The 106,597-nt window shown below is 43.0% G+C and overlaps 1 protein-coding gene across 1 annotated transcript; it reads left to right on the top strand.

Annotated features, from left to right (window-relative positions):
• The first annotated feature begins 37,489 nt into the window (after window positions 1–37,489).
• LOC143803648 (calpain-14-like) lies at window positions 37,490–84,863 on the top strand. Its single transcript, XM_077281430.1, has 27 exons — window positions 37,490–37,624; window positions 37,686–38,474; window positions 39,461–39,537; window positions 39,654–39,669; window positions 44,411–44,487; window positions 49,667–50,006; window positions 51,781–51,850; window positions 52,312–52,430; window positions 55,906–56,042; window positions 58,103–58,277; window positions 59,596–59,661; window positions 59,761–59,846; window positions 60,337–60,411; window positions 63,399–63,559; window positions 63,644–63,807; window positions 64,161–64,172; window positions 64,862–65,067; window positions 65,161–65,200; window positions 68,860–68,916; window positions 69,418–69,475; window positions 69,867–69,931; window positions 70,570–70,638; window positions 73,431–73,509; window positions 76,512–76,628; window positions 77,938–77,993; window positions 81,218–81,499; window positions 84,435–84,863. The coding sequence occupies exons 1-26, from the start codon at window positions 37,490–37,492 to the stop codon at window positions 81,242–81,244; spliced, it is 3,273 nt and encodes a 1,090-aa protein (XP_077137545.1). The 3' UTR covers window positions 81,245–81,499; window positions 84,435–84,863.
• Window positions 84,864–106,597: the final 21,734 nt, after the last annotated feature.

The following is a 106,597-nucleotide window of genomic DNA, read 5'->3' as shown; positions in this document are numbered from 1 at the left end:
CGCTAAAAGGCCGATATGTAAAAAGAAAGCACCAAAACTATGGCAAAAATTATAATAAAAAGGGTCCATGAGCCGATTCATCAAGCAGTTTTCACCATAATTCTAGCATCAATCTGCTTGAAATGTTGCAGCTCGAAGTCGAGCAAAAATGTTGTGACTTTTGGTATTTTTACACCAGTCTTGGCCAGCTCTCACAAATGTTTTAAAAGTGGTCATAACTTGGGTTGTAAGGAGTGTGATCATGCACGCCTGACAAATTCATCATAATTTACGCCATAAATGTGGCACAATTTACAAGGAAAATGTGCAGAAAAAAATCAGTTGTGACTTCAGGTAACCTGAATATCCTGCTCCCTCCATGTCATCCTTACAGTGGTCCAGGGAGCTGAGATATGAGGTGCTGTTTGCAGGTTCCTTACACTGTAGTAATGTGGGAGGTAGACAATGGTCACCGATAATCTTCTTTTGATGTCTAAAATGGACTTTTATCAGAATCTTGGCGCCGCTGATCTCTGGAAATATTTTCATCAGCCTATCAGGGCATGATGGGGCAACAAGTGGAGAAGACAGAGGTTTAGGACCGCTGCTCTATGTGATCGTACTTTCCTATAGCCATTATGGACATATACCGTAGACAGACACAATGTGAAGTGTGAGCCCCATGAAAAATTGGTAATGCTTTGTTTATATCATTATTTTTATTTAAAAAAAAAAAGACAAAATTACTAATCTTGTAATTTTCACAATGGTCACTGGAGCTATTGTAGACTCGTACTTCCTGTCCTTTCAGGAAGGGTTTTCAGCAGTTTCTTTATCATCAGAGTCAGGATTACAATGACCGATAACATATACAGGTAATAACACAAGATCCATAGTCCACAATCGCACTCCTGCTCCCCGTCCGTTCACAATAACATTTTTATAGTCTCGATTGATGCTTCAATATAAAATATAGGTTTTACTCTGTGACGATCTTTGGTAAGGAAGGGGTGCCTTGAACTGTCCCTGGAACTGGGACCCTGACTATCACTTTCCCAGGGGTACTCTTGAAGGTAGAAAGGCCCCAGTCTTTGACCTTACTATGCTTCTGTTAAACCCCCATCTGTCCCCTCCCCCACCACATGAAGCATGGGACAGAAATATAAGACAAAGAAAAAACAGGGATAGCAGAAAATCTCTATACAAAAGCACCAACCAACAATAAGAAGGATGATAGGGCCAGGGAGTTATAAACTAAATGGGACCAGGGACCAGGAGATAAACACTCATGTACTCTACAGCAAACCACAGAATACTACCACTACCACTTCGCTTTATCACACAGCACAGGAAGACAAATCTTTCGCCAACAGGGACAAGAAGGTCTGACCAGTTTTTATAAGAAGAGGTAATGACCAGATCAGAAGCAGCTTGAATGGAGTTGTATATTTCTGACCAGCATACAACGGGTTGTTAACCTCTTCAGCACCAAAGGAAGCTAAATCCATTCAATATGGAACATAAATCACATCATCTCTAACGAAGACCTGCATTACCTGACATGACAGTCTAACTTCAGGTCTTCTAGGGGGACGTGACACCCTCCTGACAACAGGGTTAAAGTCTTTTCATGTTGCTAATGTACATGTGTTATTTCCTGAAACAACAGGAGGTTAAAGTCTTAAAAAGCCCCAATGACCGGTGTAAAAATGGCAAGATTTCAATTTTTTTTTTAATACATAATGTGATATGGAAATAAAATAATTGCAGAAAATAAAAACATTTAAAGCAAAAACCTGATTTAACCCCTTCCAACATGCGCCGTACATATACTGCTCAGGGTCCCGCAAAGAGAAGTATATGGGGTTTCAAGGTGCTCAGTACACATCTAGATAAGTTCCCTAAGGGGTCTAGTTTCCAAAATGGTGTCACTTGTGGAGGGTTTCCAGTGTTTAGGCACGTCAGGGGCTCTCCAAACGCGACATTATTCCAGCAAATTTAACATTGAAAAAGATAGATGGCGCTTTTTCCTTTCCGAGCCCTGACGTGTACCCAAACAGTGGTTTTCCTACAATTATGGGGTATCGGTATGCTCTGGAAAAATTCCACAACAAATTGTATGGTGCATTTTCTCCAGTTACCCTTATGAAAATAAAAAAAAATTGTGTCTAAAAGGAAAAAAAAGTTAAATGTTTATTTTTTCCTTCCACATTCCATTAATTCCTGTGAGGCACCTAAAAGGTTAATAAAGTTCTTGAATGTGGTTATGAGCACCTTGTGGGGTGCAGTTTTTAGAATGGTGTCACTTTTTGGTATTTTCTGTCATATAGGCCTCCCAAAGTCACTTCAAATGTGATGTGGTCCCTTAGAAAATCGCTGATCAACTTTTAACCCTTATAACTTCCTAACAAAAAAAATGTTTCCAAAATTGTTCTGATGTAAAGTAAACATATGGGAAATGTTATTTATTAATTACTTTGTGTGACATATCTCTCTGATTTAAGGGGATAATAATGAAAGTTTGAAAATTACAAAATTTTCGAACTTTTTGCCCTATTTCTGTTTTTTTTCACAAATATACGTAAGTAATATCATAGAAACATTACCACTATCATGAAGTACAATATGTCACGAGAAAACGGTCTCAGAATCAGTGGGATCCGTTGAAGCGTTCCAGAGTTATGACAGTGGTCAGAATTGAAGAAATTGGAAGGTGAAAACAGTCTTTGGGGTGAAGGGGTTAATCATTAGCTTCTTTTTTATTGCACATTTAATTTATGAGCATAAACAATAATTGTCCTTCTTGCCTCCAGAGCTCTTATATTACTAGACTAGTGTATACTGTACCTATGGCAGAAGTGCCGCTGATCTGTCTGAATGTTTTCTATCATCTTCTAGCTGAGGCTCTGGGCAGAAAACAAAGTGGTTTTCTCCCTTTACCCAAGTTTGCCATTTTTTAAAAACTTTTTTTTATATTAGCCTATATAATACCGCCATATAGGGCCAAGATAAAACTACTTATACTACAAGCCCTAATTAATACTGCCATACAATGCTAAACAATACTAGGCAGTTTTAGTAAATCACAGAGTAAAAGTCTGATCACTTGTTTGATTAAATGAAGTTATTTGAGTACAGTAATGAACACAATGTGTCCAACCTGACAATGCACAGATAATGACGAGTTATATCAGCTTTCTGGCTGCGCTCCAAGGTAATTAATGCAGATCTAGCTGCCAGCAGACAAATAATTAACACATGTCCGGGCTGTTTGGTTGGATTTCACTTTTCGTCCAGTGATAAGTCACCCGTGTCGTATGTGAGTTATGGAGAACATATGCTTCTTCATGGTCTGTCCTTATGATCTTAACGTGAGCACACGGGAGCGTAACTGCGTTGTGAGTCACAATAAGCCGGAGATTACAGGATCTATCTACCCGGCATTCCTGGGAACTTCATACATTACATGGTGCAAAAGCGACGACAGTGAAGATAATAACATAACGATTTTAGTCTATACTGATCTAAGAACTGCAGGTATTGGTAGCGCCTGTCATCCCTGCCATTTAGGAGCCATCACCTTGCATAATTGGACCCATCCAGAACCTTTTTTATGGTAGAGCTTCAATAGCTTTAACTTGAGCGTCGTGAAAATTTCATCAGAAAATGACCTATTGTTTAAATGTTACATGTATTTAAAAAAAAAATTGCCAAAGATTTTTTTTATACCCCTATATCTATTAATAAAGACATGAAAAATATGTGTAATCTTGTAATTTTCACACTGGCCACTAGGGCAACATTACATTTTTACTGCCACTCCTTGCAAGAAGAGTTTTAAGCTGGCTCATTATCAGCAGAGGCAGGATTACCAGTAACATCTCTTCTCTATACACTATTCATAACACAGGATCCACCAATGACAATAGGAGATATCACATCTGACCCTTCCTTACCCAATGACCTTTGCACACACTGATTAGATGCTTCAATATATTCACTGTTCAAAAAAATAAAGAGAACACTTAAACAACACAATGTAACTCCAAGTCAGTCACACTTCTGTGCAATCAACCTGTCCAGTTATGAAGCAACACTGATGGGAAATCAATTTCTCCTGCTGTTGTGAAAATGGGACAGACAACAGGTAGAAATGATCGGCAATTAGCAAGACAACCCCTATAAAGGAGCTATTCTGCAGGGGATGACCACAGACTATTTATCTGTTCTCATCCTTTTTGGCTGTTGTTTTGGTCACTTTTGCATTTTATCATTGCTCTCACCCCTAGAGGAACAGTACAGTAGCATGAGGTGGTGTCTACAACCCACAGAAGTTGCTCAGGTAGTACAGCTCATCCAGGATGGCACATCAATACGAGCTGTGGAAAGAAATGTAGCTGTGTCTGTCAGTAGTGTCCAGAGCATGGAGCAGATAACAGGAGACAGGCCAGTACAACAGGAGACGTGGAGGGGGCTGTAGGAGAGCAACAACCCAGCAGCAGAACCGCTACCTCCTTCTTTGTGCAAGGTGGAGCAGTGCCAGAGCCCAGCAGGCCACTAACATCTATGTGTCTGTTTAATCTGTCAGAAACAGACTCCATGAGGGTGGTATGAGGTCCTGACGTCCATAAGTGGGGGTTGTGCTTACAGCTCAGCACCGTGCAGGACGATTGGCATATGCCAGAGAACAGAATGATTGCACAAATTTGACATTAGCGACCTGTGCTCTTCACGGATGAGAGCAGGTTCACACTGAGCACATGTGACAGACGTGACAGAGTCTGGAGACTGTGTTGTCAAAGAGCTGAGTTTTTGCAAAATGCATCATGTCACTTCTTTCAGCGTTTTTGCAGTGTTTTTCACCCATCGAAAGCAACGAGTAGTGCAAAAAACACAGATATCAGGTTTTGCTGCGTTTTTGGTGGCAAAACCTGATGAAGCTGAATCAGATTTTTTTTTAAGTATTAAACTTTATCAGCATTCACAAGAGACAAATGTACGCTGACAATAAAAACGCAGCAAAATCTAAGCTAAACCTGCTTTTTATATGCAGCTTAAACTTTTAATTAAAAAAAAACCCACAGCAAAAATACAACGTGTGAACATAGCCTTAAAGAGGCAGCATTGTGAAAGGGGTGGTGAAGTTTTATCTTCTGAAAAATATGTCATTAGGGAAAATCGTTACGCAAACCCTTAATAGTTGTGAAAACTTTTGCAAGGCTTAGGTACATACATGCATATATTTTTGCCTAAAAAGTATTTTTGCAATAAGGTTTAACCTGTACAAAGCTGAGCGCCAATCTCTGCTGTTAACCCTTATACTCTAACTCCCTTCATAAAAGACAAGAGGTTTTGCAATATACTACAGTATGTCAGTATTGCAGTATACAGAACAAGCTGTTAGAAAACTGCAGCCCCGTAGGGGGATTACAAATACAACACAATAAAAAGTAAAAAATAAATTATCAAAATCTAAAAAAACAAACAAACATTCAAATCACCTTTCTGTTCCCCCTTCATGTCTCATTCAGACATCAGGAATTTTCCTGAAATGCAAAAAAAAAAATATTCTGAGTTTTATTAGTGTTTTTGATTATTTTCATCAGTTTCGCACAGATGGCATCCAAGAGCCGTCCGATATTTTCACTGGCCCATAGACTTGCAGTGGTCAGAATGATCCGAAACTTAAATCAAGTCTCTGTGATTTTGTGTGGCTCACTCGGTCCACAAGATTACATGGACACGTGAGCAATGACCCCATAGACCATAATAAGTACGAGCTCTGTCCATGAAAACTTTTTTTAGAATGAAAACTTTTTTTAGAATAAAAACTGATGTGTGAATGATCTGTAACAAAGACATCGAAAAAGAAGCATAATCTGCATGACTGCATCTGTAAAAGTCTGATCTATCAAAGTACAAAATTAACTAGTTGGTCCGTGCAAAATTTTCGCACATTGGTTGTCAGGGGCGCAGGCAATTTCAGGAAAATCAAGCTGGTCAAATGTAAATGTATTTAATGAGATGATGAACACAGAGAGGTATGTGTCTCACTGACATATACATATATATATGTTTTCACGAATATTTGAGCCCATGGATCCATCATGTCCATTTTGCGAGCTGGGGAGAAAATCTCGCCATACGGATGTCATACGGATGTCACACGGATGCTTAGATGTGAGAAAATCGCCTCCTCGCACTGCACACGGATGACATACGGATCACTGTTCAGGGAACATTTCTGCGATTCTCGTCCCTGTAAAACAGACAGATTTTTTATACGCTGTGTGTGACTCCAGCCTAAAGGAGATCCCCCAACATTAAACATACTGGTAATTTACTTACTGATCAGAAGGGATCTGATTGTCAGGACCTTGCAAAAGAACAGGGGCAGCAGCATTTTTCCCCTCCACAGCAGCACTGCCATCTATCTGCAGTGTAGGGAAGTGCAACACAGCCCTATGTATGTGAACGGAGCAGCAGTGCCACTTTGATAGTAAAAATTATGAAGGAGAATTGACCCCATAACTGAGCGTATTTACACCATTGCATAATAATTAGGAATATCCCTTTTAAAAAAAAAGTAATATCTGCAGATTATTTTACCTTTTTTTCCTTACAGTTGGATTTTAATTTTTGCAAGGTTGTTTCCACCAATCTCTCCCATCGGGAAACAATGTACAGTCTGAGTTATGTCAACGCTGCAGTTTTTTACTTGGAACCAGAGGTGACTCCAGGTCACCAATAAGCTGCAACCTTAGAAGGAAGACTATGACTGTCCAATGTTCAATGACTGTCCAATAAGATGGAAAATCTGATGGTTCAGAACCTGTCTGGTCAATTTTAGGCTGCATTCATTTATATCTTCAGTTTTAAAGCTGAAGTCTTAAACAGGTAAAGTTTTACTTTTATTCTACTTCCACATATGTAGCAAATATTTTATATGTACCTGCCTGAAATCGGCTGGGCAAGGAGTTCGGCAAGCTGGAAAGCCCCCAAGGCAAATGTTAGGATTTGTTTCAGCTTTGTGGTAGTGTGCTTTGGGGTAGTGTGGTGCCACCTGCAGGTCATTTTTCCTTACTGCAGTTTTATGAAAATTAATGTTTAAAATGTATTTTGTGATCACATCGTGGATGTGTGGTTTGTTTGGCTATTTTCTTGCTGAAGGGGGCAAGTTTACCTTTCAAAAAGTGTATTATTTGTGTGTGGGTGCAGTATGAACGGAGATACAAAGGAATCACCGAAAAAGAGAGTGTTTTCTATAATAATATAGAAGGATTAGCCCCTTTAATACACAAAGTAAAGATCTCTGACACTGTTAAAACAAAGCCCAAAAAACAATAGCAAAATATTTTTTTCCATCGCTTCACTTGAAATGTTGTGTTTCCTTTTTACAGTGTATGGTTAAATAAATGGTGTCATTCAAAACTGCAACATGCAGAAAAGCAAGCCCTCATAAGGGTCATAGACAGAAAATTAAAATAGTTGCAGCTCTTGGGAGAAGTTGCGGAAAAAGAAAAGCGGTCAAAGACGAAAACTGGCTGCAGCAAGAAGGGGTTAAATGATCGCTGCCGTACCTCCCATGATAATACCATCATCACCCCAGAATCGTGGTGCGAGTGCTCCATGGGCATCGGCAGAGACACATTGCCACACTTTCAGCCTCTTAAATTGCGCTCTCATGATTGACATCCAAGGGGTTAAACCGCTGGTAATGATGAATAATACTGAACAAACCACACTTCTTGCAAATTAATCCAGATTTGTTGTCTTTTCCTATGGACTTGTTCACACGTTGCAAATTTGTTGCAAGTTTTTTTTGACTGTAAAAAAAATGAAGAAAAGAATCAGCGCGATGCAGAAAAAGTAAAATAAATGACATTTTTTCCCCATTTCAATTCTGTCAGCAATTTTACCACTGAGTTCAAAGATACTTCGAAGCAGAAATAAAGAGAATTGTGTTTTTTTCATGCAGAAGGAAAAAGAAACAGAACACTATGTGAACAAATCAGCCCAATCAGTGAGACAGAGCTCCAGGTCCTCTCTCATCCATAAGGCTATGTGCACACTTTGAATATTTGTAGTGGATTTTCTGCACCAAAAACCAGGGTTTTGTCAGAAAAACCACTGATGCACAATGAGCATGTTTTTTTATGTTTTTTGGGTGCATTTTCACAAAGAATTGACATGTTGCAGATTCGACAAAACGCTTTGATGGCTAAAATGCGCAAGAAAAAAACAAGCAGCATGAGAATTTAGTAATCTCATATACCTTATTGGTTCTGTAAACTGCAACGATTTTTCCCTTTAAAAAGTAACGGTAAAAAAGTGGCAAAAATGCAACCTGTGAACAAGCCATAAAGGGGACCTGTCAGAAGTGTCCAGTTTTTACCCTTAGGCTGGGGTCACACTGGCGTTTTAAACGGCCGAGTGCAATGCGATAAAAAATCGCATTGCACTCGGACCAATGTTAACATATGGGGCAGCTCCCAGCAGCCGACTTTTTGTCGGCCGTTTTCTTCGGTCCGAGACAATCGCAGCATGCTGCGATTGTCTCGGACCGAGGAAAACTCTGGCCTCACTCGCACCCATATAAGCCTATGGGTGCGAGTGAGACAGCGCACACCACTCGGATATCATCCGAGTGACGTGCGTTAAAAGCGGACCCCAGCAATGGAGGAGATGGAGAAATTCATTTCTCCGCCTCCTCCGCAGATGTGCTCCGATCCTCCCTGTGCGAGAGAATCGGAGCACAGACGCATGACACTCGGCTCCTGCTCTGCTGCGAGCAGGAACCGAGGGTCATTAGCATATCGCATCCGATGCTCTCGCATCGGATGCAATACGCTAGTGTGACCCCGGCCTTATGTTTATTCCCGTTGCTCCCTGAGTTTTACACTGTTTTTTTTTTAATCCGCCACACTAATATCTGGCTTTTTCCACCCACGAGGATAGGATTGTGGCTGAGCCAGTTTTCGAGAGTAATTAGAGAGAAGATTTCCAGCAATCACCTCCAGACCCGTCCCTGGAATCAGTTTATACAGTATCATCGGTGTAAAACTCCATTGACTTTCACTGCTCTCTATGTAACTTTTTACATTCATCTCCTATACTTCAGTATCAGATCTCTACTATCTTTATACTTTTATGTTTTTCATTATTCTCAAGACAAAAAAACTCTTATTTAGTATTGCTGCATCTGTAAAAGTCCGATCTGTCAGAACGTGGGAGAACGCCAGGAGAGGGCTGACAGAGAGACGGAATTTTCCTCCACAGAAACTGATATATCCGACACGGAGGGTAGAGCCGGGCGGTCTAGAGGACGCCAACGGGGCAAAAATAGAGGCTATCAAAGAGGAGGGAGATATCATCCTTCCACCTCTAGGCCTGGTTTTTTAGACCGTCCCTACCAACTAAGGAGTTACAACACGTACAACAGGGACTAGCTCCACAGGTCATTAATCTGTCCAAGAGGCACCTGGACTCCATTGAAATGTCAGTCCTGTCTAAAGGACTCTCTTTTGTACCTACTTCTGATTTTGTACTATTTGATGTGGTAAAAGACTTGCACTTGTTTATCAGGAGATTGAGGTGGCATAAACTCTTTAAACAAAAAGATAAAAAAAACTGCTGCTGATCTAGGTATTCCTCTTGATATGGTACAGGATGTTCAGTTATTAGCAAATCTGGAGACCATACCTCAGACATCCAGGGGCCTTGGCCCATTCACACAATTGAGGAACCCGAGTAAGAGGATGGCACCAGTGGGGGGGGACGTTTCAGCTATTGACGTCTTCCTCAACCTGGCCATCAGGGATATTAAACAACTTACGGGGACTGGGGCAAGACACAATCTCAGTAAAGCACAGATTACAGCACTCCACAACCTGGAGACAGACAAAACGGTCATCTTTAAGCCCTCTGATAAAGGGGGCAACGTGGTTGTTATGGATGTGGAGAAGTATAAAGAGATGTGTCTTGCCCTGTTAAATGATCAGACCACTTACACTCGAGTACCGCAGGATCCAACAGTGCGGTGTATGAGAGATCTAGAGGCTATTTTACAAAAGGCTAGAGCTGATAACCTTATAAGTCAAGAGGAATTCAATTTCCTTCTCCCTCAGCACCCGACCATGGCTACGTTCTACGCTCTACCAAAGGTCCACAAAGGCATTGAACCTTTAAAGGGGAGACCTATTGTCTCTGGGATAGGCAGTATCTGCCAAAATTTAGGAATCTACATAGATCAGATTCTGAGACCGTTTGTGATATCACTCCCCTCTTACATCAGGGACACTATGGACCTTTTGCGTAGACTTGAGGGGATTTCCTTGAAACCAGGGTCATTTTTAGTAAGTATTGATGTGGAATCATTGTATTCCTCTATCCCACACAAATATGGGATCCAAGGGACACAATACTTCTTGAGGATGAGAGGTCAACAATTTGTCCCTCATAATGAATTTCTGCTGACCCTTTTGTATTTTGTTCTCAATAACAATTATTTCTTCTTTGACAGAAGAATCCTCCACCAGCTCAGGGGCACGGCGATGGGCAGCCCCTGTGCGCCCAGCTACGCCAACTTGTTCCTGGGCTGGTGGGAGGATAGCACCGTCTTTACTGAGGCCAACGAAGAGTTCACCGTCTATATTGACCTTTGGGTCCGTTATATAGACGATGTGTTTGTCTTGTGGAAGGGTACTAAAGAGATTTTTTTGAGGTTCATGTCATCACTGAATCTAAACAATCTAGGCCTGAGGTTCACCTTCGAAATGGAGGAAAACCACCATCCCTTTCTAGACATTCTGATCTCTAAAAACAGCCGAGGTGATGGTCTGGACACCACAATTTTCAGGAAACCTACTTCCAATAATTCTGTATTGAGATGGGACAGTAATCACCTGTATTCCCTCAAAAAAGGTATCCCAAAGGGCCAATACCTCCGCCTGAGAAGAAACTGCTCTGATGATGCAGATTTCAAAATCAAAGCAAGGGACCTTAGATCTAGGTTTTTGGAGAGGGGGTACCCTGATCGGGTGCTGAGGGAGGCGTATCAGCATGCTACAACCAGGACAGGAATGACCTCTTGATACCACGCAACAGGGAGAGAGATGACTCTAATATCATCAGAATGGTCTGCGCATTTGACAATGGAGCCCCATGGGTTAGAGCTATTCTAAAAAAACATTGGGGCATCCTTGCGATGGATGATGATCTCAAGGAGGTGGTGGGCACACGGCCCCAAGTCACCTATAGAAAATGCAAAACATTAGGAGACCGACTGGTACACAGCCATCTCGCCACACCTGTGAACTCTACCTGGCTGCCAAATAGGCCCAGGGGCTGCTATAGGTGTGGAAATTGTGTTGCATGTGTATCAATACAGACGGGTAAAGAATTTTACAACACCAACACACAGAAAACGTATATTATAAAGGAATTTATTAATTGTAAATCTAAAGGAGTGGTGTATCGAGCTGTATGTACCTGTGGCATCTCCTACATTGGCAAGACTACCCGGGAACTTAGGAGACGGGTAGGGGAGCATCTGGGGGACATCCGTAACCAGAGAGATACCCCCATTGCCAGACATGTAAATACGGACCATGGTGGAGATGTCGGGGTTTTGAGTTTCATGGGGATTGACAAGGTTACCCCGCCACCTAGGGGAGGTGATTTTGACAAAATCCTGCTACAAAGAGAGGCAAAGTGGATATTTCTGTTGGATACCTGTCATCCCCATGGACTCAACGAGCAGCTCAATTTTGGCTGTTTTCTATAGGCTGTGGTTGATTCTAATTCTCTGTGCCCCTCCTGGTGGTCTCTCCGGTGATCATGTAGCCCTCTCCTCCGATAATGTTCGTCCTTACCCCACTTCTAATCCTCTTTAGGAAATATTACATTATTGGCCTCATGATGTGCAAATACGTGGGGCGTTGTCTCTACCTGCTGGTCTCTAAACTAGTCATAATAAACAAAACGTTTGCAATATGCTGGTGCAGGATCACTATTCTGCTCCTTTTCCTCCCTCTTTAGAATTAAACTGGTACCGATGGCTTAAAGTTTTTCTGTGACATCGGGTGATTTTCCAGGAATGAGGGACATGGATGTTAATTAGGACATATTTTATGATGAGTATGAAATTACTCTTGCTGCTAAGTGACAATTGTCTACTGCTTGTATCTAATTCCGTCCTGGGTTTTTAACTGCCCTATGTTTATTATCATTTTGCTCCTCACATTTCCACCTCTAAGCCACTGATACGGTTGCTATCTTACGCATTTGATTCTTTGTACCTCCTGTTGTATAACAGGATACACTCTTGTGTATCATACCGTCTGGACACTTCCAGCCATACATACGTTGAATTTTTCTGCAATGCAACAGAATTTAATCCTGTATATTAGTTTGTCTGGACACTTCCAGCTACCTGTGTTGTAATAGCCCCTGCTATATAATAGTAAATACCCCCGTCTGGACACCTCCGGTCGGTTTGTGCTTCTATATTTATATATGTGACAATATTGTGTTTGGATACTTCCAGCCATCTGTGTCGTGATATCTTTCGCTATATAGTAGGTAACACCTCCATCTGGATACCTCCAGTTGGTTTATGCTTGTACATCTATACATAGGCGGTTGTTGTCAAATGGTATACATAAGACATGTTCAGATTATACTTTGTAATGCCGTTCAATACAGCTTGGGAGACATGTGCACTTACATGAAGCGGGGACTGTATGCAGCACTGCGCATGCGGCTATGCCCGTTTGGGTAGCCGCTTGCGTTCCACCTTGTGGAGCGCAGAATCACAGTGGAGCATTGTAAATCAGTCAACCACTGTGGCGTCAGTTTTTTCGTCCTGTGCTTTGATCAGGCCTGCGTTCCATCTCTGGAGCGCATTATTACAGCGGCGCATTGTAAATCACCCACCCATGTGACGCCAGCATCTTTGTTCTATGCCCGGATTAAGCTTGCGTTCCATCTCTGGAGCGCATAACCACAGCGGCGCACCGGAAGTGAGTCTTCCAAGATGGTGCTGGCACTTCCGGTCTGTGCGATATGCTGAGAATAGGCGGTTTTAGCATGTGTGTCATGTAAGTAAGCCGGCGTGCGTTCCAGGGCTATGGAGCTGTCCGGTAAGGTGTATTAACAAGGGATGGTGGGGGTGGTTATTGATTACTTAACCCCCCCAGGGGCGGGACGGTTCACTTTATAAGCAGGCAGCGGGTGCTATGGTCGGCTCACTCACTGATTGTGGCAGACGGCCACATTGGAAGACCTATTCTGTTGGATGGTATACAGCCACTGCTTATACCTTGAATATTATGGACATCTGAGCATACTATGTTCATGGATCTCTTGAAACTCCCCTGATGAATTTCCGTGACCGGAGAAGAAACGCGTTGGGAGGCGTTTATTACACTATATTTGGTGGGGGGTGTCCATAGCAGGGCTTATTCGGGCCTGTCCTTGTAAGGACAGGAGTAATTGCTGGGGCACGACAGGGGAGTAGGGAATAGGTCCCCGCCCCTTACTTCTACTGCTTTACTGGACCCTCCCTGGGACCCCTTCTCATCTATGTGGGTACCCCATGTCTACAATCGGTGAGATTGAACCAGTTTTTTATTGTGCACAGTTTTCGGCGTGAGCACCTTTATTTGTTTATTACTGTTTGTCCATTTTAACAATATTAGTAAAAGTTATGTTTTATAATGGGTTATACTCTTTCAGCTGATTAGTATTATTTACCCCAAGAGTTGTGCAACAGTCTGGTATATCCAAGCTGTAGCTGCTAATCAAGCAGAGATTAGGGTTTTCCAGATATTTATGGTTAAACCATCATTTGTGACTTTTCGAAAAGTAAATGTGCTCCCATCTTCCCTCCTGGAGTGAGTTTTTGTTGTGTAATTTTTGGGACATTTTGCATAATGTGACTTGCAGTTAAAAGTTGAAAAAAAAAAGGTGAAAGACAAAAATAATTTTTGACTTTGCACAAAACTCATGAACCACGTGTGTTATTTTGAAATATTTGAATACTACAAGATAGAAAAGAAAAGTGACAAAAAAAAAACCAAAGCACAAATGAATATGATGAATAAGGGCTTGGATCCTGTGGCAGCCGGGATGCCGGGGCTCGTCACAATGTGTCGGCGCAGGGAAAACTGAGGAGCCCGGAGTCTGAATGATTTTGATTTTCCAAAAATGTATTCTAATCTCCGCAGATGTGTTGACTGTTCCTACACATACTCATAAAGCGTGGAACATGAATGAAGTAGTCAAGCGGCATACTCACATAGCACTGGCCTTATTGTTATCCTTAGTTGTGCGCTTTTATATTACTGTATAGTTAGCAGGTCCTTAAAAAAACCTCAAGAACATAATCGTGATCAGCAGCCTCATACTTGCTGCATTGTTTGAGAGTTCAAAAAACTTTTAAGTCCTTTTCTTCCATATTGTCATCTACTAATTTCTATGGAAGTTGGTATAGTAGTAAGTACCTTTGTATTGCCCTTCCAGGACCTTCCTCCTCAGTGATGTTACCGCCCCTCTAAGGTTGTCTCTGCGGCTCATCACTGCACAGTTTGGGTTTATCCATCTCGCCCTCTGTATGGGAAAGCTCGTATAGGCTGAGAGTTAGGCCAGATTGAAGACCCGTGAGATATCAAGTTTTTTGCGCACTTTATTTTTTTTTGCTAATGGTACACATTGAGCATGCACATTTATTTTCTAGGGAGGGATAAAAATCGATCAGCAGACCAATTAGCTTATTTCTGGAATGACGCTTTAAATGGCCAATGTATTTTAACAAACTGCATAAAGCCATAGTACAAGTGAGTATAAGATCTTATCAGACAAATCGGCTTCTTTCTCCACTTATGAGCCACTTCTCCTTCCCGCCTGCCTCCTGATCTCAGATTCAGTCTGAAAAACAGCTAAACTCTATCTGCTTAAAAGACAATGGACTGACCAACCGCTTAGGGATCAAATTACTGCTGCCTATTGAAGTCTATGGCCTGGGGATAATGAGGAGTAGAGTGACATAAGAAGTGTGACGCGTAGACTGATACTCCTAGTGAGTGTTGTAGTTCACCCCAGTGGCTTCACTGCTCAGTACTTCTGTATAATGTCCTCCATTCTGCTACTGCTTCTTCTGAACATGCGCTACATAGAGACAGGAGTAAAGCAAGGAAAAAGGACTATCTGCGGCACACCGACCCGTAAGGTAAAATCAAAAAACTTTATTCGGCATGTCAAGCCATGATTAAAAGGAATGAAAGAACCTGATGCATTTGTGGCGCGGTACTATGACTAAGGGCAACAGTACTGCGCCAGAAACGCCTCAGTTTCTTTTATTCCCTTTAATCATGGCTTGACATGCCGAATACATTTTTTTTATTTTACCTTACGGGTCGGTGTGCCGGAGATAATCCTTTTTCCTTGTTTTACTTTTGGCTGTGCTTACTGTTGTGATTTTGCTTTTTGCTCCCTCTAGTGGTCATTAGTGATTTTCTCTGGAGCTTCTGTCTTTTCCTATATCCTCACCTGGGCCGTTAGTTCAGAGGCGTTGCTATATTAGCTCCCTGGACCTTCAGTTCTATGCCTGGCATCGTTGAAATCAGAGCTAATCTGTTGTGCTCTTGTCCTATGATCCTGGTTCCTGTATTTCAAGCTAAGTCTGCTTCTTTGCTTTTTGCTTTTGTTTTGTTTGGTATTTTTGTCCAGCTTGTTCCAATCTGTATCCTGACCTTTGCTGGAAGCTCTAGGGGGCTGGTGTTCTCCCCCCGGACCGTTAGACGGTTCGGGGGTTCTTGAATCTCCAGCGTGGATTTTTATAGGGTTTTTGTTGACCAGATAAGTTATCTTGCTATATTCTGCTATTAGTAAGCTGGCCTCTCTTTGCTGAACCTGGTTCATTTCTGTGTTTGTCATTTCCTCTTACCTCACCGTTATTATTTGTGGGGGGCTTGTATCTTGCTTTGGGGTCCCTTTCTCTGGAGGCAAGAGAGGTCTTTGTTTTCTTCTCCTAGGGGTAGTTAGATTCTCCGGCTGGCGCGAGTCATCTAGCGATCCGTAGGCATGATCCCCGGCTACTTCTAGTGTTGGCGTTAGGAGTAGCTATTTGGTCAACCCAGTTACCACAGCCCTATGAGCTGGATTTTTGAATCTCGCAGACTTACACGTTCCTCTGAGACCCTGTCCACTGGGGTCATAACAGTATGCCAGGCCAGTATTAAATGTTTAATGCATTGCAGAAGTGGGATTATAAGAAAGAAAATTTTGAGTTTTTTTTTTCCCTCTCTCATTTTTTTTTTTTTTTTCTTTTCCCCTTTACCTCAGAGTGGCTTAAGCTTGCTGCAGACATGAATGTCCAGACCTTGATTACAAGTGTGGACCAGCTTGCCGCTCGTGTGCAGGGTATACAAGATTATGTTACCAGAAATCCTAGGTCTGAACCCAAGATTCCGATTCCTGAACTGTTTTCAGGAGACCGATTTAAGTTTAGGAATTTCAGGAATAATTGTAAATTGTTTTTGTCCCTGAAACCTTGTTCGTCTGGAGACTCTGCTCAACAAGTAAAAATTGTTATTTCATTCTTACGGGGTGACCCTCAAGATTGGGCTTTTTCGTTGGCGCCAGGAGATCCGGCATTGGCTGATATTGATGCGTTTTTTCTGGCGCTCGGTTTACTTTATGAGGAACCCAATCTTGAGATTCAGGCAGAGAAAGCCTTGCTGGCTATGTCTCAGGGCCAGGACGAGGCTGAGGTGTATTGCCAAAAATTTCGGAAATGGTCCGTGCTGACACATTGGAACGAGTGTGCACTGGCCGCTAATTTTAGAAATGGCCTTTCTGAGGCCATTAAGAATGTTATGGTGGGTTTTCCCATTCCCACAGGTCTGAATGATACCATGTCCCTGGCTATTCAAATTGACCGGTGGTTGCGGGAGCGCAAAACCGCAAATTCCCTCATGTTGTTGTCTGAACAGACACCTGATGTGATGCAATGTGATAGAAAAACCGCAAATTCCCTCATGGTGTTGTCTGAACGGACACCTGATTTGATGCAATGTGATAGAATCCTGACTAGAAATGAGAGGAAAATTCATAGACGCCGGAATGGCTTGTGCTACTACTGTGGTGATTCTACACATGTTATCTCAGCATGCTCTAAACGTATATCTAAGGTTGTTAGTCCTGTCACCGTTGGTAATTTGCATCCTAAGTTTATTCTGTCTGTAACTTTGATTTGCTCACTGTCATCTTATCCTGTCATGGCGTTTGTAGATTCAGGTGCTGCCCTGAGTCTTATGGATCTCTCATTTGCTAAGCGCTGTGGTTTTATTCTTGAACCATTAGAAAATCCTATCCCTCTTAGGGGTATTGATGCTACGCCATTAGCAGAAAATAAACCGCAGTATTGGACACAGGTTACCATGTGCATGACTCCTGAACACCGCGAGGTGATACGTTTTCTCGTTCTACATAAAATGCATGATTTGGTTGTTTTGGGGCTGCCATGGTTACAGACCCATAATCCAGTCCTTGACTGGAAGGCTATGTCAGTGTCTAGTTGGGGCTGTCGTGGTATTCATGAGGATTCCCTGCCTGTGTCTATTGCTTCTTCTACGCCTTCGGAAGTTCCGGAGTATTTGTCTGACTATCAGGATGTCTTTAGCGAGTCCAGGTCCAGTGCATTGCCTCCTCATAGGGAATGTGACTGTGCAATAGATTTGATTCCAGGCAGTAAATTTCCTAAGGGAAGATTGTTTAATCTGTCGATACCTGAACATACCGCTATGCGTTCATATATCAAGGAGTCTCTGGAGAAAGGACACATCCGTCCGTCTTCTTCCCCTCTTGGTGCGGGATTCTTTTTTGTGGCTAAAAAGGACGGATCTTTGAGGCCTTGTATTGACTATCGGCTTTTATATAAGATCACTGTCAAATTTCAGTATCCTTTGCCGCTGTTGTCTGACTTGTTTGCCCGGATTAAAGGTGCCAAGTGGTTTACCAAGATAGACCTTCGTGGTGCGTACAACCTTGTGCGCATTAAGCAAGGGGATGAATGGAAAACCGCATTCAATACGCCCGAAGGTCATTTTGAGTACTTGGTGATGCCTTTTGGGCTCTCTAATGCCCCTTCAGTTTTTCAGTCCTTTATGCATGACATTTTCCGGAACTATCTGGATAAATTTTTGATCGTTTATCTGGATGATATTCTGTTTTTTTCTGATAATTGGGACTCGCATGTGGAGCAGGTCAGGATGGTCTTTAAAATTTTGCGTGAAAATTCTTTGTTTGTCAAGGGCTCAAAGTGTCTTTTTGGTGTACAGAAGGTTCCCTTTTTGGGGTTCATTTTTTCCCCTTCTGCTGTGGAGATGGACCCAGTCAAGGTCCGAGCTATTCTTGATTGGACTCAGCCCTCGTCAGTTAAGAGTCTTCAGAAGTTCTTGGGTTTCGCTAACTTCTACCGTCGTTTTATCGCTAACTTTTCTAGCATTGTGAAACCTTTGACGGATATGACCAAGAAGGGCTCCGATGTGGTTAATTGGGCTCCTGCTGCCGTGGAGGCTTTCCAGGAGTTGAAACGTCGGTTTACTTCGGCGCCTGTTTTGTGCCAGCCTGATGTCTCGCTTCCCTTTCAGGTTGAGGTGGATGCTTCAGAGATTGGAGCAGGGGCCGTTTTGTCGCAGAGAGGCCCTGGTTGCTCTGTTATGAGACCTTGCGCCTTTTTCTCTAGGAAGTTTTCGCCTGCGGAGCGAAATTATGATGTGGGCAATCGGGAGTTGTTGGCCATGAAATGGGCATTTGAGGAGTGGCGTCATTGGCTCGAGGGTGCTAAGCATCGTGTGGTGGTCTTGACTGATCACAAAAATCTGATGTATCTCGAGTCTGCTAAACGCCTGAATCCTAGACAGGCCCGCTGGTCATTGTTTTTCTCCCGTTTTGACTTTGTTGTCTCGTATTTACCAGGTTCAAAAAATGTGAAGGCCGATGCTCTTTCCAGGAGCTTTGTGCCTGATGCTCCTGGAGTCGCTGAACCTGTTGGTATTCTTAAGGATGGTATTATCTTGTCAGCTATTTCTCCAGATCTGCGACGTGTGTTGCAGAAATTTCAGGCTGATAGGCCTGATTCTTGTCCACCTGACAGACTGTTTGTGCCTGATAAGTGGACCAGCAGAGTCATTTCCGAGGTTCATTCCTCGGTGTTGGCAGGTCACCCAGGAATTTTTGGCACCAGAGATCTGGTGGCCAGATCCTTTTGGTGGCCTTCCTTGTCTAGGGATGTGCGGTCATTTGTACAGTCCTGTGGGACTTGTGCTCGAGCTAAGCCTTGCTGTTCTCGTGCCAGCGGGTTGCTCTTGCCCTTGCCTGTCCCTAAGAGACCTTGGACACATATCTCCATGGATTTCATTTCTGATCTTCCGGTGTCTCAAGGCATGTCTGTTATCTGGGTGATATGTGATCGCTTCTCCAAGATGGTCCATTTGGTTCCTTTGCCTAAGCTGCCTTCCTCTTCCGATCTGGTTCCTGTGTTTTTCCAGAACGTGGTTCGTTTGCACGGCATCCCTGAGAATATTGTGTCAGACAGAGGATCCCAGTTCGTTTCCAGATTCTGGCGATCCTTTTGTAGTAGGATGGGCACTGACTTGTCGTTTTCGTCTGCTTTCCATCCTCAGACTAATGGACAGACGGAGCGAACTAATCAGACTTTGGAGGCTTATTTGAGGTGTTTTGTCTCTGCTGATCAGGACGATTGGGTGACCTTCTTGCCGTTGGCTGAGTTTGCCCTTAATAATCGGGCTAGTTCCGCCACCTTGGTTTCGCCGTTTTTCTGCAACTCTGGTTTCCACCCTCGTTTTTCTTCGGGTCATGTGGAACCTTCTGACTGCCCTGGGGTGGATTCTGTGGTGGATAGGTTGCAGCGGATCTGGAATCTTGTGGTGGACAACTTGAAGTTGTCACAGGAGAGGGCTCAGCGCTTTGCAAACCGCCGCCGCGGTGTGGGTCCCCGACTACGTGTTGGGGATTTGGTGTGGCTTTCTTCCCGCTTTGTTCCTATGAAGGTTTCCTCTCCCAAATTTAAACCTCGTTTTATTGGTCCTTACAAGATATTGGAAATCCTTAATCCTGTATCCTTTCGCCTGGATCTTCCTGTGTCGTTTGCTATCCACAACGTGTTTCATAGGTCCTTGTTGCGGCGGTACGTTGTGCCTGTGGTTCCTTCTGCTGAGCCTCCTGCTCCGGTGTTGGTCGAGGGCGAGTTGGAGTACGTGGTGGAGAAGATCTTGGATTCTCGTCTCTCCAGGCGGAGGCTTCAGTACCTGGTCAAGTGGAAGGGCTATGGTCAGGAAGATAATTCCTGGGTGGTCGCCTCTGATGTTCATGCGGCCGATTTAGTTCGTGCCTTTCACGCCGCTCGTCCTGATCGCCCTGGTGGTCGTGGTGAGGGTTCGGTGACCCCTCACTAAGGGGGGGGTACTGTTGTGATTTTGCTTTTTGCTCCCTCTAGTGGTCATTAGTGATTTTCTCTGGAGCTTCTGTCTTTTCCTATATCCTCACCTGGGCCGTTAGTTCAGGGGCGTTGCTATATTAGCTCCCTGGACCTTCAGTTCTATGCCTGGCATCGTTGAAATCAGAGCTAATCTGTTGTGCTCTTGTCCTATGATCCTGGTTCCTGTATTTCAAGCTAAGTCTGCTTCTTTGCTTTTTGCTTTTGTTTTGTTTGGTATTTTTGTCCAGCTTGTTCCAATCTGTATCCTGACCTTTGCTGGAAGCTCTAGGGGGCTGGTGTTCTCCCCCCGGACCGTTAGACGGTTCGGGGGTTCTTGAATCTCCAGCGTGGATTTTTATAGGGTTTTTGTTGACCAGATAAGTTATCTTGCTATATTCTGCTATTAGTAAGCTGGCCTCTCTTTGCTGAACCTGGTTCATTTCTGTGTTTGTCATTTCCTCTTACCTCACCGTTATTATTTGTGGGGGGCTTGTATCTTGCTTTGGGGTCCCTTTCTCTGGAGGCAAGAGAGGTCTTTGTTTTCTTCTCCTAGGGGTAGTTAGATTCTCCGGCTGGCGCGAGTCATCTAGCGATCCGTAGGCATGATCCCCGGCTACTTCTAGTGTTGGCGTTAGGAGTAGCTATTTGGTCAACCCAGTTACCACAGCCCTATGAGCTGGATTTTTGAATCTCGCAGACTTACACGTTCCTCTGAGACCCTGTCCACTGGGGTCATAACAGCTTACCAGCGGGATCAGTACCCACCTGCTATTGATTGAACCCAGATTTATGTGGATTTATCTGCTATGTTGCCAGCTCCCTGACCCCCGTCCTATTCTACATAGAGACAGGGGAGCAGGAATCTCTCAAGTATATGAGTACTGTAAACTTTACAGCAGCTACTCTACGCCCACCAGCACAGAGAGCCTGCAAAAGGGAAAACAGGTGAAAAATGCAGAATGTAAGTCATATACTGGCCAGAAATAGTGTTATTCTGAATGTACACATTGTAGGGGTTCAGTATCTCTGGCAGCGGTTGAGGTATATACAGACAGCAAGTTTGTAAATCAGGAAGGAAGATTTTTTTAAGTCCATAAATCTTCCAAAGATAACAAACGATTTTTTTTGGGCAGAAAAGATATAATAAAACAGAAAATAAATAGTCCATATAGTAGCGTGGGTTCGGCTCGCACGTTCAGACACCAGTCCTGCTCTCACAGTATCTGGCAGAGGCGAGTACTATATACAAGGTCTTTTCCACCTCCACACATAGACCCTGAGCTGAACTGTCTTAAATAGGCTGTTAGAAGTCCTGGAACTGGAGGTATCAGAACTGCCAGTCCCACCCAGCTCTTCTGACCATTCCTAAAACCCAGAACCAAAATCCGGGCCAATTAAAAAATAACTCTCAGCACTTTCCATGCTGGAGCCTGCTTCTCCGGAGCCTACATCAACGATGCTAGCCACCTTGTTGACGCATACCTTCCATCCAAAACTTGCCTGTGTCGCGATTCTATTGTCGGGTGTCCTGGGGCTCATTCCCTGTCCCTAATGCTAGGGGCCCCCTAGCTCATCCTGTTCCCAGATTACTCCTGACAGTGAAGACGCCGGGGGCCATGTGTACATTATCTTAGCTACTGAATCCGCCCTCAGTCTGTACCCTTCCCTTCACCCAGGGAAGAGGGGAATAGTAGTGTACCATAATACAGCAACCAAACTAACAAGGTAATATGAACAGGGGTAAAGAAAAAAAACCCAATCATACTAATATACACACACATATAACAGAACTATACATCGGGGATTGGAGGATGGAGTAAAACCAAAGAGAAGAAAGGGAATTAGCACACACCCAAACCTAGCAATGGTCACAATTAAATCCACCAAAAGCCTTCTCAAATAACAACCAACAACAACCTCCAGCCATACAGCATAAGCTATGAGTGCTAGCCAGGACCCAGATTATATAGGAGATGGGAGTGGCTAGCAGTGAACAGCTGAGAGCCTTAATGCAGGAAAACTTCCAGGAGCTCTCAACTGAGCAGATTATCCGCTGCGCTGCTAAAAGTAACCTGAACTATTCAATATGAAGGTGAAGTGCTTCTAATCAGTGCAGAAGTAGGAGAAATCAGACACTGCAGTCTTCTGGCTCCTCTCTGTCACTGTAAAGCCGTGACAGTCGGGCTGCAACCTTACAACATACAGACCAGCTTATTTTAAAACTCACCTGAAACTCCATACACACTTTAAAGGATTTTTTTACTTAAATACATGTATGAATCTGTCAGTGAGCTCATTCTAACAGAGAAAGTTATACTTTGTCTTTTAACTGTGCTGATTTATGACTTCATAAAAGTTGATTTGCACTTTTATGTGGTGATAAATCAGTTGAGAGGAACTCAGAAAGAGACAGAAGAGTTTCAAACTTAGAAAGACCTCACTTACAGATTCTCCGATTCTCCAAGCAGCAGTAGTAAGTGCAGTAAAGACAATATAGAAGGGAAACGGTGCAAATTTTTTAATGAAACCCAATAGCACAAGTGATTTTTAGCATAAAATACATGCGTTTAAGTAAAAAAAGAGTCTACATCCTGTAAGTAAAATGTGGTTTTTATAGGGAGCAATGTCCTTCTGCTTGTATATGTAGCTAGTCCTTTAATGCAGTGCGTCCGATCCGTCATCACAGTGCATAAAGGTAATTGGGTCCAATGTTTAAAGGGGACGTTCCCATAATTCCCATTAGTGCAGAGTGTTACAATACGATAATGAATGTTGTGACTGCACATCCTGTGATGAAATGTCGCTGTCAGTGAGTATATTCCTTCCAGTAAAGTTGTGTTGTGTAACGCCGCCTGATAATCCACCTTATTACATCTAACCTGTGAGTCAGTCACTTTTGTTTGTTGCAGGAAGTAAAACTTTACGGTGAACTGAGGCTTCTTAAAACCATGAGCCGAAATGTCGACATCGGAGCAATGAAGAGTTTGAAGAATATCCGGTGCATGGCGGGATGTATTGTCAGATAGATCCAATAAGGTGCTGGTATATAGAGAAGAGGTCAATGCACTAAATCCACCCCACGGTCCTCCAGTCAGGGGGACAAAGCTCCTCCTCCATAAGACTGAGCAGTCTCCTTGCAATTCCAATGGGGAAGATTTCTCAATAGCACTGTGCGGTTTACGGATTATTGTGCTGCCAAAAAATTGTGCAGATGGCCCCAAAATGGCACGGACGCGTGTTGGCACATTTCCATGGCTGGAGTGCAGGACGGGACCCAAATAAAATAGGACGTAAAAATAATAATCAATGAAGATCTAGGAAAACTTCATAATCACAATGGGAAATAATGTAACGGAACCAGGATCCAAGAAAGACTTTATTATACAAAACTAATGTAAAGATTGAGTTTTCCTAAAGGTTCATATAAAATAGTTATTTTTAGTGGAAGTTTTGCAAATCAAGGGTTCAAAAAAGAGGTCCTTCAGCAGTTGCAGTGTGTATACATTTCTACTGTATGTAGTAAGGTAGACATCTTCACCCGCCTCTGCTCCCTATCTAACCTCTCTAACTCACCTATTCCTCTCTCTGACCACAACCTTCTCACATTCTCTTCCCTCTCCACTCCATTTCTACAATCCCCACCCCACAAACTTTCACACCCTCGCAGAAATCTTAAACATCTTGACCTACATTCATTCTCTGAATCCCTCCTCCCTCTCACAGGTATAAGTTCCTTACACAATGCGGATGACGCTGCCGCTCTATATAACACCACAATAGCTGTAGCTTTGGAATCTGCTGCCCCACTTACACATACCAAAGCTCGCAAAATCAACAGACAGCCCTGGCACACCAGCCTGACCAAAGAACTGAGGTGAGCTTCCAGGGCTGCTGAGCGCAGATGGAAAAGATCCCACTCCAACGAACACTTCATCGCATTCAAAGAGTCCCTCACTATTTTCAAGACCACACTCGCCACAGCTAAACTAACCTACTTCTCATCTCTCATATCCTCCCTGTCTCACAACCCTAAACAGTTATTCAACACCTTCAATTCTCTCCTCTGTCCCCCAGCACCTCCTCCCTCCCCACTTATCTCAGCTGAAGACTTTGCCTCATTTTTCAAGCAGAAGATTGATAACATCAGAGACAGTTTTGGTCAACAGCCCCCAGAGCCCTTCTTCCCGACTTCCCAGCCCTCCACCTCCAAAACCAACTTCTCCACCATTACAGAACATCAACTCTCCACTCTACTCTCAAGATCGCATCTCACCACCTGTGCACTTGACCCGCTCCCATCCCACCTCATCCCAAACCTCACCACAGTCTTCATCCCAACCCTAATCCATCTCTTCAACCTATCACTAACAACTGGTGTTTTCCCCTCAAGCTTTAAACATGCCTCCATCACACCTATCCTCAAAAAGCCTTCTCTTGACCCATCCTCTGTATCTAGCTATCGCCCTATATCACTTCTCCCCTATGCTTCCAAACTACTGGAACAACATGTCTACCTTGAACTGTCCTCCCATCTCTCTTCTTGCTCCCTCTTTGACCGCTTACAATCTGGCTTCCGGTCACACCATTCCACTGAAACTGCCCTAACTAAGGTCACCAATGACCTCTTAACCGCCAAGAGTAAGTGACGCTACTCTGTCCTCCTCCTCCTCGACCTGTCGGCTGCCTTTGGCACAGTGGACCATCCCCTATTATTACAGACCCTCTCATCCCTTGGCATCACAGACTTGGCCCTATCCTGGATCTCATTGGAACGCCCCCAGACGCAGGGCAATGGGGTACTCGGTACTGGGTCCCTCTGTCTCGGTTCTGGGGATGTCACGGTGGCCCGACCCGGTCCGTGACCCTGCTAAGGGGCGTCCAATTAAAGGTGTAGGTGGTGGTTTAGGTCACGGTAAATAACGAGGACACAAGGTTGCAGTCTCTTTACCTTTTACTGTAGACTTCGGCATCTACAATCCAGAGCACTGCTAACAGGGCTTGCTGAGACCGGCCGGTCCGAAGGCACATCCAGAGTTCCCTTTGCAGGTGGAAATCAGTAGCCTTCCTACTTGCGCCTGTGTGTTGTAGTACCTCCCTGCTGAGCACCACGGGATAGTCCTCACAACTCTTGTATCTGTTTCTGATGTTCTCTCTCTCTGTCCCCCAGTTTGGATAGGACGCACCTGTATGACGGGGGTAGGCCTGGAGCTATTTTATAGGGACCCTAGAGACGCCCCTCTCCCACAATTTGCCTCCGTTGTCTGCTTAGGTGAAAAGGTGAGACAGCCAACCTAAAGTCAACTGCCCTGCCGTGATTGAAGTAAAGCGTAGAGCCAGTACTCCCTCGGTGTTCCGGCTACGCGCCTCAGAAGGATGTTGCCATGATCTTAGGGCACGACTCCTCCCGGTATTATCTCCTTTGTTGCTGTGATCTCGTTTCTCACTTCTCCACAATATACTTCGCTTCTTGTCCTTTCTTAAGATGCCGCCGCAATGAAGTGCAGGCGCGGCCTCATAATGATCTGTCTCTTGCTAGGCCTCTGTCAGGATCCAACCCCTGACAGGGACCCCCCTGAATCTTTCCCCGCAACACCCTCTCTCACTGGATGTTGCCTGGGCAAAACCCAGTCAGCTTTCTCTCTAACTTCCTATCCAACCCCCAGTTTTACCAAAGTGTGAGGAGTGGCCTAATATAATATAATATAGAACCTTTTGCTCCCCCTGGTGGCCGAAGTGTGAAGTGTAATGTGTGACTGTGATACCTGGTCAGGTGAACTCCTTTAGTGCCATCAGACGTACCATCACTCCCCTTAGCGGCAGAGCGACAATACTGCACGACCAGGACTCTGGGGCGCTGCATCATCATACCTAACAGACCGGACATTCAGCGTCTCCCACTCACACACCACCTCCTCACCTCGCCCCCTCTCTGTCGGAGTCCCACAAGGTTCAGTCCTAGGGCCCCTTCTCTTCTCCATTTACACCTTTGGCCTGGGACAGCTCATAGAATCTCACGGTTTTCAGTATCATCTCTATGCTGATGACACACAGATCTACATCTCTGGACCAGATATCACCTCTCTACTAACCAGAATCCCTCAATGTCTACCCGCTATTTCATCCTTCTTCTCTGCTAGATTTTTGTTTTCCAAGGCTTTATTGTTTTTTAACAAGTATGAGGAACAGGGGAGGAAAAAGAGGGGAGGGGGGGGAGGGGGTAAGGGTGGACAGGAAAAATAAGTGGAGTAAAACAAACAAATCACACAATAAAGTGCGGAGAGGCAACAATAAGCCTTAATGAAGCAAGGGACGCAGCCCTTGGAACAAACTGTCTAATAACTGTTCGTTATATAAAATATAATGTATAACGTAAACAGGAACAGGAAAAAATGGATTAGGTACATTTTAACTTTTATAGTGCAAGGGTTAAGCCCTTTAGCTAGGCATACTTTGGCTCATGAAAAGCAAGGGTTATGTCCCTTGGACGGACTGTTAATTCTAACGGCAAGATTAGTGCAGAGGCTATATAAGTAGAGAGCTCCCAGGCGAGGCAGAAATGCTATCAGAAAGGAAATAGGTCTGAGGCAGGCGCCATCTTGTGTTACCTTATGGTAGTGAAAGTGAGTTGAGGTAGCAGCAGATATTCAATGAGGAAAAAACTGGTCCCACTTATACCATTTCTGGTAGAACTTGCTAAACTCGTTATTGGATAAAGCGAATTTGAGTTCGAGGTCCCTATGTTGCGACATTAATTTAATTATAATGGTTTCGTTGGGGAGGGTCGTGTTTTTCCAGTGGTATGCTATGGAGTTTTTGGCGACCATGCATAGGTGTAAGATTATTTTTACCAGAGAACTGTCTAGGAGGTGGGTGTCCAATGAGAGGAGAGCTAATTGGGGAGAAAGGGTGACTGAAGGGCCTGGAAGTTTGGCGATTATCGAGGAGATGTTTGACCAGAAGGTAGTAGCAATGGGGCAGTTCCAGAAAATGTGTAGCAACTCACCCCTGTGTCCGCAATTTCTCCAGCAGAGAGGGGAGATGGACAGGTTTATGTGTGAGAGTCTAGTTGGGGTGTAGTACCATCTGGAACAAATTTTGAAATGGGATTCTAAAAGGGACATCGAGATTGTGGAGGAGTATGTGGTTGAAAAAGCCTCTTCCCAGTCGTCTGTGGAGGCGGATAAGTTTAGGGACTTCTCCCAGGTTAGGATATAAGCATTTTTTACAAAAGAAGTGTCTTTATTGAAGCAGTCGTAAATAAACTTATGGCCCCAGAATATTCGGTGGTTTTGGTTGGTTAAGATTTTTAAAGATGGCTCCGAAAATCTAAGTTTGAGGCCTAGAAAAAGTTTAACGTTTTCCCTCAATACAATGTATTCAAGGAAGGAGGACGAGGGTGGGTTGAATTTGGACTTTAGGGAGCTAAAATTCAAAAGATTAGGACCATCTGAAATGTCCCCCAGGGTTAGAATTTTTCGGTCGGCCCAGAAGGGGGGCAGAGGTAGGTTAAAATATGAGTAGATAAATGCGAGAGGTAGCTTATGGAGAGTGGATCTGTTTTGACTGCGGCCCTCTAATCTGGATACTCTGGACCAGGCAAGGGAAATTGCTTGGAATATCGGATGTTTACAGGTGTTTAGGTGGGAGCTAGCTATGGCTTTAAAGATCAAAGATTTGAGTGGCTTGCCCTCGTTTATTTCCAACTCCAAGTCGTACCAAGCCAGGGTTTTTTGGTCTGAAAACCAGTGGGCACTCTGTTTAAGAAGAAGTGAGTGGTAGTGAGCATGAATGTTAGGAAGGCTCATTCCACCATGGTTTTTCTTTTTATATAGAGATCTAGTATCTGTTCTAGATTTTTTATTGTTAAAAACAGAGTTATTCAGATGAGCTTGGATCACCGTCAGGTAGGACGTGGAGATGGGGAGTGGGATGCATCTAAAGATGTATAGGATTTTGGGGAGCGTAAATAGTTTGATTGCCAAATTTCTCCCCCACCAGGACAGGTCCCTGTCTTTGAAGGAAATGCAGTCTTTTAAAATTGAGTCAGTTAATTTTTTAATATTTGATGTGACTGTTTTTTCTAGGTTTTTGTTGATGATGACACCTAAGTAAGGGATTTCTTCTCTGCACCAATTAAATGATACAGAGGTGTTTAAACGTTGAATTTCTTTTTGGCTAACGTGTATGGGTAGGATGTTGGACTTTGAGTTGTTGATCTTGAATCTAGAAAGGGCCGAGAAAGTCTCTAATTCATTGAGAGTTTCTAGTGTGGAGGATACCGGGTTTGTGAGAGTCAGGATAATATCGTCCGCAAACAAGCTGATCTTGTGCTGGCGCTTGTTTGCGGGTATTCCAGTTATATAAGGGTTTTGTCTGATATGCTCCACCAGGGGTTCTAGTGCCAGATTGAAGAGTAGGGGGGAGAGGGGACAGCCCTGTCTCGTGCCGTTGCCGATGGGGAAAGCGTCCGAGATATGGTTGTTGCTGATAACTCTTGCCGTGGGACACTTGTAGAGTGTCATGAATGTGGAGACAAGGTTATTGTTGAAGCCAAATTTAATTAGGGTCTGTTTGAGGAATAGCCAGTCGATGCGGTCGAAGGCTTTCTCGGCGTCTAGGGATATAAGTACTGTTGGTGATCTAGTAAGGTTTGTAAGTTTGATGGAATTCAGAATTCTTCTCGTGGCGTCAGCGGGTTGTCTATTTTTGACAAACCCCATTTGATCGTTCGCTACAAGGTTAGGTAGGATATCACTGAGCCTGTTGGCAAGAATTTTTGAAAAGATCTTAATGTCTGTGTTCAACAGGGAGATCGGTCTGTAATTATTGGGGGATGTGGGGTCACCTGTTTGTTTGGGGATTAGAATGATAGATGCCTCCAGCATTTCTTTTGGGAAGGATCCTATTTTGGCGGCGTGGTTAAACAGCTCTGTTAGATGGGGGGCAAGGATTTTGCTGAAGGCTTTGTAGTAAGCATTATTGAAGCCATCTGGCCCAGGAGATTTGTGGGGTTTAAGGTGGTTTATGGTATCCTCTACCTCTGGGATGGAGAAGGGAGCGGAAAGTGATTCAGTTTCTTCTTTCGTTAAGGATGGCAGATTAATGTTGGCGAGGTATGTTCTGATGTCTAGTTCTTTTGGGGAGAGGAGGTAGGATCTGAATTTAAGTTATAGAGTTTGGAATAGTATTTGGAAAACTCATTTGCTATGTCTTGGGGGTGAGTTAGTGGAGTGCCATCTGTTAGGGAGGAGATTCTGTTTATTTTGTTTTGGGTCCTTAGTTTTTTAATTCTGTTGGCCATGTATCTGGTGGGTTTGTTCAGGGACGAATAGACCTTGAATTTAGAGGAGTTGAGGGCGGCTTCATAGGGAGAAAATATTAAGGACCTAAGTTCCTGTCTTAGGGAAAGAAGGTCGGATTGCATCTTAGGTGAGGGGGAGGGGAGGCCTATTAAGGTATTTTCGAGTGTGCGAATAGATTTTTGTAAATTCAAAGTTTTTTCCCTTTTTTCCCTTTTTATTTTGGCGGAAATGTTCATTATAGTGCCTCTGATAACGGCTTTATGGGCGCACCAGTTATTAGGAGGGTTGGTTGCTTCTGCGGAATTTTCCTTGAAATAGTTGGTTAAAGTATTCTGGATTGTGGCAATATGGATGGAATCATGGAGGATATGAGAGTTGCATTTCCATAATTTAACATTTTTTAAGGAAGGGCCAATCAGTATTTCACCACTAACGGGGGAGTGGTCCGATAGCGTTCTGTCGCCTATGGATACTTTTTTAAATTTGTCCAGGGAAAAAATGTCAGATAGGATCAAGTCGATCCTGGATGCCGAATGGTGGGCTGAGGAGAAGTGAGAGAACTCCTTGGAGGAGGAGTTCAGGCATCTGAAGATATCATAAAGTTCATTTCTGCCCAGCCACCAATTTAAGTTGTCTGAATTAGGTCTAGAGTTTGATGAGGAATCTAGGATTCTGTCTGGGGTGATATTGAAGTCTCCCAGGAGAATCAAGGTGCCTCTCTTGACTTCATTTATCTTTTTCAGCGTTTTAGAAAGGAATCTAATCTGATTTTTGTTTGGAGCATACAAATTCGCTAGAGTGCATGTCTGACCATTAATGGTACAAATTAAGATGTGATACCTGCCTCCAGTATCAGCATGTTCCTCAAGAGCCTCGAAGGGGACAGAGTTCCTGATCAGAGTGATCACCCCAGCTTTTTTACTTGAGTTGCAGGCCTCAAAGATATGAGGGAAACTGCGGTGACTAAAGTAGGGGTGATTCCCTGCCAAGAACTTCGTCTCTTGGATGCAGGCAATGTCTGCCTGGGATTTAAGTAGTTCTCTCCACAGAGTGTGCCTCTTTTGGGGGCTATTTAGCCCTCTAATGTTATATGTTAGGATTTTGAATGACATTGTATTATACCCCAGAAGATGAAGACGAAGAAGGTATCACTAGAATCTGGGGGGTAATGGTAACCTGAAAAGGAAAGATTAGTGTTGAAACAAGTAAGGTTATAACCTATAGACTACAGAGATCTTTCTTCTTGAGAGGTTCTTGAGCCAACGGTTCTTGGGTGAAACCTTAAAGATAAAATAACACAGTAGAATAAAACAGTAACTGCACAAGTAGGTCAACAGAACTACCTGGAAATAGAAAAGAGGGGGTTACTGAAAGTGAACGGGAATAGGGGAGATGTCCCATCTAGAATTAAGAGGGAGACCCCACAATTGGATAACAGAAAAAAGTAGGCCAGCTGAGTGATAGGATGGAAGTAGTTCAACGGTTAAGTGACTTGACGAAGTTTAGGCCATCCTCGACAGAGTGGATCGGAATGATTCGTCCCCGATGTGGAATTAATAATTTTAACGGGAAGCCCCATTTATAGATTATTCCTTTTTCCCTGAGGATTGAAGTCACAGGTCTAAATTCTCTGCGGCCTTCTAGGGTTTCCTTTGAGAAATCTGGGAAGATTTTTAAATCTCCATAGGGCTCTGGAAATGTTCTTTTTTCCTTAAGATAGTTGAGAATGGACTCTTTGGTTTTAAAGAAGTGGAGTTTTAGAATGGTGTCTCTAGGTAGATCCGCAGACACTTTGGGGGGTTTGGGCAGCCGGTGGGCCCTGTCAATCGTGAGGTCAAGGTCTGAGAGGTCTGGCAGAGCTGCTTTGAAGATATTTTTGAGGTGAGAAGACAGCTGGTCTTGGGGTATGTCCTCTGATATGCCTCTAATTTTTAGGTTATTTCGCCTGCCTCTATCTTCGAGGTCTGCCAATTTAGATCGCAGGTGTTTCATTTCAAAGTTGATCCTATCCAGCTCGTCAAAAGAGATAGACGACCTATGTTCCAGTTTATTCAGCCTCTCCTCATGTCTGGACAGTTGTTTGTCTATCTTGTCGATTTTGTCACAATATTTTTGGAAATTTAAGTCCATTTAATTTTTCATTGTATTTACCAGGGAGTTTATTTTATCGTCCATTATGTTTTTTATTTTATTTATTAGATCCTCTTGGTCTGGTTGGCTTTGGCCTGTAACGTGTGTGTGTGAGTATGAGCCTGCCGAATTGGCGCCCCTGTTGGGTTCTGGATCGTCATATTTTGTTTTACTTTTTTGTGGGGATTGATTGGGGGATGTGTCACTAGAAACAACATCCTCCTCCGCTTCTGCATATTTCTCATTCGTGGCTCCTGGGTTAGATCTCTTTAAGCTGGCAGAGGAGTCCATTTTTGTAGGAGAGAATTTATCAAAGGATTTGTTGTTGGACCTATAGTCCATTGAATGAGGCGTGTCTCTCCTGGGGGATCTAGATCTGCGCCTGGGTGAGGAGAAGGAGCTAGGTCTGGATTTCTCTAGGTCCCTGCGACTCAGAGATTTGTCCTGTTTTTGGCTGTAGAGTGGTTTTTTTGGAGTGGGAGGGTTAATTCTCCCTTTAGATTTTGTGTTATTCATGGTAGCGGTTAATGGATGCTGACAGAGCAGATTTTAATGGGTGTTGATCAATTAGTGCTATGCCTCACAGTTAAGTCTTATGTGGCTAAGGTTAAGAGAGTGTTTTACTCTTGTCCAAAAGTAGATATTCTGTGAGGGCTGTGAGAGGGGGGCGTTTCTGGTTTTGTTAACCTTTCAGAAGAGGGAGGTTTAATTACAGTGTGCCTTTTACAGTGAGAGTAAGAGCGTTGTTTTACAGACTCTGCTCTCTGTTGTCAGTTTTGTAGGGCGCTTGGGATGGAGCCGGCGTAGTGGTTCCTACAGGGAGCGGCCGGAACTACTTTCCATAGGCTTTTATTGAGGAAGCCTGGAGATTTAATAAAAGATGTTTCAATTCCTTTTCCTCAGGTGGATGAATTAGGGGGGCGATATAGGAAGAGCGTTAAAGAGTTAATTCCCCCTTTTTTTTTTTCCTTTTTCTTTCACCGCGATTTCACGGTAATGTGAGTGGTTGTTAGGGGACTACTTTTTTAGGGTAGGCCTCCGAGAATCGCTGCTTTGGAGCTGGGGGCTCGATTTTTCCAGACCACTGACCTTGCGGTTGGCTGGAGTGGGAAGCTTGTTGCGCTTAGTCTCCTGAAGTGAAGATCTGGCAGGGGAGGAGTCTGCCTCTTCACTGCCGTGCAGGGCCTTCCTGTTCACTAGGCCTGATGGACTCCAGAGGCCTACTCCGGCTGGAGCTGTTCTGGGGTACAGAGATGAGGAGAAAGTTGGTTGGAGGGGTTCCTCATGGTATCAGGGGATGATGAAGGGGGATTATGTGACAAGGGGCCTCCAAAATATGCTGTAGAAGTCGCGTATAGGGATTTTTCCCCTGGAGCTCCCTCTTCACACGTCTGCCTCCATAGACGTCCGAAGCCACGCCCCCCCTCTGCTAGATTTTTGAAACTTAACATGGACAAAACAGAATCCATCATCTTTCCCCCATCTCACGCGACTCCCCCAACGAACCTATACATTACAGTGCATGGCTGCCCACTCTCCCCAGTCCCACAAGCTCGCTGCCTCGGGGTAATCCTTGACGCTGATCTTTCCTTCAAACCACATATCCAAGCCCTTTCCACTTCCTGATGACTTCAACTCAAAAATATTTCACGAATCCGTACATTCCTCCACTAAGAATCTGCAAAAACCCTAGTCCATGCCCTCATCATCTCTCGCCTTGACTACTGCAACCTCCTGCTCTGTGGCCTCCCCTCTAACACTCTCGCACCCCTCCAATCTATTCTAAACTCTGCTGCCCGACTAATCCACCTGTCCCCCCGCTATTCTCCGGCCTCTCCCCTCTGTCAATCCTTTCACTGGCTCCCCATTATCCAGAGACTCCAGTACAAAACCCTAACCATGACATACAAAGCCATCCACAACCTGTCTCCTCCATACATCTGTGACCTCGTCTCCCTGTACTTACCTACACGCAACCTCCGATCCTCACAAGATCTCCTTCTCTACTCACCTGTTATCTCCTCTTCCCACAATCGCATACAAGATTTCTCTCGCGTATCACCCCTACTCTGGAACCCTCTACCACAACACATCAGACTCTCGCCTACCATCGAAACCTTCAAAAAGAGCCTGAAGACCCACCTCTTCCGACAAGCCTACAACCTGCAGTAACCACCGATCAACCAAACCACTGCACAACCAGCGCTATCCTCACCTACTGTATTCTCACCCATCCCTTGTAGATTGTGAGCCCTCGCGGGCAGGATCCTCTCTCCTACTGTACCAGTTGTGACTTGTATTGTTCAAGATTATTGTACTTGTTTTTATTATGTGTACCCCTCCTCACATGTAAAGCGCCATGGAATAAATGGCGCTATAACAATAAATAATAATAATAATAATACGCACTTCAGCTGCTGCAGAACCTCAAAATACACCTCAGCTGCTGCAGAACCTCATAATATACACATCTCAGCTGCTGCAGAACCTCATAATACACCTCAGCAGCTGCAGAACCTCACAATACACCTCAGCTGCTGCGGAACCTCACAATACACCTTAGCTGCTGCAGAACTTCATAATATAAACCTCAGCTACTGCAGAACCTCATAATACACACCTCAGCTGCTGCAGAACCTCATAATACACCTCAGCTGCTTCAAACCTTCTTTTGAACACACATTTGTGCAGAATATATACAGATGTATATACAGATCTGTTATTTTTATTTTTTTAGATGACAATTTGGTAAAATCTATAAATCCTGTAAATACAAAGTCATCGGTGTCACAATAAAGAAAGGAAAAACCACTGAAATCCTTAAAAATAGAAGAACAATTATTCGGTGTCCCCATCTTGGGAGAATATTGGGATGTTACCGGATAAATCTGGAGCTGATGTCACAGTCTACATGGAATGTTCTATGCCGCTCGGACAGAAGAACAGGACAATCCCCGGTGGACCCCTCTGCTTATCTGGGCACCCAGCCCCCCACACCCTACATGACAAGGGCTTGGATGCCCTCCATACAGACAGGCCGAGGGGTCTCGGGGGCTCCTGCTTTGTGACCGTATCACCGCCTCATAGAACTAAGAGAGTCCCTGCTCTAAGGCAATGGCCGGTAACAGGACAGAAGGTCTGAGACGAGGGCAAAGCAGCAGCTAATACCGAGAAATGGGAGTTTCCTCTACTATGAGGTAATAAAAACAAATTGATTTTCACATTTTTTGGCATCAATTTTTCTTCCACGGGGAACTGAAACTCCCAACATAACCCTGAAAGATACAGACCTCCAGGACCTGCTTGGAGTTATAGTTTTCTACACAAGTTGTATTCTTAAAGGAGTATTCCCATCTCCAAGATCCTATCCCAATATCTAGTAGGTGTAATAATAATAACATTAGCAATATCTATATCTATTTCCTCATGTGCAGGACCTTACGTATCCATGGTTACAACCACTGGCATCTAGCTAACTGTCACTTTATCAGTGGTCGTAACCATGGATACATAAGGTTCTGCGATGCCTGCACATGACGAAATAGACAATAGCAAATCAGAAAAACTATTCTACATTTCTAATTGGAGGTATTTGCTAATATTATTATTATTACACCTACTACATATTGGGATAGGATGTTGGAGATGGGAATACCCCTTTTAGTGTTAGTTCACATGTAGAGGTGAAATTCATGGCAATGTTAAGAAAATTTTAAAAAAAATCACAGCAATAGAGTGCATTTAAAATAGCAGCATGTGAAAGCAGCCTCTGGCTATGTTCACACGTTGCGTTTTCGCAGCCTTTTTATGCAAATTAAAAGCTGCTTTTTACAGTACCAGCAAAAGCTGTGGGATTTCAGAAATCTCATGCTGACGCTTGATATTTTTTTCCTGACTGAATTGGAAAACGTCTGCTTTTTTGAAAACTCTGTCATATCACTCCTTTCAGCATTTTTTCCCCCATAGAAAGCGATGGGTAAATGCAAAAAAAGCAGCAAAAACATAGCAAAAAGCGCCATCAGTTTTTGCAGTGTTATTAGTGAAAAAAGAGCAGGGACAGCAGGATGTGAGACACATTTATTTCTGCAATTTTCCCAAAATTAAACCAAAATATCTTGATGTCCTCACCTGAGAATGGCGGTTACATTAGTACAGTTTAATCAAATTAGTGATATGTGTAAGGGTACTGTCACACAGTGCAATCTTGATCGCTACGACGGTACGATTCGTGACGTTCTAGCGATATCGTTACGATATCGCTGTGTCTGACACGCTACTGCGATCAGACATCACGCTGAGAATCGTACGTCGTAGCAGATCGTTTGGAACTTTCTTTCGTCGCTTGATCACCCGCTGACATCGCTGGATCGTTGTGACAGCGATCCAGCGATGTGTTCGCTTGTAACCATGGTAAACATCGGGTAACTAAGCGCAGGGCCGCGCTTAGTAACCCGATGTTTACCCTGGTTACCAGCGTAAACGTTAAAAAACAAACAGTACATACTCACATTCCGGTGTCTGTCCTCCGGCGTCTCAGCTTCTCTGCACTGTGTGAGCGCCTGCCGGCCGGAAAGCGAGCACAGCGGTGACGTCACCGCTCTGCTTTCCGGCTATGGCGCTTACACAGTGCAGAGAAGCTGAGACGCCGGGGACAGACACCGGAAGGTAAGTATGTACTGTTTGTTTTTTTAACGTTTACGCTGGTAACCAGGGTAAACATCGGGTTACTAAGCGCGGCCCTGCGCTTAGTAACCCGATGTTTACCTTGGTTACCCGGGGACTTCGGCATCGCTCCAGCGCCGTGATTGCAAAGTGTGACCACAGTCTACGACGCTGGAGCGATAATCATACGACGCTGCGACGTCACGGATCGTGCCGTCGTAGCGACGAAAATTGCACTGTGTGACAGTACCCTAACAGTAACAATACCTGACCAATGCGTGATCAGCCTAATGCACCGCCAATGTCTTAGGTAAACTATGCCTGACCAATCCAACTCCCCCTGCTGAATTTACATTTGCAAATATGTGTTTTTTCATGAACTCATATCAACTTTTTTGCTCAGGATAGTCACTATTTTTTCAGACATAAAAATCTTTCTAAATAATTTTATCAAATTGTTTTATGGTTTCACATACGTCTTACATCATTGGCCTAACACCACGCATTGTTTATGCTTGCACGGTGGAAGCAAAGGTGAACTTTGGGATCAAAACGCAGCAAGAAAAGCAGAACAATGGCCAGCAAAAGATGTTTTTTTTGTCTGCAGCTTTTTTGCTGCCAAAACATCAGGTTTTGGCTACAGAAAAAAAAGGAGCTTCAGGTCAGTTGCTATAAAAAGGTGTAAAGACCACATCTTCAGCCAAGACAGCGGTGAGAAGAGCCCCACCTACATAGTAGGTGATACTGAGCCCACTTCTAGCATTGCAGAAAGTGGAGAGGGGCTACCACAAACAAGACCCCAGGATCTTACAATCCAGAATGTGCACAAGGTGCACCCGAGGGGCTTGCACAAACAAGACCCCGAGACAATCTAAAAAGGAAAGCACCAACCTCCGAGGACAGCCACTCCGAAATGCTGCCACCAGCCAAGAGAGCTGCTACAGAAAATGTTACTGATATACTTAGAGAAGTAGCCCCGGAGATGGAGACCCCACAAGTGGAGATGCCCATCAGCCAAGACAGCGGTGACAAGAGCCCAACCTACATAGTAGGTGATACTGAGCCCACTTCTAACATTGCAGAAAGTGGAGAGGATCTTGCTGATCTAGAATTTACACAAGGTGCACCCACAAACAAGACCCCAGGATCTTGCCAATCCAGAATGTGCACAAGATGCACCCAAGGGGCTGTTACAAACAGGACCCAGAGACAATCTGAAAAGGAAAGTTTTATTCTCAGAGGACAGTCAGTCCGAAATGCTGCCACCAGCCAAGAGAGCTGCTACAGAAAATGTTACTGATATACTTAGAGAAGTAACCCCAGAGATGGAGACCCCACAAGTGCAGATGCCCGATATCAGGAACCAGGAGGATAAACTGCCTCCAGAGCTCTTAACCATCCTGCAGAGCAAATGGGAGAAAGGCTACCTGGATGACGAGATCATCATCATGGCCCAGGATCTGCTGCGGAGCCAGTTTGAGGGTTTTGATGGCCTACAGCCCCCCTGCGCTCTTCTGGTACCAGGGTACAGTGTAATGAAGAATGCTGTACAAATCCACTATGATGAGGAGAGGGACCACTGGCTGACAACCTGCTATAAAAATGGCCAAATCTTTGTGGCCGACAGCTTCAGCAATCTGTCTCCATCCATCCATCAGCAGATTACCAACATGTACAGTGAAGTGGTCAACAATCCCCTGAAAAATCTGAGGTTTATCGATGTGGATCAGCAGAAGAACTGCTACGACTGTGGCATATATGCTATAGCGTTTGCCTACGAGCTTATGGCAGATGGCGGAGAACCCAGAGCTGAGTTCCAGCATCAGAAGATGAGGACTCATCTAATATCCTGCCTGCAGAATGGCAGGATCAGCGGATTTCCCAAAAAAGGTCAAGCAGTGACTCCATGTCTATAAACGGCATGTAGAGTCTATGATGAAGAGATCGCCCCGACCTTCACTGGACAGGACCTGGGGCCAGAGACCAGTCTGCACCAGTAAGTAACCATAGACTTTCCATAACATCCTCAATATAGTGAATGTATAGATATGATGAAGGGCGTGCTGCCATTATTGGGGGTGTCTAATATTCATTCTTTTACTTATTCCAGAGAGAACACAAGCAAGAAACATTACGGCCGTCACATCCAGGCCCAGAGATGGATCGCATCGGATGCCTTCAAACCCTAAATCACATAAGTTCCTTGTTACAGAGTTACTACAACGTCTTCTCATCTGATATTATATGTATATAACCAAAAGTCATGTAGTCAGACATGGTGGTGAGTGTCATTGTATCCTCATTGTACCCTGATGTTCTGTTTATTTCCGTCTCACAATATTTATGAACCCAGAGCTGAGTTCCAGCATCAGAACAGCAGGATCAGCGATTTCCCATAAAGGTCCGGAAGTGACTCCATGTCTATAAACAGCAGGTAGAGTCTATGATGAAGAGATCGCCCTGACCTTCACCAGACATGACCCAGGGCCACAGACCAGTCTGCACCAGTAAGTAACCATGGACTTTCCATAATAACCTCAATATAGTGATCGTATAAATATGATGAGGGTGTGCTGCCATTATTGGGGGTGTCTTATCTTCATTGTTTTTATTTTTTTCTTAAGGTCAGGAAGTGACTCCATGTCTATAAACGGCAGGTAGAGTCTACAACGTTCAAAGAGATCGCCACGATCTTCACTGGACATGACCCGGGGCCAGAGACCAGTCTGCACCAGTAAGTAACCAAGGACTTTCCATAATAACCTCAATATAGTGAATGTATAAGTATAATGGGGGGTGTGCTGCCATTATTGGGGGCGTCTGATCTTCATTGTTTTTATTTTTTCTTAAGGTCAGGAAGTGACTCCATGTCTATAAACGGCAGGTAGAGTCTAAGAAGTTCCCAGAGATCACCCCGACCTTCACTGGACATGACCCGGGGCCAGAGACCAGTCTGCACCAGTAAGTAACATTGGACTTTCCATAATATTCTCAATATAGTGAATATATAAATATGATGGGGGTGTGCTGCCATTATTTGGGGAGTGTAATATACATTTTTTTACTTTTTATTCCAGAAAAAGCACGAAGCGAGTAACTCCGGCCGTCACATCCAGGCCCAGAGATGAATCGCATCGGACGCCCTCAAACCCTAAATTATGTAAGTTTATTGTTTAAAGGGTTTATAAAACATCTCCAGCTACTGGATAGTAGTTGCCCATTTTGTTTTGTGTTAGTTTTTTTTTCTGTTAAACGTGTGAACGTGCTGCTGCATATTGCTCTTACTGTATAACAGCATATGCTCCACAAAACCTTACATAAGGTGAGATTATTATTACAAGAGTGCGAGCGCGTAATCTAATGGCAGTAGGTGATAATAGCAGCAGCCATGACGCCATATTGTGAGGACACGGAATAGTTTATGGGTGAGATTCTCCTGGAAGACGAGAGGAGAAGTGACCATTACTGCGAAATGATCCAGAACTCTGTACACAACTGTGGTCACATCCTGACTGCCTGCAGTCACCACTAGGGGGAGCTCCCGCTCACCACAATATACAGGCTCCACTGCTCCCTCTAGTGGTACCCAGAGTTATAACTAGTGACAGACAGCAGAGGATTCGGAGCTGTGTATCAGAAGATCTGAGCTCCAGCCCCTATAAAGATGTATTAAGAGATTATCGCAGGATTATAAAGTGTTTTCTGTTATTTCGTACACAGAGGTGAGAACCAGAACAGGAATGACCCCAAGTCACGGCGACCAAATATATTCTCTGATATGTAATATTCGGCTGCTCCATGATCAGGTTTGTTTTATCTCTCTGCAGATCACTGTTCCAGAGCCAGGGTCTCTTTGTGCCCCCAAAATGAAGATGGGGTATGGCTAGAGGTGACGGTGGTGACAAGTCAATGATGCAGTGGCGACCATGTCAGGAGCAGATCAGCCGCACCTCAGGACGAGGCAGATTCCAGGCTCGGTCTCTGTCCTCATAAGGGTATGTGTCCACGTTCAGGATTGCTTCAGGATTTGGTCAGGATTTTATGCAGGTAAAATCCTGACCAAATCTGCACCTGAGGTCACTGGCAGGTCACCTGCGTTGTCCTTGAGTTTTTTCTGCAATGTAAGGACATGCTGCGTTCTTAAAAGACGTGCCACATGCGTCTTTTACTGCATAGTGGAGACAGGATTTCATGAAATCCCCTCCACTATGCTGTAACATCTGGACGCTGCGTTTTTTATGCATGCTGCTCAACGCTGCATCAAAAACTCAGCGTTTCCTGAACGTGGACACATACCCTTACTTTCTGCAGTCAAATGTGATCACAGGATCAATGAATCTTCTGCTGCATCTGCCCCGATCTACGGCACATGCTGCCATGATCCAGCACCGGCCTGGGGAAGGGCACGTCAGACAGGGTTCCCTAGAGGTTTCCTCCACTGGGGTTTTTTCCTCTCCTGAGCGCTGGCGGACGACTCTCCGTGAGTCCAAGACCCATCATCATCATCATCACCATCATGGTGGGAACTTCTACATGTGATATCTTGTATAAAGCTAATTAAGGATTAAATTGTTATCAAGCAATCGTGTATCTGAGCCGTATGTCTGAGCTGTGTATCTGAGCCATGTATCTGAGCCGTGTGTCTGAGCCGTATGTCTAAGCTGTGTATCTGAGCCATGTATCTGAGCCATGTATGTGAGCCGTGTGTCTAAGCCGTGTATCTGAGCAGTGAATCTGAGCCCTGTGTCTGAGCCGTGTATCTGAGACATGTGTCTGAGCCATGAGTCTGAGTCTTGTACCCGAGCCGTGTATCTGAGCCGTGTGTCTGGGCCGTATGTCTGAGCTGTGTATCTGAGCCGTGGTTACTATTACAGGGGTTGTCTCATTAAGACAGAAAGGTTTCTGAGCTACTACTTGTGGGATGAAGCCGTGGCTGCACATAGGCATTATTGCTCCACTCATCGTCTATAGGACTGCTGTGGACGACAGACCCATAACTAATAAATGGAGCACATGCGAGGCCACTGACTGTATCAAAGGTGTTTTCGAAGGCCCATTTTTGTATCGGTCAAAGTGTTTGGACCCCCAGTGATCTACAAGTTTTGGAGAACAGGGGGTCTCATGTTACGCTCAAACTTGCTACAGGTGTAAAGGGGGGAATATAATCCTCAACATTAAAATTGCAGGAAAAGTAATTGAATTCTGGAGATGACAGGTGTGACATTTTCTCTGATGAAGACCCCTACAAACTGTTTGGGATAATTGGAAGAATGATTGTCCGGAGAAGAAAATGTGATGCTGCCATAACTCCTGTGTCTGCCAGCAGTAAAGAGACCAGAGACCACTCATGTGTGGGGGCTTCTCATCAGTGGAGGGGGCTCACTCACAATTATACCTCAACACGGCCATGAATAAAGACTAAGATCTAAACCTCCTCCAAGAGCAACTACTCCCATCATCCAGGGCAAGGTTGTGATGATGCTTTGTCTGCATGACGGAGACCAGGTCACAAGGGAAAAGTGATAACTAAGTGGCTCAATGAAAAAAACATGGACACTTTGGTTCCATGGACGAAAACTCTTCAGATGTCATCCCATTGACTGAAAACCAAAGTTTGTGTCAGTCTCAAAACTTTTGGTCACGATTATATTTATCCATCTGAAGATAATGATGGCACTCCATCCATGTTAGTTAAAACTTCTCTCAACTTCTGCATTAATAAAGCACTTTTCTCATGAAATCCACTTTTTATGTGCAGAAAGCACGTAAATACATTCCGCAAACCGATTTTCGGCATGTCTGCCCTGTTGGCCGAATTCTATAGAAACTTCTGTGCTGCTCATAAATATTTAGGAACCTGCTCTCACTTCCTGGAGCATGAATTGGCTCATTATAGGGGGGCACAGATTTTTGGTCATATGTAGCGTGACTATATAGATATAGCTCAGTGGCTAGACACATAGAAGTAGGAAAAGCCATTGGGCATAGTGAATGATGCTGCCCTCTAGTGTCAATGTGTTGTTATTGTGGCCCATAATAATCATCTCCAACAAGAAGTGTGTGCCTTAAAGTGGAGTGACTACAAACATATCTAATAAAAGAGAAGAGTAACCTAAACTTGAAGTAGAACTGCATGGAATAAAGGAATATTTTCAGAAACAGCGCCCCTCGTCTACAAGAGTTGTATCTTGTATTGCAGTTCATCCCCATTTAAGTGAATACCAAATACATGAACAACACTAATATTCTCCCGGAAATAATCAGGCACTTTATTTCTAATCATGGACTACCCCTTTAAGTATTCCTTGTCCCCCTAAGCTAGCACAGATGCATTGATTAGTGAGATGTATCTATTGATAAAGGCGATATTTATTTTTATTAAACGTTAAAACTGCACAGTCTCAATGTCATATCTACACAAAGATTTCCAGCTTAGGTACCATTTTAATTCTTAAATGTAAATAGAAATGATACAATGCCGCAAATCTTCTGCATAGACATAGAAAGAAATGATACAATGCTGTCTTCCTGCAACCACCACTAGGGGGAGCTCAGGAGCTTACTGCATACTGATACATAGAAATCAATAGTAAAACAATAAGCAATGTGCTCCCTCTAGTGGTGACTGCAGGCGGACAGAATTTTATCATTTATATCTATGGTATTGCTGGGGTTTTGGAGCTCTATATCAGTGAATGTACAATATACAGTTTAAACATTAATTTTCATAAACCTGCAGTAAGGATAAATGACCTGCAGGTGACACCACACTACCCCAAAGCACAATACCGCAAAGCTGCTTACAGACATCACAAACAAATAACATTTGCCTTGGGGGCTTTCCAGCTTGCTGAACTCTTTGCCCAGCTGACTTCAGGCACATTGGAGGATTGCACACTTCACTGCAGGTGAGTCACATATGCAAACACATTTGTAAACATGCACTGCCTATTCAATTGCACACTTGCTCCGTTTATACTCCACCGACACACACAAATGATACACCATTTGAAAGGTCAAATTACCTGCAGGTGGCATTTGCCTTGGGGTCTTTCCAGCTTGCCGAAGTGCTTGCCCAGCGTATTTCAGGCAAATTCGAGGATTGCACACTTCACTGCAGGTGAGTCACATATGCAAACACATTTGTAAACATGCACTGCTTTTTCAGTGATTACTTCGCCCCACACACAAATAATACACCACTTGAAAGGTAAGCTTGCCACCTTCAGCAAGAAAAGACACAAACAAACCACACATTCACGATTTGATCAATAAATACAGTTTAAACATTCATTTTCAGAAACCTGCAGAAAAAAACAATAACCTGCAGGTGGCACCACAACCTCAAGACATTTTTTTAGCCTCTACTTATCAAACCAATTTATTGTATTACCAATCTACATATATAAATACCTCTCTGTGTTCATCATCTCATTAAATACATTAACATTTGACCAGCTTGATTTTCCAGAAATTGCCTGCGCCCCGACAACCAATGTGCGAAAATTTCACACGGGCCAACTAGTCATTATATAAACCAGAAATGACCGAGATATGAGGAATATAGACAGTAATGTTGAGGCTAGAGACATATGTTACATGCGGGCTGATACAATCATACAGCTGGTATGTTCGCTGACAGCGATCTCGTGAGCACTGAGTGTCCCGCAGGTTGGAGCACGCTGCAGAACAGGGCGGCCTGTGAGCTCCAGGAGGCAGGTGCTGTACCGGTGTCTCACTGACAGGCAGGAAGCAGCATTCTGAGCCGCTGACACTGACAGGCAGCAGAGGTGGAGCCATCGCTCGTCACCGCGTCTTATAAACTGTGATTCAGGAATTAGAGAGCAATTTACTGCAAGAGACACAAGGAGATAGCAGCGGTGCGAGGACGAAAGCGACTCCATACATCAGGTCTGTCCTAGGGTAGATCTGCTGTATACTACAGATCGGGAATTATTACCATTATTAGATTACTTATTGCGTCATTTATCCACTTTGTTACATTGTTAGCTGAAGTTCTTTTTCCATTCTTAATTATTATATTATTAATATTTTATTTAATGATATGTATAATTGTATTATAGTTTAATATTATTATATTATTAATATTTTATTCAATATGTATAATTTTATTATATTTTATTATATTATAATAGTTTATTTAATAATATGTATATATTACTATATTTTATTATTATTATTATATTAATATTTTATTTAATAATACGTATCCTTTTATAATATTTTATTATTATTATATTATTATTTTATTTAATGATACATATTATTTTTATTATATTTTATTATTATTTTATTATATTATTCATATTTAATTTAATAATACATATCATTTTATTATACTTTATTAGTGTTATAACTTATTCTTTAATGATCGTTACTATTCTTGGTTTGTTTTTTTTTTTTTTTTCTTAACACTTAGTAACAATGTATAGATTACCATTGTTATTATTTTATTTGTTATTGTTTTTAGATTACTTACTACTCTTTAGTTTTCATATTCATTACATATATATATATATATATATATATATATATATATATATATATATATATATATATTTTTTTTTTTTTTTTCATTTTTTTTGCCTCTTTTATGCATTCAAACCCTCGAAAAAGTTAAAGCTACAGACAAACTGATAATGTACGAGCGGTTTAACAAAATTTGGACTGCTCCCTTAGCTAGAAATAGGGGCAGGTGTTAGGGGTGCAGAGATAGCGTAACCATCCAGATCCTGGTCCCGGATTAGGGGGGGCAGGGGAAGTTACTTTTGCATTGGGGTCTAGAAGTTTTACTTTGGAAAACTGTCTATAACTGTTACTATTGGTCTCATTAATGAATTGCTAAAGTCTCTGCGATACTTTTTACTTTCTTCAGGACTTTTTGGAAACCATCAACAAGCAGGCGAGCTGCTACTGGGATTGTTTAGTGATGACTTTATTCTAATGACGGTCTTCTAAATTAACCCATAATTGTCCTAATGATTACTTTTCGAAACCTAATACTTGCTTTATTATAAGACACAAAATTGCACTAGGATTTATTGGGGTCAGAAAGGGTGAAAATCATGTTCCCTAAAAAAAACTCTGCGGAGCTCCGACAACAGCAACTTGCCGATAGTTTCCATGTAGAGATTAAATTGGTCATGTGAGGTCAAGATTCTCTTATTATTATTATTTATTATTATTTATTATTATAGCGCCATTTATTCCATGGCGCTTTACACTCTTAGCAAAATAGGATGAAGAATGATCCACAGTCTCGTTAAACTTTGAAGTATATGGACGTCTTTTGGTGGTTTGATTTTTATTATTTTATTTGCATTTTGGGCTAAACATCATTTTTGTTTTTTGGTTTCATAAGCAATGTGTCTTGTTGACTGCAGAAGGAGCCAACTGAGGATCCATCATTGAGCTTGCTCTAATCGAATGTCTTTTCTGAACTTTTCTGCGCTGTTATAAGACCGTAAACCACATCTAAATCGAGCCCAGCACCGAAAATGACAGATGAGAGAGTTAGAAACTCACAATTAGATCAAGCTCGCTGACTGATTCTTAGTTAACTCATTCTGCAACTTTCAATGCGCAGGGAAACAAAAAGCAAAACGGTGCAACATTTTTAATGAAATCCAATTGAAGAAATGTTTCTTCTTTTATAGCCCAAAATAAGTATTTAAGTAAAAAAAAGTTCCTTAAAGGGGCCATGTCCATTACTCCATTCTCCACAGCACCATCTGCTGACTGTTATGAAGAACTGCATAGAAAGTCCCAACATTATGTAACGTAGATGTAACAATATATACAGCATTCTGTGATACAGTTTGTAGAACTACAAGCACCAGCATTACATTGTATGAATTGCACATTTTGGAAAATTGTAGCATTATAAAGTGGTTTGGGTCAGACTAAGAGTGTAACTATAACTGTATCCTGGGACTTGTAGTTCTTTCCGGGATTTACTCTTTTTTTTTTCCATTTTATCCTGGCTCACGTTTTGGAGATGATCTCCTGAGACGACACAATTATAATGGAGCCTCACCTTTTCTCTTGACATCTTGCCACAGGGCAGCGCTCCAAGTAGTTCACACAAAGACGTATATTGAGTCAGTGCTATTAGGGCGCCATGTTTGTCCCAACACTAACAGAGCCTCATTGTAAAGGGTGTGTGATTTTCTGCATTAATTTGTGATACATTTTATATCTTTATGTCGCACTCACCAAACAACTTAATGGCACAAAGTCCAGTCCAAAAGTAACTTCCATAATAACCATCAGGTCCGTATTATGGTGGCAGCAATTCTGTCATCTCACCACTGTGGGAGGCACATTATGCCCCACGCCTCAATGGCTGGTAAGTGACCTCACACGTGCCGCTCACGGGAGTCGCAGGAAGATCCGAAAAATGTCTGAGGGGCAACATAAACATTTATTTACTGGCGGAATTTACTGTAAATTCAGATTACTAATACAGATCACATATGTCTGTCAAGTAGTTATATTCTTGTACATAGGGTCAGTATTATAGTAGTTATATTCTTGTACATAGGGGCAGTATTATAGTAGTTATATTCTTGTACATAGGAGCAGTATTATAGTAGTTATATTCTTGTACATAGGGGCAGTATTATAGTAGTTATATTCTTGTACATAGGAGCAGTATTATAGTAGTTATATTCTTGTACATAGGAGCAGTATTATAGTAGTTATATTCTTGTACATAGGGGCAGTATTATAGTAGTTATATTCTTGTACATAGGAGCAGTATTATAGTAGTTATATTCTTGTACATAGGGGCAGTATTATAGTAGTTATATTCTTGTACATAAGGGTAGTATTATAGTAGTTATATTCTTGTACATAGGGGCAGTATTATAGTAGTTATATTCCTGTACATAGGAGCAGTATTATAGTAGTTATATTCTTGTACATAGGGGCAGTATTATAGTAGTTATATCTTGTACATAGAGGGCAGTATTATAGTAGTTATATTCTTGTACATAGGGGCAGTATTATAGTAGTTATATTCTTGCACATAGGGGTAGTATTATAGTAGTTATATTCTTGTACATAGGAGCAGTATTATAGTAGTTATATTCTTGTACATAGGAGCAGTATTATAGGAGTTATATTCTTGTACATAGGAGCAGTATTATAGTAGTTATAGTCTTGTACACAGGGGCAGTATCGGGACAGCTTCGCTGGACGCCGATGGGTGAGTATATAACTATTTTTTATTTTAGTTACTTTTTTTTAACAGGGATATTATTATTATTATTATTATTATTATTTATATAGCACCATTGATTCCATGGTGCTGTACATGAGAAGGGATTACATACAAGTTACAGATATCACTTACAGTAAACAAACTAACAATGACAGACTGATACAGAGGGGCGAGGACCCTGCCCTTGGGGGCTTACATTCTACAGGAGTATGGATGGTGCCCACACTGCTATATACTACGTGGGCAGTGTTATATACTGCGTGGCTGCTATATACTATGTGGCCAGTGTCATATACTGCGTGAGCTGTGTTATATATATACTATGTGGCCTGTGTTATATACTGCGTGGGCTGTGCTATATATTACGTGGGCTGTGTTATATACTGCGTGAGCTGTGCTATATATTACGTGGGCTGTGTTATATACTGCGTGAGCTGTGCTATATATTACGTGGGCTGTGTTATATACTGTGTGGTTGCTATATACTACGTGGGCAGTGTTATATACTGCGTGGGCAGTGTTATATACTGTGTGGCTGCTATATACTATGTGGGCAGTGTTATATATTATGTGGGCTGTGTTATATACTGCGTGGGCAGTGTTATATATTACGTGGGCTGTGTTATATACTGCGTGGGCTGTGCTATATATTACATGGGCTGTGTTATATACTGTGTGGTTGCTATATACTACGTGGGCAGTGTTATATACTGCGTGGGCAGTGTTATATACTGTGTGGCTGCTATATACTATGTGGGCAGTGTTATATATTATGTGGGCTGTGTTATATACTGCGTGGGCAGTGTTATATATTACGTGGGCTGTGTTATATACTGCGTGGGCTGTGCTATATATTACATGGGCTGTGTTATATACTGCGTGGGCTGTGCTATATATTATGTGGGCTGTGTTATATACTGCGTAGGCTGTGTTATATACTGCGCGGGCTGCGTTATATACTGCGTGGGCTGTGTGATATATTACATGGGCTGTGTTATATACTATGTGGCTGTGTTATATACTGCGTGTCTGCTATATACTACATGGCTCCAATATTACTACGTGGCCTGTGCTATATACTATGTGTCTGCTATATATATATTTACATACATACATATTCTAGAATACCTGATGCGTTAGAATCGGGCCACCATCTAGTATAGTATATACAATAATATGTAATGTAATTCCTATCAGTCACTGGGCAAAATAAATACATTACACAAGTTTGCGGTACTATTTTTGCCATTGTGACCTTGGTTAACATCTGATTAGTCATTTGTTTTGCTGCCCTTACTTTCTGCTGGATTAGATGGTGACGTCACATTGATGTGTTTGGTTATAGGGGTAAGACTGTTCTGCCCTCTCATGTGACCGCGCTGGCACTGTCACCGCTGCCGGGTACACGTGCATGAACTTTCTGTATTTGGGAGAATAGTGACTAACAGGATTGGCGTCTTCTGTATTTACAGCCTGCTCTGACTCATCCAACATAACACCTGTCCTCAACTTTCCTGGCAGCTCCTCAGTGTATCCATCAGCCTCATGTATACAGATTTCTGCTCATTTAATAGTTTAATTTTACTTTTATGTCCTCGGACAGCCCCAGCACTTCGTATATCACCAGGTATCCGTATTATCTGTAGTGTCCCTTTAATTATAAACATATTGTAAATATCTATTTCATTTTTTATCACCATTTTAATTATTATTTATTATTATTATTTTATTTTTTATTACAATTTTTAATAAATTATTTATTAGTATTATTATTCATAATAATAATAATAATAATAATAACAACAACAACAACAATTGTTATTAACATTTATTTTTATTATTTAGAATTATTTTTGGGGATCCTGAGGATTATCATCTGGGAAAGTCAACTTTAGGAATCTCCCAACCTATTGGGTCAGAGAGGCAGAAGACCTCGACCAAGCTCCTCACCATGCCTCGCTTTTCCTTCATCACTGGGGTGAAGAAGGCCAAACAGGTCCTGCGTACCGGGACGTTACGGAAGCCTCGGAGGCTACAGAGTCAGGACTACCACACCTTACTGGAGAAGTGTTTGAGGAAGAAGCAGCTTTTTGAAGATGAGAACTTCCCAGCTAAAATCAGCTCCATCGGCTGCGGAGAACTTTTACGAAAACTTCCTCCGTGTGTGGAATGGAGGAGGCCGCAGGTGAGTGAAATATTCCATTTCAGCAGCACAAAGGTTAAAAAAAAAAGACTCAGGTCCATCAAGTTCAACCTTTCTCCACCTATTCATTGTCACGAAGTATCATGAAATTTGATACTTTTGATTTAAGAATGGAAAATAACAACACAGTAAAAAGAAAAGGGAGGGAATGGGGCGGAAGAGGGGAATTAAATACCGTACTCAGTATGAATAAATGCTGTAAAATATCATAAAAACATACAAAGTGGCAAATAAATCCCTGAGGATTTCGTGGCTCTAGTTAGAGGATTGGAGTGTGCTGGCTGGGGAATAGGCGTCAATATCCTACTTTCCTTCCGGATTTTTCCAGACTTGTTTCGCTATACCCTTTACTCATAAACTGATGCTTGACATATTCTGTTTCTGTGGTGTAGTCAACCAAGTTGGTGTTTTATGGCGAATACCTGTAATCTGACCTGTAGGGATATTGGCGGGCCAAGCGGGTAAATAACAGCTGGTAATGTGGAAAAAACTGTTGAAATCCACGTCTTTCCGATAATACTAGCAAGATGATACAAATGGATAGTTAGAGCTAAAAAGTTTACACTTGTTCTGCTGGTAGTGGGGGTAAATTCAAGGCCATAATCATTCTTGTTTAGTTCTGTTAAACATAGTTTGAGGTCATCCTGAAACCCTTCTCGATGCTGGATAATTAACCCATTTTCCGTTATAAAAAATGCATGACCCTTCTCATTTGGTACGTATAATTTTACGTATCTGGGTGCATAGTTAGTCCCCATAGCGGTCCCCCATGTTTGTAAGCAGAACTGCTGATTGTATGTGAAGTAATTATGTGTAAGATGCATCGTATGCTTTCTAGGATGAAGTCGATTTGAGTTTCCACATAAGTGCTTGATGAACGTAAAAAATGGCCCACTGCCTCACAACCTCTTTCTTGGTTAATTATTGTATAGAGGGAGTTGATGCCGAGAGTCCTTAGAATATAGTTATTCTTCCATTTGATTGGTTCTAAAAATCTGTATCGTGTGCCCCGTGTCTTTTAGATAGGCGGGCAAATGAGTTACCTATTTTTGAAGATATATGTCTACATATTTAGAAAGGTTTGCTGTTAGGCCGTTAATGCCAGAAATGCTGGGCCATGTGATGCTTTTGTGCATTTTCGGTATGTTGTATTAGAAACTTTGCAAAACTTTACAACTTTAAACACTTCTTTAAAGTCATACCCGGGGTCTTGTAACTTTGACATACGATAATTGCTGTTTATGATTCCAGCAGTTTTCATAATACAGGTATATTAAGGAACTGCCAGTTAAGCAATTACTAATATATCAATAAAGCCCTAAATGTATAAGTAGCAGCCCAACAATAGAAGTCCGTTGTGTATTTGCTATTTAAACAATTTACAATAGTTTTGTGTCGGCGCACAACCCTAGATAATTCCCTTTCCAGATTATGGAATTGCTATTTTAGCGATTGTACTTTTTAAAGAAAGTTCCAATAACTATTTTTGGTCTAATAGTTAAATATTCTATATACGGTAAATGTCTCACATGGCCCCGCAGGGAATAAGTTGTATGCACCCGCCGGCGGCGCATTGTTTGATATTTACGGCTTTAATTTTTGTGTTCTTTTGCACCTCTCTACTTAATTAAGGGATGGAACTGACTGTAATTATTACTGCAAAGTAAAAAATGTCTGTCTGTAATAAAAACTGCACAAGGCGAAAAAGATAATGAGAAAAATGAAAGACTGAGCTGTAATATCCTTATATTCACAGGAGCTGGTGAAGAATCCGCAGTTCCTCGCCGAAAACGCCAGCCGCTTTGATTTACACCAGGGACTCACCGGTAATGTCATACTGAGCCTATTGAAGATCCATTAATTATCGTTTTATGTGCTGTACTCTAGTTACATCCAAAGCTGCGTTCACAATCCAGATGCCATTTCAAAGCCATCAACCCTCAAGGGCTATAACTTACTCCTGGTATTATGGATGCAGCCATGGTTATGACTGGAAAAAGAGGCATAAAAGTGAATTAAAACAATATTTATGCTCCGCGGGGGCGGGGCTGTGAAACATGTACTCCTATTGGCTAGATCCCAGTGAAATCTCATATATTAAAAGTTCTGTTTTATCCTTCCAGCTTTTAGTCCAGATTTGTGCTAGTCTCTTCAAACTGTTGTTTGATTTTGCACTAAGGGTATTTTTGGGGGGGTTAGATCGTAGAACATCTTATGATCGTCCAATCAAAATGTAACATGTTTTCCCAGACGGTTGCATCACTTTAACATTTTTAATGTTTTCTAGAAAACTGCTGGTTCCTTGCCGCTCTCGCCTCCGTTACTTTTCACAAAAACTTGCTGACCAATGTGGTCCCTCGTAATCAGAGCTTTGACAAGAACTACGCCGGAATCTTTCACTTCCGAGTGAGTATCGGTCTTCTGACCGCACCTCAGGGGCAGGGCTTGAGTCAATGATTCAGAATTAGTACCGTAAGTCATACCCTCCCCACCTCAGCTCTTGTTTAACACCATGTATGTTTTACCTAGCTGTATTCCTTTAAGGTTTTTTTTTTCCAAGATTTAAAACAAGACTGTGCAGCACGGCGAGGTAGTCCTCTGTGCAGCAGCTACTAAATTAAAAGAAGCATTAGAAGTTCTGATATTTCTAGTTCCTGGATGTTTTGCTATTCTCATGCTTCTTAATGGCTGGGTAGTGGAAATCTAAAAGCAAGTCTGAAGAGGCAGTAGATTGTACAGCAGACACTAAATCGGAAGTAAAATAGCTTACAATCTCTCTTAGAATATGTATGTTTCATTATTTATCTGGCTTGTTTTCATAGGTCTTTAGCTAATAAATGCATTTTCTATTAGCTAAGAAGGAAAAATCTTAAACAAGCCTGTGCATCATGGAGAGGCAGTACATTGTACAACAAATACTAAATCTAAAGTATCTTTCTAGTGTTTGCATGTTTCGTTCTTTACCTTTTCCGTAAACCCCTCATCTCTGCGTTCTCTTCTTGCTATTAAGAGATATCTTAAACAAGTCTGTGCAGCATGGGGAATCAGTACATTGTACAACAGATACTAAAACTAAAGTAATAATTTAACTTCCAACCTGATTTATGCCTGTAAGTTTCCTACTTTATCGGTCTTCCTTGTCTTCTTAGCTCCTCTCCAATATGTTTTCTTTTCGCTGACTGGAAAGATATTGAAAAAGCCTGTGTAACATGGAGAAGCAGGACATTGTACAGCAGATAGTAAATCTGAAGCACTATTATAATATATTACAATCTTCTGCCTTCACATTTTATTCTTTATCTTGATCATTTTTCATTAACCCATAAGATACCTATTTACCTAAATAAGATGAATGAAGAACAAACCAGAGCATAGAGAGGCAGTATACTGTACAGCAGCAGATACTAATCCCACAGTAATAATTTAATAATTCCAATGTTGCTTGTATCTGTACATTTCCACCTTTATCTTGCTTGAGATGATTTTTCAATGTGATTTTTACTGACTTATCTACCGATACCTGCTGGGACGCTTGTATTTTTCCCCTGTCCCAGAAGTCTGATCAGGAATGATCTAGAATAACTTTTTGTCATGAAGAGGTAGTCTCATGTAGAGCAAATATTAGAACTAAAACAGGAGCAAGATCGTTTTGTTAATAAATAATTTTTTTACTTTATTTTGGGGTCTGCAGAATATGGTAATTTTCTTTACTTTTTTTGGATCAGTGGGAGCGATTTGAAACAAACCCATGTACACATATAGAGGCAGTCTGTTATAGAGCAGATCGTAGCGTTGACATCAGGTTGTTTGCTGTAGGAGTGTTTATTCTCTTGTTTTCTTGCTTATATTTATTGTGTGTTTTCTTTTTTATTATTGGGGCTGCAAGACAATTTTTTTTTCACCCTGTTTTGCCTTTGTCAGAGCGATTTGAAACAACCCCTTCTGCACATGTAGAGGCAGTCTGTTATACAGCAGCATAAAATAGTTTTATTTTATATTCATGGGGATCGCAGGATCATTTTTCTTTACATTTTTTTTTGCCTCAGTGGCAGCGATTTAGAACAAGTTCATATACAAATGTAGTGGCAGTCTGCTATTGAACAGATAGCAGAGCAGACATCTGGTTGTTTGCTGTAGGCGTCTACTTTGTGTTTATTCTTTTGCTTTCTTGCCAATGTTTATTGTGTGTTTTATTTTTAGGGTTGCAAGATTTTTTTTTTTTTTACCTCCGTGGGAACGATTTGAAACAAGCTCATGTATACATGTAGTTTGTTATAGAGCAGATCATAGCGCAGACATCTGATTGTTTGCTGTAGGAGTTTTCCGTTGTGTTTATTCTTTTGTTTTCTTGCCAATGTTTATTGTGTATTTTACTTTTTATTTTGGGGGGTTGCAGGATTTCTTTTTTTTACCCTTTTTTGTCTCAGTTAGAGCTCATGTACGCATATAGAGGACTCTGTTATAGAGCAGATCGTAGCGCGGACATCTGGTTGTTTGCTGTAGGAGTTTCCTTTGTGTTTATTCTTTTGTTTTCTTGCCAATGTTTATTGTGTGTTTTACTTTTTATTTTGGGGGGTTGCAAGATCTTTTTTTTTTTTACCCTTTTTTGCCTCAGTTAGAGCTCATGTACGCATAGAGAGGACTCTGTAAGGCTACGTTCACATTAGCGGCGCCCGCCGCAGCGGCGGGCGCCGCAGCGGCGCCGCATGCATCATGCGCCCCTATATTTAACATGGGGGCGCATGGACATGCGGTGCACTTGCTTTTTGCGCCGCATGCGTCCCTGCGGCGCCCGCGTCGGGTCGCGGAGGACGCAGCAAGTTGCATTTTTGCTGCGTCCAAAATCAATGAAAAAAAGGACGCATGCGGCGCAAAAAGCTGCGTTGTGCATGTGTTCACATTTGCGCTGTGCGTTGCGGCGGCGACGCTGCGGCGCACACCGCAAATGTGAACGTAGCCTTATAGAGCAGATCGTAGCGCGGACATCTGGTTGTTTGCTGTAGGAGTTTCCTTTGTGTTTATTCTTTTGTTTTCTTGCTAATGTTTATTGTGTTTTACTTTTTATTTTTGGGGGCTGCAGGATCTTTTTTTTTTACCCTTTTTTTGCCTCAGAGGGAGCGATTTAGAACAAGCTCATGTGCACATGTAGAGGCAGTCTGTTATAGAGCAGATCGTAGCGCGGACATCTGGTTGTTTGCTGTAGGAGTCTTCTCTCTGTTTATTCTCTTGTTTTGTTGCCATTGTTTATTGCGTGTTTTATTAGGATTTTTTTTTTCTGCATCCCTGCAGATTCTACCAGTGACCGAGCAGAGAGATCATCATAATCTCCTCGTAAAGCTTTGCTTTATGGCCCCGTCAGTTCCCGATCCTCTATGCGCCATCCCATTGCAATCTCTTGGCGTGCAGTAATGTTAATATTTATTTACTGCTCATCATTACTCCGTGTATTACTCAGCTCCAGCTTCTACCTGTTAATGGCCACGAGCAGACGGACTATAAACTGTAATAAGCGTTCATTATCAGGGCTGTGCACGGCACTAATGGCGCTCTGCGGAGGTGCGAGGCCCGGCGGCGGCTCCGCTCCACTAACTCCCAGCTCTGAGGATACAACATTTCGTTACAGTAAATAATACGGCCGATATCAGCAGACTCCATCACCTATGACACTACTGATGGAGCAGCATTTGTTTTCCAGGGATGCAGATCATCATTTCACACCTTTCTTCTTTTTTTTTTCTGGGATGTTAAAGTGCAGAATTATACAGAAGTCACCCGACTTCAGGAGGAAGCGAGACCTTAAAGGAGGCCTCATAAATAAAAATGTATCACTATGTAGGTTATTTGTAAATATTCTGATAGTGTGAATGATTAACCCCTCCAGTTCTGGCGCTTTGGAGAATGGGTGGACGTGGTGGTGGACGATCGCCTGCCCGTGGATAAAGATGGGAAGCTCCTGTTCGTCTCCTCTGCAAGGAAGGATCTGTTCTGGGGGGCTCTTCTGGAGAAAGCCTATGCCAAGTAAGAGTTGCATTTTCATGATGTAGCAGAACTTTTTTTTTTTTTGCATAGGACTGCAGGTAAAATTCTTTTAGGGTGTTGTTCACACTAAGCCTTTTTTTCTGAGTTTTTGAAGAGTTTGGAGGTTTTTTTTAAGGAAGATGTGGTGGGCTTCCGGTCAGTTTCTGCTCCAAAAAACTCATTAAAAACAACCAAGTAAGAATTGTATTTTTACGATGATAATTTCTTCTTTTCAGGTAAAACTATTTTAGGGGGTTGTTCACACTGAGTATTTTTGCTGAGTTTTTTGGAGTGGAAACTACAAGTTTTGGAGTTTTTCAGAAAGATGTAGAGTCAGTTTCTGCTCCAAAACCTCATTAAAAAAAATGAAGCCCCAACTCCCCCATAGGCTATGTTCACACTGAGGACTTCAAAAACCAAAAGTGTTTCGTAAAGCAGAAACCCCTTCAGGAAACTCCTGTTTTGTGAAGATTTTGGAGGAGTTTTTTGTTTCCTGAAATGTTTTTAAAGACTTTTTGAAGAGTTATGGAAACGTTTTTTTCTTTCTAAAGCATTTAGATTGCACAGATTTCTTCCAGGATTTGCTTCACAGAAGTGAAATATACTTTTTTTTTCATCAGAAGTTTTGTTTTTTTTAAAAACTTCTTCAGGAAAACTAAAAGAAAAGCTCAAAAACATATGAACAGCAAAGTGGATTTCCCATAGACATGAATTGAAAAAGTTTTCCAAGCTTACCTGCTGCATGCACACCAATTTATGTCCCAGTTCATACCTTTGGTTTTTTTTAGTGTGAGAACCATCTGACATTATTAGCAGCGGCATGTAGGTGGACATGGATTCCTACCGTGCCTCTAAGGCATCATAAACCGGAGAACAAGTTCTACAAGATGGAAGGGTTTTAAGAAGATGCATAGTCATTAGATCCTGAGCAGTGTATGGGGAATGTGGACACCTTAAAGGGGCAGTCAAGAATTAGGAAACCATGGCTGCTTTCTGCTAAAAACAGCGCCACCTGTGTATACATACTGTGACGGGTATTGCAGCTCTGCACCGTTCACTTCAATGAGCTCTAATACCAGACACAGCTTGTGCGCTGTCATTGGACAAAAGTGGAGGCGTTTTCAACAACCCCTTTAAATTACAATCAGTTAATCCAGAGCCTCCTGGTTCATGAATAAAATTCCAAAATTACAGTAGAGGCTGATTCTCACACAGGTCTAACTGTATGCGGCGTACGGAGGTTGTAAATGCATAAGCCATTTAGGGTGTCTGCGGAAAAAAAACTTTACTTTATCGACAAAGTAATGGTAATCACTAGCGATTTGTAGGGATAAATGATCTAATTGACAGCTTAAGTATAATATAGTAAAAAGATGTTTCAATGTCATTTTAAGGTGATAGGGATGTTTCTTATAAAGTTATATCAAAGCTTTGAGAAAAAATAGGAAAGGTAACATCAAGTGAGCGGCAATACCAGTATTTGGCCACCAGAGGGCAGTGGTGTAATACCATTTCTATTGCTTTCAGATGCCCATGGCTAAAAAGTTCAGTTTTTGGAGGGTTAATTGTAACCTGCAAAACCTAACTGGAGAGATGCCTGTGAAAGAAAAGCAGAGATTGTCTGTCTGACCTGAAATCCTTCATTTAGAGTGTCCTCATAATTTACCCTTAGCGTCAGTAGTCGGATATTGGCATGTTATTGTATTCCAATCAGGAGCCCTTCTGAACAATGGACGCACAATCTGTAAATGCAGACACCGTGAACTGCCACGATCCCATTACTAATGTTTTTTTTTTAGTTATTTAATGACCCCTATTATTGTGATTGGGCTCCTCCAGGAGGTTTTTCATATGTCACAATTTGTAATAAAAATAATAATTAAACAAGTAAAATTGGCGCTATAAAAAAAGTCAAAGGGGTTGATGGGGAACATGACAACCCTTCAGGGCCCCAAGACCATACGCTAAGCATTGCAGTCCCTCTTTATGAGCCTTTATTGGCATTTGCTCTCTGATGACCCCTGCTGGTCAGATTTGCTTATGACATTCTTCGTTTTTAGGCTTTGCGGTTCCTATGAAGATTTACAGATTGGACAAGTGTCGGAAGCTTTGGTAGATTTCACCGGTGGCGTCAACATGACCATCAAATTAGAGCAGGCTCCTCCAGATCTATGGCAGATCATGCTGAGAGCTGCGTACAGCGGCTGTCTGATGGGGTGTCAGACCCGATCGGGGGTAAGTCCATCTGCTCCAATATTACATTATATACATTTATATCACATCTATATTTCATACATTAGCTTAAACATATTCATGAACATTCATGAGCTTGATCAATATTTACTAGATCTGGCCAGCAATCATTAGGCCTGATTAATATTTATTAGGCCTGATCAATCTGCTTATCGGCGTCAGACGTGATCAATATTAATTAGGCCTGATCAATATTCATGAAGCCTTATTAGCATTTATCAGCTTGACCAATAGTTACTAAACCTGACCAGTAATTACTAGGCTTGATTAATATTCATTAGGCCAATATTTCTTAGGCTCGACCTAAAATCATTAGGCCTGACCAATATTTATTAGACCTGACCAATAATCATTAGGCCTGACCAATAATCATTAGTCCTGACCAATATTTATTAGACCTGACCAATAATCATTAGACCTGACCAATATTTATTAGACCTGACCAATAATCATTAGACCTGACCAATATTTTTTAGGCCTGACTAATAATCAATAAATGTGACCAATATCCATTAGGCTTGATAAATGTTTATTAGACCTGACCAATCTTTTTTTAGGCCTGACTAACAATAATTAGGCCACACCAATATTAATTTGACTTGGCGTATAATTATTAAGCTTGACTAATATTTATTTTTTCTTTAGATCTGACCAATATTAATCATTCTGACCAATATGTATTAAGCCTGACCAATATTTAATAGGCCAGACTAAAACCATTAGGCCTCACTCATTACACGTGACCAATATTTATTACAACTAACCAATAGTTTTTAGATTTGAGCAATATTCATTAGACTTAACCCATATTCATAATTCTGGCCAATATTTATTAAGCCTGACTAATACATGTTAGGCCTGACCGATGGTACCTAGGCTTGACTAATATTTATGGAAAGGAAATGACATGCTTATTAATATAATTCAGGCCTTAACAATATCCATGACGTACGAATAATATTCACCCGGCCAAATCGGCATCAATGATTCCTGATCGATATTCATAGTGCCTGTTTAATATTCATGAGGCCTGATTAATATTCATGAGGCCTGATTAATATTCATGAGGCCTGATTAATATTCATGAGGCATGCCCTATATAAATTATGTCTATTTCCTATTCACAACGCTTGATTAATATTCATGAGGTTTACCAACCTTCACCAACTATAGAGTCGTAAGTGCTGGAAATACATAATTTTGGATATAAAACACGTTTGAGGTTTTTATTTTAGAAATTTAGTAAAATTTTCACCATTTTCAGTAGAAGTAAATATTTCTGGCTTTCATTGTGTTTTAGCCTGAAAGGGTCCTGGATAACGGGTTAGTGGCGGGACACGCGTACACCGTGACCGGGATCCGACCGGTAAGATTACAAGCTTCTCGCGCCGTCTCCTCCACCACGGAGCGACCTTTTCTGTTTGTGATGCGTAAATGAGCAAATTCCTCCATCGCTTCTCTCCAGGTGACCTGCAAATCTGGAACAGAGAATTTAGTCAGGCTGAGAAACCCATGGGGAAAGATCGAATGGAAAGGAAATTGGAGTGACAGGTAAATAAAAGAAAAAAAAATACAAAAAAATGAAAAATAAAATCTATGTTACATCTCACAATACTATACCGCCCTCTAGTGGACAAAACTGACAATACAACATGACAAAAAATATATATATAAAAAAAGTAATTTTATACTTTATATTACAATAATTGTCTTCTGTACAGCAAAAAAAACAACTAAATATAAAGCTTCAGATTTAAAATAAAAATCTGAAAAAATCTTTCCATTTTTTTATATTTATGTTTTATTTAATTAATGAAGCATGGCCTAGAATTATCACATTACCCATCTGTGACTAAAATAAAATATAATTTTGTTTTGTGTTTATTGTTTTTTTGTGACTCTAAAATAAGATCACAGCTTGAAACGAATTTGAGGCAAGCGAAGCACGGGATCCATTTTTCATGCTTGTCTTTGCTATAATTTGTGTGATAGATTTATGCCTCTGTTTTCTTTTTTCATGCATTCGCTTTTTTTTAACCAGTTCTTCAAAATGGGACCAACTCAGCTTCAAGGAAAGACTAATGCTACGGAAGACAAGAGAAGATGGAGAATTCTGGTGAGAAAAGAGTTAAAAAAATGATTCAAAATTTTCACCATTTGATCAGTTTATTAATTCAAAGCTCCAAAACCCCTGCACAGATATAGAGATCCGTGACAAATTACTGATGTCTTGCAGCCACCACTAGGGGGAGCTCCCTGTATACAGAGATATGTGATAAGATTCTGTCTGCAGCCACCACTAGGGGGAGCTCCCTGTATACAGAGATACATGATAAGATTCTGTCTGCAGCCACCACTAGGGGGAGCTCCCTGTATACAGAGATACATGATAAGATCCTGTCTGCAGTCACCACTAGGGGGAGCTCCCTGTATACAGAGATATGTGATAAGATTCTGTCTGCAGCCACCACTAGGGGGAGCTCCCTGTATACAGAGATACATGATAAGATTCTGTCTGCAGTCACCACTAGGGGGAGCTCCCTGTATACAGAGATACATGATAAGATCCTGTCTGCAGCCACCACTAGGGGGAGCTCCCTGTATACAGAGATACATGATAAGATTCTGTCTGCAGTCACCACTAGGGGGAGCTTCCTGTATACAGAGATACATGATAAGATCCTGTCTGCAGCCACCACTAGGGGGAGCTCCCTGTATACAGAGATACATGATAAGATTCTGTCTGCAGCCACCACTAGGGGGAGCTCCCTGTATACAGAGATACATGATAAGATCCTGTCTGCAGCCACCACTAGGGGGAGCTCCCTGTATACAGAGATACATGATAAGATTCTGTCTGCAGCCACCACTAGGGGGAGCTCCCTGTACACAGAGATACATGATAAGATCCGGTCTGCAGTCACCACTAGGGGGAGCTCCCTGTATACAGAGATACATGATAAGATCCTGTCTGCAGCCACCACTAGGGGGAGCTCCCTGTATACAGAGATACATGATAAGATTCTGTCTGCAGTCACCACTAGGGGGAGCTCCCTGTATACAGAGATACATGATAAGATCCTGTCTGCAGCCACCACTAGGGGGAGCTCCCTGTATACAGAGATATGTGATAAGATTCTGTCTGCAGCCACCACTAGGGGGAGCTCCCTGTATACAGAGATACATGATAAGATTCTGTCTGCAGCCACCACTAGGGGGAGCTCCCTGTATACAGAGATACATGATAAGATCCTGTCTGCAGTCACCACTAGGGGGAGCTCCCTGTATACAGAGATACATGATAAGATCCTGTCTGCAGCCACCACTAGGGGGAGCTCCCTGTATACAGAGATACATGATAAGATTCTGTCTGCAGCCACCACTAGGGGGAGCTCCCTGTACACAGAGATACATGATAAGATCCGGTCTGCAGTCACCACTAGGGGGAGCTCCCTGTACACAGAGATACATGATAAGATTCTGTCTGCAGTCACCACTAGGGGGAGCTCCCTGTATACAGAGATACATGATAATATTCTGCCTGCAGCCACCACTAGGGGGAGCTCCCTGTATACAGAGATATGTGATAAGATTCTGTCTGCAGCCACCACTAGGGGGAGCTCCCTGTATACAGAGATACATGATAAGATTCTGTCTGCAGCCACCACTAGGGGGAGCTCCCTGTATACAGAGATACATGATAAGATTCTGTCTGCAGTCACCACTAGGGGGAGCTCCCTGTATACAGAGATACATGATAAGATCCTGCCTGCAGCCACCACTAGGGGGAGCTCCCTGTATACAGAGATATGTGATAAGATTCTGTCTGCAGTCACCACTAGGAGGAGCTCTCTGTATACAGAGATACATGATAAGATCCTGTCTGCAGCCACCACTAGGGGGAGCTCCCTGTATACAGAGATATGTGATAAGATTCTGTCTGCAGCCACCACTAGGGGGAGCTCCCTGTATACAGAGATACATGATAAGATTCTGTCTGCAGCCACCACTAGGGGGAGCTCCCTGTATACAGAGATACATGATAAGATCCTGTCTGCAGCCACCACTAGGGGGAGCTCCCTGTATACAGAGATACATGATAAGATCCTGTCTGCAGCCACCACTAGGGGGAGCTCCCTGTATACAGAGATACATGATAAGATCCGGTCTGCAGTCACCACTAGGGGGAGCTCCCTGTACACAGAGATACATGATAAGATTCTGTCTGCAGTCACCACTAGGGGGAGCTCCCTGTATACAGAGATACATGATAATATTCTGCCTGCAGCCACCACTAGGGGGAGCTCCCTGTATACAGAGATATGTGATAAGATTCTGTCTGCAGCCACCACTAGGGGGAGCTCCCTGTATACAGAGATACATGATAAGATTCTGTCTGCAGCCACCACTAGGGGGAGCTCCCTGTATACAGAGATACATGATAAGATTCTGTCTGCAGTCACCACTAGGGGGAGCTCCCTGTATACAGAGATATGTGATAAGATTCTGTCTGCAGCCACCACTAGGGGGAGCTCCCTGTATACAGAGATACATGATAAGATTCTGTCTGCAGCCACCACTAGGGGGAGCTCCCTGTATACAGAGATACATGATAAGATCCTGTCTGCAGTCACCACTAGGGGGAGCTCCCTGTATACAGAGATACATGATAAGATTCTGTCTGCAGTCACCACTAGGGGGAGCTCCCTGTATACAGAGATATGTGATAAGATTCTGTCTGCAGCCACCACTAGGGGGAGCTCCCTGCATACAGAGATACATGATAATATCCTGTCTGCAGCCACCACTAGGGGGAGCTCTCTGTATACAGAGATACATGATAAGACCCTGTCTGCAGCCACCACTAGGGGGAGCTCCCTGTATACAGAGATACATGATAAGATTCTGTCTGCAGCCACCACTAGGGGGAGCTCCCTGTATACAGAGATACATGATAAGATTCTGTCTGCAGCCACCACTAGGGGGAGCTCCCTGTATACAGAGATACATGATAAGATCCTGTCTGCAGTCACCACTAGGGGGTGTTCACTGTACACAGTGTAATTATTACATTTGATACATTGTCTGCATTTTTTGGCACAGGATGTCCATTGAAGACTTTGAGGCTCATTTTGTAGAGCTGGTCATCTGCAAGCTGACGCCAGATCTGATGAGTCACGAGAACGGCAAGGAATGGACGCTATCAATGCAAATAGGAAAATGGGTGGACGGCAGCACGGCGGGCGGCAGGATGACTTACACAGGTATTGTCCTCCACCATCATGGCCGATCATTGGTGTTGTCCATCTGTGACCATTCAGTGATACATTGTATCTATATATATGTAGAGTCCTACTGGAAGAATCCCCAGTACCGGCTGAAGATCCTGGTTGGAGACAACATGGAGAAATACACAAATTCCTGCAACGTTCTGGTGTCGCTTCTTCAAAAGCAAAACCACAAGCACAGGAATCAGTCCCCTCCGCTCTACATCGGGATCTCCATTTTCAAGGTGAGGATAGGACGGGTTTCTCATAAATGTGGATTATTGGTGGTCTGCAAAACCCAGCAAGTCCTGAGAGGTAGCAGGAAAGCGTCAGAACTATGAATGCAGCTTTGGCTGTGACTAGAGTATGGCATCATGGAATTGCATGTTCGGAGGTAGAATATTGGGGGTTTTGTCTCTGTTTACACCTTTACATAAAGTATCTCCTAGTGAGATGCTATGACTTCCTACAACCTGCGGGGGCAGTGTTCCCATGCATAACCCCAGGCATATATATATATGCATATCTTCCTGCTGCAGAGCATCTTGGTAAATGTATTTCTCTACATCTCCTGACAATGTTTCTTTCTGTCTTTTAGGTGCCATTGGAGGTGAGTTGCAACAATGTTTCAATTTGGACAATGTAACACAAGGTGCAGTATGTGGGCGATAAATCCTGCCTCTTATCGACATCCCGCCCCTTTAAGACTAATGTCAAAGAATAAGAAATATCAAAACAGAAAACTGAAGGCTGCTTTCTGCTGTGGGCGGGAGGAGTCATAGAGAGGAGCTGGTAATGGAAGACGGGAATAACACTTTGTCATAATTCAGTAATAATAATTATTATCTGTAATTGCACGCTTGGATAAAAGTGGAATAATGGGGGAGGGGAGGAGCGGGGCCGAGGGTCCGAACTACAGAAACCACCGTGAGCCGGGAGGTCAAATGCAGGTTTTATTGAACGGGAAGATTAATATCGCAGGTTGTGGAGCCGCCGCCGCTTCCAGGGCTCCGAAGCATCATAAATCTAGGTATCGACCGCGGCCCACAGCCATGGAGTCATTTATTCTACAAGCCGGGGGCAACGAGGAATCTGAGAAAGCGCAAGATAGACGAGAAATCGTGGGGCGAGGGATGGACGGACGGACGGATGGATGAATAAATAAATGGATGGAAGGATGGATGGATAAATGGATGGATGAATTGATGAACGGAAAGATGGATGAATGCATAGATGAATGGATGGACAGTTCTTTGTTCTGATAGTTTTACGACTTTGTGCACATCTCCCCGTGTACAGTACCAGGCTATAAGGAGCCGGCTGCCGCAAGATTTCTTCATGAACAACCGTCCGGTCAACAACAAGTGCGTGTTCATCAATGAGCGAGAAGTGACCCAAGACTTCCACCTGCACCCCGGCTCCTACGTCATTGTCCCTTCCACTGCGGAACCACGACAAGAATGTGAATTCATCCTCCGCGTGTTCTCCAGAAAACATCTCCTGGAGTAAGTGCTGACTACAACTCTCAACATATCTAAATCCTACATCCATCCGACAGAAGAGTTACTAACAGTGAACTTTATATTTATTCATGTCAGGGCGCAAGGAGAGAGTCCAAATCTGGTTCTGTGCTGCAAGGTAAAAGAAGGCAAAGCAGAAGATTTCCTCATATACACTGACAGTATTATAGTAGTTATATTCTTGTACATAGGGGCAGTATTATAGTAGTTATATTCTTGTACATAGGGGCAGTATTATAGTAGTTATATTCTTGTACATAGGAGCAGTATTATAGTAGTTATATTCTTGTACATAGGGGCAGTATTATAGCAGTTATATTCTTGTACATAGGGGCAGTATTATAGTAGTTATATTCTTGTACATAGGGGCAGTATTATAGTAGTTATATTCTTGTACATAGGGGCAGTATTATAGTAGTTATATTCTTGTACATAGGGGCAGTATTATAGTAGTTATATTCTTGTACATAGGGGCAGTATTATAGTAGTTATATTCTTGTACATAGGGGCAGTATTATAGCAGTTATATTCTTGTACATAGGGGCAGTATTATAGTAGTTATATTCTTGTACATAGGGGCAGTATTATAGTAGTTATATTCTTGTACATAGGAGCAGTATTATAGCAGTTATATTCTTGTACATAGGGGCAGTATTATAGTAGTTATATTCTTGTACATAGGGGCAGTATTATAGCAGTTATATTCTTGTACATAGGGGCAGTATTATAGTAGTTATATTCTTGTACATAGGGGCAGTATTATAGAAGTTATATTCTTGTACATAGGAGCAGTATTATAGCAGTTATATTCTTGTACATAGGGGCAGTATTATAGTAGTTATATTCTTGTACATAGGGGCAGTATTATAGTAGTTATATTCTTGTACATAGGGGCAGTATTATAGTAGTTATATTCTTGTACATAGGGGCAGTATTATAGTAGTTATATTCTTGTACATAGGGGCAGTATTATAGTAGTTATATTCTTGTACATAGGAGCAGTATTATAGTAGTTATATTCTTGTACAGAGGGGCAGTGTTATAGTAGTTATATTCTTGTACATAGGGGCAGTATTATAATAGTTATATTCTTGTACATAGGGGCAGTATTATAGTAGTTATATTCTTGTACATAGGAGCAGTATTATAGTAGTTATATTCTTGTACATAGGGGCAGTATTATAGCAGTTATATTCTTGTACATAGGGGCAGTATTATAGTAGTTATATTCTTGTACATAGGGGCAGTATTATAGCAGTTATATTCTTGTACATAGGGGCAGTATTATAGTAGTTATATTCTTGTACATAGGGGCAGTATTATAGTAGTTATATTCTTGTACATAGGGGCAGTATTATAGTAGTTATATTCTTGTACATAGGGGCAGTATTATAGCAGTTATATTCTTGTACATAGGGGCAGTATTATAGTAGTTATATTCTTGTACATAGGGGCAGTATTATAGTAGTTATATTCTTGTACATAGGAGCAGTATTATAGCAGTTATATTCTTGTACATAGGGGCAGTATTATAGTAGTTATATTCTTGTACATAGGGGCAGTATTATAGCAGTTATATTCTTGTACATAGGGGCAGTATTATAGTAGTTATATTCTTGTACATAGGGGCAGTATTATAGTAGTTATATTCTTGTACATAGGAGCAGTATTATAGCAGTTATATTCTTGTACATAGGGGCAGTATTATAGTAGTTATATTCTTGTACATAGGGGCAGTATTATAGTAGTTATATTCTTGTACATAGGGGCAGTATTATAGTAGTTATATTCTTGTACATAGGGGCAGTATTATAGTAGTTATATTCTTGTACATAGGGGCAGTATTATAGTAGTTATATTCTTGTACATAGGAGCAGTATTATAGTAGTTATATTCTTGTACATAGGGGCAGTATTATAGTAGTTATATTCTTGTACATAGGGGCAGTATTATAGTAGTTATATTCTTGTACATAGGGGCAGTATTATAGTAGTTATATTCTTGTACATAGGGGCAGTATTATAGTAGTTATATTCTTGTACATAGGGGCAGTATTATAGTAGTTATATTCTTGTACATAGGAGCAGTATTATAGTAGTTATATTCTTGTACATAGGGGCAGTATTATAGTAGTTATATTCTTGTACATAGGGGCAGTATTATAGTAGTTATATTCTTGTACATAGGGGCAGTATTATAGTAGTTATATTCTTGTACATAGGAGCAGTATTATAGTAGTTATATTCTTGTACATAGGAGCAGTATTATAGTAGTTATATTCTTGTACATAGGGGCAGTATTATAGTAGTTATATTCTTGTACATAGGGGCAGTATTATAGTAGTTATATGCTTGTACATAGGGGCAGTATTATAGTAGTTATATTCTTGTACATAGGAGCAGTATTATAGTAGTTATATTCCTGTACATAGGGGGCAGTATTATAGTAGTTATATTCTTGTACATAGGGGCCGTATTATAGTAGTTATATTCTTGTATATAGGGGGCAGTATTATAGTAGTTATATTCTTGTACATAGGAGCAGTATTATAGTAGTTATATTCTTGTACATAGGGGCAGTATTATAGTAGATATATTCTTGTACATAGGAGTAGTATTATAGAAGTTATATTCTTGTACATAGGGGCAGTATTATAGTAGTTATATTCTTGTACATAGGAGCAGTATTATAGTAGTTATATTCTTGTACATAGGAGCAGTATTATAGTAGTTATATTCTTGTACATAGGGGCAGTATTATAGTAGTTATATGCTTGTACATAGGGGCAGTATTATAGTAGTTATATTCTTGTACATAGGAGCAGTATTATAGTAGTTATATTCCTGTACATAGGGGGCAGTATTATAGTAGTTATATTCTTGTACATAGGGAGCAGTATTATAGTAGTTATATTCTTGTACATAGGAGCAGTATTATAGTAGTTATATTCTTGTGCATAGGGGGCAGTATTATAGTAGTTATATTCTTGTACATAGGGGCAGTATTATATTAGTTTATTCTTGTACATAGGGGGCAGTATTATAGTAGTTATATTCTTGTACATAGGAGCAGCATTATAGTAGTTATATTTTTGTACATAGGAGCAGTATTATAGTAGTTATATTCTTGTACATAGGGGCAGTATTATAGTAGTTACGGTATATTCTTGCACATAGGAGCAGTATTATAGTAGTTATATTCTTGTACATAGGAGCAGTATTATAGTAGTTATATTCTTGTACATAGGAGCAGTATTATAGTAGTTATATTCTTGTATATAGGGGGCAGTATTATAGTAGTTATATTCTTGTACATAGGGGCAGTATTATAGTAGTTATATGCTTGTACATAGGGGCAGTATTATAGTAGTTATATGCTTGTACATAGGGGCAGTATTATAGTAGTTATATTCTTGTACATATGGGCAGTATTATTGTAGTTATATTCTTGTACATAGGTGGCAGTATTATAGTAATTATATTCTTGTACATAGGAGCAGTATTATAGTAGTTATATTCTTGTACATAGGGGCAGTATTATAGTAGTTATATTCTTGTACATAGGAGCAGTATTATAGTAGTTATATTCCTGTACATAGGAGCAGTATTATAGTAGTTATATTCCTGTACATAGGAGCAGTATTATAGTAGTTATATTCTTGTACATAGGAGCAGTATTGTAATAGTTATATTATAGTATATAGGGGGCAGTATTATAGTGACCAATGTGCGTTTGTATTAGAGTATGACAATTTGGACGTGCCTTGTTTTTCATCAGAAAATTGCTGACAAAAAAGATGAACAAGAAAATGTCATCATCAGATATTTTGAGAAGGTAAGCAGTTTTGCAACAACTGTAATATAAACAGTATAAAATGTTATTAAATACATAAATGGCAGATTATATGATAAGAGAATTTATAATCAGTGACTTAAAATGAATAACGTTTTTAATTTAGTCATTTGAACAAATGCAGTTTTTTTTCAATCTATTTAGGGCCAAAATCTTTTGCTTATTAGTTTCTTAATATATCTTTATAGTGATGGAAGTTTGGCTGCTATGTAGCGGAGCTGACTAGTTCTGCCGGTTGCAGCCACCACTAGAGGGAGCTAAGAACCTGACTGCATCATGTGCTCTGTCTATAAGTGGAGGCGTTAGCGCCCTCTAGTGGTGGCATTTTTACTTGCATATCCTGAAGGCAAAGGTACCATAATGCTCTGATAGCCAATGGGGCCCCAGGGGCCCTCTAAAAAGATCTGCTTAAAGGGGCCTAATTTGTATCTTTGCCTCTTCTATATGTCAGGACATGTATTAATTCTATAAATTATGTTGCAGCATCCTGAAATCAATGTCTCCGAGCTGCAGATGCTGCTGAATAAAGGATCGTGGTCCGGTAAGTCACACGTCCTGATCAGACCCGTAGAGAAAAGTCGGGAGGTTTAGGGAGGTTTAAAGGGGGTTTCCACGTTCAATATCTCTGCTTGCTGTCAATAAATGGATAAAAATATGCATGTGCTGACAGTAAGCAGAGATGCTGAAAATGGTGATGGATCGATGCACAAAGGAGGAGAATAGCGTGAGACGCCGTTCATTATGGTGCGGGTTTTTGGCCGCATCATATAACCGCCATCTTGGTAGAACGTGTTCGTTTTGGGCGCGGTTGTTCCTGCGGGGGCTTACGAATTCAATCATTACTATGCATTAACCCCTGGGATGACATTAACCCTCGCAGGGTGTCTCGCCCGTGTGTGATAACGCCGCTCGTCTCCCGCTCTCTCTCGCAGGTGCCAGGAACGCTCCGGTCAAGTTCAGCCTGGACGACTGTAAAGTCATTATGGCTCAGTTGGACGTATCCTTCTCGTGTTACAAAAATCCTTTGATTTGTGCCCTTCCTGCGATGCCCGGGGGGCGCTCAGCCATGACCCCGAATCACCGGCGCTTTTACTTCCAGCAAATTGCTCGTCGCTTTCCATTACGGCAGGACATCATATCCCGTACATTCAGCTCGGCTGCATTGGCATTAACTATTGATTCTATGGCACCAGCCTATACCCCGGCGCTGTACACAGAATTCCCAGGATGGGCATACCATAGAGATAACAACTAGTGATGAGCGAGCGTGCTCGGATAAGGTGTTATCCCAATATTCAGGATAATATGTTCGCGTCCCTGCGGCTGCATAATTCATGGCTGTTACACATCCGCAGCACACGGAGGATTGCCTGTTTGTTAGGTCATCCCTAGATGTGCTGTGACTGTCTAACAGCCGCGAATCATGCAGCCGCAGGGACTCGAACGTAATATCTGAGCACAGCCGAGATACTGGGATAGCACACTCACTCATCACTAATAACATCCACTGTGGACCTGCAGCCGGAGAAGCGGAAAAAGAGCTGCATTTTGAATGCAGCTCTGGCTGTGACTGGAGTGTATGACATATATGATACTAGTGACGTCACATTGTTATCAGCCTTAATCACATTACAGGTGAGTGCGTCCGGCACACTGAACATGATCGAGTTCTACAGCCTATGGCAGCGTCTGATCTCCTACCAGGTGAGCACATCCATCCATCTATGTATCTACTATCTATCTATTATCTATCTATTATCTATCTATATTATCTATCATCTATCTATCTATCTATCTATCTATTATCTATGTATCATCTATCTATCTATTATCTATCTATTATCTATCTATCTATCCATTATATATTATTTATCTATCTATCTATCTATCTATCTATTGTCTATCCATTATATATTATCTATCTTCTACCGATGCTTCATACAAAATTAGAATATCATCAAAAAGTGAATTTATTTCAGTTCTTCAACACAAAAAGTGAATCTCATATATTATATAGAGACATTACACACAGAGTGATCTATTTCACGTGTTTATTTCTGTTAATGTTGATGATTATCGCTTACAGCCAATGAAAACCCAAAAGTCATTATCTCAGTAAATTAGAATAATTAACAAAAAACACCTGCAAAGGCTCCTAAAGGTACCTTCACACTAAACGATATTGCTAACGATCCATGACGTTGCAGTGTCCTGGCTAGCGATATCGTTGTGTTTGACACGCAGCAGCGATCAGGATCCTGCTGTGATATCGCTGGTCGTTGATTAAAGTTCAGAACTTTATTTGGTCGTCAGATCGGCGTATATCGTCGTGTTTGACACCAAAAGCAACGATACCAGCGATGTTTTACAATGGTAACCAGGGTAAATATCGGGTTACTAAGCGCAGGTCCGCGCTTAGTAACCCAATGTTTACCCTGGTTACCAGTGTAAAATGTAAAAAAACAAACAGTACATGCTCACCTGCGCGTCCCCCGCCGTCCGCTTCCTGCACTGACTGAGCACCGGCCGTAAAGTGAAAGCACAGCACAGCGGTGACGTCACCGCTCTGCTGTTAGGGCCGGCACTCAGTCAGTGCAGGGAAGCGGACGCCGGGGGACGCGCAGGTGAGTATGTACTGTTTGTTTTTTTACATTTTACACTGGTAACCAGGGTAAACATCGGGTTACTAAGGGCGGCCCTGCGCTTAGCAACCCGATGTTTACCCTGGTTACCCAGGGACCTATCGCTGCAGCGTCGCTATGTGTGACGGTACCTTTAGTGTTTATAAAGGTCCCTTAGTTTGTTTCAGTAGCTCCACAATCATGGGGAAGACTGCTGACCTGACAGATGTCCAGAAGGCAGTCATTGACACACTCCACAAGGAGGGGAAGCCACAAAAGGTCATTGGTAAAGAAGTCGGCTGTTCACAGAGTGCTGTATCCAAAAATATTAATGGAAAGTGGAGTGGAAGAAAAAAGTGTGGTAGAAAAAGGTGCACAAGCAACCGGGATAACCGCAGCCTGGAAAAGATTGTTAAGAAAAGGCCATTCAGTAATGTGGGGGAGATTCACAAGGAGCGGACTGCTGCTGGAGTCATTGCTTCCAGAGCCGCCGCACACAGACGTGTCCAGGACATGGGCTACAAGTGTCACATTCCTTGTGTCAGCCACTCATGACCAATAGACAACGCCAGAAGTGTCTTATCTGGACCACGGAGAAAAAGAACCGGACTGTTGTCAGTGGTCCAAGGTGTTGTTTTCAGATGGAAGTAAATTTTCCATTATATTTGGCAATCAAGGTCCCAGATTCTGGAGGAAGAGTGGAGGCTACAATCCAAGCTGCTGGAGGTCTGGTGTGAAGTGTCCACAATCAGTGATGGTTTGGGGAGCCATGTCATCTGCTGGTGTAGGTCCACTGTGTTTTATCAAAGTCAGCGCAGCCGTCTACCAGGACATTTTAGAGCACTTCATGCTTCCCTCTGCCGACAAGCTTTCTGGAGATGGAAATGTCATTCTCCAGCAGGACTTGGCCCCTGTCCACACTGCCAAAAGTACCAATACCTGGTGTACAAACAACAGTATCACTGGGCTTGATTGGCAGCAAACTCGCCTGACATTAACCTCATAGAGAATCTATGGAGTATTGTCAAGAGGAAGATGAGACATCAGACCCAACAATGCAGACGAGTTGAAGGTTGCTATCAAAGCAACCTGGGCTTCCATAGCACCTCAGCAGCACCACAGGCTGATCGCCTCCATGCCACGCCGCATTGATGCAGTAATTGATGCAAAGGAGCCCGACCAAGTACTGAGTGCATTTACTGAACATACATTTCAGTAGGACGACATTGCGGATTTTAAAATCATATTTCAAGCTGGTGTTATAAAGTATTCTAATTTACTGAGATAATGACTTTGGGGTTTTCATTGGCTGTAAGCCATAATCATCAACATTAACAGAAATAAACACGTGAAATAGATCACTCTGTGTGTAATGACTATATAGAATATAGGAGATTCACTTTTTGTATTGAAGAACTGAAATAAATTCACTTTTTGATGATATTCTAATTTTGTGAGAAGCCCCTGTATCTATCATCTATTATCTATTTATCAGGATTTATCACAGACATACATAGATCGCTGCGAGTTGTCAGGACCCCTGGGTCGTGTATTTCTGGGGGACCGGTGTCTCCGTTGTGGTCTTACGTCCCCTCAGACGATTATTCCTGGTGTCAGACGCACTTTATATCTCTCGGTGTCTGATATAATGTTATTATGTGCAGATTCTAGGAGACGAGCGGCGCCCGGCTGATCGTCCGGAATCGCAGGCTTTACCCTTGTTCTACACACAGAGGTCACTTCCCGCTAATCTTCCCAGACGCTTTATATAATGTTCCGTTTGCTCGGAGTGAAATTGAGATTTATGCGCGCGGCGTTTGTATTCTGTGGAGCCGCGGAGAGAAATCTCACCGTGTAATCTCATTGTTTCCATAGGAGATTTTCCAGAGGAGAGACATTGATAAATCGGGATATTTGGAGCTGAATGACCTGCAGGCCGCGGTACAGGAGAAAGGTAAAAGATGAGAAATGTCCCCGTCACCAGCTGGAAAGTCAGAGAAGTGTGAAAAGGGCCCGAGACGCCTCCAATCTGCTACTTCTGGAAAGATGTAGCAGAGCTGAGGTTGTCGTCTAAACACCTGAATCCAGCGTGTATCAATATAATGGAAAAGTTTAGCTGCAGTCCTATGTAAAAGGAATAACTCTCTAAAGAAGAACCATCTTATCTGCACTGTCTTGGTCATGATGTAGCAGAGCTCAGTTTGTCCAATATGACCCGAATCCGGTGTGCATTGTCATAATGTAAAAGCTTTCTTGCAGTCCTATGTAAAAAAGTTGAATAATTGTTAGTAGGGGAACTCTGATGAGAACTGAGTTATACCTCCTAGTGCAGGAATGATGCAACAGAGCTGAGTTTCTCATTTAAAGTCCAGAATTGCTTAATCCAAAAGTTGACCTGCAGTCCTATGTAAACAAGAAGAGTTTAGGAATCGCTTCTATAGGGGCTTTGGAAAGAAGAATTATTTTATGTGTGCAACATCTGTAATGATATAGCAGAGTTGAGATTGTCATTTAGCATTATTGGGCTGCATCCTTTGCACAGTGTGATGATATAGGTTTACCAGCAGTCCCATGTAAAACCACAAATATAACATAAGACCACAGCATGGAATGGACATAAGAAGCCCAGCTCTGCTGCATTTCCGTCTGCAGGCGGTGAGGTGCTGTGTATAAATGATGCCGCCGGTCTCGCCATCTCCCCAGCAGAGCCGCACATCATCAGTCAGGTGTCTGCCATAACAGATGAGAACAGGGAGACAGAGACAGGTGCGACCCTCTAATATGTCTACTGTGCGACACTCTAATATGTCCACTGTGCGACCCTCTAATATGTCCACTCACCACGTGTTCTCTCTCTCTCTCTCATCCGCCTCCTCTTGTACTCTCTCTCCTGCTCTCCCTTTCTCCTCTCCCCTGTATCTCACACCTTCTCTTTTTTTGCGCTCTCCTCTTTTTTTATTGACCCTCACTCTCTTGAACTCTGTTTCTTTTTCTCCCTTTTCATAACCATTATCCTTGTACCTGCACAAACTTTTCCCCAAACTTCACTCTGCTGTCTCTATTATGGACTCTTCCATTTTTACTCTTTTTTCTCATGGGTCTCTCTTTTCTTGACGCTCTTCTCTTTGGGTTCTCTCTTTTCTTGGCTCTTTCTTCTCTTGACTCCTCTCTGTTCTCTTCACTTCTCCACCTTTTCTCTCTCACTCTCGGGCTCTTCCTGTCTTTGGTACTTTCTCTGTCTTTCTAACCTCCATCATCTCTCTCATTTCCTCATACTCTCACCGTTTGACTCTCTCACTCTCTTTGCTTACTCTCCATCTCTCTCTTCCCCTCACTCCCTCTCCCCCTGTCTTCTCCATCTCTTTCCTTACTCTCTCCTCTCATTGCTCTCCCTCTTCCTGACCGTCTCTCGCCCTCCTCCTGACTGCCTTTCTCCCTCCTCCTGTCTCTCCCTCCTCTTGTCTCTCGCCCTCCTCCTGTATCTCCCTCCTCCTGACTGTCTCTCCCTCCTCCTGACTGCCTCACCCTCCTCCTGACTGTCTCGCCCTCCTACTGATTGTCTCTCCCTCCTCCTGACTCTCTCCCTCCTCCTGATTGTCTCTCCCTCCTCCTGAATGTCTCTCCCTCCTCCTGATTGTCTCACCCTCCTCCTGATTGTCTCTCCCTCCTCCTGATTGTCTCTCCGTCCTCCTGTCTCTCCCTCCTCCTGACTGACTGTCTCTCCCTCCTCCTGATTGTTTCTCCCTCCTCCTGATTGTCTCTCCCTCCTCCTGATTGTCTCTCCATCCTCCTGTCTCTCCCTCCTCCTGATTGTCTCTCCCTCCTCCTGACTGTCTCTCCCTCCTCCTGACTGTCTCTCCCTCCTCCTGATTGTCTCTCTCCCTCCTCCTGATTGTCTCTCTCCCTCCTCCTGACTATCTCTCCCTCCTCCTGACTGTCTCTCCCTCCTCCTGACTGTCTCTTGCCCTCCTCCTGGCTGTCTCTCCCTCCTCCTGATTGTCTCTCCCTCCTCCTGACTGTCTCTCCCTCCTCCTGATTGTCTCTCCCTCCTCCTGACTGTCTCTCCCTCCTCCTGACTGTCTCTCCCTCCTCCTGATTGTCTCTCCCTCCTCCTGATTGTCTCCCCCTCCTCCTGACTGTCTCTCCCTCCTCCTGACTGTCTCTCCCTCCTCCTGACTGTCTCTCCCTCCTCCTGATTGTCTCTCCCTCCTCCTTACTGTCTCTCCCTCCTCCTGATTGTCTCTCCCTCCTCCTGATTGTCTCCCCCTCCTCCTGATTGTCTCTCCCTCCTCCTGACTGTCTCTCCCTCCTCCTGACTGTCTCTCCCTCCTCCTGATTGTCTCTCCCTCCTCCTTACTGTCTCTCCCTCCTCCTGATTGTCTCTCCCTCCTCCTGATTGTCTCTCCCTCCTCCTGACTGTCTCTCCCTCCTCCTGATTGTCTCTCCCTCCTCCTGACTGTCTCTCCCTCCCCATGACTGTCTCTCCCTCCTCCTGATTGTCTCTCCCTCCTCCTGATTGTCTCCCCCTCCTCCTGACTGTCTCTCCCTCCTCCTGACTGTCTCTCCCTCCTCCTGACTGTCTCTCCCTCCTCCTGATTGTCTCTCCCTCCTCCTTACTGTCTCTCCCTCCTCCTGATTGTCTCTCCCTCCTCCTGATTGTCTCCCCCTCCTCCTGATTGTCTCTCCCTCCTCCTGACTGTCTCTCCCTCCTCCTGACTGTCTCTCCCTCCTCCTGATTGTCTCTCCCTCCTCCTTACTGTCTCTCCCTCCTCCTGATTGTCTCTCCCTCCTCCTGATTGTCTCTCCCTCCTCCTGATTGTCTCTCCCTCCTCCTGACTGTCTCTCCCTCCTCCTGACTCTCTCTCCCTCTTCCTGACTGTCTTTCGCCCTCCTCCTGACTGTCTCTCACCCTCTCTTTCCTCACGCTCCGTCTCTCTCACTATTTAACGCCTGTAGGAATCACATTAAGCCGTCAGTTCTCCAGCCTAATGGCGCTGCGATACGGCGACTCGTCTCTGAAAATCAATTTTGAGAACTTCGTCTGCCTCATGCTGCGGATGGAGATCAATGAAGGTACGTCACCGCGCCACATGTGCATGCTGTAACGCCGCAGAGGTGCCATCGATTGCTCGTGGATGGCGGCCTCCGCTCACCCGCAGGGAACTCATGTGATTTCTATACATCAGTGATGGCGGACTCACCCGCTCTCACCTTCCCTGGATACAATGTATCTTTTTATTAACCCTTTCTGCTTGTTCTTTTGGAACAGGAACCATTCATGTATCTTTTTGACTAATTTATCTCTTTTCTTCTTAAAGAGACAGTCGCCTGATAAAATCTCTTCCCAGAGTTCAGTTCTAGGACCCAATGGGCATTTGCTCCCTGGTCGGCTTCGTTCTGCAGGCCGGCTCTGGAGACAGCTGGGAGTAGTAGTACTTCCTCTTGTTTGCAGTCCTGCATTTTCCACTAATGCGCGCTGTGCTCCTCCTCCCTCTAGCGCCTCCTAGGCTCCGCCGTACAATATCGCTGCCTCCGGCTCCACCAGCCTCATCCGCTCCAGGTTCAACCCGTCCCTTCCCCATTTTATACCATCGTCACCGCCAGTCAGCGGTACAGGTAGGACGTGGGGAAGGGCCGTTCATGGTACATTGGTGCAGGGTACAGATGGGCGAAGATAAGGGGCGAGCGGCTGCATAGCGATGTAGCAGAGCTGAATGCGTTATCTGCCTCTGCCCTACACTACACGCGCAGACATGTATATGTAAGGATACATACATGAGCACAACCAACAATCATACATGCAAATCCTAAATAAAATGTCCTACAATATTCACAGATATAGAAGTAAAAGTTTCACTGTCCAGCACGGCTGATAACAGAGAGAAACAGCTCTCCTCCTATATGAAATAGTCTCACATCCTCTGCTATCAAGGTGTCAAACTTTTATACCTGTGACCAGTAATATTAGTGCCCCCATAATAAGCACCTGTCGACATAAGGGGGGCACATACTTACACGTATTGCTTCGTGCCCCCATTATTAATGATCAGACGCACGCTTTGCATGGTTTGGTGATGGAGGACCGTGTATTATCATCTCTTGCTTTGCAACGTTTGCATAAATCTCCCAGCACCACTGATTATCCAGGGCACCATAGGTTGCTCCCGCTGGTTGTCAGACTGGGGAAACAAGGTTGTCAGACGTCCGAACCTCATGGATTAAAGCTTTGTAAGGTTCAGCGACGTCCCCAGGAGGCTCCTGAATGTGGAGCTGGGAGAATAATGCAAACCCGGGCTGTCACCGAGAAGCTAGCGCGCCCATCTGCTGCTACAATCCTCCATTATCATCTGCTCCTATTGACGTCTCTTTCTCTCCATTCCAGAGGTCTTTCATAATCTGAGCAAAGATGGGAAAGGAATCTATTTAAAAGAGGCCGAGGTACGTACAATAGCGATAATTCTCTCCTCTAAGACCGGAGGACTCATTCCTCAAGGTTTTTAAAAGGAATCTGTCACTATTTTTTCTGTCACCTCTGAAAGCAGCATTATGTAGGGGCTGAGACCCTGATTCCAGTGATGTGCCACTTACTGGGCTGACTGCTGCTGTTTTGATAAAATCACTGCTTCATTTGCTGCAGATTTACCAGTTCGCTACATGCTGAGCTCTGTATAACCCCTCCCACACCACTGATTGGAAGCTTTCAGTGTACGCTGTGCATAGGCAGAAAGCTGCCAATCAGTGCAGTTACACAGAGCTCATGAATATGAAGAACTATATATATGTAGTTCACTGGTGATAATCTCTTACTAGTAAAACGGCAACTTTAAAAAAAAAAAACAGCAAGTAGCCCAGCACGCGAGACATCGCTGGAATCAGAGACTTTTGTATCCACATTATGCTACTCTCAGATTAGGAAGGAAAAACCAGTGACGTATTCAAGGATATATTACAATATTGTCCCTATGTACAAGAATATAACTACTGTAATACTGCTCCTATGTACAAGAATATAACTACTATAATACTGCTCCTATGTACAAGAGTATAACTACTATAATACTGCCCCCTATGTACAAGAATATAACTACTATAATACTGCCCACTATGTACAAGAATATAACTACTATATTACTGCTTCTATGTACAAGAATATAACTACTATAATACTGCTCCTATGTACAAGAATATAACTACTATAATACTGCTCCTATGTACAAGAATATAACTACTATAATACTGCTCCTATGTACAAGAATGTAACTACTATAATACTGCTCCTATGTACAAGAATATAACTACTATAATACTGCTCCTATGTACAAGAATATAACTACTATAATACTGCTCCTATGTACAAGAATATAACTACTATGATACTACCCCCTATATACAAGAATATAACTACTATAATATTGCTCCTATGTACAAGAATATAACTACTATAATAGTGTTCCTATGTACAAGAATATAACTACTATAATACTGCCCCTATGTACAAGAATATAACTACTATAATACTGCACCTATGTACAAGAATATAACTACTATAATACTGCCCCCTATGTACAAGAATATAACTACTATAATACTGCCCCCTATGTACAAGAATATAACTACTATAATACTGCCCCCTATGTACAAGAATATATTTACTATAATACTGCCCCCTATGTACAAGAATATAACTACTATAATACTGCCCCCTATGTACAAGAATATAACTACTATAATACTGCCCTATGTACAAGAATATAACTACTATAATACTGCCCCCTATGTACAAGAATATAACTACTATAATACTGCTCCTATGTACAAGAATATAACTACTATAATACTGCCCCTATGTACAAGAATATAACTACTATAATACTGCCCCTATGTACAAGAATATAACTACTATAATACTGCTCCTATATACAAGAATATAACTACTATAATACTGCCCCTATGTACAGGAATATAACTACTATAATACTGCCCTCTATGTACAAGAATATAACTACTATAATACTGCCCCCTATGTACAAGAATATAACTACTATAATACTGCCTCCTATATACAAAAATATAACGACTATAATATTGCTCCTATGTACAAGAATATAACTACTATAATACTGCCCCTATGTACAAGAATATAACTACTATAATACTGCCCCTATGTACAAGAATATAACTACTATAATACTGCCCCTATGTACAAGAATATAACTACTATAATACTGCCCCCTATGTACAAGAATATAACTACTATAATACTGCCCTCTATGTACAAGAATATAACTACTATAATACTGCCCCCTATGTACAAGAATATAACTATTATAATACTGCCTCCTATATACAAGAATATAACTACTATAATATTGCCCCTATGTACAAAAATATAACTACTATAATACTGCCCCTATGTACAAAAATATAACTACTATAATACTGCACCTATGTACAAGAATATAACTGCTATAATACTGCCTCTATGTACAAGAATATAACTACTATAATAGTGTTCCTATGTACAAGAATATAACTGCTATAATACTGCTCCTATGTACAAGAATATAACTACTATAATACTGCCCCATGTACAAGAATATAACTACTATAATACTGCTCCTATGTACAAGAATATAACTACTATAATACTGCTTCTATGTACAAGAATATAACTACTATAATACTGCTCCTATGTACAAGAATATAACTACTATAATACTGCTCCTATGTACAGGAATATAACTACTATAATACTGATCCTATGTACAAGAATATAACTGCTATAATACTGCCCCTATGTACAAGAATATAACTACTATAATACTGCCCCTATGTACAAGAATATAACTACTATAATACTGCCCCTATGTACAAGAATATAACTACTATAATACTGCTTCTATGTACAAGAATATAACTACTATAATACTGCTCCTATGTACAAGAATATAACTACTATAATACTGCCCCTATGTACAAGAATATAACTACTATAATACTGCCCCTATGTACAAGAATATAACTACTATAATACTGCCCCTATGTACAAGAATATAACTACTATAATACTGCTCCTATGTACAAGAATATAACTACTATAATACTGCTCCTATGTACAAGAATATAACTGCTATAATACTGCCCCTATGTACAGGAATATTGACGAGGTATTTGATATAATTCTGCCTTTTGTCTCTGACCCGTCCTTTGTGAGATACTATAATGCCGCCTCCCTGTCAGTAATGATCACGTTACATAACTGCACAGAATAGACACATTTGTCCTTTGAACCCTGTAATGTTTTTCTTGTATCGGTGAAGATGTTTTGTATTTAATGATTTTCTCCCGTTCTGTGGGGCAGTGGATGACGCTGATCACGTTTTAATGAAGTCAGACATCAGTGTGACTCGTTTAATCTCGGGGTCAGCATAGATTTGTCAATCAGAAGCCTCTTCCTTTCCTTCTCCGTATAAAACATAGTTAAGGTGCAGGATGTGGCTGTATTTTTTTTTCAGATGTAATTACAGTATTCTTCCTTTAGGTGTCACTATTGAGCTGTTTCCTTTATATAATTTAGTCAGTGACTAATCTTAGAATTCTACAATTTTTGTATCATGAATACTTTTCTGCATCCCTAATACTGACTGTATTCTTTTCTACAGTGGATGATGCTGACTCTTTACGCCTGAGGACACAAAGAAAATCCTTTTTTATGGATATTTGCACTGATTTTCCGCAATTAATTTTTAATAGACTTTTTTTAAAATGATGTTATACAATAATCAAGATCAATTTACACTCAAGTCTTTAGACATTTCCGAATCACAATTTATATTTTTGCACATTATTTTGTAATTTTTTTTATTGCATATTTATTTTTTTTCCACTATTTATTTTATATTTTTTAATTCATTTCTGACCAGACGATCCTTGTGATTATTAAGGTAAGGGTTGTCTCTTGTATCTTTGGACATTATATTTTACATATTATTGGTCGACTCGTTATTGCATTTTTCTGCCAGCAGGGGACACTGTTGTTAATGCTATGAATGGTTAATGAAAGCAGAACAGTGCCACCTAGTGACTGGAGATGGGTATTACATGCGAAGTCTAATATTAATGGGGAAAAAAAAAGTTGTGACTCTTGGAAGAAATTGAGAAAATAAAAAGATAATTGTCTGCAGCAGGAAGATTTTTTTTTAGATGAGGATTTTTTTTATTATTTATTATTATTATGTACAATTCCTTTTGGGTTAGAAAAAGGTGACAGTTCCCCTTTAAGATGAGACAAAATCTTAATTTACGGACCTGTTGTAGGAGCCGGTGTTCCTGCGTCCGCTCTTTTCCTTCTGCACTCAGACATGAAAAGCAATCGAGCAGTAATGGACTGCGAGCTCTCATTTTGCTGCGTGTGGGCGGCTGGTGGCGTTTAGCGAGGCGCGCGCCGCACTTTCCATTATATCCGACAATTAGCCTGACGACACTTCTACTAATAACATCTGACTTGTTTATTGTTAATCAGCGCGGCGACGACGTCGTGTTTTCCATCAACAGTCTACCTGGGCGGAATTAACACATTATCTGCGGACCCGGACGACGCTTCTGGAGCCGTAATATCGCGGGTTATTACAGCCTCGTATCTGGGTTATTACGGGGGACGCACAGAGATGTGAGCGATGTCAGGAGGAAGCGGGGGACGCGAGTCCATCTATTATTATGTCCCTATAATGGGCATCGTCCGGGGAAGCAGCCGAGGAGGTGGCAGATGACGGGTTACCGGGGGGCTCAGGGGTCTCCTCCAGTGGCACATATTAGTAATGAGGACAGCGAGAGCATGAAATATTCACACCTAGGGGGCGCTGTTCTCAGAAACTCTGCACATTGTGATCTATAGGTGCTGATAATGTATGAACGGTAATACAACAGGAATGTACTGAAAGAATGTAAGACAAGCAATGACACTGACACTCGGGGTACAGGATAATGACACTGACACTGGGGGTACAGGATAATGACACTGACACTGGGGGTACAGGATAATGACACTGACACTTGGGGTACAGGATAATGACACTGACACTCGGGGTACAGGATAATGACACTGACACTCGGGGTACAGGATAATGACACTGACACTCGGGGTACAGGATAATGACGCTGACACTCGGGGTACAGGATAATGACACGGACACTGGGGGTACAGGATAATGACACTGACACTCGGGGTACAGGATAATGACACTGACACTCGGGGTACAGGATAATGACACTGACACTGGGGGTACAGGATAATGACACTGACACTGGGGGTACAGGATAATGACACTGACACTCGGGGTACACGATAATGATACTGACACTGGGGGTACAGGATAATGACACTGACACTCGGGGTACAGGATAATGACACTGACACTGGGTGTACAGGATAATGACACTGACACTCGGGGTAGAGGATAATGACACTGACACTGGGGGTAGAGGATAATGACACTGACACTCGGGGTATAGGATAATGACACTGACACTGGGGGTACAGGATAATGACACTGACACTGGGGGTACAGGATAATGACACTGACACTCGGGGTAGAGGATAATGACACTGACACTCGGGGTACAGGATAATGACACTGACACTGGGGGTACAGGGTAATGAAACTGACACTCGGGGTACACGATAATGACACTGACACTGGGGGTACAGGATAATGACACTGACACTTGGGGTACAGGATAATGACACTGACACTCGGGGTACAGGATAATGACACTGACACTGGGGGTACAGGATAATGACACTGACACTCGGGGTACACGATAATGACACTGACACTGGGGGTACAGGATAATGACACTGACACTTGGGGTACAGGATAATGACACTGACACTGGGGGTACAGGATAATGACACTGACACTGGGGGTACAGGATAATGACACTGACACTGGGGTACAGGATAATGACACTGACACTCGGGGTACAGGATAATGACACTGACACTCGGGGTACAGGATAATGACACTGACACTCGGGGTACAGGATAATGACACTGACACTCGGGGTACAGGATAATGACACTGACACTCGGGGTACAGGATAATGACACTGACACTCGGGGTACAGGATAATGACACTGACACTCGGGGTACAGGATAATGACACTGACACTGGGGGTACAGGATAATGACACTGACACTCGGGGTACAGGATAATGACACTGACACTCGGAGTACAGGATAATGACGCTGACACTCGGGGTACAGGATAATGACACTGACACTGGGGGTACAGGATAATGACACTGACACTCGGGGTACAGGATAATGACACTGACACTGGGGGTACAGGATAATGACACTGACACTCGGGGTACAGGATAATGACACTGACACTGGGGGTACAGGATAATGACACTGACACTGGGGGTGCAGGATAATGACACTGACACTGGGGGTACAGGATAATGACACTGACACTGGGGGTACAGGATAATGACGCTGACACTCGGGGTACAGGATAATGACACTGACACTGGGGGTACAGGATAATGACACTGACACTCGGGGTACAGGATAATGACACTGACACTGGGGGTACAGGATAATGACACTGACACTCGGGGTACAGGATAATGACACTGACACTGGGGGTACAGGATAATGACACTGACACTCGGGGTACAGGATAATGACACTGACACTGGGGGTACAGGATAATGACACTGACACTCGGGGTACAGGATAATGACACTCGGGGTACAGGATAATGACACTCGGGTACATACACATTTGGGTGCAGGCTCGGTTGTGGATGTTGCAGACTTTCTGTGGTTGAGCAGAGCTGGGGTTTCATTTTGTTTTTCTTTCTTGTACACAGGTGACGCCGTTATGATGTTGGGGTGCCGGCGACACCATGACACTTGCGAGCTGCTCTGAATCAGGATGGAAACAGAAGCAATCACATTATCCAGTTATACTTGAACGCTCCCTGTATAATCTGCCCTCTAAATAATCCAGCAATTCCTGTAATCTGGCATGTCCTGGTAATCTGGAGCATTTCCTGTATACACTGACTCTATAAGAGCTGTAAATGTATTGATACAATGTAACTGTTGCGTTAACCCCTGATGACGCTGCCGGTCGGCGTCGCTGCCTTTGTATTCTATTTATTGATATTTCGTTACAATGTATTTTATGTTATTTATTTAAGTTATTTTTTTATTTTATGTATTTGCCGTCCAGGTTTTTTTACATGATTACATTGTATCTCTGATCATTATATGGTGATTTTTTACTAAAATAAATATTTTCATGAAATGCTTCCTCTTCTATATTATCTCCTCATCGCCGTGCGATCTGTTGGTCTCTCCTGGTCGCTCAGTTCTGTTTTGTGAGATATTATTATCTTTGATCTTCACAGTATGTAAAGACAGATCACTGTATAAAAGCTGAACGCTCGGCTCCTGAAATACTCTGTGCTGCACTGTTACTTTCATCTCCCACTTGCCGCTATTCTCCACCCGTGACATATATTCCTGTCTTCACTAACATCGCATGATAGGACGTCACTGCCCATCTCCCATATGATCAGTCGCAGTGTCGCCTTACATACTCTGTGCTGCTGCTGATTCTGCTCTTTTCGCTATGAAATGCTCAGTCCCTCCTCAAATACTCTGTACTTCTTTCACCATGTGACTCTTGCTCTATGGCCTCCCTCTTGTCTCTACTTCCCCACCACGTCATATGAGAATACAGGTCACTGCCACCCACAAGATCAGCGCATTCCACGCTCCACTTCTGAAGTACTCTGTGCTGCCGGGCTATATACTCAGATCATCTTCATATTATTATTATTATTATTATTATTATAATAGAGCCATTTATATTTAACATGTGAGGAGGGGTATACATAATAAAAACAAGTACAGTAATCTTACAAGTCATAACTGGTACAGGAGGAGAGAGGACCCTGCCCGCGAGGGCTCACAGTCTACAAGGGATGGGTGAGGATACAGTAGGTGAGGATAGAGCTGGTCGTGCAGCGGTTTGGTCGATCGGTGGTTACTGCAGGTTGTAGGCTTGTCGGAAGAGGTGGGTCTTCAGGTTCTTTTTGAAGGTTTCGATGGTAGGCGAGAGTCTGATGTGTTGTGGTAGAGGGTTCCAGAGTAGGGGTGAAGCGCGAGAGAAATATTGTATACGATTGTGGGAAGAGGAGATAAGAGGGGAGTAGAGAAGGAGATCTTGTGAGGATCGGAGGTTGCGTGTAGGTAAGTACCGGGAGACGAGGTCACAGATGTATGGAGGAGACAGGTTGTGGATGGCTTTGTATGTCATGGTTAGGCTTTTGTACTGGAGTCTCTGGGTAATGGGGAGCCAGTGAAGGGATTGACGGAGGGGAGAAGCCGGGGAATAGCGGGGGGACTGGTGGATTAGTCGGGCAGCAGAGTTTAGAATAGATTGGAAGGGTGCGAGAGTGATAGAGAAAAGGCCACAGAGCAGGAGGTTGCAGTAGTCAAGGCAGGAGATGATGAGGGTGTGAGGGAGAACCAGGGCCAAAGTCGTGGCTGAGAGTAGCAGGTCTTGCACTCCTTGGTCTCTCGTCACATGCAGATAACGTCCCATTGTCAATGTACTTGCCTCTTTATTGTTTGCACCGTCTGGGCCTTCTCTCCGTTGCCTAAGATCCTCTCCGGTCGTTTGCGCACAAACAGAGACACAGTCCAGTTGCAACTTGAAACATAAAACTTTACTTTCTTCTTTGCACAGCTCATCCTTAACAGACACAGTATTTACATAGGGCTTCCGCTTTTCCTGCACTCTTCTCTTGGTCCTTCAATACATGCCCGGGTCGTACTGCCTCTTGCGGTGACGCAGCATCCTCCCTGTCCTGATTCTCTGTGCTTGGGGATTCCTTCGTCCGTTTCGCCCGGATCTGAGGGCATCAGCCCATGCGATGATCTGCCACATATCGAGCGACCTACGTCCCCATACTGCTATGGATCCGCTGCTGCTTCTGCTTCACCACTGCTGAACCCTGTACTGGTTTAGCTGCACTTCTGTCCACCGAGCCCTGGATGGCTGGGTTCTCCCCTTTAACGTTACGGGGTTTCCGGGTGGCTCAGGCTCAAAGCCCACCCGAACTGTATGGGCTCCCTAGCCCCTCTGCTCTAACTAGGGAACTCTTCCTGACTTATTCTAGTAAACCCCTCCTACAGTTAACTATCTACACTACTTATTATAATAAGTCGTAATGGGCCCCATCTAGTGGGCTGAACAAGGTACTACGCTTCCCCTATGTTTATTATTATTTGTTAGCAGAATTGAGATTCATAAACAATTACTTAAAGGTAACATTTACATAGAGGGAGGGAGTAGAGTATCACACGGTCCCGATATACCCCTTACCAGGGCATGGACTAGGGTTTTTGCAGATTCTTGGTTGAGGAATGTACGGATCCGGGAAATATTTTTGAGTTGAAGTCGGCAGCATGTGGAGAGGGCTTGGATATGTCTTTTGAAGGAGAGATCAGAGTCAAGGATTACCCCGAGGCAGCGAGCTTGTGAGACTGGGGAGAGTGGGCAGCCGTTTACTTTAATGGGTAGGTTTGTTGGGGGGGTCGAGTGAGATGGGGGAAAGATGATGAATTCTGTTTTGTCCATATTAAGTTTTAGAAATCTAGCAGAGAAGAAGGATGAAATAGCAGACATTGAGGGATTCTGGTTAGTAGGGAGGTGATATCTGGTCCAGAGAGGTAGATTTGTGTGTCGTCAGCATAGAGGTGATACTGAAAACCGTGAGATTCTATGAGTTGTCCCAGGCCGAAGGTGTAAATGGAGAAGAGCAGGGGCCCTAGGACTGAACCTTGTGGGACTCCGACAGATAGGGGGCGAGGTGAGGAGGTGGTGTGTTCGGTCAGTTAGATATGACGAGATCCAGGATCGGGCCAAGTCTGTGATGCCAAGGGATGAGAGGGTCTGTAATAATAGAGAATGGTCCACTGTGTCAAAGGCAGAAGACAGGTCCAGGAGGAGGAGGACAGAGTAGTGTCGCTTGGCTTTGGCGATTAATAGGTCATTGGTGACTTTAGTCTGGGCAGTTTAAGTGGAATGATGGGGTCGGAATCCAGATTGTAAGCGGTCAAAGAGGAAGCAAGAGGAGAGCTGGGAGGAGAGTTCAAGATGGACATGTTGTTCCAGTAGTTTTGAGGCATAGGGGAGAAGGGATATAGGGCGATAGCTAGATACAGAGGATGGGTCAAAGGAGGACTTTTTGAGGCTGGGTGTGATCGAGACATGCTTGAAGCAAGAAGGGAAAACGCCAGTTGTTAGTGACAGGTTGAAGAGATGGATAATGGTTGCGTGGAATACTGTGTTGAGATCTGGATGAGGTGAGACGGGGTCGGGTCAAGTGCACAGGTGGTGAGATGTGATCTGGAGATTAGAGAGGAAAATTGATCTTCCTTAATGGTGGAGAATCTGGTTTTTGGAGGAGAAGGGCTGAGTAGTTATGAGGAGGGGCTGTATGGACTGTAGGCCAAAGCTTTCTCTGATGTTCTCAATCTTCTGCTTGAAGAATGAGGCAAAGTCTTCGGCTGAGATGAGTGGAGAGGGAGAGGGAGAGGGTGCTGGGGGACAGAGGAGAGAATTGAAGGTGTTGAATAGCAGTTTAGGGTTGTGAGACAGGGAAGATATGAGAGATGAGAAGAAGGTTTGTTTTTCTGCAGTGAGTGTGGACTTGAAAGTATTGAGGGACTGTTTGAATGCGATGAAGTGCTCGTTGGAGTTTTCCCTCACCGCTCAGCAACCCTGGTAGCCCGTCTCAGTTCTTTGATCATGCTGGTGTGCCAGGGTTGCCTGTTGATTGTGTGAGCTTTGGTATGTGTGAGAGGGGCAACCGATTCCAGAGCTGCAGCTATTGTGGTGTTATATAAAGCAGCAGCGGCATCTGCATTGTGTAAGGAACCTATGCAAGAGGGAGAAGGGAGTGTGGATCAAGGTGTTTGAGATTTCTGCGAGGGTGTGCAAGTTTGTGGAATGGGAAATGTGCACCTGGAGAGGGAAGAGAATATGAGTAGGTTGTGGACAGACAGGGGGAGAGATGAGTTACAGAAGTTAGATAGTGAACAGAGGCATATCATGGCACTTCTACCATTACATGCAGCCCTATCTTTACTGACAAGAAAGGATAAGTCTTTCACAAAGTTAGCATATTATTTTCTTGAAATACTCTGTGCTGCTTGAGGACTCCACTTTAATTTTGCACCTATCAGTCTGTGACCTCCCACTTGTTTCCTTCCCTTCCTCAGATCATGACGTTGCCCCTGCCACAATCCTCCCTATTCTCCCTCACATCACATAACCTGGTCTCCTTACTAACATCAGCACTGATACCAGCATCAAAGCCCCCAACAAGACCAGCACACTCCTCTCCTGAAATACTCTGCGCTGCTGAGGAACCAGCATCGAATATCCTCACAGGCGCAGCCATGTCCTTACTAACATCAGCACTGATACCAGCATCACTGCCCCCAACAAGACCAGCACACTTCTCTCCTGAAATACTCTGCGCTGCTGTCACGCTTTTCGTCTGGTTACAAAGTGTTCCAAACGTTCATCTTTTTTTCATCAGAGACAAATCTTATCACATTCCTTAAAGGCCTGGGACCTCTTTAGTTGCTTGGCATTGACTTGCTTCTCCCTTTATTCCCAGAGCGAGGCTCTAGGGAATGGCAGGGACAGAGTTAATGAAGCTACTGTATGGAGGGTAATGAAGCCTGAAGGACCCTGTGGAGTCTCTGAGAGCTTCTTGGTGTGAAGAGCACATCAGACCTTGTGCCTTGGTTTCCATTGTACAATGGTGAATGATGTGCCACTTATCAGCGGGAGAATCTCTTCTCCTCATGCAGAATAACACTATGACAATTCAATGGCTGAAGATTACAAATTGCTCATATTGCAGGATGGCGCCACTTCTCTCCCTATTATTCCGCCATTTACCATCTCCTTTCTTTGTGGACTCTGCAGTCGGATTTATCAGCTCATTAACGGAAAGATAGAAATCTATTGTGAAGGGGATCGGTCTCATCTGAATAAGCCCCAAAATGGATAGAAATGTTGAATGCGATGATCCCCTTTAATGACTTTTAATTAAATTTTCTTACAGGGTTTGCTATAGACGCTCAAAAGACATCTACTGTATCACAGTATAGCGCCACAACTGTCACAGGTTGTGTCTGGTATTGCAGCTCGCCACCATTAAAGTCAATGTAGATAAATGCTATACCACACACCGCCTCTGAACAGGGGTGGCGCTGTTTCTGAAAAAGCGACAACTTCTTTAAAGAGTTATTCCCATCATCATAGATGGCTGCTGTCGTAATTTCCCAATTTATGTAACTGTAGGCAGAGGGTGCCTCAATTAAAATAGATGATGTTGGAGGAGTTAATTATGGATGATGCAAAACAGAGTCAAAGAAAATTACTACAAAGAGATGAACAGTAAACTTGATATTTTCCGAAAGGGATGAATGAAAATTGTAATTGTAGTGTTTTTCTATAGAATCAAGTATTTATGATGCGCTTTGTACTGCATCTGTGTACATAGAAACGCAACAAATGAGATGTGAGGCCGCGTACAATTGTATATCATTAAAATGTTATTTGATTGTAGCAAAATAAATGGTTTTATGTATTTTAAAATACCCGTTTGTAGCATAGCATTGGTACAGGGTGTCAGGCAGTGAGTGTTGTTTTAAGGAAGGAAGAGAAGATTGCGTGCTTGAGAAAGGGGAAGATGCACGAAACATCATCACATGTGAAGATCTTCTAATCTCCGAGCAGCATCTCTGCCATTGTTCTTGCTCCTCAGAGTGTCTGGGTCAACAACACCGGATTTCTTAGATCCTTCTCACCTTGGTGAATATGTTGATTGATTTGTATCTATATAATTACTGCCATAAATGTTGGAAATAAAACGTATTTTTAATAAATCGTATATTTATAGAACCCAATGTCTTTGATGCTGTGTTTTTTTGCGCTATATGACATATGAGAGTACTAGGGGACAACTGTATTAAGGCATTATTAATATGAGATGGACGTATAATTTGTAGCAAGATCTGTTTTTCTTATTTCAGTTAAGGTTTTCCATGACATATTGCGTTTTGCTTTTTGCCCAAAAAAGTTCTCGCTTGGTGTCATCTGACCAGAGTAGCTTCTTCCACATGTTCGCTGTGCCTCCTACATGACGACTTCTTCTGGCTTCCAAACATGTCTCTCTTCTTGCCATTCTTCCATAAAGATTTGTGGAGTATCTGACTAATAGTTGTCCTGTGGACAGATTCTCCCACCTGAGCTGTGGATCTCCGCAGATCCTCTGGTGATCATGGGCCTCTTAGCTGCTTCTCTAAGGCCGGTTTCACACGTCAGTGATTCCGGTACGTGAGGTGACAGTTTCCTCACGTACCGGAGACACTGACACACGTAGACCCATAAAAACCAATGCATCTGTTCAGATGTCATTGATTTTTTGCGGACCGTGTCTCCGTGTGCCAAACACGGAGACATGTCAGTGTTCGTGGGAGCACACGTTTTACACGGACCCAATAGAGTCAATGGGTCCGCGTAAAACACGGACCTCACACGGACATTCTCCGTCTGGGGTCCGTGTGCGTGCAGGAGACAGCGCTACAGTAAGCGCTGTCCCCCCCACATGGTGCTGAAGCCGGTATTCATATCTTCCCTGCAGCAGCGTTTGCTGTAGAGAAAATATGAAGAATAGTGTTAAAAATAAAGATTTAGGTGTCCGCTGCCCCCCCACCCCTTGTGCGCCCCCCCCCCCGCTGGTCAGAAAATACTTACCCGCTCCCTCGCTCCTTCCTGGTCTGGCCGCGCCTCCTACTGTATGCGGTCACGTGGGGCCGATCATTTACAATCATGAATAGTCGGCTGCGCCCCTATGGGAGGTGGAGCCACATATTCATGACTGTAAATGATCGGCCCCACGTGACCGCATGCAGGAGAAGCCGCGGCCAGACCAGGAAGCAGCGAGGGAGCGGGTAAGTATTTTCTGACCAGCGGGGGGGCGCACAGGGGGTGCGGGGGGGGCGCACAGGGGGTGGGGGGGGCGGCGGACACATGGATCTTTATTTTAAACACTATTCTTCATATTTTCTCTGCAGCAAACGCTGCTGCAGGGAAGATATGAATCGCAGCTTCAGCACCACGCAGAGTGGGTACCACACGCTCCGTGTGGTACCCACTCGCCATACGGGCGGCACACGTGTGCCGCACGTATGGCCTCCGTGAGTTCCCAGGCACACGGACACGGATAACTCCGGTATCGATTTATTCCGGTACCGGAATTATCTGGACGTGTGGGACAGCCCTAAGACTGCAGAGACCCGAACGCGATACACCAGGTGCCTCCCTCCCCACCAATACCCCTGTAGAACAAGTACAGATATGCACATGGATTGATTGGTGAAAGTCGGTCACAGCGTTATGCAGCGCCCCAGAGTCCTGGTCGTTGCAGTAGCATGGTTCAGCCACTAAGGGGGGCCATGCTGCGTTCGATGGCACGGAAGGAGTTCTCTGAGCAGGTATCACAGTCACCAATTCATTTCACAGCTGGGCCTCCGGGGGGAGCTAAGGGTGCTATTCATTAGGCCACTCCCCACCATAGTGGGTAAACTGGGGGTCAGGCAGGAAGTTAGAGAGAACGCTGACGGGATTGAACGGAGCAACACCTGGTGGCAGAGGGTGTTGTGAAGGGAGAGACTGTAGGGTCTCTGCCAGGGGTGGGATCCTGGCAGAGGCTTGGCATGGAAAGAACGTAAAGGGACCGTGCCTGCTCAGCATAGCGGCGGTGCCCAAGGAAGGACTAAGAAGCGAGATAGATTGTGCTGAGTGAGAAACGAAATCAAGCGAAAGGAGATACCAGTGAGGGTTGTGCTGAAAGAGGCAGCACCTTACTGAGGCGCACTACCGGTGGCCGGAACGCCGAGGAGGTAAAGAGTTTCAAGCCATACCTCAGACCTACGGCAGGGCAGTTAGCTTGAGGCGGACTGTCTCACGCATCACCCAGGAAGGCAAAGGGGGGTACCAACAGGAGAGGGGCGCAGATAGAGTCCCGGAAGATCTCCGAGCCTCCCCGTCATACGGGTGCGTTCCTACCATAGTATCTGGAGGGACGAGAAAGATCATTGCGAATTAAGTTGTTGTGAGGGAACACGAGAAACAGACACAACAGTTGTGGGGTACTTTCCGTAAGCACAGCAGGGAAGGACTGCAACACATAGCGCTAGAAGGAAGGCACCGATTTCCACCTGCAAGGAGAGCTCTGGAAGTGCCATTGGACCGGCCGGACTTGCGCAGCCTGGTGAGCCGTATTCCGGACTGAGGACCCAGAGAGCTTCAGTAAAGAGGTAAAGAGACTGCAACCTGGTGTCCTCGTTATTTACCGCGACCTGCACCCCACAACTGCACCGCTACAACATCACTTATTGCACCGGACGTCCCCCACTGACAGACAGGGCCACGGACCGGGTCTAGCACCGTGACAACCCCAGGACTGAGACCTAGAGGCCCGGCTCCGGGTACCCCTCGGCCCTGCGGCGGTGTGGGGGCGCTCCAGTTACATATTAATATATCTTTTTTATAGTATAACAATAACAAGGAAGGCTCTTCAACTTTTCCAAGAACTGGACTAGTAGCCAAGTGGCCTGTAGCTCTTCCACAGGCAAGTCAGCCTATGTAGTGAAAACCTTCTGGTGCTTCCTTTCTTTAATTAAACAGCCAAGGAGGATCCTGTGTAATCCTACACAGGACTCCGACTCCCAACCATCAGAAACAATGCTTTCTCAACACTGTCTTGAATGCCAGATATAAAAATATCAAGGTCAGTGTCTTTAACATGAACACCATCTGACCTTAGTAGACGTCTTCAAGCTGCAGATGTCTTGCCACGACACCAAGGTTATCACGAACAAACTTGGACATACGAGCATTTATGGTACGCTGGATCCACTCCACCACAATACCATCCTGAGCCTCCTGCCATACAGCAGGATCAAACCAGGAGAAGTTCAGGGAGGAAACGATCAAGGTCTGATCTCATCATCGTTATCAATTCGGTTACTTTGTAGGAACAAAGATCGTTACCACCCACATGTAAAACCAATAACCAGTAACATCTCTCTCAATATCGCCGACCTCAGGCAACACTTAAGGCCATTGCAAACCTCTGATGGCTCACTATTTCACTTCAATGCCCCGAAAACCCAGGTTTCGACAGCCTGGCCGACTTTCAGAATATGCAAGAATAACCTAACCACCACACGGATGGCCCGATGGAACCTGAAAATCCAAAATGAAGAAAAATTAAATTGTTCAATCAAATCTGATATATCTTTCCAAACGAGCCGAACACCATCTCCAAATCCTTCGAATCTCTGCCTTGGATAAACCCTTCCTGGTGGCCTCAGTAGTAACCCCAATTTGACAAGATTGTGTCCCGTAATCCCCTGGCTGAACTCCCACAGCCTCTACACATCTACGAAAATGTATTGTCCCCAACAGCCACGTCGTCAAATGGTAAGACACCCATTAACCAGTTTTTTAAGTTGGAATCGATTCACTAATGCGCAAGGCGCCAAAATTGAAATCGCAAACGCAGCTGACAAAAAAGAGATGACTCAATGTGGACACAATGAACCAAAGGCGTAAAAGAAATTATAGGAGCCAGAAGAAAGGAGGAATCGGTCGTGTACATTCTGTGCTGAGATGAGACCTCTTATTCTCTTTAAAAGCCTGTCTAACGAAAAAAGGCCTTAGTAATGTCCGACCATCCTATTAATTGAAAATAAAAAGACAAACCAATGCCAAAGCCCCTTATGGAGTGGCAAATAACCTCAATTGTTACTTCAAGTAAAGACCCGCAGCAATTGAGAACTGGTCTTCCCTTAGTCAAGATGCACCACCCTTCCCAAGCTTTACCATAAGATTGCCATGTTGAGGGTGCAACGTGAGCTCGAACTAAAGGCATCAGCTCTCTGAAAACCTGCCAATGAAAATGCAATAATGCATCAGACAGCAATACAAATATTTCTGGGACATGGAGGGCCTTAAACCAGAAATTTTGGTGGCAAAGAAGGCTAAGTACCAGGAGAGAAGATGAAGATGAGAAATTTATGCAATGAACAAACACTACGGTTGCCACTACAAAAGTTCAAGCAAAGCAAGATTTTCAAAAATCCTTGGTCCGTCCGCGAATCGGGCCATTCGTTTGCAATCCACTGAACACCAAAGATTGTACCAAAACCCTAACATCAGCAGTCTACGTAATGATTGCATTAGTTGTAGTGTAATTTTTTTACATTTTTAATTTTTTTTTGCTGATGAAGGAACTCCGAAACGACGAGTGTAAAATTTAAATAATATAAATAGGAGCAGAAGCTCCCCCTGGTGGTCTGGAGTGTGAATGTGTTGCATATTTGTGATACCTGGATGCAGTTATCCTTCTTTGCCTCCAAATGTAGCATCACTCTCCCCCAGGAGGAAAGCAATACCACTGCGACGACCAGGACCCTGGGCCGCCGCACAGATACACAGGGTGACTGTAGGGATGCATGTTTGAGATTAGTGCAGAGACTGATGGAAGAATTGAAAAGCTGGCTGTCGAAGGGGCAGAGCGGTGACAAGAGCGGACGGTTGGCTAATGGCGCCACGCTCTGAGAAGGATGTGACGTGGGGAAAAAATGTGGGCGGGGCTAAACTCTCTGTTTGGTGCGCGTCTAAGCCGCCGGCAGTTACTAAAGCAGGGGGGCTGTTAAGCATGCTGGATCACCGGCCTCTGCACATTGCCGCAGCAGGAGCATAGAGGTGAGTGCTGAGCCCAGAAATAAGGGCTTGTAGCCGGTGTTTTCCTTCCTGTGCTGCAGAACAAGCACCTTCGGGACCCAAAATGGGAAGAGGATGAAACTGGCTTTGAGGGAACATATAAGTAAGAGGCAGGGGCTGTACTAGCCGTTCCTGCTCTCATCAGCGACATTAGTGGGAACATACATCTCATCCAGAAAATAGAGAGGTGGGAAGGGAGACATCATAAAGTATCCAAAAGGGGTGAGGGGCGCTGCAGTCAGTGGTACTTTCCTTAATTAGTGTACTGCCATCTATTAGTGCTGTCCTTGTCAGTGTAGGTGGACGGCCATGTCTTGGTAGGTTTGCAGTTGTGCCATGCTCCTTCCATTGTGGGATGATGGATTGAACAGAGCTCCATGAGATGTTCAGAGCTTGGGCTATTTTTTATACCCTAACCCTGCTTTACTCTTCTCCACCACTTTATCCCTGACCTGTCTGGTGAGCTCCTTGCTTTTCATTATCGTGTTTGACCCCTAATGTTCTCACACAAACCTCCGAGGCCTTCATAGAACAGCTGTAGTTATACTGAGAAGAAATAACACCGAGGTGGACTCAATGTGCTGATTATGTGACTTCTGGAGGAAATTGGTCACTCAGGATTTAATTTAGTGGCATCAGACTACAAGGGGCTGAATACAAATGCACCTCAGTTCAAATATATTTACGTTTGTGGTGTGAAAAAAATGGAGAAAAGTTCACGGGGTATGAATACTTTTTCAAGGCACTGTAGATATGACAGTCACAGAAAAGAGATTTTAGCTCAGTCACCTGTTTCCGCCTCGCTTTTACATTTGTTCTTCATTTCTGGACTTCCACCTAGCAGACCAACCCCCCCCCCCCCCCCCCGGGTCTGGGTTTCCATGGCAACTACCGCTGACCTGTAAATATTATCAGCACGACGAAGCAGCAATTCTCCAAAATATAAACATTTAGTGCAGTGATGGATTCTGCCGATTGTTTCTTTTTTTCCATTTTATGCAGCAGAGGTGTAAAGACCAAAACATGGTTATGATAGCATCTCACTTATGAGGATCCCGCCTGTTTTCGGGTCACTAATGGGAGTCACACTCCGGGCCCCCGTGGAGCAGGCGAATGTAAGGGGCGCAGCGCAATGAGCAGCACGACCCACTCGTTCTACACCAAGAACAGCGCCGCATAGGTATAGTGGCTGTGCCTGGTACTGCGGCTCAGCCCAATTCACCTCTACAGCCGCGTGCTCTGTCAGTGCTGTAGTCTGTGAACTGAGCGGTAATATAATACAACCACGGCGCCATGCACACTCCTCCTGGCCTCCTGTTTCGGTGATCACTAGGAGTCCCAGTTGTAAGACACCCACAGATCCACCACTTTTCCCAAAAGAAATCAATGTGTCCTGAACGTTGTCCATGGTGCTGAAATTCTTTCTATCCTCATTCATTTTACTCACTTATATAGCGCCTTTAATTCTGCAGCTTTACAGACATGATCATCACTTTCCCCATGGTGGCTCACAATCTACATTCCCTATCAGTACGTCTTTGGTGCAAAGTGGAGAACCTGGAGGAAACTCACGCAAACACGGGGAGAACATACAGAATGTTTTCAGATGTCATCCCTGGTGGGATCTCAACCCAAGACACCAGCACTGCAAAAGCAACAGTGTTGTGAGACAGCCGGTTACAAGAGGGGAAGGGTACATCCAACATGAGTGGGAAAAAGCGAGGTCATGGTGGGAGAGGGCTTGGTGTTCGAGGTGTACGTGGGGTAGTGGTAATGTTACTGAAAGCTTAACTGAACATACACCGTCTCTTCCTATCCAAAGACCACTGACAACCTCTGTCACTGAGCACCAGGCCTACACCCGTCACTCATCCACCTCTTACTGATCAATTTGTAAGCTGGAAATGCTGGGCCAGGCCTTGTCCCAGGCATCCATGCTGCGCAATTATACAGGGTGGGCCATTTATGTGGATACACCCAAGTAAAACTTCCTGTTTGTGGCACATTATTATATGGGAGGAGGAAAACTTTTCAAGATGGGTGGTGACCATGGCAGCCATTTTGAAGTCAGCCATTTTGGAACCAACTTTATTTTTTCGAAAGGGAAGAGAGTCATGCAACACATCAAACTTATTGAGAATTGCACAAGAAAAACAATGGTGTGCTTGGTTTTAACGTAGCTTTATTCTTTCATGAGTTATTTACAAGTTTATGACCACTTATAAAATGTGTTCAAACTGCTGCCCATTGTGTTGGATTGTCAATGCAACCCTCTTCTCCCACTCTTGACACACTGATAGCAACACCACAGAAGAAATGCTAGCACAGGCTTCCGGTATCCGTTGTCTCAGATGCTGCACATCTCGTATCTTCACAGCATAGACAATTGCCTTCAGATGACCCCGAAAGATAAAAGTCTAAGGGGGTCAGATTGGGAGACCTTGGTGCCCATTCAACTGGCCCACAACGACCAATCCACTTTCCAGGAAACTGTTCATGTAGGAATGCTTGGACCTAACACCCATAATGTGGTGGTGCACCATCTTGCTGGAAAAACTCAGGGAACGTGCCATCTTCAGTGCATAAAGAAGGCAACACATCATCAATATGGTTGTCGTGGGCTGTTGTGAATTCCGCTCTTGGGCTCCCTCCGGTGGTTGTAAGTAGCACTTTTGTGAATTCTGCTCTTGGGCTCCCTCCTGTGGTTTTGAGTGGTATAGCTGCTTCTTGGATTTAGCATCAGCAGCTGCTTCCACTGATCGTCTTTCTGGCTCGGCTATTTTAGTCTGGCCTTATCCCTCAATCAATGCCAGTTGTCAATTGTTCCTGCTTGGAGTCTCGGCTCTTTTGGATTTCCCTGACACTCTGTCCAGTTCAGCAAAGATAAGTCCTTGCTTGTCCTTTTGCAGTCCACTTGTTGTGGACTTTATTGTTCAGCACATTCTATGTTTTGCTCATTTGTCCAGCTTATCAGTATGGATCTATTCAGCTAAGCTGGAAGCTCTGGGCTGCAGATTTTGCCCTCCACACCTTTAGTCAGGTGTGGAGATTTTTGCATATCTCTGCGGTGGACTTTTTCTAGTTTTTATTATTGACCGCACAGTGTTCTTTCCTGTACTATCTATCTAGCTAGAAGTGGCCTCCTTTGCTAAATCTTGTTTCATACTACGTATGTCATTTCCTTCTCCTCTCACAGTCATTATTTGTGGGGGCTGTCCTATCCTTTGGGGATTTTCTCTGAGGCAAGATAGCTTTCCTATTTCTACCTTTAGGGGTAGCTAGATCTCCGGCTGTGACGAGGTGTCCAGGGAGTGACAGGAACATCCCACGGCTACTGCTAGTGTTGTGTTAAGATATCAGGAACTGCGGTCTGTATAGTTACCACCTGCTCAGAGCTAGTCGCATGTCGCTCCTAAATTACCAGTCCATAACAGTGGGCCACAAACTGGAAGCTGATATCACCAACCATTCCCATTTTTTTAGGTGTATCCATATAAAGGGCCCACCCTGTACTATTTGTACTGTGGGTCAATTGATGCCACTTTTCATGGTGTCTGTCACTGTTTTGGCAGCTTTTGAACCTCCTGAAGGTGTTGTCTATGCGTTTTGGTTTTGTCTACCGTCGAATACAATGGGGTTCGGATGCGTTGGGCGAACATAATAATAATAATAATAATAATAATAATTGTATTTATATAGCGCCAACATATTCCGCAGCGCTTTACAAGTTATAGATGGGACTTGTACAGACAATAGACATTACAGCATAACAGAAATCACAGTTCAAAACAGATACCAGGAGGAATGAGGGCCCTGCTGCTCGCAAGCTACAAACTATGAGGAAAAGGGGAGACACGAGAGGTGGATGGTAACAATTGCTTTAATTATTTGGACCAGCCATAGTGTAAGGCTCGGGTGTTCATGTAAAGCTGCATGAACCAGTTATCAGCCTAAGTATGTAGCAGTACAGACACAGAGGGCTATTAACTGCATAAAGTGTATGAGAACATGATGCGAGGAACCTGATTGTTTTTTTTTTGTTTTGTTTTTTGTCTTTTTGAATGGGCCACACAGGGATAGTTAGGTTAATGCGGTGAGGCGGTAGGCCAGTCTGAACAAATGAGTTTTTAGGGCACGCTTAAAACTGTGGGGATTGGGGATTAATCGTATTAACCTGGGTAGTGCATTCCAAAGAATCGGCGCAGCACGTGTAAAGTCTTGTAGACGGGAGTGGGAGGTTCTGATTATTGAGGATGCTAACCTGAGGTCATTAGCGGAGCGGAGGGCACGGGTAGGGTGGTAGACTGAGACCAGGGAGGAGATGTAGGGAACATTGGTAAGTTCGCTGATCGTAACCTTAAAAGGTTTGCTCATCTCTAGCACGTTATACTTAAAGGGAACCTGTCAGCAGGATTTCACACCACAAACTATTGCTATATGTATGTAGCTCAGACAAGCCCAGCAATATCTTCACATGGTCGGTCCATTTCTACATTACCAAGAATTTGATGTTTGAATTGATATGCAAATGAGGCTGAAGTGCTTTTGGCCCATGGAAGCACTTCCCAGGTGTCTGTCACTCTGGCTCTCAGGCTGATAGCTCTTTTGCTGTCTGACTTTAACCCAGCAAGTTGGCATTTGGTAACAGGACCAGACTGTTTAGCTAGTAGGTATACAGTAAATGGACTTATCTTTGAAAGAGCTAAATGTGCATATACCGGTAGTTTAGGAGGTGAAATTCTGCTGAACAACTCCCTTTAAAAGGGAAGTGTGCTGTCCATATACTTTGTATAAATCAAATTTAAGAAACTTTGTAATGTATCATATCGAAAAAATTGTCTTCCTTCCCCACTTATCAGACACCTCTTCTGTAAGCTATCATCCATTCTGAGCTAAACAAACAGCTCTTGCTCTCGTGTGATAAACTCCCAGCACAGTGAGGTTTCACGTGACACACACAATTATACTCTATGGAGACAGGAATGGGAAAAAAGTGAGGAGCAGGGAGAGGAAACCAGCAGAGGGAGACACAGACAGATCGTGCTGAGCTGTCTAACAAGTCTTTTAACTCACTCCATAGCATGAGTCACATTCACACAGCCTAGGACCGCTGTGTAATGTTGCTGCTGCTTCTATGTATGTACTAAAAAAGATTCAAAAAAGCAGAAATCTCTTATTGTTTGCTGTGTATGGAAGACATAGCAGCTAGACTACACCCACCGGAGAGGATATATATATAAAGTCTGTAGAAGTGAAACCTTGTAAAAATGCAGGATATATGTCATATAATAGCCAGAAACAGATTATTCTGAAAAGTTACTTAAAAGTTTAATTTCCTTTTAATCTTTGAAGTGTGGATGACAGATATTAGTATTTCATATATAGGAGTATATTAGAATATCTGCTATATTAATACATCTTGCATATTAGTATTTTGCTATACCGTGCAGAATGTAATGAGGAGCTAAACTTTTCATTAGCTAAGACCGGACAGGGAACAGGTGGTGAACTCATTTCTTTCATATAGTATGCATGTAAATTTATGTAAATATATGTAAATATGCCAGGCATGCCTCATTGCAGCACTCCTAGAGAGCGGCTCTATTGCAGAGAGCGTCTTACGAACCCTCTACTAGGAACTGAGAGAAGATGATTAGCTCCGCTCAGCTAATAATAAGTTTAAAGGATTTCTGAAATAGCGATACCTTCGTCAAAAAATGTGCCCAATTTCCTTGTTGTAAAAAGCATCGTGCCGAATGTATCCCTGTTTTACGCCAAGTCAAAATTTCAAAAGAGCAAGAAATAGGGATTTTATTAACCTTCTGGCTTACAAGGGATGTCCAAACTTAAGATTAATGTCTGAAATCACTGTATGTGAAGGCAAACATTTCAACCCTCACAGAGCGCACACTGTGTGCTGTCAAGATTCTCCGGCGCCAGGAGCCGGTAGTCACATGACCACAAGCATGCAATTTGCATAATGACAGCTACAGTCAGACTAGACTTGTCCAGACTGACTCATATTAATTGCATTAAGCGAGGCTGTGCACGTCTAGTTGGCACGTGACAGCATTTATGCAACTCACATACTCAAGTTCACGTGCACGTCCACTCCCAGCGCCAGAACCTTAGAAACTGGTGGGTCTCCTGGTGGTGGGTCAATCCAGTCCGACACTTCTCTGTCACTCTTCTGGCATTTCTTGATTCGATAGCAGGGCGCCATTGCAGTTTGGGGTGGGGGGTCTTATAAACGCTCCCAAGTTCCGCCTTATCCGAATTCCTTTACACGCCCGACAGGCGTAATACATTGCCATAAAATACAGCAGTGTATTATAGAAGTGACTGAGCATACAATATTGAAACAAAAAATATATATATATATTTTTTTAGAAAGCAAATAAATAAATCTTTTTATTTGTTCCAGTAGAAAATGTGTAAAACGGTGAAAATTGAAAAAACAAATTGCTTTGAACTATAAATTGATTTATCCACCAAAAGAAAAGAAAAGTCTGTTCCTTTACAAAAAAAATAGATTTTTTTTTTGCACAAAAGGAGTGAAGCGAATAAACCCCAAAACCCAAAGTATGGGGGAAATCCTGTTTTACAAAAAGTTAACAAAAGTTATTTAATACCTATATGTTGGGGCTTTAGCAAAGCGATGATGGAAAAACGTAAGAAAAAAATGTGAACGGAAAATGTTCAGCTTCCCGCAGACAACAGTCTGTGCTTTTTGCACCTTTCTCCCAATCTTCCGTCGGTGTAGCCGCATGAGGGCTGGTTATTTGCCGGGCGAGTTGTTTTGTGGATGACGGGATTTGTTTTATCATATGAGGCCCTAAAAGACGGAAAAGAAATTCCAAGTGCGGTGAAATGGTGAAAAAAGCAATTCCATCTTTGTATTTACATCATTCAGTGTGAGATTAAAAAAATGGCCTGACATCATAATTCTTCAGATCTGTGCGATCACAGCGACACCAAACTTGCAGAAAAATGTTATTAAGTGGTTAAAAAAAATCAGAAATGTGTAAAAAAAAAATAAATGCTTTGTGTCGTTATTTCCCGAGACCCATAACTTTTTTCATTTTTCTGATTTTGCTTGGAGAGTTGACATTTTCAGTGATACAGTACAATGTTTTAGTTTTTATTGCATTTTTTTTGCAAAATTGCACTCGTGGACTTTTGTTTATTTTTCTCTTTATGGTGTTTCCCATATGGGACTTTTCTGGCTGCAGTGATACCAAATATCTGCATTTTTTATTCCTTTTTTTTAAAAAACTGGGAAAAGATGAAGATTCAAATGTTTAGACTTTAATATTTTTTTTAAATAATTTAAAACCTTATTTTATTTGACCAAATTTGATTTTTTTTAGTCCCCATTGGAACAAGATGGCAGCAGGGTAGGTCCTTCAGCAGACTTCCGACCGCCCTGACAAATCATAGGCACGACACAATCACATCATGGGGGAGTTGGTGGCTGAACAGAAGCTGCACTCGATTTAGGCCTGTTTCACACGTCACTGGGTGAGTATTTTAATGCAAGGGGGTGGGCGCACAGGGGGTGGGAGGCGGGAGGTGACCACGAACTTTATTTTAAACACAAAAAAAATAAAAAAAACCTTGATTTTTCATTCCTTCTCTCCAGAGAACACTGCTGGGGAGAAGGAATGAATGCCGGCTTCAGCACCAAAAGCAGGGGACAGCGCTTAACTCTAGCGCTGTCTCCTGCACGGTCCGTGTGGTCCTCAGTCGGCACACGGGCGGCACACGGCTGCCGCATGTGTGCCACACTGATGTGCTACGTGAGCACACGGACACGGATAACTCCGGTACTGATTTTTCCGGTACCAGAATTATCTGGACGTGCGAGACTGGCCTTAGGGTGTACTATTATTTTCTTTGTCAAAAAGGGGTTAAAACAGTGAGCACTCGGCTCCTTAGCTCCCTCTAGTGGTGGATGCAGGCAGATAGATATTGCTCATTTATCTCTGTGCAGGGGATTAGTGCCAGATATAATAAGCTGTGAGAGCCGTCAAGACAAAATAAGAAGGGAATCAGCCAAGGATGAAAGACGACCGGTGATAATAGGGGAACATTCACTATGACGCGGCTTGGACAGTATCACAATGTATCTCAATGTATCGCAGTATATTACAGTGTATAACAATGTATCTCAAAGTATAACAATGTATCAGTGTATATCAATGTATCACAATGTATCATGTGACTGGTTCCCACACTGTGATACTGAGATTAGTGGCAGCGCTTTGCTCCTCACATCGCGGTCTCCCGCCCCGGCCGCCCCTCATCTCATCTGTGTCTGTGATAGAAGAGGAATGGAAATTACCATAATATTCTCCTCCGCGCAGATTGATGTCGCCTCATTTCCGGAGACACACAATCTATATTAATACATATTTTAACATTGCTTTTTATTTCCCACTGATCGTGTTAATTGAATTTTATGTAAATTCATTCTGAATGCTTATTTATACTAATGAGGAGGCTTTTTCTGCTGAATGCTGTCAGCGCCGACACAAGCTACACAGGATCAGATGTACGGCCGCTCAGTACAGGATACCAAGACGTCTCTGCCCAGGTCATAGCGTCCTGAGATGCTGCATCTAATCCTCTCCTGTGTGATACTGTCTGCTGAGCCGTGTATCTAATCCTATCCTGTGTGATACTGTCTGCTGAGCTTTGTATCTAATCCTATTCTGTGTGATACTGTCTGCTGAGGTGTGTATCTAATCCTATCCTGTGTGATACTGTCTGCTGAGCTGTGTATCTAATCCTATCCTGTGTGATACTGTCTGCTGAGCTTTGTATCTAATCCTATCCTGTGTGATACTGTCTGCTGAGCTGTGTATCTAATCCTATCCTGTGTGATACTGTCTGCTGAGCTGTGTACCTAATCCTATCCTGTGTGATACTGTCTGCTGAGCTGTGTATCTAATCCTCTCCTGTGTGATACTATCTGCTGAGCTGTGTATCTAATCATCTCCTGTGTGATACTGTCTGCTGAGCCGTGTATCTAATCCTCTCCTGTGTGATACTGTCTGCTGAACTTTGTATCTAATCCTATTCTGTGTGATACTGTCTGCTGAGGTGTGTATCTAATCCTATCCTGTGTGATACTGTCTGCTGAGCTGTGTATCTAATCCTATCCTGTGTGATACTGTCTGCTGAGCTGTGTATCTAATCCTCTCCTGTGTGATACTGTCTGCTGAGCTGTGTATCTAATCCTATCCTGTGTGATACTGTCTGCTGAGCTGTGTATCTAATCCTATCCTGTGTGATACTGTCTGCTGAGCTGTGTATCTAATCCTCTCCTGTGTGATACTGTCTGCTGAGCTGTGTATCTAATCCTCTCCTGTGTGATACTGACAGCTGAGCTGTGTATCTAATCCTATCCTGTGTGATACTGTCTGCTGAGCTGTGTATCTAATCCTATCCTGTGTGATACTGTCTGCTGAGCTGTGTATCTAATCCTATCCTGTGTGATACTGTCTGCTGAGCTGTGTATCTAATCCTATCCTGTGTGATACTGTCAGCTGAGCCGTGTATCTAATCCTATCCTGTGTGATACTGACTGCTGAGCCATGTATCTAATCCTATCCTGTGTGATACTGACTGCTGGGCTGTGTATCTAATCCTATCCTGTGTGATACTGTCTGCTGAGCTTTGTATCTAATCCTATCCTGTGTGATACTGTCTGCTGAGGTGTGTATCTAATCCTATCCTGTGTGATACTGTCTGCTGAGCCGTGTATCTAATCCTATCCTGTGTGATACTGTCAGCTGAGCCGTGTATCTAATCCTATCCTGTGTGATACTGTCTGCTGAGCTGTGTATCTAATCCTATCCTGTGTGATACTGTCAGCTGAGCCGTGTATCTAATCCCATCCTGTGTGATACTGACTGCTGAGCCGGCCGCTCCCTGCACTGCGTCCTGACCTTGGTCTTACTCACACTGCCATCTGACTGCGCCCTATGAGGGGAGCACAGGACAGGAGCGCTGCAGGTAGCAGTGATGTGGAGAGCTGCCCTTCTCCTCTCCGATCTGCCTGCTCTCTGTATGTAATGTCTGCCAGCTGTAATATTCCCTTCTGACCAGTAGAGGGCACACAGCATTATATGCAATCTATAAAGCCACGGTCCCATGTGTAAAAAGGCTGCGTTTTTTTCTGCAGATATCGGCAACAAAATATGCAATAGCAATCTGTTCTGATTATTTTACTTTTAGACCTCGCTCACATTAACGTATAAAAAATATTTCCGATGTTGTTCCTGAAAAGTTGAACAAGTGGAATCCGTATGTTTCAACTTATGTCATGTGTGTGCGCAATTTTTTCCTAACATAACATCCGTCTGACATCAGTATCCTATGCGTTTTTAGCATCAGCTTTTACATACTATAATCTATGTAATTTAAAGCTACTGTTGTCTACAAACTAATAAAGCAATTACATATACATAGAAAAATAGCTAGATGGATGATAAATAGACGATAGATGATAGATAAATAGATAGATAATAGATACATACATAGGTAGATATATAGACAAATAGATAAAAAGGGGTTATTAACCCCTTAATCCGATATGATGTACTATCCCGTCAAGGTGACCTGGGACTTAATTCCCAGTGACGGGATAGTACGTCATATGCGATCGGCCGCGCTCACGGGGGGAGTGCGGCCGAGTGTCAGCTGACTATCGCAGCTGACATCCGGCACTATGTGCCAGGAGCGGTCACGGACCGCCCCCGGCACATTAACCCCCGGTACACTGCGATCAAACATGATCGCAGTGTTCCGGCGGTACAGGGAAGCATCGCGCAGGGAGGGGGCTCCCTGCGTGCTTCCCTGAGACCCTCGGTACAAGGCGATGTGCTCACCTTGTTCCGAGCGTCTCCTCCCTGCAGGCCCCGGATCCAAAATGGCCGCGGGCTACTTGCGGGTCCTGCAGGGAGGTGGCTTCACAGCACCTGCTCAGAGCAGGCGCCGGGAAGCCTCCCTGCTGTGCTGTGTGAGCGCCGATCTGACACAGTGCACAGCAAAGTGTCAGATCAGCGATCTGTCACTAATTATACAGTGATATCCCCCCTGGGACAAAGTAAAAAAGTAAAAAAAAAAAAAATGTAA

Source organism: Ranitomeya variabilis, chromosome 2, assembly GCF_051348905.1.
Source record: "Ranitomeya variabilis isolate aRanVar5 chromosome 2, aRanVar5.hap1, whole genome shotgun sequence".
In the NCBI taxonomy this organism is placed as follows: Eukaryota; Metazoa; Chordata; class Amphibia; order Anura; family Dendrobatidae; genus Ranitomeya; species Ranitomeya variabilis.
This window is presented reverse-complemented; position numbering and strand designations above follow the sequence as displayed.

Coding starts and splice junctions, on each gene's coding strand:
- LOC143803648 (XM_077281430.1), top strand. CDS start 37,490: ATGCTGCCACCAGCCAAGAGAGCTGCTACAGAAAATGTTACTGATATA. Junction 59,662..59,760: donor CCGTGACCGGGATCCGACCG/GTAAGATTACAA, acceptor GCTTCTCTCCAG/GTGACCTGCAAATCTGGAAC. Junction 73,510..76,511: donor GGCCGCGGTACAGGAGAAAG/GTAAAAGATGAG, acceptor TAACGCCTGTAG/GAATCACATTAAGCCGTCAG.